Source organism: Oncorhynchus keta, chromosome 22 (genome assembly GCF_023373465.1).
Source record: "Oncorhynchus keta strain PuntledgeMale-10-30-2019 chromosome 22, Oket_V2, whole genome shotgun sequence".
Lineage (NCBI taxonomy): Eukaryota > Metazoa > Chordata > Actinopteri > Salmoniformes > Salmonidae > Oncorhynchus > Oncorhynchus keta.
The window spans coordinates 14,580,746-14,724,924 of NC_068442.1; the positions used below are offsets into that span (position 1 = coordinate 14,580,746).

The 144,179-nt window shown below is 43.4% G+C and overlaps 3 protein-coding genes across 7 annotated transcripts in view; 2 read left to right on the forward strand and 1 right to left on the reverse strand.

Moving 5' to 3' along the window:
• Positions 1-922: 922 nt before the first annotated feature.
• On the forward strand, positions 923-60,773 carry eea1 (early endosome antigen 1). 4 transcript variants are annotated; one of them, XM_035798330.2, is made up of 30 exons: positions 923-1,211; positions 9,117-9,194; positions 9,320-9,432; positions 9,700-9,754; positions 9,856-9,921; positions 10,195-10,234; positions 10,478-10,582; positions 10,967-11,088; positions 16,051-16,206; positions 19,246-19,260; positions 19,663-19,779; positions 23,974-24,312; positions 24,551-24,700; positions 25,294-25,413; positions 25,755-25,958; positions 26,900-27,100; positions 27,314-27,427; positions 27,965-28,120; positions 28,305-28,444; positions 30,271-30,601; positions 30,901-31,002; positions 31,188-31,382; positions 31,471-31,653; positions 32,066-32,251; positions 34,498-34,629; positions 35,043-35,228; positions 37,320-37,558; positions 38,083-38,203; positions 38,554-38,652; positions 60,653-60,773. In XM_035798330.2, the coding sequence occupies exons 1-30, from the start codon at positions 1,188-1,190 to the stop codon at positions 60,680-60,682; spliced, it is 4,119 nt and encodes a 1,372-aa protein (XP_035654223.1). In that variant the 5' UTR covers positions 923-1,187; the 3' UTR covers positions 60,683-60,773. The 4 variants fall into 4 exon arrangements, with proteins under 4 accessions (XP_035654223.1, XP_035654221.1, XP_035654222.1 ...); XM_035798328.2 differs by lacking the exon at positions 60,653-60,773 and adding an exon at positions 39,124-44,702 and having other exon boundaries at positions 1,037-1,211; XM_035798329.2 differs by lacking the exons at positions 19,246-19,260; positions 60,653-60,773 and adding an exon at positions 39,124-44,702 and having other exon boundaries at positions 1,040-1,211.
• LOC118401100 (pleckstrin homology domain-containing family G member 7-like) lies at positions 44,847-92,479 on the reverse strand. The gene is made up of 17 exons (XM_035798333.2): positions 92,054-92,479; positions 89,353-90,146; positions 87,859-87,878; positions 80,034-80,143; positions 79,531-79,571; positions 78,928-79,026; positions 78,337-78,489; positions 77,913-78,008; positions 72,303-72,404; positions 71,315-71,428; positions 63,895-64,069; positions 61,976-62,091; positions 61,376-61,463; positions 61,188-61,267; positions 60,671-60,824; positions 51,047-51,144; positions 44,847-45,404 (listed from the first exon to the last, which is right to left on the reverse strand). The coding sequence occupies exons 2-17, from the start codon at positions 89,986-89,988 to the stop codon at positions 45,300-45,302; spliced, it is 2,187 nt and encodes a 728-aa protein (XP_035654226.1). The 5' UTR covers positions 89,989-90,146; positions 92,054-92,479; the 3' UTR covers positions 44,847-45,299.
• Positions 92,480-103,134: 10,655 nt separating this feature from the next.
• LOC118401101 (inositol 1,4,5-trisphosphate receptor type 2-like) overlaps positions 103,135-144,179 on the forward strand; it is a 159,814-nt gene continuing 118,769 nt past the window's right edge. The window contains exons 1-16 of one of the 2 annotated variants that reach the window (XM_035798334.2): positions 103,135-103,560; positions 118,269-118,339; positions 120,332-120,450; positions 120,843-120,929; positions 121,667-121,825; positions 123,009-123,107; positions 126,525-126,608; positions 132,767-132,913; positions 133,302-133,397; positions 135,335-135,388; positions 138,107-138,258; positions 138,383-138,482; positions 138,668-138,828; positions 142,507-142,648; positions 143,280-143,438; positions 143,797-143,969. In XM_035798334.2, coding sequence (XP_035654227.1) covers positions 103,469-103,560; positions 118,269-118,339; positions 120,332-120,450; positions 120,843-120,929; positions 121,667-121,825; positions 123,009-123,107; positions 126,525-126,608; positions 132,767-132,913; positions 133,302-133,397; positions 135,335-135,388; positions 138,107-138,258; positions 138,383-138,482; positions 138,668-138,828; positions 142,507-142,648; positions 143,280-143,438; positions 143,797-143,969 — 1,895 coding nt within the window. In that variant the 5' untranslated portion in view covers positions 103,135-103,468. The remainder of the gene's footprint in view (positions 103,561-118,268; positions 118,340-120,331; positions 120,451-120,842; positions 120,930-121,666; positions 121,826-123,008; positions 123,108-126,524; positions 126,609-132,766; positions 132,914-133,301; positions 133,398-135,334; positions 135,389-138,106; positions 138,259-138,382; positions 138,483-138,667; positions 138,829-142,506; positions 142,649-143,279; positions 143,439-143,796; positions 143,970-144,179) is intronic. The other variant, XM_035798335.2, reaches the window with a different exon arrangement.

Genomic DNA, 144,179 nt, shown 5'->3' on the forward strand with positions numbered 1-144,179 from the left:
AACCCCATATACTACCCACCACTGCAACCTGTATGCTCTCGTTGGCTGGCCCTCACTTCATATTCGTCGCCAAACCCACTGGCTCCAGGTCATCTATAAGTCTTTGCTAGGTAAATCCCTGCCTTATCTCAGCTCACTGGTCACCATAGCAGCATCCACCCGTAGCATGTGATCCAGCAGGTATATTTCACTGGTCACCCCCAAAGCCAATTCCTCCTTTGGCCGCCTTTCCTTCCAGTTATCTGCTGCCAATGACTGGAAAGAATTGCAAAAATCAATGAAGCTGGAGACCCATATGTCCCTCACTAACTTTAAGCACCAGCTGTCAGAGCAGCTCACAGATCACTGCACCTGTACATAGCCCATCCAACTACCTCATCCCCATACTGTTTTTGTTGTTGCTCCTTTGTATCCCAGTATCTCTACTTGCACATCTATCACTCCAGTGTTTAATTGCTAAATTGTAATTATTTTGCCACTATGGCCTATTTGTTGCCTTGCCTCCCTTATCTTACCTCATTTGCACACACTGTATATTGACTTTTTCCCCCCTCTAATGTTTTATTGACTGTATGTTTGCTTATTCCATGTGTAACTCTGTGTCGTTGTTTGAGTCGCACAGCTTTGCTTTATCTTGGCCAGGTCACAGTTGTAAATGAGAACTTGTTTTCAACTAGCCTACCTGGTTAAATAAAGGTTAAATAAAATAATAATAATAACCAAATTGTTTCCTTTTATACTCAGCTGTGCCTTGCAAGTGCTACAACCAACTGATTTGGTTATCAAACCTCTAGTTTTGAAACAGCCTATAATAGGGTCTGAGAAGAACAATATTGGCAGGCAATATTGGAATTACATTTGTAATTCATACAGAACTCGTTTTATTAGGTTCAAGTTAGGCCTACATTTTTAAACACGTTTTTTAATATTTTTTATCTGAGCGCTAGATTTCGGCTTGCTTTTTGACTGCGAATGTGATCTTTACTCAGAAAGGGTTGGTGACCATTGTTTTTAAGCAATTAAAGGTCTTGAACATACTTCTTACTTCAAGACAGAGCCCATCCCACTCACAGCTGCTGTACCAAGCAGTGGGCTTGTCATGTGTACCGAGTAACCAACAACGGCGTAAACTTTTCATTTGGAAGATCGATCGCATTTCATTTGACAGCCAAACACAAATCGACACCATGCTTAGACGGATACTTCAAATGGTAAGATTCCAGAATCAAATCGGCAGGCGTGCAGTTTGTATGAAACCAAGTCCGTTTTATTGTGTTGCACAGGCCTTCCCTTCTGTGTCTCTGTTGTCAGCCAGCCAGGCCGACACAAAACCAGCCGAGATTGATACATGGCTCTGATGCGAACTCGTTATTTAACGTTTAGCTGGCTGGCTCAAATGTCCACGTATAAACAGTCAGTAGACAGTTAACTTAGCGTGTTGTTACAATTCGCTTACTACTAACTTAGCTAGTAAAATATAAGTTTGGCTCTTGCCATGGCTGATGGTTAAAATGTAGTTAGTGAGCGTCGCTAGCTAACGTTACGCAACATGCCCAGCCAGGTTAGCCGTTGCAATTGTCACTACTGTTAGATAGCCAGCTAATCTAGTTCTCTAGACTCTAGAGGATGCTAAATTAACCTATAACCGCTACCTAGATAGCGAACGTTAGCCTTCTCGTTTAGCTATGTAGGTCGATAGTTAGCTTTGTTGTAATGTCAAGCAATTAATGTCAATATTAGACATTACCTCCAGAGATTTTTATAACTAACCCAAGATAGACCACAGCTTGTCGTTGTCTAATGTAACGGGCAAGGAGAGAACGCCTACACTGTGAAGTGCACGTGTGTAATAACTATTTGCCCATGCACTCCTTCTAAACAACACCAGTTTTTAAAACTTTAGCAAATGGTAAAGTCTACAACACTTTGTCCACTCTGTTCGTAACCCATTCTAATTTTGGAAACAGAACTGTATTGAGATCAAATGTTTAATCGATGATAACATTAGCGTAATGACGACAAATTCATCTCGCTCCATCTTTCTCCCACTGCCCAGCACATTTGGTCGAATGGAAACGCCCACTGGATGCCTCACATTTATACATCCGGTGAAATATCTGTCTCATTGTTCTATCTGTGCGCCTACTAGCCAGCTAGCTATCATTATCATGTGTTATTGTGTATCGCGGATTCAGGTCGAGGTGTCATTAGTCCTTGACAGTTTGCATGTTCCAGTCTTTCTTTGACCAATATGTGATGACTAATCCAACATGTTCAAAACAAAACGTAGTTGGAGACAAAGCTACTGAATGTTGTAAAAGTTCCAACACATTCCAACACTTCATGTCGCACGACCTCTGTTGTAGTGGTCAGACAGCAGAACAGTCAGTTCATGCTTAACCACAGATGGACATTAATTTCAGTAATATCATAGAGGATCATTGATGATATTCAGATATTTATCTCTAGCCTACTCGATAATCACAGCAAAAGTTTTGGTCAGTTACACTAATTCTGTCACATACTGCATTTCAATTTTATTTCACATTATGTCCATTTTTCCCCCCTTTCCTCTATGTTATTTGGAAATGTCAAGGAAAGATACATACTCAGTAAAGTTGGACGCTGGCTAGGAAACCAAAGAGGTTATGGGTTAAAAACTATTGGGTAAAGATAAAGACATCAGTTCTAGGAGATGTGATCCACATTGTCGATGAGTCCTATCCAAAACAGTTCTGAACAGTTTGTGCGTATATTATGTCAACATTTGTGCTGTAGTTAGTTTGTCTTTGGCAAAAGCATTGGAAAGCACAGGGATGGGATCATCATTTATGTCTATTATGGAGCAAACGTACATTCCACGACCCCTAATGTATTCAATACATTAAGATGCATGTGTACTACAAATACAATGGGAGAAACGCAGCAGCACATTATAGCTATTCAATCAGACCAAAAAGAGAAGAGAACATTTACAAACAATCGAACAAATATTAGTGGAACATCACACTGATTTTGATGAATGATTTGTTGTCACAGACGGCCAATATATCGGTGCTATATTGTATAGTTTTGACAATATCTCAATATTATTTTTCCCTGAACGTAACACTATCATGTTTGCCTGTTGGCTGTGAAAATGTTTAATCAAAAATGAAAATGTTTGTTAATCAATGATCAGAAGTTAGTTTATCTTCACCATATGCATTTCATTGTTATTTTGTTTAACTCCACCCCTCACAGTCAGCATTGCTGTCATTTGTGAGCAGGTCCTTCTGCATATACCACTACACACAAACATACTACATTTTGTAATATCTGCCCACCTAGGCAAGAATTGGATGCACCCAATCTTTTTCCCCTAGACAAGTGCAGTACATCACCTGTACAGATTGGAATCCATATGGTGGAAGAATAGCACAGTGTATAAGTGTACTACTGTCTTCGAGGACCAAGATTTGGATGGAGTAGAGTATATGCCTCTGCATCTTAGGATCAAGCCTCCCTTCAGCTGATCCCACTCTCTCAATACATTGGCTGGAGCAATGCGAGGCTTATGGTAAAAGGCTGTATTAAGACTCATACGCCGCGCTACAGTATTCCACCTCTATAAAAGTGTTGTCATGCACAGGCCCCACATGTGAACATCAGAACAGGGGTCTGCAGTGTAGAGGCAACCAGAAAAGCCCGGTCCTCTGAGGCAGTAGTACTCTCACATGCACTGTGCTACAGTAGCTCCATCTTGTCCATCATCTATCCAACACTCTCAGGTCTAGCAAGTGTTTAGGGGCTAGGGTTTGATTGGGATTCAGAAGTGTCAATTTGTCTTACCTAGATTCCTCACGTTCTCTTCCCTCACCCTCTTTTCAAAATGGATTAGAGGGTTAGATTGGAAGTTACTCCCCTCAACCTTTCTCCTCCAATGCATTTGAAGAGGCGAGGAGAGAGGATGCGAGAAATTAACAATCATAGGTTGATGTAATGCAACATCAGCAATGTAGTCAGGCAGAAACACCATCACATAATTACTCCCTCCTCCCATTCACACCAATATACTTAGGTAATAGACATGACTGGGTGACATAATAAATAAATGTAAGCAGCTGAATACAATGGAAATAAATGATAATAGTATACAATGGTAGTATACAATGGTCATCACAAGTTAAAGGTAGATTCACAATGTGACGTTACAATGAGCAGTGGGGCGACTTCTGCGACAAACAAAGAGTGAAGTGACGAAGTTTCAGCTCATCAGCATTTGTCAGACAACTATCATGCTACGAGAGTGAAGCAAACTCTTGTGCACAAGAGCAGATGCTTGCCAGTATCTGTGTGATTGCTGATGACTTCAGCAACTTGCTCTCACTCTGCAATATCTTTGGTTCACACTGCTTGTTGTGTCGTACCATATTGCTGAGTCTCAGTTAAGTATCAATACATAATCACATGCATCCACTCACTCAGTTATTACTCTGGATAGTGCATTCACAATATGTGACCTTGGACTTCATTTGAATCAACATAAAAACAGCATAAGTAAATCGTGTGAGTTTGAAGTGGTTATTCACTCACCGTTGGTTTGCTGACTTTCCTCCTGCTGGTCGTCACAGCCTCATCTGTACTTACCGTTTCATCTTGGTGTATGCCAATTGTCAAATCTGACAAGTAGGCCTAAACAAAGTAATATTCAAAATATTGTCAGCATAAATAAGTACAGTATAACAGCGCCATCTACACTGACTGGTTATTTTAGAATACATGTACATATTTAGCACTTCACATTTAGTAGTCTACGGTCTATCCTGATTGAGAAGGACAAGGAGGCGTAGCCACTTAGACTATTAGGATGTTACCCTTATTTGTTTGTCATTTACTGTTTACTGACTGACTGGAGTTGCACTTACTGCAGTGATTTGAGGAATTCCAGTGGAATGGATCTTTAGTGTTATGATTGAGACATCTGCTAATCAGAAATAAGAATAAATGGCACAATGTTAACATGAAACTGTCTGTCTTACCTCTTAATGTTCATTTTACAAGCTTGACTCCCATTTCCGGTGTTGCTGGAAGTTGATAGACACCCATAGGCCCACACCACAGCAGTCTGGTATTCACATGGAAGAAAAACAGAGAATAAACAACATATCATGTTATAAAGTAATTTCCCTTTAAAATATACATTATTTGTTCCACAGTCTCCACTCATCTTCGAGTAGGCGGAACACACAGAGCAATCTTGGCCCTTCTTACTCCGGTCTGTGCTTGCCTGAATAATGTTTGTACTTTATCCAACAATAATGTGCCAAATTTAAAGCTAAAACATCTTGTAAATAACTTGGGACTTCTATGGCATTTCACTTGTCATTAGACAGCACTCGCCTGGATGAGACTTATCCTCATCCAGGAAGCACCCGTGCTCAGGTCTGTTCAAAGCTGGTCCGACCAATCGGATTCCACGCTTCAAGATTGCTTCGATCACGTGGACTGGGATATGTTCCGCATAACGTCGAACAACAACATTGATGAATACGCTGATTGAGCAAGTTTATTAGCAAGCGCATCGGTGATGTTGTACCCACAGCGTCTATTAACCTCTCTAGGGTACGTGGGACGGTAGTGTCCCACCTCGTCAACAGCAGGGCGCCAAATTCAAAACAACAGAAATCGCATAATTAAAATTCCTCAAACATGCATGTATTTTACACCATTTTAAAGATACACTTGTTGTAAATTTAGCCACAGTGTCCGATTTCAAAAAGGCTTTACGACGAAAGCAAACCAAACGATTATGTTAGGTCAGAGCCAAGTCACAGAAAAACACAGCCATTTTTCCAGCCAAAGAGAGGAGTCACAAAAAGCAGAAATATAGATAAAATGAATCACTAACCTTTGATGATCTTCATTAGATGACACTCATAGGACTTCATGTTACACAATACATGTATGTTTTGTTTGGTAAAGTTCATATTTATATCCAAAAATCTGAGTTTACATTGGCGTGTTATGTTCAGTAGTTCCAAAACATTAGCTGATTTTGGAGAGAGCCACATCAATTTACAGAAATACTCATAATAAACATTGCTAAAAGATACAACTGTTATGCATGGAATTTTAGATCCACTTCTCCTTAATGCAACTGCTGTGTCAGATTTAAAAAAAACTTTACTAAAAAAGCACACCATGCAATAATCTGAGTATGGTGCTCAGAGACCAAAACAACCCAAACAGATATCCGCCATGTTGTGTAGTCAACAGAAGTCAGAAATAGCATTATAAATATTCACTTACCTTTGATGATCTTCATCAGAATGCACTCCCAGGAATCCCAGTTCCACAATAAATGTTGGTTTTGTTCAATAATGTCCATCATTTATGTCCAAATACCTCTTTCTGTTAGCGCGTTCAGTACACAATGCAAATTCACGACGTGCGGTCGCTAGCAGCAGACGAAAAGTTAAAAAGTTGCGTTACAGTCCGTAGGAACATGTCAAACTATGTATAGAATCAATCTTTAGGATGTTTTAACATAAATCTTCAATAATGTTCCAACAGGAGAATTCCTTTGTCTGTAGAAATGCAATGGAACAGAGCTCGCTCTCACGTGAACGTGCGAGACTGAGCTCGTGGCTCTCTGGCAGACCTCTGACTCATTCCCCTCTCATTTGCCCCCACTTCACAGTAGAAGCATCAAACAAGGTTCTAAAGACGGTTGACATCTAGTGAAAGCCTTAGGAAGTGCAATATGACCCCATAGACACTGTGTATTTGATAGGCCAAGAGTTAAAAACTACAAACCTCATATTTCCCACTTCCTGGTTGGATTCTTTTCTCAGGTTTTTGCCTGCCATATGAGTTCTGTTATACTCACAGACACAATTCAAACAGTTTTAGAAACATCAGTGTTTTCTATCCAAATCTACTAATTATATGCATATTCTAGCTTTTATGTCTCAGTAGCAAGCAGTTTAATTTGGGCACGCTTTTCATCCAAAATTCCTAATGCTGCCCCCTACCCTAGAGAAGTTAAAACATTCCCTAACCAGAAACTGTGGATTGATGGCAGCATTCACGCAAAACTGAAAGCGCTAACCACTGCTTTTAATCAGGGCAAGGTGACCAGAAACTTGACCGAATACAAACAGTGTAGCTATTCCCTCCGCAAGGCAATCAAACAAGCTTAGTGTCAGTATAGAGACAAAGTGGATTCGCAAGTCAACGGCTCAGACACGAGAGGTATGTGGCAGGGTCTACAGTCAATCACGGACAAAAGGAAAACCGTCCCCGTCGCGGACCATGATGTCTTGCTCCCAAACAGACTAAACAACTTCTTTGCTCGCTTTGAGGACAATACAGTGCCACTGACACGGCCCGCTACCAAAAGCTGCGGGCTCTCCTTCACTGCAGCCAACGTGAGTAAAACATTTAACCGTGTTAACCCTCGCAAGGCTGCAGGCCCAGACGGTATCCCCGGCTGCGTCCTCAGAGCATGTGCAGACCAGCTGGCTGGTGTGTTTACGGACATATTCAATCAATCCTTATCCCAGTCTGCTGTTCCCACATGCTTCGAGGCCCACAGTTGTTCCTGTTCCTAAGAAAGCTAAGGTAACTGAGCTAAATCACTACCGCCCCGTAGCACTCACTTCCGCCATCATGAAGTGCGTTGACAGACTAGTCAAGGACCATATCACCTCCACCCTACCTGACACCCTAAACCCACTCCAATTTGCTTACTGCCCCAATAGGTCCACAGACGACGCAATTGCACTGCACACTGCCCTAACCCATCTGGACAAGAGGAATACCTATGTAAGAATGCTGTTCATCGATTAGAGCTCAGGATTTAACACCATAGTACCCTTCAAACTCATCATTAAGCTCGAGACCCTGGGTCTCGACCCCGCCCTGTGCAACTGGGTCCTGAACTTCCTGACGGGCTGCCCCCAGGTGGTGAGGGTAGGTAACAACATCTCCACCCTGCTGATCCTCAACACTGGGGCCCCTCAAGGGTGCATTCTCAGCCCTCTCCTGTACTCCCTGTTCACCCATGACTGTGTGGCCATGCACGCCTCCAACTCAATCATCAGGTTTGCAGACGACATTACAGTGGTAGGCTTGATTTCCAACAACGACGAGATGGCCTACAGGGAGGAGGTGAGGGCCCTCGGAGTGTGGTGTCAGGAAAATAACCTCACACTCAACGTCAACAAAACAAAGGAGATCATCGTGGACTTCAGGAAACAGCAGAGGGAGCAGACCCCTATCCACATTGACGAGACAGTAGTGGAGAGGGTAGAAAGTTAAGTTCCTCGGCGTACACATCACGGACAAACTGAAATGGTCCACCCACACAGACAGCGTGGTGAAGAAGGCGCAGCAGCGCCTCTTCAATCTCAGGAGGCTGAAGAAATTTAGCCTGTCACCAAAAACACTCGCAAACTTTTACAGATGCACAATCGAGAGCATCCTGTCTTATTTCTCTCATTTTGTGCACAAATGTGTATACATCCCTGTTGGTGAGCATTTCTTCTTTGCCAATATAATCCTGACAAATGTGGCATATCAATAAGATGATTAAACAGCATAATCATTACATAGGTGTATGTTATGGTGGGGACAATAAAATGTGCAGTTTTGTCACACAACACATTACCACAGATGTCTCAACTTTTCATTTTTAATTATTTTGTAAAAAAATGTGAAAACAATTCCACTATGACATTATGGGGTATTGTGTAAGCCAGTGACAAAAACATTTATTGAATCCATTTGAAATTCAGGCTGTAACACAACAAAAAAATGGAGGTTAACGGGTGTGAATACTTTCTGAAGGCACTGTATTTAAATGGTTATTATGGTTATTTTATTTTTTATGACGGTGTCGATCAATAAGCTTTGGTTACATGGTTTTATGGTCATTGTGCCAGCCCTAGTCTCAGCTATTCAGTTTAAGCTAGTGCAACTGTGGAAGAAAATAACATACCAGAGCTGTTCTTCAATACCCATAACATGCCAACGCTACTTGTTTTGGTAGATTTCAGCAAATGGATGGCCTAACAAGATGCCCCCGGCTGTGACTCACTGTCATTTGACAATGTTTTGTCTCCCTCCTACAGACTCCTGGGAAAGGAGGCTCTCAGAACTCTGAGTCAGACCAGCCCAGTGCAGACTTCAACAATGACCAGACCTCTGAGGTAACACTTGTCTCGTGTAACTCACCTGACTGACTGTATTGCCTGGGCTACTGTACCACTGAACATTAAGTTGTAGGGCCATGATCCTTCTCCTGTAGTCTGATAACATCTATGTCTGTTTATAGGGGTTCATCTGTCCCCAGTGCATGAAGTCCCACAACTCAGCAGAGGAGCTATTCAAGCACTATGAGCTGTACCATGATTCAGGAGACCAGCCCTCAGACATGGGCCCTGGCCGGTAAGAACCCCTTTTTCTACTGTTTAACATAAGGGTTATACTTCGTTGCCCTTGATCTCGGTGTGTAGAATACTAGGATCATCCTGTACCTTTTTCCTCCTATGGCCCCTAGTCATAACATTTACCAGCACACCCACATATTTTCTTCTTCCTCAGTCTGTCTTATCCTTATATACTTAGAGTAATTACAAAGTGTTCTATAGAAGTACAGATTAATAAAGAATTTTTTAAAAAGTACATTTCAGGTAATTTCCTCTTCTTTTTCAGTGAAGACCTTGTGCTTCTCCGGCAAGAGTTGCAAGAACTGCAGACTTCACTCAAGGTATGAACATACAGTTTTGGGAAGACATTATATAGATAATGTATTATGTTTATTGATCGTGCACGTGTGTGTATGTATGTGTGTGTGTGTGTGTGATTCAGGAGGAGAAATGGTTCTCTGCGGAGTTGAAGAAGGAACTAGACAAAGTGCAAGGACACCTGAAGCAAGTAATTCCTCTAAGATGACTCATATCAAATAATATCTTAAGACGGCCACTTGCTCAGAAATTAACGCCCTCCTCAGTTCAAATACATTTGAATTTTTAATGTCGAATTGTACCAGAATGCCTTGGGGGAATTGACATGAAATAAGGATGCAGTAGCAGTCATGCAATAATAAAATAGCAAACTACAGCAAATGCATTTTACAGTTGAGCAATGCTGATGCTTGATACAGTGCTTAGCTGATATGGTGTGACATCAGTATTCCTCTCTTTTCAGGGTCCACAGAATGATGGCCAGACAGGATTAGAGGATTCTGGTGAGTGAATTAAGATCATGTTCATTAGGCCCCAAACAGAAGAAAACGTTGAGAAACAAAAAAGTACTTTATGTAATCGTCCAATAAGACATTTTGTTTTCATTTTCCCTTGCACAATGTTTTGCTATTGTGTGCTCAAATGAACATGACCCAGTTCTTGAATTCCTATTGAGTCGTTACTTTGATAGCGGACTTCAATCACTGAGATATTGATGCTCATTCCTTTCCATTTCCCCCGTGCAGCCTTGGCGATTAAGCTGAACGAGGCGGAGACAGAGACGTTCAACATCAAGCAGATGAAAGACCTGTTTGAGCAGAAGGCTGCCCAGCTGGCCACAGATATTGTGGGTTAGTGTGTGGCGGCCATCTTTATATCCAGCTTCAGTGTGGTCGGTGTGACTGGGAGCACTGTGTGTTGCTGGCTGACTCTGTTGGAAACCACAGTGGATGTTGTTTTCCCAACTTCATATCTGGGCCATAATGTGAATCTATTGTGTTGTGTTCAGTAGGGAGTCTGAGGTATAGTTCATTTAGCTTCTCTACACCTGCTTTGGTTGAACCACATTTAATTTCACTATTCATTGTGTAAATGTATATTTTTTGGGGGAAATGGATGTTCCATAGGCAGGTAGCTCAGAGGTAAGGGTTAGGATAGAAGATAAATATACAGATTGATACTTTATTGTTCTCTAAAGGCCAATTCAATTTAATGTGTGTTGGTGACCCTGATAGATGTCAAGTCTCGTTATGATGAGGAGAAGAGCCTGAGGGAGGATGCAGACCAGAGGCTGGCGAACCTGAGCCAGGAGCTGCAGAGAGAGAGGCAGGACAAGGACCGGCTCCACACTGAACTGGTAACTAACAGAGACTGTGTATACACTGTCAGACATGCATACATAAAAGCATAGACACACTGTCACGTGTGTGTGCGTGTATATATATTACAGTTGTCGGACGTTTACATACACCTTTGCAAAATACATTTAAACTCAGTTTTTCACAATTCCTGACATTTAATCCTAGTAAAAAATCCCTGTTTTAGGTCAGTTAGGATCACTACTTTATTTTAAGAATGTGAAATGTCAGAATAATAGTGGAGATACTTATTTATTTCAGCTTTTATTTATTTCATCACATTCCCAGTGGGTCAGAAGTTTACATACACTCAATTAGTATTTGGTAGCATTGCCTTTAAATAGTTTAAATTGGGTCAAACGTTTCGGGTAGCCTTTCACAAGCTTCCCACAATAAGTTGGGTGAATTTTGGCCCATTCCTCCTGACAGAACTGGTGTAACTGAGTCAGGTTTGTAGGCCTCCTTGCTCGCACACGCTTTTTCAGTTCTGCCCACAATTTTTCTATGGGATTGAGGTCAGGGCTTTGTGACGGCCACTCCAATACCTTGACTTTGTTGTCCTTAGGCCATTTTGCCACAACTTGGGAAGTGCTTGAAGTCATTGTTCATTTGGAAGACTTCAACTTCCTGACTGATGTCTTGAGATCTTGCTTCAATATATCCACGTCATTTTCCTTTCTCATGATGCCATCTATTTTGTGAAGTGCACCAGTCCCTCCTGCAGCACAGCACCCCCACAACATGATGCTGCCAACCCCTGTGCTTCACGGTTGCGATGGTGTTCTTCGGCCTGCAAGCCTCCCCCTTTTTTTCTCCGAACATAACGATGGGCATTATGGCCAAACAGTTCTATTTTTGTGTCATCAGACCAGAGGGCATTTATCCAAAAAGTATGATCTTTGTTCCCATGTGCAGTTGCAAACCGTAGTCTGACTTTTTTTATGGCGGTTTTGGAGCAGTGACTTTCAGGTTATGTCGATATAGGACTGGTTTTACTGTGGATATAGATACTTTTGTACCTGTTTCCTCCAGCATCTTCACAAGGTCCTTTACTGTTGTTCTGGGATTGATTTGCACTTTTCGCACCAAAGTACATTCATCTCTAGGAGACAGAACGCGTCTCCTTCCTGAGCGGTATGACGGCTGCGTGGTTTCATGGTGTTTATACTTGCGTACTATTGTTTGTACAGATGAACGTGGTACCTTCAGGCGTTTGGAAAATTCTCCCAAGGAAGAACCAGACTTGTGGAGGTCTACAATTTTTTGGGCAGATTTATTTTGTTTTTCCCATGATGTCAAGCAAAGAGCCAGTGAGTTTGAAGGTAGACCTTGAAATACATCCACAGGTATACCTCCAGTTGACTCAAATGATGTGAATCAGAAGCTTCTAAAGCCATGACATAATTTTCTGGAATTTTACAAGCTGTTTAAAGGCATAGTCAACTTAGTGTATGTAAACTTCTGACCCACTGGAATTGTGATACATTTGAATTATAAGTGAAATAATATGTTAATTACTTGTCATGCACAAAGTAGATGTCCTAACCGACTTGCCAAAACTATAGTTTGTTAAGAAGAAATTTGTGGAGTGGTTGAAAAACGATTTTTAATGACACCAACCTAAGTGTATGTAAACTTCTGAATTCGTGTGTGTGTGTGTGTGTGTGTGTGTGTGTGTGTGTGTGTGTGTGTGTGTGTGTGTGTGTGTGTGTGTGTGTGTGTGTGTGTGTGTGTGTGTGTGTGTGTGTGTGTGTGTGTGTGTGTGTAGAATAGACTGACGGGTTTCAGAAGAAAGGTCTTTGTTTCTGCCCATTTTGAGACGTAACCGAAGCCACAAATGCTGATGCTCTATATATATATATACACACACACTAACGTTCTAAAGTTTGGGGTCACTTAGAAATGTCCTTGTTTTTGAAAGAAAAGCACATTTTTTTTTGTCCATTAAAATAACATCAAATTGATCAGAAATACAGTGTAGACATTGTTAATGTTGTAAATGACTATTGTAGCTGGAAACGGCAGATAAAAAAAAAAAAATGGAATATCTACATAGGCGTACAGAGGCCCATTATCAGCAACCATCACTCCCGTGTTCCAATGGCACGTTGTGTTATCTTTTCTAAGTTTATCATTTTATAAGGCTAATTTATCATTAGAAAACCCTTTTGCAATTATGTTAGCACAGCTGAAAACTGTTCTGATTAAATAAGCAATAAAACTGGCCTTCTTTAGACTAGTTGAGTATCTGGAACATCAGCATTTGTGGCTTTGATTACAGGCTCAAAATGGGCAGAAACAAAGACCTTTCTTCTGAAACTCGTCAGTCTATTCTTCTTCAGAGAAATTAAGGGTATTCCATGCGAGATATTGCCCTTCACAGAACAGCTCAAACGGGCTCTAACCAGATTAGAAAGAGGAGTGGGAGGCCCCGGTGCACAACTGAGCAAGAGGGCAAGTACATTACTGTCAAGTTTGAGAAAGAGGCCTCACACGTCCTCAACTGGCAGCTTTGTTAAATAGTACCCGCAAAACACCAGTCTCAACGTGAAGATGCGACTCCAGGTTGCTGGCCTTCTAGGCAGAGTTGCAAAGAAAAACCCACATCTCAGACTGGCCAATAAAAATAAAAGATTAAGATGGGCAAAATAACACAGACACTGGACAGAGGAACTCTGCCTAGAAGGCCAGCATCCCGGAGTCGCCTCTTCACTGTTGTGGCCGTCCTGCAAATATATATACATATACAGTGGGGAGAACAAGTATTTGATACACTGCCAATTTTTCAGGGTTTCCTACTTACAAAGCATGTAGAGGTCTGTAATTTTTTATCATAGCTACACTTCAACTGTGAGAGACTGAATCTAGAACAACAATCCAGAAAATCACATTGTATGATTTTTAAGTAATTCATTTGCATTTTATTGCATGCAATAAGTATTTGATACATCAGAAAAGCAGAACTTAATATTTGGTACAGAAACCTTTGTTTGCAATTACAGAGATCATACGTTTCCTGTAGTTCTTGACCAGGTTTGTACACACTGCAGCAGGGATTTTGGCCCACTCCTCCATACAGACCTTCTCCAGATCCCTCAGGTTTTGGGGCTGTCACTGGGCAATACGGACTTTCAGCTCCCTCCAAAGATTTTCTATTAGGTTCGGGTCTGGAGACTGGCTAGGCCACTCCAGGACCTTGAGATGCTTCTTACGGAGCCACTCCTTAGTTGCCCTGGCTGTGTGTTCAGGTCATTGTCATGCTGGAAGACCCAGCCTCGACCCATCTTCAATGCTCTTACTGAGGGAAGGAGGTTGTTGGCCAAGATCTCGCGATACATGGCCCCATGCATTCTCCCCTCAATACGGTGCAGTCGTCCTGTCCCCTTTGCAGAAAAGCATCCCCAAAGAATGATGTTTCCACCTCCATGCTTCACGGTTGGGATGGTGTTCTTGGGGTTGTATTCATCCTTCTTCTTCCTCCAAACACGGCGAGTGGAGTTTAGACAAAAAAGCTCTATTTGTCTCATCAGACCACATGACCTTCTCCTATTCCTCCTCTGGATCATCCAGATGGTGATTGGCAAACTTCAGATGGGCCTGGACATGCGCTGACTTGAGCAGGGGGACCTTGCGTGCGTTGCAGGATTTTAATCCATTAAGGCATTGTGTGTTTCTAATGGTTTTCTTTGAGACTGTGGTCCCAGCTCTCTTCAGGTCATTGACCAGGTCCTGCCGTGTAGTTCTGGGCTGATCCCTCACCTTCCTCATGATCATTGATGCCCCACGAGGTGAGATCTTGCATGGAGCCCCAGACCGAGGGTGATTGACCGTCATCTTGAACTTCTTCCATTTTATAATAATTGCGCCAACAGTTGTTGCCTTCTCACCAAGCTGCTTGCCTATTGTCCTGTAGCCCATCCCAGCCTTGTGCAGGTCTACAATTTTATCCCTGATGTCCTTACACAGCTGTCTGGTCTTGGCCATTGTGGAGAGGTTGGAGTCTGTTTGAGTGTGTGGACAGGTGTCTTTTATACAGGTAACGAGTTCAAACAAGGTGCAGTTAATACAGGTAATGAGTGGAGAAGAGGAAGTTTTTCATTAAGAAGCCCAACAGGTCTGTGAGAGCTGGAATTCTTACTGGTTGGTAGGTGATCAAATACTTGTTGCATGCAATAAAATGCTAATTAATTACTTCAAAATCATACAATTGGATTTTCTGGATTTTTGTTTTAGATTCCGTCTCTCACAGTTGAAGTGTACCTATGATAAAAAATTACAGACCTCTACATGCTTTGTAAGTAGGAAAACATGCAAAATCGGCAGTGTATCAAATACTTGTTCTCCCTACTGTGTGTGTATATATATATATATATATATATATGACTGATATATAGCTACCAGTTAAAAGTTTGGACACACCTACTCATTCACATGTTTTTGTTTGTTTACTATTTTCTACATTGTAGAATAATAGTGAAAATATCAAAACTTTGAAATAACAAAGATGGAATCATGTAGTAAGCAAAAAAGGGTTAAACAAATAAATGTATCTTATATTTGAGATTCTTCAAAGTAGCCACCCTTTACCTTGATGACAGGTTTGCACACTCTTGGCATTCTCTCAGCCAGCTTCACCTGGAATGCTTTTCCAAAGGTCTTGAAGGAGTTCCCACATATGCTGAGCCCTTGTTGGCTGCTTTTCCTTCACTCTGCGGAGAGTAGTAACAGTGCTGAAATGTAGCCTTTTTTTGACAATTTGTCTTACCGTGGACTGACTTTTAGAGATACTTTTGTAACCCTTTCCAGCTTTATTTATAGCAACAATTCTTAATCTTAGCTCTTCTGAGATCTCTTTTGTTCGAGGCATGGTTCTTCTCACTCAGGCAATGCTTCTTGTGAATAGCAAAGCCCAAACCTCTTCCCCCTCTGCCCTCACCTCGGATCCTTCTGCTACCCCATAGCTGCAGCGGCCAGGAGTGGAAGACGTGGAGCTACTGCAGAAGGAGCTGATTCAGGTGCAGACGTTGATGGACAGGATGACACGTGAGAGGGAGGAGGAGTCCGAACACCTCAAGAGCAAATATGAGCAGCTGCAGGCTGACCACACCAGCTCAGAGGTAAGGCTGCAGGGGGAATGGCACATCTTGCTCTTGGATTAGTTTTGTGTTACTGGTCCAGTTTTTACTGCTAGTATCTTCACTATTCCTTAGTGCAAGGCAGGCCCAAGGGGTTAGGGCAGCTAGTCAGTTAGCGCTTTGGCTTCTCTGTTTGCACAAGGGAGACTTCAGGAAATATGCTTGTAATCATCTTTACACACGCACTACTCCCGAGTGGCGCAGCAATCTAAGGCATTGCATTTCAGTGCAAGAGGCGTCACTACAGACAACCTGGTTAGAATCCAGGCTGTATCATAACCGGCCGTAATTGGGAGTCCCATAAGTCGACTCCGACAGATCCAGCTCACTATTAGATGGATGTTAGTTTAAAATGGAAAATTAATATGTTCATGCAACAGTTTTTAGTGCATTGATTCGTATTCTTCCCGCATTGGGTTCTTTCCATGAATCAAATTCAATCGCACCGAATCGTTTCAAACTAAAAGTATCGTTGCTGTATCGTATCTGAGCCGATGTATCTACACTGAAAAATTATTTAAATGCAACATGTGAAGTGTTGGTCCCATGTTTCATGAGCTGAAATAAAAGATCCCAGAAATTTCCAGTACGCACAAAAAAAACAATTTCTCTCAAAGGTTGTGGACAAATGTGTTTACATCGCTGTTAGTGAGCATTTCTCCTTTGCCAAGATAATCCATCCACCTGACAGGTGTGGCATATCAAGAAGCTGATTAAACAGCATGATCATTACAGAGGTGGACCTTGTGCTGGGACAATAAAAGGCCACTCTAAAATGTGCCGTTTTGTTACACAACACAATGCTACAGATGCAATTGGCATGCTGACTGCAGGAATGTCCACCAGAGCTGTTGCCAGAGAATTGAATGTTTATTTCTCTTATCATAAACCGCCTCCAATATAATTTTAGAGAATTGGCTGTGCATCTAACCGGCCTCACAACCGCAGACTATGTGTATGGCGTTGTGTTTGCTGATGTCAACGTTGTGAACAGAGTGCCCCATGGTGGGGTTATGGTATGGGCAGGCATAAGCTATGGACAACGAACACAATTGCATTTTATTGTTGGCAATTTGAATGCACAGAAATACCGTGACGCGATCCGAGGCGTATTGTGAGGCCCATTTTATTTATTTTCATGGTATCGATGACCAACAAATGCATATCTGTATTCCCAGTGAAATTCAGAGATTAGGGCCTAATAAATATATTTCAATTGACTGATTTCCTTATATGAACTGTAACTCAGTTAAATCTTTGAAATTATTGCATGTTGCGTTTTTATGTTTTTGTTCAGTATAGATTCGTATCGAATTGTGAAGAGAGAAGCACGTCCCTATCACATACACAGTCAGAAAACTATGTAAATATTGACTAAAAAAACGAAAGGTTTTATATTCCCTTTAACAATTGTTGAATTGTCACATACTCCATTCACATGGCATTGACATCATACAAGTGTTCTCCAAGTGGATATGATGTTTTTGTTTAACAATTTCTCAATAAACAGAAAACCTTTACTCTCATTCTACAACCTTTGCCTAGTCGTAAACACTAATATATATAATAATATATAATAATAATAATATATGCCATTTAGCAGACGCTTTTATCCAAAGCGACTTACAGTCATGTGTGCATACATTCTACGTATGGGTGGTCCCGGGAATCGAACCCACTACCCTGGCGTTACAAGCGCCATGCTCTACCAACTGAGCTACAGAAGGACCAGCCACTAATTAGACACTGATTCTCCCTCACCTAGCATCTACACTTAACATGCTCCAGATTGGCCACAATAACCTTCATATTCAATGTTTTTGAATAAAGGGAGGCTTGAACTCATGTTCCTAATCCTGCATACTTCAGTGATATTTAATGCATTATTGAACCCATAAGACTTTGGGAGGAGAAGTAGAGGACTAGCTATGAGTGTTTCTGACCGTGTTCATCCTAAATGGCACCCTATTCCCTAAATAGTATACTGCTTTTAGGCAGGGCCCTGGTGCACTAAATAGGGAATAGGGTGCTATTTTGGACACACCCTGTGTCCACTCCAGGTCACTCTCAATCTCTCTCGCTCTGCCAGTCCCCACATACCTCTGGTTGATATTTTCAACTGCACAATAAGGGATTGAATGAATACATTTGAATATTAAAAGACCTTGGCTCAGGCTCTTTTGATTTATAATTTTTATTGTGTAATAGCCTTCAGCTGTGATGAATTAACAAGTGCTGCTGTTGTGGTGAGTTAACTTCCTGGGACAGTAGTTTAGAATCCCACTGATACTTCTAGGTGATGCATCAGCCTTTTTTGTTTTTTGTTTCAAACGCAGTCCAAACATAGATAATTAGGCAGAAATATGCGAATACACACACACACTTATATACACATACACAAAAAAACTACTTTTTTAATTGGCTCTCCTAATAGATGACAACTTGCATCACTTCAGTTTATACAAAAATGAAATATTTTGCATATGAATACATTTCATTGAAGGTCGCAACTGTTAAGGACTCACCTGACCTTTTCATAATGGAATAATGCATTGTGAATAAATCTCATAGGTTCATGGGGGTCTTGCCTGGCTCATCCTGTAGTCCTACATGGGCTAGTAGACTATATTACCCATCCACCCCTGTCCTACCTGGGCTTGACCACACAACCCCCTGTCCTCAACCTGTTTTAACTGTGCTAGACTACACTACCTATCCACCCCGGCTTTAGTAAATCCGCTTAATAACCCCAACTTTAACAAAAACAACCACTTCCTGCTTGCTCACGAGGGTCACCTAGCTGGACGATGTGCAGATTGAATCACTCGTCTTTCCAAAGAAAGGTTGGTCATTGATACCCAGTTGGTTGGATGTTGAGATGATTTAAACCAATCGCCTAATCTCTGACCCATTTGCTCAACTCAACTCTGGTGTTCTTCTATGTGTTGTTTACTTGTCTCTTTCTTTTCTTCCACTTCTCCTCTTCACCCAAATCTCTCCATAATTTCCCCTTGATTTAAGATCCGGAAACTGGAGGTAAAAAGCATTCCTTTTTTACTCTGCCCCTTGATTTCCTCACCAGTTTATGGATGTTTCAGTGACAATATGTTTTCAGGAATGTGATTTCTTTCTTTTAGGTGTCCCTGCTCCCTGTATGTTTGTTTATGTGACTTCATACCAATTGTGATTCCTTGCTTGGCTCGCTCTTCGTTCTGTATGGATGCTCTGTAGCCTTGCTGCCTTCAAGAATGCCAAGTCGTGGCATGTGAATGCTTTTTTAAGTATATCTTTTTTTATTTGAGCTTAAACCCTCGTTGCCTGTGGGTATGTGTAGTCCTCCTGAGTCTGGAGTGTTGACCACTCGGCCAGAATCTGGCACATGGCATGTGAATGTTTTTCAGTAAAGTATCTCACATTGTTTTTGTGTGTGTGTTCCAGATGACCATCTCCCAGCTGAAGGCAGAGCTAGAGAAGGGACCTCAGGAGGCAGCTGTGTACACCCAGCAGATTCACCAACTCCAGAGCTCTCTGAACAACCTGCAGCAACAGAGCCAGGTAACACACAATTCCACAGACACACACTTTCACAAACTAATACTTCCCTGTAGTTTAAACAATGCTCCATCAGTCTATGTCACCACCATCCCAAATTCAGGCAATTTGCCTCCCATTAAGACACTTTGTTTGCCACCTTTACAATCCTAACAATAGATGAAACACTACTCACACTTGCGCGACCAACTATGGATGTGCCAGCTGAAATAGCAATATACACCCAGTCCCCAATTTACGGTGACTGCAGTCATTTTAACATGCCTTACCAACTGCCCCTCGCCAAAACGTGGTAGCCTTGCCAGCCCATTCTCTAAGTCTCTTAACCCAGCCTCTTCACTTACCACCCTCTCCATCTCAATGCTCTGCTGTCACCAGCCTGTGATGAGCTTTCATTGGCAACTTCGACATGTTGACAAAACACACACACAACTAAACCAGCAGGGGGTTCATCTCTGTCATATCCCTACCATGGCAACCTGTCACTTTGGGCTAAAATACTGTTGGTAACAGCACCGATGTGCCCAGTGGGGCTTTCAACTTTAAGGGCCTTTGTTTTGGTTGCCAGATAGGGATTAGGCCCCCTGTGTCAGGCGTGTTGATCGTGCTGCCGGCACAGCTGCTGTCTGTACCCCAAGTAAGTGTCTGGGAGAGAGGGGGGATTAGGGAGCTGGAAGATAACCCCCACCCGGGCTCACTTGAAAAATAGATTTTTCGCATTTTGAATTCCCTTGTTAAATAAATAAAATAATGAAACGATTGTGGGATAAATAACGTGATTTTCTGGTTCCGGTGGCATCCATTGAAACGGGTGTGGCCACCAGCTGCATTAAGTACTGCAGTGCATCGCCTCCTCATGGACTGCAACAGATTTTCCAGTTCTTGCTGTGGGATGTTACCCCACTCTTCCACAAAGTCACCTGCAAGTTCCCAGACATTTCTGGGGGGGAATGGCCCTAGCCCTCACCCTCCGATCCAACAGGTCCCAGACGTGCTCAATGGGATTGAGGTCCGGGCTCTTCGCTGGCCATGGCAGAACACTGACATTCCTGTCTTGCAGGAAATCATGCACAGAATGAGCAGTATGGTTGGTGGCATTGTCATGTTGGAGGGTCATGTCAGGATGAGTCTGCAGGAAGGGTACCGCATGGGAGGATGTCTTCCCTGTAACGCACAGCGTTGAGATTGCCTGCAATGACAACAAGCTCAGTCCGATGATGCTGTGACACACCGCCCCAGACCATGACGGACCCTCCACCTCCAAACTGCTCCCGCTCCAGAGTGCAGGCCTCGGTGTAACGCTCATTCCTTCGACGATAAATGCGAATCTGACCATCACCCCTGGTGAGACAACCGCGACTCGTTAGTGAAGAGCACGTTTTGCCAGTCTTGTCTGGTCCAGCAACGATGGGTTTGTGCCCATAGGAGTTGTTGCCGGTGATGTCTGGTGAGGACCTGCCTTACAACAGGCCTACAAGCCCTCAGGCTAGCCTCTGTCAGCCTATTGCAGACAGGCTGAGCACTGATGGAGGGATTGTGTGTTCCTGGTGTAACTTGGGCAGTTGTTGTTGTCATCCTGTACCAGTCCAGCAGGTGTGATGTTCGAATGTATCGATCCTGTGCAGGTGTTGTTACACGTGATCTACCACTGCGAGGATGATCAGCTGTCCGTCCTGTCTCCCTGTAGTGCTGTCTTAGGCGTCTCACAGTACGGACATGGCCATGTATTGCCACATCTGCAGTCCTCATGCCTCCTTGCAGCATGCCTAAGGCATGTTCACGCAGATGAGTTGGGACCATGGGCATCTTTCTTTTGGTGTTTTTCAGAGTCAGTAGAAAGGCCTTTTTAGTGTCCTAAGTTTTCATAACTGTGACCTTAATACCCTTCCGTCTGTAAGCTGTTAGTGTACTAATGACCGTTCCACAGGTGCATGTTCATGAATTGTTTATGGTTCATTGAACAAGCATGGGAAACAATGTTTAAACCCTTTACAATGAAGATCTGTGAAGTTATTTGGATTTTTACAAATTATCTTTGAAAGACAGGGTCCTGAAAAAGGGACATTTCTTTTTTTGCTGAGTTTACATACACACACAACACACACACTGTTACAGGCTTTGGTGTTTGTCTTTTTACTCTCTATCCTAAGTTGTTATGGGTCTTTCTTTTAGTTAGTCTTTAAAATAAAATTTAAAAAACTTACTAGTGGCTTTGCCAACGTTCAGCGGGCACCCACATGGTGCCTTTCAGAACCCCTTACTAGTTAGTGGCTTTGCCAACGTTCAGCGGGCACCCACATGGTGCCTTTCAGAACCCCTTACTAGTGGCTTTGCCAACGTTCAGCAGGCACCCACATGGTGCCTTTCAGAACCCCTTACTAGTGGCTTTGCCAACGTTCAGCGGGCACCCACATGGTGCCTTTCAGAACCCCTTACTAGTGGCTTTGCCAACGTTCAGCAGGCACCCACATGGTGCCTTTCAGAACCCCTTACTAGTGGCTTTGCCAACGTTCAGCAGGCACCCACATGGTGCCTTTCAGAACCCCTTACTAGTGGCTTTGCCAACGTTCAGCGGGCGCCCACATGGTGCCTTTCAGAACCCCTTACTAGTGGCTTTGCCAACGTTCAGCGGGCACCCACATGGTGCCTTTCAGAACCCCTTACTAGTTAGTGGCTTTGCCAACGTTCAGCGGGCACCCACATGGTGCCTTTCAGAACCCCTTCTGAACCCCTTTCTGATTTGTTTGTTAGTTCCTTTTGTTGTGAGTGACATTTTGAGTTTGTCTTCTGGGAATGTCACACACACACACACACACACGATAACCTGCCCAGGGACTGCGGTTCAAAATTAGCCGGTTAAAACCGTCACTTTTACTGAAACGTTGATTAATGTGCTCTGTCCCTGTAAAAATAAATAAAATAAACAAACAGCTCTAAACGTATTGGGACACTGACATTTTTTGTTGTTTTGGCTCTGTTCTCCAGCACCTTGGATTTGATGCATGACTGTGGAATTATAGAATGGCTGAGGTTAATGTTCCGACTGTCCGCTTTAATCTGAGGGTATTTTCATCCATATCGGGTTAACCGTTTAGAAGTGATACAACATTTGCACATAGTCCCCCCATTTTAGGGGACCAAAAGTATTGGGACAAATTCACTTGTTTTTTAAAGTAGTAAATAGTTAAGGACTTGGACCCATATTCAGAGCACGCAATGTCTACATCAAGCTTTGATACATTTTCTGTTTGCTTTGGGTGTTTCAGATTATTTTGTGCCCAATAGAAATGAATGGTAAATAATGTATTGTGTCATTTTGGAGTCACTTTTATTGTAAATAAGAGCAGAATATTTCTAAACACTTCTACATTAATGTGAATGCTACCACGATGATTAAGGATAATCCTGAATGAATTGCGACTGATGAGTGAGAGTTATACTGGGGAGGCATGTAGCATAGTGGTGAGAGCTCTGGGACCGGAGGGGAAAAAGATCAGTGTCTGGCATTTTCTATGTCCCAGTCATGTCCTCCAGTTACCAGCACTGTTGTTCACACCATTGTATTATATATCATTCCCCTTGTGCCAAGTTTACTACACACACACACACACACACACACACACACACAGAGACAGCCCAGCATTCAAGTTCCTGTCGTAAAACATATTCCTCTGGAATGTAATTCCTGCCCCCTCTGCAGGTCTGTAGGGATGCAGTGTTCTTTTCAGAGGTTGAACGACCAATGTCACTATGATACGTGAGAAGGTATCTGTACATTTTGTTTTGTTTAACAGGAACTGAGCTGTTAATGAGAGTGCTGTTAAATTAATCCTAATTTTTTCACTTTAGTCATCTCCCAATGTCAAATATTTTAAGGAGCTGTGTGTATAACACTTTCAATTACATTTAGTTTTTCTATTACAAGGGGTTCTTACACCCTTTAGCAGATTGCCCCTCATGCTTATCCGTTCAGAGTATCCGTTTCTGTCTTTCAAAACATTCTGAAACACCAGTTCTCTTCACAACCTGTTAATATATGCCATTTAGCTGACTTTTATCCAAAGCAACTTAACTTATGTTAGCGTATACATCTATGTGTTTGTGATGTTGTACCCATGACCTTGGTGTTGCTAGCGCCATCGTCTTACCGACTGAGCCTCACTAGCTAATCACTTTACCCCCTCTGGTTCCCTCCAGATGCTTTCAGAGAAGCTGCTGCGCAGGGAGAAGGAGTTTCAGGAGCTGGAGGAAGGCCTGAGGGCCGAGCAGGTCTCCAAGAAGACAGCCCAGGCCAGCCTGCACCAGAGGGAGCTGGAGGTGCAAGAGCTCCAGGCCCGGGCAGTGAGTGCCGAGGCCAGCCTGCAGAGAGCCCAGGCAGAGCTGGGGGAGCGGGGGGAGGAAGCCGGGAGGCTCCGAAGGGAGTTGGCTGAGCTGGAGGCCAAGCACAGGGAGGTGAAGACTGAGAGGAAGCAGCTGCAGCAGCAGAGGGAGGAGAGGGAGAGCCAGGGCCTGGCGCAGCAGAGTGAGATCTGCCAGGTTAGTGAGTAACACATGCACACGGTCAGACACCAATAATCTACGTGTCAGACACTCACACATGACTATAACCATACACACACACGCGCGCACGAATGAGAGATGCGCACAGGCAAACTCGTGCACACACAGGTCAGACACACAAGTCTTTGCTTATCAATGATACTGTATATTAGGTATAAGCCTTCCTCTCTTCCTCCCGTCTTCTTCCCATCCTCTTCCTCCCCCTGTGTTGTAGCTGCATGCTAAGCTCCTGGAGGCGGAGCGTCAGCTGGGGGAGGTGCAGGGCCGTCTGAAGGAGCAGAGGCAGCTCTCTGGGGAGAAACTAAAGGACCGCGAGCAACAAGCCGCCGACCTGCAGATCAAACTGTCCCGCTCAGAGGAACAGGTAGGGACACCACATGAGTTCCGTATAGCATGGGTATAGACAGAATTACTGGAACGGACATTCCCATTTAAAGGGATACTTAGGGATTTTGGCAATGGTCCTCAGAGGCAGATGAACTTGTGGATACCATTTGTATGTCTCTGTGTACAGTATGAAGGAAGTTAGAGTTTTGCGAGCCAATGCTAACTAGCGTTAGCGCAATGACTGGAATTCTATGGATATCTGCTACAGACTTCCAGTCATTGCGCTAATGCTAGTTAGCAACTCCCTTCAAACCGCACACAGAGACATACAAATTGTATCCACAAGTTAATCTGAGTAGATAAAGGGCCTCATTGCCAAAATCCCCAAATATCCCTTTAAATCCATGTTCTCTGATGGGTGGACAAGCGGTCATATTGACCATGTATTTCTCTGGGAGCGGTAGAGTTGAACAGAGACTGATACTGTTATATAATGGATATTGTTGCACAAGGTCCTTTATAGACTGTCCTGCCTATTAGAAGTGACTCTCTATTGGCGGGGGTTCAGAATGAGGCCATAAACAGAGCTACTGTATTGGGTTTGACCTCTGCATGTGTGTCTTGCTTTAGTTGAAGGAGAACAGCAGTAAGACATTGGACCTGCAGCACCAGCTAGAGAAAGCTAAGCAGCAACACCAGGAGCTCCAGGGCCTGCAGCAGAACACCAACACCAAGCTCAGAGAGGCACAGGTACTACCGGACATGTCAACGTAGCAGTTCAAGAAAAGTATTTTGTCAGTACAACTCACCTCTTTCACTGTGTGTATAGTAGAATCTATGTGAAGTGTTGCTCAGCACCAGAGAACCCACCACACATTAGTACAAGGTCGCATTTACTAGGGCACACCTTAGCAAAACGGAAAACAACATTTCTTGTTGGACAAGTCCGTGTCGTCCCACCCTGTTTCAGTCTATTTCTTTTCCTGTCTGATGCCTAATGAACATGACTAAGGACTTCTGCTTAGAAAGTGCTTTGGACAACACATTTGTTTGACTCTTCTCCCTCTGCCACTTCGTCCCTGGCCTGTTAGAATGACCTGGAGCAGGTGCTGCGTCAGATCGGGGACAAGGACCAGAAGATCCAGAACCTGGAGGCCCTGCTGCAGAAGACCAAGGACAGCGTGAGTCAGCTGGAGGCCGAGAGGGAGGACCTGGTGGCCAAGATCCAGGCCGGGGAAGGAGAGACGGCGGTGCTCAACCAGCTTCAGGAGAAGAACCACACACTACAGACGCAGGTAGGGCTGGGCGGTAAACCGTATTTGACTATATATGGTATTGATGCACGGACCGGTTTGGATATTTACTTTACCTCATATAACATTATTTCAATGTTTGGTTTGTTAAATGTAATATTCATGTCATAACTGAGTGATGAAACAAAACAAAAACAGGGTGGCAATCTTCTGTTCTTACCGCCAGTAAGAAACTAACAGTAGAGAACTGCTAATGTGCTAGCAAGAGCTGCACACATGTACTTTTTTGTCATGAATAGTGCCTGTGAGGCAGCGCTGGTGCCAAAAGCACCATAGAAATCAGCACAATGCCCCTTGTGGCGAAAGTAAGAATAGCCATTGAATCCATAAAAAAATACTACTTATTTTTGGCTGAACAGTATAAAACAATCAGCAGAAAGAATGTGTCATGCACTACTCATGAAGCGTATTTAGAACATAAAAAAAAGAGAGACAAATATCGTAATATGATCATTTGGCCATGTCGCTCAGCCCTAGACGCAGGTACAAGCAAGACCCACGTGCCCACATGCACAGACAGACGTGTACACGCACACAAAACAGAGCACACACGTAATGCAGTACGGTGATCCATAGAAGTGTGTTGTTCAATTCATGTGCATAGGGGTAAATTCATCCAGTGTAGATGCGTGTGGATTACTGTTGCAGTGCTATTTGGGTTGTTAATTAGATTCATTCCGACATTTCTTAATTTCTTTAAACTTTTTGGATTATGTGTGTTGTTTTGTATTACTGCACTGTTGAAGCTAGAAAACACAAGCATTTCACTGCACCTGCGATAACGTCTGCAAATCTGTGTACCGAACCAATAAACTTTGATTTGCTTTGAGGTAGTGTTAACCACAGTAAAAACATACAGTGGCCTAATCATGATCTGAGAAACAACTAATTGTCTTGCTGTCTTTCTGTTTTGGGGGCTATAGGTCACACACCTGACAGACAAACTGAAGAACCAATCGGAGAGCCACAAGCAGGCCCAGGACAACCTCCACAAGCAGGTGCAGGAGCAGAAGACCCTTCTGCGGGCGACACAGGACCAAGCCCAGGCTGTGGAGACCTCTATAAAGGAAGTGAACACCCAGCTGACCGAGAGCAGGGAGAAGGTGGCCCAACTGGACACACAGGTAGGGTGAATGGACTGATGGATGGATAAATATTCTACCTCCCTCTTTACCCTTGACTGGAGAGAGGCACAGACAGAAGTGGCCGAGCTGGGGGTCGAACCCCCGTCGCTAGACGGTCATGTGAAAGAGTGTTAACCACTCAACCATAGCCTAAAAAGCGTTTACCACTCAGCCAGATTCTGGCACTGAAATGTTGTGTTGTTGTTTCCCCAGTTGAAGGCTAAGACCGAGATGCTGCTGTCGGCCGAGGCAGCCAAGGCAACCCAGAGAGTAGACCTGGAGAACCACCTGGATACAGCCCAGCATGCACTGCAGGACAAGCAGCAGGTCAGCAATAGTTTCTATGTCTTGAGGTCAGCTCACTCATAGTACTGCAGGCTGAGATGGGTGACGTCAGCAGAATAGACTCATACTAGATGAACATCTGATCTGCCACCATACTCCATACTCCTTAGGCTAGCTAGTTAGCGCGGTGAGGGCTAATCGCGTTTCATTCGGTGACGTCACTCGCTCTAAGACCTTGAAGCAGTTATTTCCCTTGCTCTTCTGTGGCTTTTGTGGAGCGATAAGTATCAATTCTGTTGTCGATGTGGTGAGGAGAGAGACGGAAGCAATACTGTTACACTAGGCCCCATTCCAATTCTTTAAAAGTAAATCCTTCCTTCCTTCCTTCCTTCCTTCCTTCCTTCCTTCCTTCCTTGAAGTAATCACTGATTAGACAGGACAGGGGAACGTCATGTGGTGGAGCCCTTGTGTTCTCCTGTCCAATCATGTCTAGTCAATGATTACTTCAATGAAAGAAGGATGCGCTTTTAGAGAATTTGAATGGGGCCCCCAGTAACCTCATCTCTTCTGTCCTTATAGGAGCTGAGTAAGAGTCTGGCGTGTGTGGAGGAGCAGGGCCGGAGGCTGCAGGCGAGACAGGAGCAGTGTGGCCAGCTGGAGGCCAGTCTGAAGGAGATCAAAGACGAACTACTGATCTCAGAACAGCGCTTAGAGCAGCTGGAGGTGCGGGCCAAGGTCAGTTAAATGCACGCACGCACTCACACACACACACATTAGATTTTTGTTTATTACGATATGAAGGGGTTTAGCTCATACACACATCTTGGAATCAGGGTTGTAGTAGAAAGTCACTGAGGTCACTGAATTGGCTGTGTGTGTGTGTGTGTGGCTGTGTGTGTTCTTTGTGCGTGTATGACAGAAAGCGGAGGCGGAGGGGGTGGAGCTGCGTGCTGACAGGAAGCAGGCCCAGCAGGAAGTACAGAAGCTCCAGGAGCAGGGGTCGGAGGTCAAGGGAAAGCTGAAGGAGCTGGGTTGCCTATTGGAGACTGAAAAGTCTGGGTGAGAATTTACTGCACCTTCTTTATGCTGTCACAGTCAGGTTACCATGCCAATGGACACAACCGGGTCAAAGTTCATTCGGAAAGAATTCAGACCCCTTCATTCCCCCCACATTTTGTCACGTTACAGCCTTATTCTAAACTGGATAAAAAATGAAATCCTCATCAATCTACACACAATACCCCATGATGACAGAGCGAAAACAGGTTTTTATTAAGTTTTGCAAATGTATTAAAAATAAAAAACGGATACCTTATTTACATAAGTATTCAGACCCTTTGGTATGAGACTCAAAATTGAGCACGGGTGTGTCCTGTTTCCATTGATCATCCTTGAGATGTTTCTACAATTTGATTGGAGTCCACCTGTGGTACATTCAATTTATTGGAAATTATTTGGAAAGGCACACACCTGTCTATATAAGGTCATACAGTTGACATTCCATGTCACAGCAAAAGCCAAGCCATGAGGTCGAAGGAATTGTCTGTAGAGCGCCGAGACAGGATTGTGTCGAGGCACAGATCTGGGGAAGGGCACCAAAAAGGTCTGCAGCATTGAAGGTCCCCAAGAACACAGTGGCCTCCATCATTCTTAAATGGATCAAGTTTGGAACCACCAAGACTCTCCCTAGAGCTGGCCGCCCGGCCAAACTGAGCAATCGGGGCAGAAGGGCCTTGGTCAGGGAGGTGACCAAAAACCTGATGGTCATTCTGACAGAGCTCTAGAGTTCCTCTGTGGAGATGGGAGAACCTTCCAGAAGGACAACCATCTCTGCAGCACTCCACCATTCATGCCCTTATGGTAGAATGGCCAGATGGAAGCCACTCCTCCAGTAAAGGGCACATGACAGCCCACTTGGATTTTGCCAAAAGGAACCTAAAGGACTCTCATACCATGAGAAACAAGATTCACTGGTCTGATAAAACCAAGATGGAACTCTTTGGCCTGAATGCCAAGCGTCACATCTGGAGGAAACCTGACACCATCCCAACAGTGAAGCATGGTGGTGGCAGCATCATGCTGTGGGGATGTTTTTCACCAGCAGGGACCGGGAGACTAGTCAGGATAGAGGTAAAGATGAACAGAGCAAAGTACAGAGAGATCCTTGATGAAAACCTGCTCCAAAGCACTCAGGACCTAAGCACACAGCCAAGACAACGCAGGAGTGGCTTCCAGCCAAGACAACGCAGGAGTGGCTTCCGGACAAGTCTCGGGAAGTCCCTGAGTGGCCCAGCCAGAGCCCGGACTGGAACCCGATCGAACATCTCGGGAGAGACCTGGAAATAGCTGTTCAGCAACACTCCCATCCAACCTGACAGAGTTTGAGAGGATCTGCAGAGAAGAATAGGAGAAACTCCCCAAATACAGGTGTGCCAAGCTTGTAGCGTCATACCCAAGAAGACTTGAGGCAGTAATTGCTGCCAAAGGTGCTTCAACAAAGTACTGAGTAAAGGGTCTGAATACTTATGTAAATGTGATATTTCAGTGTATTCTTTTTATACATTTGTTAACATTTCTAAAGCTGTTTTTGCTTTGAGTAGAATGATGAGGGGGGAAAAACAGTTGAGTCAATTTCAGAATAAGGCTGTAAGGTAACAAAATGTGGGAAAGGTAAAGGGGTCTGAATACTTTTCGAAACTCGAACTGCACTGAATCATCTCCCGACGACAAGGAAAATGACCGTTGCAGCAGCAGTCTATAGACAGTCCTTCTGAGTATAAATTAAACGTGGTTCTGGCCATCGACTATAAACCAAGCTTATTTCCTTATTGTTAGTCATTGTACCACATCCAGTACTCTTTGTGACCGGTCTCTGCTTCTCTCAGAGCTGCTGAGTTACAGGTGGAGCTGAATAGAAAAACCTCCTCCCTGAGTGACACGCGACAGCAGCTGGAGCAATGTGAGCAAGAGAAAACTTCCCTCCAGGCCAACTTGGACAAGCTAGCCCAGGAGGGGCAGACGCAGCAGGCAGAGCTGGACAGGAAAGTCCAGGGCTTGGCCAGAGAGCTCCAGACGGCCCAGCAGGAGAAGGAGGCCCAGGGGAAAGAGCTGGTGGCGGTCAAGGATGGCCTGGCTAAGGCCTCCAAAGCCATGAAGGACAGCCAGATCCAGCTGGACAAGGAGAGGAAGAGCAGCAAGGCAGTTCTGGAGGAGAAGGTGGGTTTAATGTGGTGTAGCATGGTAGACCTCCATGTGGAAGGCACAGACAGCAATGTGAAGGAGTCAGGAAGCTACTTGGGCCCATATTCATAAAATGTTACAGAGTGGGAATGCTATTATACTGTCGGATCAGTTTTGCCTTTTTTAGATCATAATGAATAAGATTACATGACCGGATCCGAGATCCACACTCTTTGTCAGTGTTATCAGCAGAAGTCTCTTAGTCTCTAGGCCAAATCCAACATTAAATATATCTGTGTTAACGTGAAAATGTCTTGAATGTGTTCCTGTTTTAGGAGAAGTCCCATGAGAAGGCCAGACGAGAGCTGCTGAAGGCCACAGAGGCCACCACCAAGGAGATGGCAGAGGTCAAAGGGCAGCTGGATAAGATCAGAGAGGTAAGAAGCCCATAGACATGACTACATGGTCCCATTCATTTTGCACCTGAGCTTGTCCAATAGGAAACCCTTCATTTTTGTTTCAGTTTCAAAACGTTTTGCTATGGTGTGCCCTAATGAACACGACCCAGATACCGATTGTCCGTGCTCTCACAATGGGTTATATTTTATGTCTGCCTTTGCAGGTAGAAAAGGGGCTGAATATGCAGCTGACTGCATTAACAGAGCAACACACCAAGACCCAGGAGGCCCTGAAAGAGAAGGAGAAGGGGGTGCAGCAGCTACAGGCACAGCTGACGACAGCCCAGGGGTCCTTCAGCCAGGAAAAGAAGAAGCTGGAAAGCCAAGTGACCAAGCTGCAAGGATCACATGCCAAGAAGGTAAGATGACATGCATGCATGCACATACACACACACACACACTTAATTCCATGTATTTTCCATGCTTTGGACTAAATGTGTGTTCCAGGCTGAGGAGGAGGGTCATCTGAGGGAACAGGTGTCAGGCCTCGGCCAGGATTTGATCTCTGAGAGGACCAGGACCACTGAGCTGCAGGAGGTTCTAGAGCAGAGTCAGCAAGGCCTGGTCAAACTGCAGTCTGACTACTATGGCAAGGAGTCAGAGTTGTCATCTCTCAGACAGGACCTCAAGGTGGGTGGGAGACCATGCAAGCATAGAAATATCCTTACTCGAACGGGAATCCACATTCAATTATATTTCAATGGAGGGAGGTTGGGGTCAGTGGGAGTTAAACAGGAAGAGTCATTGTGTGAGAAGAAAATATGTGAGAAGACAAAGGCAGTTAAGAGGAATCAATGGAGATACCAGAGACCGTGTCAGACCGCATGTACATATTGATCATGATCTGACTCACGTGTCTGCCTAATGGTCTACCAGGACATCGTAGGTGTAGGATCATATAAATCAAAGCCTTTTTGACATAATGCTAATCTAATTTGGAAGTGTGGTATGCTCATAAACCTGTCGAGTGTGTGTGTGTGACCCGTGTTTTCTGTGTGTATGTACTGTATGTGACCCATGCCTGTGTATACTCTCTGTCCAGACGTCTGAGGAGAGGCTGACCCTGTCCCAGGAGGAGTTATCTGCTAACCGGATCCAGCTGACTGGTCTGGAGGGGCAGGTGCAGGCGGTAAAGGCTGCCAGGGCCTCCCTGGAGCAGGAGCTGGCTAAACGGGACCAGAAGCTTGGCCAGCAGGAGACGGCCCTCAAAGACTTGCAGAAACAACAGGTTGATTGATTTTATTCGCACACAGTACATGCAGACCCAGGGTCCTGCTCCAAGGTTCCCTGTCCTTATAATCATATTGGTTATGAGATCCAGGAGGGAAGACATTATTGTTTAATTTGGGGGTATCCCATTTAGTTTTGTGTAATGAATCTCTTGTTATAATTGTTGTACATCTAATTCCAACCCATAGCCAGAACTAGGGTTGCAAAGCTACCGGTAATTTAGGTCATTATCAGAGACTGTCAATCTATCATCATTTTGGTCATTTATACTTTAACAACTTTTAAAATGTATTCATATATAGTATTCATTTTTTATATCGGTGTCTGTATTGTCCATGAGTTTCTGGTAGATACAGTTGGGCAAAAAAGTATTTAGTCAGCCACCAATTGTGCAAGTTCTCCCACTTAAAAATATGAGAGGCCTGTAATTTTCATCATAGGTACACTTTAACTATGACACACAAAATGAGAAAAAGAAATCCAGAAAATCACATTGTAGGATTTTGAATGAATTTATTTGCAAATTATGGTGGAAAATAAGTATTTGGTGAATAACAAAAGTTTATATCAGTACTTTGTTATATACCCTTTGTTGGCAATGACAGAGGTCAAACATTTTCTGTAAGTCTTCACAAGGTTTTCACACACTGTTGCTGGTATTTTGGCCCATTCCTCCATGCAGATCTCCTCTAGAACAGTTTTGGGGCTGTTGCTGGGCAACACGGACTTTCAACTCCCTCCAAAGATTTTCTATGGGGTTGAGATCTGGAGACTGGCTAGGCCACACCAGGACCTTGAAATGCTTCTTACGAAGCCACTCCTTCGTTGCCCGGGCGGTGTGTTTGGGATCATTGTCATGCTGAAAGACCCAGCCACGTTTCATCTTCAATGACCTTGCTGATGGAAGGAGGTTTTCACTCAAAATCTCACGATACATGGCCCCATTCATTCTTTCCTTTACACGAATCAGTCGTCTTGGTCCGTTTGCAGAAAAACAGCCCCAAAGCATGATGTTTCCACTCCCATGCTTCACAGTAGGTATGGTGTTCTTTGAATGCAACTCAGCATTATTTGTCCTCCAAACACGACGAGTTGAGTTTTTACCAAAAAGTTATATTTTGGTTTCATCTGACCATATGACATTCTCCCAATCATCTTCTGGATCATCCAAATGCTCTCTAGCAAACTTCAGACGGGCCTGGACATGTACTGGCTTAAGCAGGGGGACACGTCTGGCACTGCAGGATTTGAGTCCCTGGTGGCGTGGTGTGTTACTGATGGTAGGCTTTGTTACTTTGGTACCAGCTCTCTGCAGGTCATTCACTAGGTCCCCCCGTGTGGTTCTGGGATTTTTGCTCACCGTTCTTGTGATCATTTTGACCCCACGGGGTGAGATCTTGCGTGGAGCCCCAGATCGAGGGAGATTATCAGTGGTCTTGTATGTCTTCCATTTCCTAATAATTGCTCCCACAGTTGATTTCTTCAAACCAAGCTGCTTACCTATTGTAGATTCAGTCTTCCCAGCCTGGTGCAGGTCTACAATTTTGTTTCTGGTGTCCTTCGACAGCTCTTTGGTCTTGGCCATAGTGGAGTTTGGAGTGTGACTGTTTGAGGTTGTGGACAGGTGTCTTTTTATACTGATAACAAGTTCAAACAGGTGCCATTAATACAGCTAACGAGTGGAGGACAGAAGAGCCTCTTAAAGAAGAAGTTACAGGTCTGTGAGAGCCAGAAATCTTGCTTGTTTGTCGGTGACCAAATACTTATTTTCCACCATCATTTGCAAATACATTCATTAAAAATCATACAATGTGATTTTCTGGATTTTTCTTTCTCATTTTGTCTGTCATAGTTGAAGTGTACCTATGATGAAAATTACAGGCCTCTCATCTTTTTAAGTGGGAGAACTTGCACAATTGGTGGCTGGCTAAATACTTTTTTGCCCCACTGTAGGATCATGTTTTAAAGCTTGCCATGCCATTTTTAACATTTTAAAATCATATGTAATTCTTTCATATTTTACATGTGATAAGGCCAGAGAGCGGGCCAGAGATGATTTCAGACACCTGTGATAATCTGAAGTACCCAAAGGGGAATAAAATCCTTCAAAGATATCAAAATTCTGTTAGTTTAAACTTAGAAACTTTTCAGTAATATACCCTCCCTTTGCAACCCTAGTCACAGCATCATGTTTTGGGGACTTTGATCAATCTCTGATGCCATCCCACCCCCTCCCCCACCTAGGGTATGACGCAGGAGGAGCTGCAGAAGGAGAGGAGCAGAGCAGAGGAGCTGAGCCAGACTAAGGCTGCCCTGGAGAAGGACACAACCAGACTGGGCTCTGAGCTGAAGGCACTTGGGGAGAGGAGTGACAAGGTGAGGCCCTCCTTAGGATGATGCATTTATTAATCCCTTATTTTGCTTTACGGAGTGGTCCTCGATCTGGGATCATTGAACAGGTCACAGGTATAGTCACTCCATTGAGTGAAATGGGGAGGGGTTGATTCTGAATTGAGCCAACTGAATACCATATCAACCCCTATCCTCCAGGTACTGATATAGATCTAAGATGATTGGATAGGTGTTAGCAAAATCGTCACAATTCCACCTGACCTCTGAGGACAAGATGGAACTGCTATCATATTGCTTATACAAGTGGTCCCCAACCAGGGGTACTTGGCCTATTCATAAGGGGTACTCATGAGACCATAGGTCTACTGGTGGTACAGTAACCAAAAAAGGTTGGGAACCTCTGGCTTACACCTATCCATTTCACCCTCTCCCCCCAGGAGTTGATGGAGCTGCGGGAAGCCAAGCAACTGTTGATCCAGCAGAAGCTGGAGATGCAGGGCCGGGTGGAAGAGGTGCAGGCAGCCCTGGAGCAGGAGAAGACCCTGCACCAGGCCACCAGAGACGGTGTTACCCAGAGAGAGGAGAAGCTACGGGCAGAGACCCAGGAGATCCAGGCCCAGCTGGTACGCTGAGTCGCTCACCAACCTAATAATTCAGACCTTGACTTTTTCCACATTTTGTTACGTTACAGCCTTATTCTAAAATTTCCCCTCAATCTACAAACAATGTCCCATAATGACAAAGCAAAAACAGGTAACAAAAAAATATATAATAATTCAAAAGAACTACAACTACACTGAAATATTAAATTTACTTAAGTATTCAGAACTTTTTTTTACTCAGTGCTTTGTTGAAGCACCTGTTGCAGCGATTACAGCCTTGAGTCTTCTTGGGTATGAACCTACAAGCTTGGCACACCTGTATTTGGGGAGTTTCTCCATTCTTCTCTGTAGATCCTTTCTTTTTTTTCTTTTTTTGTTTTGTTGAATTTTACCCCTTTTTCTCCCCAATTTCGTGGTATCCAATTGTTAGTAGCTACTATCTTGTCTCATCGCTACAACTCCCGTACGGGCTCGGGAGAGACGAAGGTTGAAAGTCATACGTCCTCCGATACACAACCCAACCAAGCCGCACTGCTTCTTAACACAGTGCGAATCCAACCCGGAAGCTTCCCGCACCAATGCGCCGGAGGAAACACCGTGCACCTGGCCACCTTGGCTAGCGCACACTGCGCCCAGCCCGCCACAGGAGTCGCTGGTGCGCGATGAGACAAGGACACCCCTAACCCGGGCGTCGCCCCACGGACCTCCCGGTCGCGGCCGGTTACGACAGAGCCTGGGCGCGAACCCAGGGACTCTGATGGCACAGCTGGCGCTGCAGTACATCGCCATTAACCACTGCACCACCCGGGAGGCCCTCTGTAGATCCTTTCAAGCTCTGTCAGGTTGGATGCTGCACAGCTATTTTCAGGTCTCTCCAGAGATGGTCGATCTGGTTCAAGCCCGGGCTCTGGCTGGGCCACTCAAGGTCTTTCAGAGACCTGTCCCGAAGCCACTCGTGTGTTGTGTGCTTAGGGTCGTTGTCCTGTTGGAAGGTGAAACTTGGACCCAGTCTAAGGTCCTGAGTGCTGTGGAGTAGGTTTTCCCTCTATCCTGACTAGTCTCCCAGTCCCTACCATTGAAAATTATCCCCACAGCATGATGCTGCCACCACCATGCTTCACCGTAGGGATGGTGCCAGGTTTCCTCCAGAAGTGACGCTTGGCATTCAGGCCAAATAGTTCAATCTTGGTTTCATTAGACCAGATAATCTGGTTTCTCATGGTCTGAGAGTCCTTTAGATGCCTTTTGGATAACTCCAAGCGGCTGTCATGTGCCTTTTACTGAGGAGTGGCTTCCGTCTGGACGCTCTACCATAAAGGCCTGATTGTTGTCCTTCTGGAAGGTTCTCCCATCTCCACAGACGAACTCTGGAGCTCTGTCAGAGTGACCATCGGGTTCTTGGTCACCTCCCTGACCAAGTCCCTTATCCCCCGATTGCTCATTTTGGCCAGGCGGCCAGCTCTAGGAAGAGTCTTGGTGGTTCCAAACTTCTTCCATTTAAGAATGATGGAGGCCACTGTGTTCTTGGGGACCTTAAATGCTGCAGAATTGTTTTGGTACCCTTCCCAAGATCTGTGCCTCAACACACAACCCTCAACACACAACCCTGTCCGTACCGGAGCGGATCGGAAAATTCCTTTGACCTCATGGTTTGGTTTTTACTCTGACTTGCACTGTCAACTGTGGGACCTTTTATATAGACAGATGTGTGCCTTTCCAAATCATGTCTAAATAAAGTATTTGTTTTACATTTTTAATACATTTGCAAAAATATCTAAAAAACAGTTTTTGCTTTGTCATTATTGGGTATTGTGTGTAGATTGATGAGCAAAACATTTATTGAATCAAATTTAGAATAAGGCTGTACTTTCTGAATGCACTGTACATGTGATGATTGACATTTGAATGCTATTTGCTGGTGGAAATGTATCATATGTACAGTCGCTCTACTAACAGAAAACACACACCAGCCCTTATTGCTTTTACGTGCTGTGTTTCACTGTGTGATGGTGTCTTTTAGGTATCGTCACTCAGATGTGTTGTAAGAGCTCCTGTAGGTGTGGCTTTTCTCCTCTAGACTTCTAAATACCCTGTTCTCCCTCGCCTCCCCAGGCATCAGAGCGTAATGCTCATGAGGGGCAGGCGAAGCGGGGAGAGGAGGCGGAGGCGCGGCTAGGCCTGCAGGTGACGGCGCTCAACGAGAACGTGGCCACGCTGAAGATGGAGTGGCAGGGGAGTCAGCGGCACTGCGGCGAGCTGGAGAAGCAGACGGATGAACTGCGGGGCGAGATCGCTGTGCTGGAGGCCACTGTGCAGAACAACCAGGACGAGAGGCGCGCGCTGCTGGAGAGGTGAGAGAGAGGGTAGTGGGTGTGAAGTTGTCTCCAGAATTACTGTGTGGTGTGTTTATCAGAAACTACCTTGAAGCAGGAAATTGGCTAAATCTACCCTTGTGGGTGTCTTCGAAACAAAAGGGCAAGTTGGCTGGTATTTTTAAACGTTTTTTTAACTAGACAAGTCCGTTAAGAACAAATTCTTATTTCGAATGGCGGCCTGGGTGACAGTGGGTTTAACTGCCTTGTTCAGGGGCAGAACGACAGATATTTACCTTGTCAGCTCGGGGATTCGATCCAGCAACCTTTCGGTTATCGGCCCAACACTCTAACCACTAGGCATCCTGACACCTTGCAGGATAGGCTAATTGATTTCCGGTAGTTTGACTGCTAGAAGTCGTGCCGTCATTATAACCTCCCTGTGATGCAATAGAAGTTGCTTTGATTTATTTTCTCTCGCTCTCCCTCTTTCCTCTTTTTCTCTCCTCCTATGGTAGCTTTTAGCCTTCAATCATGTTGACTCTGTTATGGCTGTGTTTCAGGTGTGTGAAGGGTGAGGGGGAGATGGAGAAACTGCAGGCCAAAGTAGTGGAGATGAGGAGGAAACTGGATGATACGACAGCTGCCATGCAGGAGCTGGGCAGAGAAAACCAGTCACTACAGGTAACAATACAAGATGCGTAACACCACGTTACGCACCTATTAGGACTTCAGATGCATCGTTCTTTATGACCTGTAGCTGAACTCTGTCTTTATTAAGCACAATACGGAGTCCACATCCATGGAGTCCAATGACCAATCATTACGTAATTGTATTCATCTCATTTAATAGGCTGTTATCGAGTTATGGATGACACAATAGACCGCGCCACGCTGCGGCTTCGAACTCTGTAGGACGAATAGCTCGTCAATAGAGCTGTGTGTGTTGGGAGTGTGCATGCGTGTTAGTGGAGCTTGTTTTCATGCTGTGTGTATGCAGGTGCTCTAACCCCTCTCCTTGTCCCCGTCTGTAGATAAAGCAGTCACAGTCTCTGACCAGGAAGTGGGCAGAGGACCACGAGGTACAGAACTGCATGGACTGTGGGAAGGGCTTCTCTCTCGCCATTAGGAAGGTGAGTTGTACTACACGGCGGTCTGTTCATTTGTGTTCAGGGTTGTGTTCATTAGGGCAGATTTTTTTGCAACAGGAATGTTTAGCAACAAAAGTATTCATGTTTCTTATTGGACAAGTTCAGGTAGTCCCTCCCTGTTTCAGTTCATTTTCTTCTGTTTGCTGCCTTACGAACACGACCATTGTAAATGTTGGAGGAGCCACAAAGGAATTCACAAAAGTGTTAACTGCTGTGCAGAGCCGTGGTTGAATGATAACGCTCCCAACACATGTACAAATCTCCTCACCAGTGACCGGTGTTCAATCCCCCTGTCCACCCTTCCCACTATTTCTCCCACTTACCTCGGTGTCTTTCTGATTTCCGAACTGTCTCAATAAAGTTCAAATACATAGAGAACAAAATAGTCGGCATAGCCTGACTGCCCATCCTCCTAACTGACTCTCTACTCCCAACTCTGACTCCCCCTTGCAGCACCACTGCAGACACTGTGGCAACATCTTCTGTGCAGAGTGCTCCGCCAAGAACGCCCTCATACCCTCATCCAAGAAGCCTGTGCGGGTTTGTGAAACATGCTTCGAAGATCTCCAGGCCTGACACCCCCCCCCCCAGTAGCCCAGCAACGGCACGTCTCATGATGTCCATTTTTTATGTGCATTCATCTGGACTGAGGAACCAACACCAGTCTGTCTCTCTGTGAACCCCATTGGACCATGTGAAGCAAACATACCTACTGAGCTTTGGAGAGGAGTAACCTGGTGATGGGAGTGCAGAAGAAGTGGCCAGTCACTATAGGGGCCGATGGAGGTCACACAAGATGGGAACATAATGAAAGAAGCACTGCAGACATTTCTGAGCTATGTGATGGAATAGGCCGCATCTGTATAGTGCCGTTGCTGTTCCTGACCTGAAGTCGACATGTCAGTCGGTCGGACAGAGTATGGTAACAGGGAGAGCAACAGCACCATCCATTACTCCACACATCTAGCTAGAACGGCGGCCATCTTGGTTTGGCATTATTTTCATCTTGAGCATTAACAAGACAGTTGACTGTAAGTTGGGTCTTGAAGGGTTGTACCGACTAACGGGTTAAGTTAACGAAAGGATATAGTTACCTTGAAAGGTGGAAAGCAGTGGTTCTTTGTTTTAGAAGTATTTTGTTCACGACCAAAGAATGTCTAACTGGAGGAGTCCAACAGTCCTGAGAGATGGCCATGATATGAAGCTAAATGGAAAGCCTGGATTTTTCATACCTTTTATTTCTTTTCAATTACTTTTTAAATCTAGCTGAAAGCTTTGACTCATAAGGTCATACATTTTATCAAGAATTCAGACATGCTTGATATACATCAGAATTTAAAAAAAAAATTCAATGCTGCTCATATATCTACAAAACGGAAATAACTTTTTTTGTTTTTCACTGTCCACGTGGTTGGTTGCATGTGCTTTTTCTGTCACCTGTATCCCATTCAACATCATGACTACTGCAGGGGCTGTGTGTGCTCTGCTTTGAAGCAGCAGCAATAACTGTCCACGTGTATCTGGTGTGTGTGTATGTGGTGCTTTAGGAATGAATGTGTATCAGTATGTGTAGGGGCTGCAGTGTTGTCAGTCTGCATGGTGACTGTTTAAACCTTCTCTTTCAGACACTTTTGTACATGTCAATGTTGATTTACACTCTTTACAACCCGTCAAAAACAGCACTGATAACACTTAAAAAATCTGGTCCTCATTCAAGTATTTTTTTGGTGATTCTCATGAAACTAGTCATCTGTAGCAAATATCAACTATCATTCTGAAGAAAAAGTCCAGTTTTTGGCAGTCTTATTTGAAATAAAGTTTTCATCCCAAATTCTCATTAACGAAATGCATCTGTATTCAATTCAGAGGTAATTTTATACTACTTGAAGTGGACATGTCTCATTACCATAACACTTTCAAGTTTCTGTAAAAACTCTTAAATGTTTTTAAATAAACTTTTATTCACTCATGATGCATCATCTTGAGCAGGGATTCCCAAAGTCGGTCCTGGGGCCACGCCCCAGGTGCACGTTTTGGTTTTTGTCCTAGCACTATACAGCTGATTTGAAATAATCAAAGCAAACGAGCTCCCAGAAAAATCAGAACCATTACCTTAAACATGGAGGCATGAATGGGCTTTAGTGATGTGGTCAATTGTTTGCTGACTCATAATGGCTAAGGGCCTCATTACCAAAACAAATGTCTCAATAAATATGGGGTGTAAAAACCCTGTTTAAATTACTTTTAAGCCACGATCATCAGTTTGTGTTTCAGCAAAGAGCAACCCCACCACAAAGGAGAATGTCCTCAATTTTGTCATGTGTACCTGTTTTTCACACTTACCTATACTGTTGTTTAATATCCCAAGACATTTGTTGTTCCACGTTTTTAGATGCTTTATAGGCATATTGTGTTATGCCGTTTGCCCATAGGATCCCATTCAATCCAGAAATACATCTTTAATAAAATGTACAACCACAAATATCCACGTCCTAATACACCAATATTACCTGTAAAGACCTTGGAGAAGTATTTTTTTGCAGTTACGTTTAAGTCCGCTTTTGAAAATGCATGCATATAATTACAGTACTTATACTGTAATAAGTGCTATTTTAGTACTATGCAAGGATTATTTGGGATTAACAAATGATGAAACTGATTTGTTGGGTTACTGAATCTCTGGTTGAGATCAGTACAGGTTTTTCAATGGCAAATTATGCAACACTAATTTCCGAAACCTGCTCATCATTACCGTAATGCGGAAATATTAGGACACATTTATGCAATTGTGTCTTAATCTGATGTGTACCTAAATGAAATACAACTATTTGAATGTATACAAAAGTTATTGATTCAAAACGGTTGTTACTGTAATATTTCCCAAAATACATTTTAAATGTTTAACTCAGGCCTTTTCATTAGCGAAGCAATGGTAAAAATATTATACATTTATTTGTTTTACTTTTTGGGAGTTTAAAAAGTGTTTTGCGGTAATGAAAATTGTTGCATTGGTAGTTGTAAAATGCATTATCTGATCAAAAAACAATACTAATTATGAGATAGGAAAGTACATGTCCTCTTGGATCACCGAGATTAGGATATTTATTTTTTAAATGTCAGTTTCATGAGAATGACCCTAAAAACAGTGCCTTTCAGAAAGTATTCACACCCCTTGGGATTTTCCACATTTTGTTGTGTTATAAAGTGGGATTAAAATATTTATTTGTATTTTTTTGTCAACGATCTGTCAAAGTGGAAGTAAAATTCTAACGTATGTAAAAACAATTATGAAAAATAAAACTATCTTGATTACATAAGTAAAGAACCCTGAGTCAATACATGTTAGACTCACCTTTGGCAGCGAGTAAAGCTGTGAGTCTTTCTGGGCAAGTCTCTACGAGTGTTACACACCTGAATTGTATAATATTTGCTCATTGTTCTTTTAAAAATGATTCAAGCTCTGTCAAGTTGGTTGTTGATCATTGCTAGACTGCCAATTTAAGTCAAAACTGTAACTCGGCCACACAGGAACACTCAATGTCGTCTTGGTAAGGAACTCTGTATATTTAGCCTGGTGTTTTAGGTTATCATCCTGCTGAAAGGTGAATGTCTTCCAGTGTCTGTTGGAAAGCAGACAACTAGGTTTTCCTCTAGGATTTTGCCTGTGCTTAGCTTTATTCCATTATATTTGTATCCTAAAAAAAACTCCCTAGTCCTTGCCGAAGATTAGCATACCCATAACATGATGCAGCCACCACCATGCTTGAAAATATGAAGAATGGTACTCAGTGATGCATTGTTTGATTTGCCCCGAACGTAACTTTGTATTCAGGACAAAGTTAATTTATTTGCCACATTTTTTTGCAGTTTTACTTAAGTCCCTTATTGCCAAACAGGATGCATGTTTTGGAATATATTTATTCTGTACAGGCTGGCTTTTCACTCTGTCATTCAGGTTAGTATTGTGGAGTAACTGCAATGTGGTTGATCCATCCTCAGTTTATCACCGCCATTAAACTCACTGTTTTAAAGTCACTTTCCTTCCTCTCCGGAAACAGAGTTAGACCCGTACTCTGTAGTGACGGGGTATATTGATGCACCATCCAAAGTGGAATTCATAACTTCACCATACTCAACGGAATATTCAATGTCGGCTTTATTTTTTATCCATCTCCCAAATAGGTGTCCTTTATTGCGAGGCATTGGAAAACCACCCCTGTCCTTGTGGTTGAATCAGTGTTTGAAATTCACTGCTCAACTGGGGTCCTCACTGATAATTGTATGTGTGGGGTGCAGAGATGAGGTAGTCATTCAACAATCATGTTAAACACATTGTACACAGAGACCATGCAACTTATGTAAATGGTTAAGCACATTTGTACTCCTTAACTTATTTAGGCTTGCCATAACAAAGGGTTTGCATACTTGACATTTCAGCTTGTAATTTTTAAAAACCTAATTCCACTTTGAAATGATGGGGTATCGTGTGTAGGCCCGTGATTAACTCAATACATTTTAAATTTAGGCTGTAACAATGTAGAAAGTCATGGTTTGTGAATATTTTCTGAAGGCACGGTACTGATTTGAACTGCTCCTGCACTGTCTGGTCAATCCACAGTAAATGATAAAGGCTCTTAGTTGAAAGACTGCCATGTTATTGTGAGTGACTTGGTCAGTTGTCTGGCTTGCTGTATGTCTACATGTCTGGCTAGCAGATGGGCTGGCTGTCCATCTAGCTCAGGGTTTCCCCAATCCCCCCCGGACTGTCTGCCTAGCTGTGTCTGCCTAGCTGTGTCTGCCTAGCTGTGTCTGGCTAGCTGTGTCTGGCTAGCTGTGTCTGCCTAGCTGTCTTTGAAGGCCTGAACACCTTTTTCTTTCAATGCCAGTCCTCCCTTTACTCTTGGTTCAAGAGGTCATTCTCAAACACTTGGCATTGTACCATATCATTTTGATCAAGTAGACTCCTGTGTCGTTAGCATCCATTTCTGCATTACATTGGTTTAGTCTACCTCAGATTGGCACAGGCACTTAAATAGCACTATGGTTAACCTGAAAGATTCTTCTTTCCCTGTTGTTCAGATCAGGTTTCTCAGCTTGCTGGATGCATTTAATATTGTGGTTGTCACGAAGGCCAAGAGATTTGCGGTCTCGGCTGCGCCTCATCATATTCTGTGTTAATAGCCGTTACAGGCGCAGCCTGTGCCAAGTATCTGCCCACGAACTCCACCCTTATAGTTGAGAAGTGGTCACCAACCCTGGTCCTGGAGAGGGCTACAAGGTTAGTGCAGGCTTTTGTTCCAGCACTAATACCTCGTTCATAGCAACTGCTCATCAATACTTTAAATTGAAGCGGGTGTTTCAGTGCTCGGCTAGAGCAAAAACCTGCCCCTCTAACTCGGTCATAGGGTTTACCATCTTATTGTACAACATTGTCACTTAGTAATTATCTTTGTAAAATGTTAACACTTGCGTGTGTATAAAGAAGCGTTCGACAAATGTAATGTAAAAATAAAAAAAGATGGCACTAATCTGGCTTGTTTCACGTGGATGCCGGCCGTCGTCATGCATGATATCAATTGTCTTGAGTTCATTCCTCGTCCACTTGAGGATATCATAGCACCGTTTTATATACTTTAGAAATTCATCCTTCCTCATTTCCTTCAGGTAAGCACAAATCTAAGTAGATGGATAGATGAAAGGAAGGTTAACACTCACTTCCACCGATCTGTAACTTCAAGGAAGGATACATTTCTGGTGTATTGCAACAGGGCCCCGTGTGTAGCGTTTGTGCCTGAAAGAGTCACGTTACCCTGCATTTGTCAACCAATGGTTGCGTGCCATGTCAAATATCTATTCAGGCATTGTAAGATCTGTCATGCATCAGCAACGTCTAAGCTCTGTTTGTCATGGTGACCGTCGGGAACCCTGTGTTCCCTTGGACCACTGACTACCTGTCCTGGAAGAAGGGATGTGTGTCTGATTAAGGAAAGACAATTTTCCATCATGACTAAATAAAAGGGGTCTGTATTTTCCTTGGTGTGTGTGTATACCAGTGTGTTAACTAGTTATGATTTTTCACCCACTGGGGTAATAATGACATGGGTCAGTTGTACTGTTAGTCATAGACACATTACCACAGTTTAAGTGAATGTATTCAGCAACACAGGATAAAATCATAATTTCTCATTATCAACAATTTATTGTCATCTTATGGTACCACAATGCACTTTCAAAGCAAACATGAATTTGACAAATTATCCTGCTAATACTTTACAACGGCTTAGGCGGAGACACCGTAATAGTCCTTGTCTAGGGCAGTGGTCACCAACCCTGGTACTGGAGAAATTCACCAGGAGTGCAGGTTTTCATTCCAGCACCTGATTAAACTAATCAAAGGTCTCGACAACTAGCTAGTTTATTCAAGTGCATTTGTGCTGGTATGTACTTAGAACCTGCATACGTATACCCCTTTCACACTACATCCAAACTGGGCTGGCCTGGTTACATATTCACCACAATTCTAGAACTCTGCTAGAAAGGACAGTGTGAAAAGAAAATCTTAGCCACCTATAGTAGGAGGCCCCAGAAGCAGTATTTGTGGTCCCCTGTTGTAGTGAACGTCAGATGGCTCAGATCTGGGAGGACTCTACCCACAGTGAGGAGCTCTTCACCCGAGGAGGCTGCTGAGAATTCAGTGTCGTCACGGCACCCTCTATCTCTGACATCCACACCCTCTGGAAAGGAACACATTTTTGTAGTTTGTTTATTGTTCCCATTTCAACAGTGTTTTGTCATTTTTTTAAATCGTGTGTTGAGACCTTTTGAAATTAACTTGACATACACACGGTACCATGTGGATACTTGGCTCACTAACTCATGCCTGGGGTTGCAAAGCGACCAGTAATTTTGTTAATTAACAATCTATGGCAACCTATCGTAACTTTGGTCATTTATACTTGAATAACTTTATTTTATTGTATGTATTAATATGGACAAAGAAATGTACGAGTTTCTAGTAGATAGACCAGATGGTTCAAGAGAAAGCCTAATAAAAATTAAAAAGCATCAATGGGATTATTTTCAATGACCTCTAAGTCAATCAACTAGACTTATCAGTTGTGATGCTAAAACATTGATAAATACATGGACAGAAATGATATTTCATGGATTCACTATGCCCAGATTCAGACCAGAGTGATGCGCTTGTAAATGGGGAGTTCCTTTTTATGCACTTCTCTCTATGCGTATTCTGACCTTAATTTAATTATGAAAATAGCATGCTATTCGTTTGGGGTGGAGATCTAAGAAATTAAAAAGGCGTGGCGGAGGTATTTTGACCTCGTCTTAATTCCACCACCTTTACAGGCAAGGAAACCACGAATGAGGTTGAGCGAACCTGCCCTAAGTGGAAAAAGCGTATTTGTTTCAATACAAATAACAGCATTCTCCACGCACTGCGATTTAATGAGAAGAGCTAGGTAAATGAGTAATCCGTTTGGAGATTATTTTTTCCTTATGATCCCTGGAGATGAATGTGAAAAGTCATATGGAAGCAAACTGAAAATCAGAACATGTATTTGCAGCCCCTTTTCCACAACGAAATAGCCTATAAATAGCCGTGTCGTTACTCAGAATTGTGTGTCAATTTGATGTCTGCGCTTTAGAATGTTTTAATTATAGCCTATGGTTTATAGCCTATTTTCACCATTTGTATTATGTTATATTAGCCACTATCAGCAGGCACCAACATACATTTCTAACTGTCACTTTAGTGTTAGCTTTACTTCAATTTAACTTTATTTTCACATTCCATTCACCTTTCTTTCCTCGGTCACATCCGTGTAGTTGTTCCTGAGGGTGGCTGGCATTAGTGGATCATATTAGGCTAATGTTGTGCAATGTGGGACATTATGGCATTGACCACACGCAGCAGGTTAAACCTGGAGCACAGTTCACGACGACTGGACCGTTGTCATTACAGTTCAATGATTAGAGTAGATTTATAGGACTTGTTCAACCTTTATTGTAAACTTTTTTTCCACCTTCCAATATTTCATGGATAGAACTTGAATGACAACTTTCAGGATGAATCAAACCACTTTTTAATTCCTTAATATATTTAGTGCGTAAAGGCTCTCAACCTTTTTTTTTGGTCATACATGCTTTCCTAACCCCAAACGTTGCCTAAATAATCTACAAGATCAGAGTATTTATTACATCTACCAGTTTGTGTTGAAACGGAGATGAATATGCATATGTTATTTACATGGCTTTATTTAACTTGGCAAGTCAATTAATAACAAATGCATTGCCTATCAAGAGGCAAAAGGCCTATTGTGGGGATGGGGGCTGGGATGAAAAATGTAGGACAAAAACACATCACAACAAGAGACACCACAACACTCCATACAACAACAAAGCATGACAGCAACACATAACACAGCATGGCAGCAACAACAACATGGCATTAGCACAACATGTTAGCAGCACAAACATTGTTAGACACAGACAACAGCAGAGGGCAAAATGGCAGACAACCCAATAAATCACGTGAAGCAGCCAGGTGTCAGTAAGAATGTCCATGATTGAGTGTAGAAATTGAGAAAACTGTCCAGTTAGTGTTTTTTTGCAGCAAACTGATGCCTATTTTCCAAAATTGTTCTCAATGTATTCAAGTCTGTCAACAATATCCTCATTTTAAAAATGGTACACCATTAAGATAGATGCACTGGCAACTCTATTGAATGAAAACTCCAAGAGAAAATCTGTTGGCCACATTTATTCAGTGTGCAGAAGGGAATCATGACTGCAAAGCGTGTTATGCACCTGCACAAGGAAAGTCTGAATACCAACTAGTGAGAAGTGTGTAGGAAAGGTAGAACTTCCTAAGTTGGAATCGGGACATAAATTGCTGGTTTATATTATGGATAATGTTTTACAGTTAAATCTTATTTTAATAATCTCATATTTTCCATGTGACAAGGCCAGAGATAGACAGCAGTGACAATATGAAGTACCCAAAAGGGCCACTAGATGTCTTGTGATATTACCTCAAATCAAATCAAATTTTATTTGTCACATACACATGGTTAGCAGATGTTAATGCGAGTGTAGCGAAATGCTTGTGCTTCTAGTTCCGACAATGCAGTGATAACCAACAAGTAATCTAACTAACAATTCCAAAACTGTCTTATACACAGTGTAAGGGGATAAAGAATATGTACATAAGGATATATGAATGAGTGATGGTACAGGGCAGCATACAGTAGATGGTATCGAGTACAGTATATACATATGAGATGAGTATGTAGACAAAGTAAACAAAGTGGCATAGTTAAAGTGGCTAGTGATACATGTATTACATAAGGATGCAGTCGATGATAGAGTACAGTATAGTATATACGTATGCATATGAGATGAATAATGTAGGGTAAGTAACATTATATAAGGTAGCATTGTTTAAAGTGGCTAGTGATATATTTACATCAATTCCCATTATTAAAGTGGCTGGAGTTGGGTCAGTGTCAATGACAGTGTGTTGGCAGCAGCCACTCAATGTTAGTGGTGGCTGTTTAACAGTCTGATGGCCTTGAGATAGAAGCTGTTTTTCAGTCTCTCGGTCCCAGCTTTGATGCACCTGTACTGACCTCGCCTTCTGGATGATAGCGGGGTGAACAGGCAGTGGTTCGGGTGGTTGATGTCCTTGATGATCTTTATAGCCTTCCTGTAACATCGGGTGGTGTAGGTGTCCTGGAGGGCAGGTAGTTTGCCCCCGGTGATGCGTTGTGCAGACCTCACTACCCTCTGGAGAGCCTTATGGTTGAGGGCGGAGCAGTTGCCGTACCAGGCGGTGATACAGCCCGCCAGGATGCTCTCGATTGTGCATCTGTAGAAGTTTGTGAGTGCTTTTGGTGACAAGCCGAATTTCTTCAGCCTCCTGAGGTTGAAGAGGCGCTGCTGCGCCTTCTTCACGACGCTGTCAGTGTGAGTGGACCAATTCAGTTTGTCTGTGATGTGTATGCCGAGGAACTTAAAACTTGCTACCCTCTCCACTACTGTTCCATCGATGTGGATAGGGGGGTTTTCCCTCTGCTGTTTCCTGAAGTCCACAATCATCTCCTTAGTTTTGTTGACGTTGAGTGTGAGGTTATTTTCCTGACACCACACCGAGGGCCCTCACCTCCTCCCTGTAGGCTGTCTCGTCGTTGTTGGTAATCAAGCCTACCACTGTTGTGTCGTCCGCAAACTTGATGATTGAGTTGGAGGCGTGCGTGGCCACGCAGTCGTGGGTGAACAGGGAGTACAGGAGAGGGCTCAGAACACACCCTTGTGGGGCCCCCGTGTTGAGGATCAGCGGGGAGGAGATGTTGTTGCCTACCCTCACCACCTGGGGGCGGTCCGTCAGGAAGTCCAGTACCCAGTTGCACAGGGCGGGGTCGAGACCCAGGGTCTCGAGCTTGATGACGAGCTTGGAGGGTACTATGGTGTTGAATGCCGAGCTGTAGTCGATGAACAGCATTCTCACATAGGTATTCCTCTTGTCCAGGTGGGTTAGGGCAGTGTGCAGTGTGGTTGAGATTGCATCGTCTGTGGACCTATTTGGGCGGTAAGCAAATTGGAGTGGGTCTAGGGTGTCAGGTAGGGTGGAGGTGATATGGTCCTTGACTAGTCTCTCAAAGCACTTCATGATGACGGAAGTGAGTGCTACGGGGCGGTAGTCGTTTAGCTCAGTTACCTTAGCTTTCTTGGGAACAGGAACAATGGTGGCCCTCTTGAAGCATGTGGGAACAGCAGACTGGTATAGGGATTGATTGAATATGTCCGTAAACACACCGGCCAGCTGGTCTGCGCATGCTCTGAGGGCGCGGCTGGGGATGTCGTCTGGGCCTGCAGCCTTGCGAGGGTTAACACGTTTAAATGTCTTACTCACCTCGGCTGCAGTGAAGGAGACACCGCATGTTTTCATTGCAGGCCGTGTCAGTGGCACTGTATTGTCCTCAAAGCGGGCAAAAAAGTTATTTAGTCTGCCTGGGAGCAAGACATCCTGGTCCGTGACTGGGCTGGGTTTCTTCTTGTAGTCCGTGATTGACTGTAGACCCTGCCACATGCCTCTTGTGTCTGAGCCGTTGAATTGAGATTCTACTTACCTAAAATCATTGAAAAGTTGTAAAGATTCTGGTAATTTACTGGTAAACTTTCAACATTTCCAGTAATATACCCACCCTTTGCAACCTTACTCATGCCTAGTAATGAAGGAAATTCCACCTAATTTAGATGTGTCAAAGAGCAAGGTGACTCGGACAGTATTGGAATACAGACTTCTCTGCTAGTGTCCGATGACCAACTAGTGCTGAGCGATTAACCAAAATGTAGGTTATTTTTCAGTTTTTAGACTAATTGACTTAAGTCTGTTCAATTATTTGAATTCCATTTCGTTCATTTTTTTCTGTGAGCTCAATGTGCAGTTTCTGTAGAGATAAATCAGATTAAGCCTGAACTGTGCAATGTAGTAGGGAGTTGTAGTTTCCAATAGACCAATATTTTGCAAAGTTTGGTGCAAGAAAACCATGACTGTCCATCTGTGCGTAGCAAGGCAGAACAAGCAATCGATATGGATAGAAAGCAGTTAATTGGCGAGCCTGAAAATACATGATCTTGATTGTTGGTATTCAGCAGTTATAAAATTATGCCTTATTTACTTTGAATAACTACAAAAATAGTGATTTTGATAGGCAGCAGCTCTACGGAAATGAGATGACTTGGAATATGAATAAATTATGGTTCATAATTATGGTTCATAAGCAGTAATGGGAGATCACTAACGTCATGGGACTTGTATTAATTGTCTTACAGCTTGCAATCCACAATGCACAGTGCTTTTAATGTCAAAAATACATTAAACCAATCGAACTGTCCTCAATAAGCACTCAGCACTATGACAAACACTAACTGGATCGAGTCACTTGATTTCTGGAAAGATAGCAATTTGTATGTTTGCGCAGAGAAAATCTCCTAGACAAATAGACTGTAAATAGCTCAACAATGATTATTATCATCCGGCAAAGGAATGAAACATGGTGATGAATGAAGGATAACACAGGAATTTATATGGCAGTAATCAACTAGCAACTCAAATGAATACACTTTGAACCTGCTGTGAGTATGTTGAGATGGGAATGTCATGATCGTGATAAATCCACGCCTTACATATGACCACATAATGAAATATCAGCCACCATGGTACAATTACACACGAACAACCAAATTGGAATGCAACCCAATTCTCATTGTAAAAACACTACTGTCATTCAGTGTTTTTGTTAGGACTACAACACGTACAGTGTGTTACTTTAAGTTCAGAGTGCTCTTACTGTACCTTGACGGCCTCGGACGGTGCTTGTAGAATGAAGGCAGCGATACACTGCTGGTAGCGGTTCTGGTGCATGATAATGAAGGATTGGGATAGCCCTGATGCTGAGAAGAGAAGGATGAAACATGTCAGTGTCATTAGTGCACACCATAGAAAAATGTATATATTTTTTTAACAGAAATTGAAAACAAGCGCTTCATATTGGAAGTTCAGGTGGTCCCTCCCTGTTTTGGCCAGTTTGCATCCATTTAGTTTCTAATTAATACAACCTAGTTTATATATAAATTATACTCTTATCCAGAGCAATTTACAGTAGTGCATGCATACATTTTCATACTGGTCCCTGTTTGAATCGAACCCATAATCCTGGCGTTACAAGTGCCGTGCTCTACCAACAGTCACAAGGCCAGGTCTGTTGAAAAAACGCACATAAACAGTACAGAAGAAAGAGTACTGAACAAATAACTCAGGACTGATACTGTAATCGATTACAGATGACTAATCTGCGGTTTAGATAACTGGATTGCACAATACAGTGGTTTCCGAAAGTACTCACCCGCGGGGGGGGGGGGTTGTAAATCATTTGATTTACGCAACATACCTACCACTTTGAAGATGCATAATATTTTTATTATGAAATAAACAAACAAAACTTGAGTGCATATCTAGGGCTTTGACTAGGCCATTCCAAGACATTTAAATGTTTCATTTACATTTAAGTCATTTAGCAGACGCTCTTATCCAGAGCGACTTACAAGTTGGTGCATTCACCTTATGACATCCAGTGGAACAGCCACTTTACAATAGTGCATCTAAATCTTAAGGGGGGGACCACTCAAGTGTTGCTTTAGCAGTATGCTTAGGGTCATTGTCCTGCTGGAAGGTGTCCGTCCCAGTCTCAAATACAAGACTGAAACAGGTTTCCCTCAAGAAACTCCCTGTATTTAGTGCCATCCATCATTCCTTCAATTCTGACCAGTTTCCCAGTCCCTGCCGATGAAAAACATCCGCACAGCATGATGCTGCCACCACCATGCTTCACTGTGGGGATGATGTTCTTGGGGTGATGGGAGGTGTTGGGTTTGCGCCAGACAAAACGCTTCCTTGATGGCCAAAAAGCTCAATTTAAGTCTCATCTGACCAGAGTACCTTCTTCCATATGTTGGGGTAGTCTCTAGAGGTCGACCGATACATTTTGGACCCCTGATTAAGGCCGATTACATTGCACTCCACGGGGAGAATGCGTGGCAGGCTGACTACCTGTTATGAGAGTGCAGCAAGGAGCCAAGGTAAGGTGCTAGCTAGCATTAAACTTATCTTATAAAAAAAACTATTAATCTTAACATAATCACTAGTTAAACTAGTAATATCATCAACCAATGGTAGTTATCTAGCTTGTCATGCGTTGCATATAAATCGATGAGGTGCCTGCTAATTTATCCTTGAATTACAGCCTACTTTGCCAAACAGGTGATTTAACAAGCTCATTTGCGAAAAAAGCACTGTTGTTGCACCAATTTGTACCTAACCGTAAACATCAACGCCTTTCTTAAAATCAATACACAAGTATATATTTGTAAACCTGTGTATTTAGCTAATATTGCCTGCTAACATGAATTTCTTTTAACTAGGGAAATTGTGTCACTTGCATACTGTGCAACAGAGTCAGGGTATATGCAGCAATTTGGGCCGCCTGGCTCGTTGAACTGTGTGAAGACCATTTCTTCCTAACAAAGACAGCCAACTTCGCCAATAGGGGGATGATTTAACAAAAGCACATTTGCGAAAAAAGCACAATCGTTGCACGAATGTACCTAACCATAAACATCAATGCCTTTCTTAAAATCAATACACAGAAGTATATTTTAAAAAATTAAATAATAAATTAATGTTAACAGGCAATGTTAACGAGGATGTTAAAACTTCTTCAGCCTATGGGTTCCCCTACAGGAACTACACCCCCCTGTTCAGCTGAAACGGTGGTGCAGGGAATGCAAAAATATTCTTAGAAATGTTTAACCTCCACACATTAACAATTCCAATACCTCAAATGAAAGATAAACACCATGTTCATCTACCCAGCATGTCAGATTTTTTAAATATTTTACGGCGAAAACAGCATATATTTATGTATACCACCACCAAAACAAAGAAAAAACGTAGCCATTTTGTAACACAAGATAAAATGACAAAAGCAGGATTTAAAAAAAATAATTGTTAGACACAGACAACAGCAGAGGGCAAAATGGCAGACAACCCAATAAATCACGTGAAGCAGCCAGGTGTCAGTAAGAATGTCCATGATTGAGTGTAGAAATGGACAAACCTCTTAAATCTTCATCAGATGACAGGCATATGACGTTACACAGTACATTTATGTTTTGTTCGATAATATGCATTTTATATCCATAAATCTCAGTTTACATTGATGCCATGTTCAGAAAATTCTCCAAAATGTCCGGAGGAAATATAGAAAGCTACGCCAGATAACAGAAATACTCATCATAAACTTTGACTAAAGATACATGTTCTATATATAATTAAAAAGATACACTGGTTCTTAATGCAACCGCTGTGTCACATTTTTCTTTTACGTTACGGAAAAAGCCTAACATTGCAATAATCTGAGACGGCGCTCAGACATAACAATATTTCTCCGCTATGTTGGAGTCAACAGAAATACAAAATTACAACATAAATATTCCCTTACCTTTGATGATCTTCCATCAGAATGTAGTGCAAGGAGTCCTAGTTCAACAATACATCGTTTTGTTTCATAATGTTCAATTCTAGTGTCCATGTAGCAGCATTTGCTACCACTTTCAGCTCAAAATGCCCAAAAAATTACTTCTGGTCCAGGATAATTTTGCATCAAAACTTCCAAATTACATATTACAGGTCGACAAAACTGGTCAAACTAAGTGCAGAATCAATCTTCAGGATGTTATAATCATAAAAATCGAATAGCATTCCAACTGGGCCATCCATGTTCATCTGGGGCTGATTGGAACAGACGAAGCACTCCAACGCATACGCGCCTTCAAGCACATTAATCTTTTGCGACACTTTAGCACTTTCCTTCCCATTAGGTCAAAGTTAGGTCAAAGTTCACAGCAAATGCTCCATTGAGGACATCTAGTGGAAGACACAGAAAGTGTTTCCAGATCCATAACTTTTTGGGAAGGGAGGGGGCGATGACGTCAAAGTTGCCCCAACTTTCAGGATTTCAAAACTAGTTTGCAAGATTGCCTGCCCTGTGAGTTCTGTTATACTCACAGACATAATTCAAACGGTTTTAGAAACTTCAGTGTTTTCTATCCAATATTAATTATAATATGCATATATTAGCAATTTAGGACAGATTTTGATGCAGTTCACTATGGGTACGCAATTCATCCAAAGGGGAAATACTGCCCCCTATCTTACTTCGCTCTGCAGGTTGTATAACTTTTTATAACTTTTTCATTACATTTCATTATAGTACAACGGTTGATTTGTCTAATCTTAGCAATTCTTAGCAATTCTTCTTAGCTAGCTACATAGCCGTCCTTGTATCAGAGATAATTGCATAATTATCGTATTTCGTCGCCCTAACGTAGCCTTCACTGCTATTCGCCCAGGAGCTAGCTAACGCACACAGATTAGCATCACTGTAGTGCTATTCACTCAACTGTACGACTTGATTAGTTCAGTGTTAGCTAGCTACATAGCTGTCTTTGTTTCCAAGATAATTGTGTAGTTTAGTGTGTGTAGCCTTGGAGTGATTATCTTAATTCACTGAGGTTCGCTAGCCAGCTATTTGTCGTCCTTAACGTAGGAGACTCTGCTAGCTAGCCAACAGCTAACTGCTAACAGCTAGCCAACGTCTGCTGTTTTGAATTCAACAACCCGGTCAGGTGGTTTCACATTTTCGTTTCGTTTCATTGCAGTGCAGCGGTTTGATTTGTTTGATCGTGGCTTGCTGCATAGCCGTCTTTGTTTCAAAGATAATTGTGTAGTCTAGACCGATTCCCTAGGTTAGCTAGCCAGCTATTGTCGTTCTTTTAACTCAACGTAACGTAAACAACACTGCTAGCTAGCCAGCTAGCCCCCGAATAGCAGCACTGTAGAATTATTACACTCAACGGAACGACTTGATTAGTGTAGTGTCAACAACGCAGCTACTGCCAGCTAGCCTACTTCAGCAGTACTGTATCATTTTAATCATTTTAGTCAATAAGATTCTTGCTACGTAAGCTTAACTTTCTGAACATTCGAGACGTGTAGTCCGCTTGTCATTCCAATTTCCTTGCATTAGCGTAGCCTTTTCTGTAGCCTGTCAACTATGTGTCTGTCTATCCCTGTTCTCTCCTCTCTGCACAGACCATACAAACGCTCCACACCGCGTGGCCGCGACCACCCTAACCTGGTGGTCCCAGCGCGTACGACCCACGTGGAGTTCCAGGTCTCTGGTAGCCTCTGGAACTGCCAATCTGCGGCCAACAAGGCAGAGTTCATCTCAGCCTATGCCTCCCTCCAGTCCCTTGACTTCTTGGCACTGACGGAAACATGGATCACCACAGATAACACTGCTACTCCTACTGCTCTCTCCTCGTCCGCCCACGTGTTCTCGCACACCCCGAGAGCTTCTGGTCAGCGGGGTGGTGGCACCGGGATCCTCATCTCTCCCAAGTGGTCTTTCTCTCTTTCTCCCCTTACCCATCTGTCTATTGCCTCCTTTGAATTCCATGCTGTCACAGTTACCAGCCCTTTCAAGCTTAACATCCTTATCATTTATCGCCCTCCAGGTTCCTCGGAGAGTTCATCAATGAGCTTGATGCCTTGATAAGCTCCTTTCCTGAGGACGGCTCACCTCTCACAGTTCTGGGCGACTTTAACCTCCCCACGTCTACCTTTGACTCATTCCTCTCTGCCTCCTTCTTTCCACTCCTCTCCTCTTTTGACCTCACCCTCTCACCCTCCCCCTACTCACAAGGCAGGCAATACGCTTGACCTCATCTTTACTAGATGCTGTTCTTCCACTAACCTCATTGCAACTCCCCTCCAAGTCTCCGACCACTACCTTGTATCCTTTTCCCTCTCATCCAACACTTCCCACACTGCCCCTACTCGGATGGTATCGCGCCGTCCCAATCTTCGCTCTCTCTCCCCCGCTACTCTCTCCTCTTCCATCCTATCTTCTCTTCCCTCTGCTCAAACTTTCTCCAACCTATCTCCTGATTCTGCCTCCTCAACCCTCCTCTCCTCCCTTACTGCATCCTTTGACTCCCTATGTCCCCTATCCTCCAGGCCGGCTCGGTCCTCCCCTCCCGCTCCGTGGCTCGACGACTCATTGCGAGCTCACAGAACAGGGCTCCGGGCAGCCGAGCGGAAATGGAGGAAAACTCGCCTCCCTGCGGACCTGGCATCCTTTCACTCCCTCCTCTCTACATTTTCCTCCTCTGTCTCTGCTGCTAAAGCCACTTTCTACCATTCTAAATTCCAAGCATCTGCCTCTAACCCTAGGAAGCTCTTTGCCACCTTCTCCTCCCTCCTGAATCCTCCCCCCTCCCTCCTCCCTCTCTGCAGATGACTTCGTCAACCATTTTGAAAAGAAGGTCGATGACATCCGATCCTCGTTTGCTAAGTCAAACGACACCGCTGGTTCTGCTCACACTGCCCTACCCTATGCTCTGACCTCTTTCTCCCCTCTCTCTCCAGATGAAATCTCGCGTCTTGTGACGGCCGGCCGCCCAACAACCTGCCCGCTTGACCCTATCCCCTCCTCTCTTCTCCAGACCATTTCCGGAGACCTTCTCCCTTACCTCACCTCGCTCATCAACTCATCCCTGACCGCTGGCTACGTCCCTCCCGTCTTCAAGAGAGCGAGAGTTGCACCCCTTCTGAAAAAACCTACACTCGATCCCTCCGATGTCAACAACTACAGACCAGTATCCCTTCTCTCTTTTCTCTCCAAAACTCTTGAGCGTGCCGTCCTTGGCCAGCTCTACCGCTATCTCTCTCAGAATGACCTTCTTGATCCAAATCAGTCAGGTTTCAAGACTAGTCATTCAACTGAGACTGCTCTTCTCTGTATCACGGAGGCGCTCCGCACTGCTAAAGCTAACTCTCTCTCCTCTGCTCTCATCCTTCTAGACCTATCGGCTGCCTTCGATACTGTGAACCATCAGATCCTCCTCTCCACCCTCTCCGAGTTGGGCATCTCCGGCGCGGCCCACGCTTGGATTGCGTCCTACCTGACAGGTCGCTCCTACCAGGTGGCGTGGCGAGAATCTGTCTCCTCACCACGCGCTCTCACCACTGGTGTCCCCAGGGCTCTGTTCTAGGCCCTCTCTTATTCTCGCTATACACCAAGTCACTTGGCTCTGTCATAACCTCACATGGTCTCTCCTATCATTGCTATGCAGACGACACACAATTAATCTTCTCCTTTCCCCCTTCTGATGACCAGGTGGCGAATCGCATCTCTGCATGTCTGGCAGACATATCAGTGTGGATGACGGATCACCACCTCAAGCTGAACCTCAGCAAGACGGAGCTCCTCTTCCTCCCGGGAAGGACTGCCCGTTCCATGATCTCGCCATCACGGTTGACAACTCCATTGTGTCCTCCTCCCAGAGCGCTAAGAACCTTGGCGTGATCCTGGACAACACCCTGACGTTCTCAACTAACATCAAGGCGGTGTCCCGTTCCTGTAGGTTCATGCTCTACAACATCCGCAGAGTACGACCCTGCCTCACACAGGAAGCGGCGCAGGTCCTAATCCAGGCACTTGTCATCTCCCGTCTTGATTACTGCAACTCGCTGTTGGCTGGGCTCCCTGCCTGTGCCATTAAACCCCTACAACTCATCCAGAACGCCGCAGCCCGTCTGGTGTTCAACCTTCCCAAGTTCTCTCACGTCACCCCGCTCCTCCGCTCTCTCCACTGGCTTCCAGTTGAAGCTCGCATCCGCTACAAGACCATGGTGCTCGCCACGGAGCTGTGAGGGGAACGGCACCTCAGTACCTCCAGGCTCTGATCAGGCCCTACACCCAAACAAGGGCACTGCGTTCATCCACCTCTGGCCTGCTCGCCTCCCTACCACTGAGGAAGTACAGTTCCCGCTCAGCCCAGTCAAAACTGTTCGCTGCTCTGGCCCCCCAATGGTGGAACAAACTCCCTCACGACGCCAGGACAGCGGAGTCAATCACCACCTTCCGGAGACACCTGAAACCCCACCTCTTCAAGGAATACCTAGGATAGGGTAAGTAAGGGTAAGTAATCCTTCTCACCCCCCCAACAAGATTTAGATGCAAGTGGCTGTTCCACTGGTTGTCATAAGGTGTATGCACCAATTTGTAAGTCGCTCTGGATAAGAGCGTCTGCTAAATGACTTAAATGTAAATGTAAATGTTAACTTGCGTTTGTTGCACGCATAGTCAAAGTATATGCAACAGTTTGGGCCGCCTGGCTCGTTGCGAACTAATTTGCCAGAATTTGACATAATTATAACATAACTTTGAAGGGTGCAATGTAACAGCAATATTTAGACTTATGGATGCTACCCCTTAGATAAAATACGTAATAATTCCGTATTTCACTGAAAGAATAAACGTTTTGTTTTCTAAATTATAGTTTCCGAATTACCACATTACCTGTTAAGCCTACCCCTTACTTTTTCGAACATTCTGTTAAAAATCGCACAACATTTCAGCGTCCTGCTACTCATGCCAGGAATATAGTATATGCATATGATTAGTATGTGTGGATAGAAAACACTGACGTTTCTAAAACTGGTTAAATCACGGCTGTGACTATAACAGAGTGTGTGTTTCATCGAAAAGCGCAAGAAAAACTGATCACCGAAAACTGGGAAAAATATCCATGCGCCAATTGCATGTATTGTCTATGGGGAAGCAAATTATATGGGGATGAGATTGCAAGTCCTACAGCTTCCACACGATGTCGCCAGTCTTGTCAATTGCCTGGGCTTTGTTTCTTGGTCAAACGAGTAAGAGAGAGCCCATTCCTTCCGGTCTTCGACAGGATGTTTTGGAGGAGAAATTTCAGAACATGATTTGAAGACGTGGAGCTATTAAATACACATCGCCCCGTGATCAATTTGATAGATTATTAACGTTTACTAATACCTAAAGTTGGATTACAAAAGTATTTCGAAGTGTTTTGTGAAAGTTTATCGTCAACTTTTTTAATTTTAAAAAACGACGTTGCGTTTTAAAACGCTGTTTTTTCTGGATCACACACACTTTTCATAGATCGATATTTAGGGTATATATGGACCGAATTAATCGAAAAAAAAAAGACCCAATAGTGATGTTTATGGGACATCTAGGAGTGCCAACAAAGAAGCTCGTCGAAGGTAATGAATGTTTTATATTTTATTTCTGCGTTTTGTGTAGCGCCGGCTATGCTAATTATTTTGTTTACGTCCCCTTCAGGTATTTCGGGGTGTTGCATGCTATCAGATAATAGCTTCTCATGCTTTCGCCGAAAAGCATTTTTAAAATCTGACTTGTTGGCTGGATTCACAACGAGTGTAGCTTTAATTCAGTACCCTGCATGTGTGTTTTAATGAACGTTTGAGTTTTAACGAGTGCTATTAGCATTTAGCGTAGCGCATTTGCATTTCCAGATGGCTAGATGGGACGCCTGCGTGTCAGGTGCGCTTAAGAGGTTAATGACCTAAGGCTCGTATTTCTGTGTGTTATTATAATTAGGTCTATGACTTGATAGCGCAGTCTGACTGAGCGGTGGTAGGCAGCAGCAGGCTCATAAGCATTCATTCAAAACAGCACTTTCCTGCGTTTGCCAGCAGCTCTTTGCAATGCTTCAAGCCTATCAACTCTCGAGATCAGGCTGACAATCCTAAAGTACCTATTAGAACATTCAATAGTCAAAGCTATATGAAATACAAATGGTATAGATTAATAGTCCTATAATAACTACAACCTAAAACCTCTTACCTGGGAATATTGAAGACTCATGTTAAAAGGAACCACCAGCTTTCATATGTTCTCAGCAAGGAACTTAACCCTTAGCTTTTATACATGGCACATATTGCAATTCTACTTACTCCTCCAACACTTTGTTTTTGCATTATTTAAACCAAATTGAACATGTTTCATTATTTATTTGAGACTAAATTGATTTTATTGATGTATAAAGTTAAAATAAAAGTGTTCATTGTTCATTCAGTATTGTTGTAATTGTCATTATTACATACATACATATAAAATAGTCAGATTAATCGGTATCGGCGTTGAAAAATCATAATCGGTCGACCTCTAGTAACTCTTCTACTTGGCTGGTTACTGTTGTAATGGTTTGTCTGCTGGGCTATGTTCTCAAATAATTGTAAGGTATGCTTTCGCTGTAAAGCATTTTTGAAATCTGACACAGTGGTTGGATTCACAAGAAGTTAATCTTTAAACCTATGTAAAATAGTTGTATTTTTTCTGAATTTTTATAATGAGTATTTCTGTATTTGAATTTGGCGCTCTGCAATCTTACTGGATGTTGGCCAGGTGGGACGCCCACATACCCTAGAGAGGTTAAACTGTGGCAACTACATCATTGAATGCTGGACTTTTTCAATTCCTGTATCATGCAGGTGATGATCCGTCCCCACCTGCTGCATTGAGTTGGTCTACGCTCCTGAGCTGGAGGCGGTCCAGCGAGATGGGCTGGTCCAGGACGGTGAAGGTACAGCCCTCCTTCAGCAACTGGTCCAACTCCTGGTTCTGAGGGAGGCGCAAAGGATTCTGTTCAGGACCTGTGGACTTCTAGAGGGGGGTAGGAGTGGGAGAGCGCACGGGAGAGAGAGAAAATCGAATTTCAGTGATCAAAGAGGATTAAGTACTATACGAAAGTATTTTTATTTGTTTTACCTTTATTTAACTAGGCAAGTCAGTTAAGAACAAATTCTTATTTTCAATGACGGCCTAGGAACAGTAGGTTAACTGCCTGTTCAGGGGCAGAACGACAGATTTGTACCTTGTCAGCTCAGGGGTTTGAACTTGCAACCTTCCGGTTACTAGTCCAACGCTCTAACCACTAGGCTACCCTGCCGTCCCGAAAGTAGTTAAGTTATAATACATATGTAGGTAAGTATCTATGTGAGAAAATCGTAGAGGTATGGGTCCTACTTTCTTGTTCCTCTTGATCTTGGTGATGAGGAGGAAGTCGTCAAAGAGAAACAGGTACACATCGTGCAGCTTAGCATTCTCTGGTGGTAACATATGTAGAGATGATGTCAGGACATGGCTGATGTAAAACTACAGTACTTAAACAGTATTTTAACTAAGCATGACTGATTACTCTGTATGTCACCGACCTGTGAGCACTAGTTTGCCCTCATGCAGCAGGCACCGATGAGCGATGAGGTTTTCGAGGGTGACCGCTTTCAGGAGATGCTTCAGATTCTGTTCAAAGCCAAATGAAGGGCTGAGGTTAGGTTGTGGGAAGACGGGTGATTTGTTTGCATTCTTACGACTTCATATGTGGTGGCAGTATATTTTATTTTGATCATATCCCGCCGTTATGTCTCTTGGATGCATATCTAGCTTTGCGGATCACGATGATCAGATATCACTTGATCTTTATCTGAAAAAACTAAGACGCTTCAGACAGCCCTCTCTTTACATCAATGCATTGACATCATTCAAGATACAGCTAAGTTGTTGTTGTACTGTATCTGACTCGTGTATCAAAACGTTAACCATATGATCTGTTCTACTCAAATCCGAACCCAAGAAGATCCATTTGTCTTGGCCCAAGACCAGGGTCATTGGAAAGCTTAAGTACAGAGGCCCATGTTCCTCCAGGAACTAACAGGATTACGTCAATTAAGTCCATTTTATTCTATTATGTATTTGTGCAAACCCAGATTGATATTCAAAGCTCAACTCTCTCATTATAGTGAATGCAACCTTACCTCAGGGATGAAGGCCCGCTTGTCTCTCTCCCACACTGGCAGCCACACCAGGGCATCTCTCAGTAGTTTCACCTTCTGGTAGTTGTCCAGCCATTTGACTTTGCCCTCCAGATCACCTACAAAAACACACAAACACAAAACACATAACATAAAACAACGCACACCCACCCACAACACACCCACAGGGGGAGGGGTGTGTGTGACACAAACAAACCAACGAGGACACTAAACTGCATTCCACTCCACCTCTCTGTTTGATAGTGAGCAGTGCACACTAATTAGGAACACCGATTCTGGCAGGCTTATTCCTGGCTTTGGACCACACAGAACAATCTTAACAAGGGTGTCACTGTTGTCATCAGATTAAATTAATATAATATAGTACTACTTTGTAAAATATTCAGCTATGTGCACAATTTATCAAACTATCAATTCATCTGGCATTGGCAATGAAACACAAATACATTTCAAATAGTATCTCTGATGTTGATACGGATATCATTAAATAATGACGACAGCTGACTGTGTCTCAACATGGGTGTGATCTATGATGCTCTAGTCATAGATTAGACTGCACCCACCTCTTACCGTAGACACCCACCACACCCATTGAACATTGACCGATTCAGTCCAGCCTGCCATTGTGACAGTGCTATTCCCAGGCCACATCAACTCACTGTATACCTCTGTTATTGTCTGTATAGCCACACCCTGGCTATGGGAAAGAACTTTGAAGCACACAGTAAAAACACAAACTAGTTTGGAATAGAAAAACGGGTTCGATATACAAGAACAATTACATTCAAGGTACAATACTGGTACATATTTCTCTACAGCCGGTCCTGTCCATCTAGTTATAGAGAGAACCACCAAAATACGTCTGCAAGTACAGGCACGCAGAGAAGACGTCAACTGTCACAGATTTTGGCTGCTGCCCAACAAACAAACTGGCTATTTGGTTACCATTTCTAAGAGACATGTATTTGTAGAGACTATCCCGTACAGGAGGCTGTGTGTAAATAAACTTCTCCAGTGTATATTTTGCTACAGGTGTGAAGATGTGAGTTAAGCCAGGAGGTATAAGTGGCTGTCAAAAGCCCACATAGCTCTGTCAGAAAACACCCTAGAGCTGATGGCCTGAACCTGAATGGCAGAGCTGCTGTTTCCTATGTAGAAATAGAACTCCTAGAATGGCAACCCAATTCAAGTCAAGGGGGGGGGGGGTGATAAAATTCAAAATGGCCACCGGTCATCCTATTTCTAAAGGTTTCCTCCATCGTGAGACACAGGAGAGGCTGGCTGACTGACTGACTCTGCTTGTGTATGTTCAAGTTTCCTTATACGGCAAAAACATTGTTGTGGTTAGAGCGAGAGGAGCCTCTAGTGATGACTGACTACTGTTAAATTAGGTTTAGATGAGTCACCTCAGCTGATAAAAATAGATTATGCAAATAACCCAGGTAATCCAATAATGGCTTCACAGAACCCCAAATCAGCTTAATTTACACTAATAACGTGTGTGGTGAGCCATTGACTTTACAGAGTCAGTGTGGTGGTGAGGGTTAACGTAGTTAAGTGTTGCAGTAAGAATGTACAATAAAGTAGTGTGGTAAGGTTGCACTGTTTTGTAGAAACATCAGATCAGCCTGAGAGACTGACCATGTTGTACACAATGTAGCCAATGGTCTGGCAAAGCGATTTTGTTATTCTCATTGGAAGTTACGGGGAAATAAGACTCTCGCTGTTTTTAATTGAAAATGTACAGCTGTGGAGCGGGCAGTGCACAGGGGCTGTGTGGGTGTTTGATTGAAAAAGACAGGAAAACCAAACAGGGTTATATATGAAACAGCAGCCTGTGTAGTGATGGGGTTTTACAATACAGTGTTTCAGTGGCAAGGGTGAAGGAGGGGGATGCTCACATATGGAGGTGTCCACCTGCTCCACCACACTCTGCAGGGTGCTCTCCTCCTCCTCCGTCCGGCTTCTCTTCCCCACGTTCCTCAGCAGCAGGGGGTAGCGGGTCAGACGGTGCAACGGCGCCACCAACAGGTCACGCAACTGCAGCCTCCGACACTCCTGGTTCCTCTCACACCACTAGGAAGGAAGGGGAGAGAGAGAGAGAGAGATCATCTTTAACAACATCCTCAGCTCTGGCATCTTCCCCAAAATTTGTAACCAAGGACGAATCACCCCAATCCACAAAAGTAGAGACAAATTTGACCCCAATAACTACCGGGAGATATGAGTCAACAGCAACCTTGGGAAAGTATTCTGCATAATCATCATTAACAGCAGACTTGAAAACAATGCACTGAGCAAATGTAAAATTGACTTTTTACCAAATTACCGTATGACAGACCACGTATTCACCCTGCACACCCTAATTGACAAGCAAAGAAGCCAAAAAAAAGGCAAAGTTCTCTCATTCTTTGTTGAGTTCAAAACAGCGCAACTCAATTTGGCATGAGGGCCTGCTAAAAAAAATTTATGGAAAGTGGTGGTGTGGAAAATATACGACTGTCTAAAATCAAGTGTGAAGTTTAAATTGGCAAAAAAACATTGCTTTCCACAGGGCAAGGGGGTGAGACAGGGATGCAGCTTAAGCCCCACAATCTTCAACATATATCAACAAATTGGCGAGGGCACTAGAACAGTCTGCAGCACCCGGCCTCACCCTACTAGAACCTGAAGCCAAATGTCTACCATTTGCTGATGATCTGATGCTTCTGTCCCCAACCAAGGAGGGCCTACAACAGCACCTAGATCTTCTGCACAAATTCTGTCAGACTTGGGCCCTGACAGTAAATCTCAGTAAGACAAAAATAATGGTGTTCCAAAAAAGGTCCAGTTTTCCAGGACCACAAATACAAATTCCATCGAGACACCATCGCACTAGAGCACACAAAAAAACTATACATACCTCGGCCTAAACATCAGCGCCACAGGTAACTACCACAAAGCTGTGAACGATCTGAGAGACAAGGCAAGAAGGGGCTTCTATGCCATCAAAAATGTGATGTGCCAATTAGGATCTGGCAAAAAGTACTTGAATCAGTTATAGAACCCATTGCCCTTTATGGTTGTGAGCTCTGGAGTCCGCTCACCAACCAATAATTCACAAAATAGGACAAACACCAAATTGAGAGACTGCATACAGAATTCAGCAAAAATATATTGTGTACAATGTAAAACACCAAATAATGCATGCAGAGCAGAGTTAGGCTGATACCCGTTAATGATCAAAATCCAGAAGAGAGTCATTAAATTCTACAACCACCTAAAAGGAAATTATTCCCAAACCTTACATTGACTTTGTACAGACTCAGTGAGCATAGCCTTGCTATTGAAAAAGGCCACCAAAGGCAGACCTGGCTCTCAAGAGAAGACAGGCTATGTCCACACTGCCCACAAAATGTGGAAACTGAGCTGCACTTCCTAACCTCCTAACAAATGTATGGCCTAGAGACACACATTTCCCTCAGATTACACAGATCCACCAAAAAAATAAAATACATCTAATTGATAAACTCCCAGATCTATTGGGTGAAATACCACAGTGTGCAATCACAGCAGCAAGATGTGTGTCCTGTGGCCACAAGGTCAACCAGTGTAGAACAAACACCATTGTAAATACAACCAATATTTATGTTTATTAATTTTCCCTTTTGTCATTACAACACTGAATATAGACAATGACATTTTACAGTTTGGAACCTTTGTTTACTGTTCATTTTTTATTGTTTATTTCACTTTGTTTATTATCTATTTCACTTGCTTTGGCAATGTAAACATGTTTCCCATGCCAATAAAGCCCCTTAAAAAAGAAAAAAGAGAAAGCACAGTGGGAGAAGAGAGAGCATGGTGGAGAAAGAGAGAGGAGAGAGAGAGGAGAGAGGAGAGGGAGCATGGTGGGAGGGAGAGAGAGAGAGGGAGGGCGAGAGAGAGAGGGCGAGAGCGAGAGAGAGAGGGAGGGCGAGAGAGAGAGGGAGGGCGAGAGAGAGAGGGAGGGCGAGAGAGAGAGGGAGGGCGAGAGAGAGAGGGAGGGCGAGAGAGAGAGGGAGGGCGAGAGAGAGAGGGAGGGCGAGAGAGAGAGGGAGGGCGAGAGAGAGAGGAAGGGCGAGAGAGAGAGGAAGGGCGAGAGAGCGAGGGAGAGCGAGAGAGCGAGGAGAGGGAGCATGGTGGGAGGGAGAGAGAGGGAGGGTGGGAGGGAGAGAGAGGGAGGGCGAGAGAGAGAGAGAGGGCGAGAGAGAGAGAGAGGGCGAGAGAGAGAGGGAGGGCGAGAGAGAGAGAGGGCGAGAGAGAGAGAGGGCGAGAGAGAGAGAGGGCGAGAGAGAGAGGGAGGGCGAGAGAGAGAGAGGGCGAGAGAGAGAGGGAGGGCGAGAGAGAGGGGAGGGCGAGAGAGAGGGGGAGGGCGAGAGAGAGAGGGAGGGCGAGAGAGAGAGGGAGGGCGAGAGAGAGAGGGAGGGCGAGAGAGCGAGGGAGGGCGAGAGAGCGAGGGAGAGCGAGAGCGAGGGAGAGCGAGGGAGAGCGCGAGGGGGCGAGGGAGAGCGCGAGGGGGCGAGGGAGAGCGAGGGGGCGAGGGAGAGCGAGGGGGCGAGGGAGAGCGAGGGAGAGGGAGGGCGAGGGAGGGCGAGAGAGAGGGAGGGCGAGAGAGAGGGAGGGAGGGCGAGAGAGAGAGAGAGGGAGGGCGAGAGAGAGAGAGGGAGGGCGAGAGAGAGAGAGGGAGGGCGAGAGAGAGAGAGAGGGAGGGCGAGAGAGAGAGAGGGAGAGCGAGAGAGAGAGAGGGAGGGCGAGAGAGAGAGAGAGGGAGGGCGAGAGAGAGAGAGGGAGGGCGAGAGAGAGAGAGAGAGAGAGGGAGGGCGAGAGAGAGAGAGAGAGGGAGGGCGAGAGAGAGAGAGAGAGAGGGAGGGCGAGAGAGAGAGAGAGAGGGAGGGCGAGAGAGAGAGAGGGAGGGCGAGAGAGAGAGAGAGGAGGGCGAGAGAGAGAGAGGGAGGGCGAGAGAGGGAGAGGGAGGGCGAGAGAGGGAGAGGGAGGGCGAGAGAGAGAGAGAGAGGGCGAGAGAGAGAGAGAGAGAGAGAGAGGGCGAGAGAGAGAGAGGGAGAGAGAGAGAGAGGGAGGGCGAGAGAGAGAGAGGGAGGGCGAGAGAGAGAGAGAGAGGGAGGGCGAGAGAGAGAGAGAGGGAGGGCGAGAGAGAGAGAGAGAGGGAGGGCGAGGAGAGAGAGAGAGGGAGGGCGAGAGAGAGAGAGAGGGAGGGCGAGAGAGAGAGAGAGGGAGGGCGAGAGAGAGAGAGAGAGGGAGGGCGAGAGAGAGAGAGAGGGGGGCGAGAGAGAGAGAGAGGGAGGGCGAGAGAGAGAGAGAGGGAGGGCGAGAGAGAGAGAGAGAGGGAGGGCGAGAGAGAGAGAGGGCGAGAGAGGGCGAGAGAGAGAGAGAGGGAGGGCGAGCGAGGGAGAGAGAGAGAGAGAGGGAGGGCGAGAGAGAGGGAGGGCGAGAGAGAGGGAGGGCGAGAGAGAGGGAGGGAGAGGAGAGAGGGAGAGAGAGGGAGAGAGAGGGAGGGCGAGAGAGGGAGGGCGAGAGAGAGGGAGGGCGAGAGAGAGAGAGGAGGAGAGAGAGGGCGAGAGAGGGAGGGCGAGGGAGGGCGAGAGAGGGAGGGCGAGGGAGGGCGAGAGAGGGAGGGCGAGGGAGGGCGAGAGAGGGAGGGCGAGGGAGGGCGAGAGAGGGAGGGCGAGGGAGGGCGAGAGAGGGCGAGAGAGGGAGGGCGAGAGAGGGCGAGAGAGAGAGGGAGGGCGAGAGGGAGGGCGAGAGAGAGAGAGAGGGAGGGCGAGAGAGAGAGGGAGAGAGAGAGAGCGAGAGGGCGAGAGAGAGCGAGAGAGAGCGAGGGAGAGCGAGGGAGAGCGAGAGAGAGCGAGGGAGAGCGAGGGAGAGCGAGAGAGAGCGAGGGAGAGCGAGAGAGAGCGAGAGAGAGCGAGAGAGAGCGAGGGAGAGCGAGAGAGCGAGAGAGCGAGAGAGCGAGAGAGCGAGAGAGCGAGAGAGAGAGAGCGCGAGAGAGAGCGAGAGAGAGCGAGAGAGAGCGACAGAGAGAGAGACAGAGAGAGAGCCAGAGAGAGAGCGAGAGAGAGCGAGAGAGAGCGAGAGAGAGCGAGAGAGAGCGAGAGAGAGCGAGAGAGAGCGAGAGAGAGCGAGAGAGCGAGGGAGGGTCGAGAGAGCGAGGGAGGGCCGAGAGAGCGAGGGAGGGCCGAGAGAGCGAGGGAGGGCCGAGAGAGCGAGGGAGGGCGAGAGAGCGAGGGAGGGTCAGAGAGCGAGGGAGGGCGAGAGAGAGCGAGAGAGGGTCGAGAGCGAGGGAGGGCGAGAGAGAGAGCGAGAGGGAGAGAGCGAGAGAGAGAGTGAGAGCGAGGGAGAGCGAGAGAGCGAGGGAGGGCGAGAGAGAGAGCGAGAGAGAGAGCGAGAGAGAGAGCGAGGGAGAGAGCGAGGAGAGAGCGAGAGAGAGCGAGGGAGAGCGAGGGAGAGCGAGGGAGAGCGAGGGAGAGCGAGGGAGAGAGGGAGAGCGAGAGAGCGAGAGAGCGAGAGAGCGAGGGAGAGCGAGGGAGAGCGAGGGAGCGAGGGAGAGCGAGGAGAGCGAGGGAGAACGAGGAGAGCGAGAGAGAGAGGGAGAGCGAGGGAGAGCGAGGGAGAGCGAGGGAGAGCGAGGGAGAGCGAGGAGAGCGAGGGAGAGCGAGGGAGAGAGCGAGGAGAGAGCGAGGGAGAGAGCGAGGGAGAGCGAGAGAGCGAGGGAGAGCGAGAGAGCGAGGGAGAGCCAGAGAGCGAGGGAGAGCCAGAGAGCGAGGGAGAGCCAGAGAGCGAGGGAGCACGAGGGAGAGCGAGGGAGAGCGAGAGAGAGCGAGAGAGAGCGAGGGAGAGCGAGAGAGCGAGAGAGAGCGAGAGAGAGCGAGAGAGAGCGAGAGAGAGCGAGAGAGAGCGAGAGAGAGCGAGAGAGCGAGAGAGAGCGAGAGAGCGAGGGAGAGCGAGGGAGAGCGAGGGAGAGCGAGGGAGAGCGAGGGAGGGCGAGAGAGGGCGAGAGAGGGCGAGAGAGCGAGGGAGGGCGAGAGAGCGAGGGAGGGCGAGAGAGCGAGGAGGGTCGAGAGCGAGGGAGGGCGAGAGAGAGAGCGAGGGAGAGCGAGAGAGAGAGCGAGAGAGAGCGAGAGCGAGGGAGAGCGAGAGAGCGAGGGAGAGCGAGAGAGCGAGGGAGAGCGAGAGAGCGAGGGAGAGCGAGAGAGCGAGGGAGAGCGAGAGAGCGAGGGAGGGCGAGAGAGAGAGCGAGGGAGGGCGAGAGAGAGAGCGAGGGAGGCGAGAGAGAGAGCGAGGGAGAGCGAGAGAGAGAGCGAGGGAGAGCGAGGGAGAGCGAGGAGAGCGAGAGAGCGAGGAGAGCGAGAGAGCGAGGAGAGCGAGGAGAGCGAGGGAGAGCGAGGGAGAGCGAGGGGGAGCGAGGGAGAGCGAGAGAGCGAGGGAGAGCGAGGGAGAGCGAGGGAGAGCGAGGGAGAGCGAGAGAGCGAGGAGAGCGAGAGAGAGCGAGGAGAGCGAGAGAGCGAGGGAGAGCGAGAGAGAGCGAGAGAGAGCGAGAGAGAGCGAGAGAGAGCGAGAGAGAGCGAGAGAGCGAGAGAGCGAGGGAGAGCGAGAGAGCGAGAGAGCGAGAGAGAGCGAGGAGCGAGGGAGAGCGAGAGAGAGCGAGGGAGAGCGAGGGAGAGCGAGGGAGAGCGAGAGCGAGAGAGGGAGAGCGAGAGAGAGCGAGAGAGGGAGAGCGAGAGCGGGAGAGCGAGGGAGAGCGAGGGAGAGCGAGAGAGCGAGGGAGAGCGAGAGAGCGAGGGAGAGCGAGAGAGAGCGAGGGAGAGCGAGAGAGCGAGGGAGAGCGAGAGAGAGCGAGAGAGAGCGAGAGAGAGCGAGAGAGAGCGAGAGAGAGCGAGAGAGAGCGAGAGAGCGAGAGAGCGAGGGAGAGCGAGGGAGAGCCAGAGAGCGAGGGAGAGCCAGAGAGCGAGGGAGAGCCAGAGAGCGAGGGAGAGCCAGAGAGCGAGGGAGAGCGAGGGAGAGCGAGGGAGAGCGAGGGAGAGCGAGGGAGAGCGAGGGAGAGCGAGGGAGAGCGAGGAGAGCGAGAGAGAGCGAGAGAGAGCGAGAGAGCGAGGGAGAGCGAGGGAGAGCGAGAGAGAGCGAGAGAGAGCGAGAGAGAGCGAGAGAGAGCGAGAGAGAGCGAGAGAGCGAGAGAGCGAGGGAGAGCGAGGGAGAGCCAGAGAGCGAGGGAGAGCCAGAGAGCGAGGGAGAGCCAGAGAGCGAGGGAGAGCCAGAGAGCGAGGGAGAGCCAGAGAGCGAGGGAGAGCGAGGGAGCACGAGGGAGAGCGAGAGAGAGCGAGGGAGAGCGAGGGAGAGCGAGGGAGAGCGAGGGAGAGCGAGAGAGAGCGAGAGAGAGCGAGAGAGAGCGAGAGAGAGCGAGGGAGAGCGAGAGAGCGAGAGAGCGAGGGAGAGAGCGAGAGAGCGAGGGAGAGCGAGGGAGAGCGAGGAGAGCGAGGGAGAGCGAGAGAGAGAGCGAGAGAGAGAGAGCGAGAGAGAGAGAGAGCGAGAGAGAGCGAGAGAGGGAGAGCGAGAGCGGGAGAGCGAGAGAGGGAGAGCAAGAGAGGGAGAGCAAGAGAGGGAGAGCAAGAGAGGGAGAGCAAGAGAGGGAGAGCAAGAGAGGGAGAGCGAGAGAGGGAGAGCGAGAGAGGGAGAGGGAGAGCGAGAGAGGGAGAGCGAGAGAGGGAGAGCGAGAGAGGGAGAGCAAAAGAGAGAAAAAGAGGGAGAAAGAGGGAGAAAGAGTATGGGGAGAGAAAGAGAGGGAGCAAGAGGGGAGAGAGTGTAGGGGGAGAGAAAGAGAGTTAAAGCCAAATTAAGTACTATAAGTAGGTTGATAAGTAAGTGTGTGACAAAATCAGATATTGAGAGAGAAAGCGATTGCGTAAGAGCGTGGGAGAAAATAAGAGAGAAGAGAAGAGACAGGTCAGGAAGTAAAAGGTGAAAGAAAGCAAGTATTAGGGAGAATTGAGGGCCGGGGTAGGGTAGGAGTGAAAGTGAAGTTGTGAGAAAGACAAATTATCTCAGCTGAGAGCAAAGAAACAGCAGGCTTGCAAAAGAGTCTCAATCGCAGGAGACTAATTATCACATTCCAATTGTCAGCAAGCCCCAGTGACTCGGTGTTCGTTTACACTTGACCTAGTTCTATCCTACCTTACTGCATAATTGTGTGTGGTTGTTAGGGACAGGGAACAGCGCAACCTTGCCCCAACCAACCCTGATTTATAGTTCCAAATAAGCAGCGCTTGGCGGCTGCGGCCTGCAGTGTACCTTCACGTAGGAGCCAAAGTCCCCTCTGTGCTTCAGGCTGTCCAGATAAAAGAGTGCAGTGGAATAGTTGAGGCAGTACTTCTGCAGACAGTGGCATATGCTCTCCTGGATCGCCTGCCAACAGATAGATAGATATATGTAAATGGTTAGCTAAGCAGTAAGCGCATAGAGAAACAGAAAGATCCCATTAAAAAGTTTATTGGCCGTGTACACAGATTTGCCGGCGTTATACCACAGTGGTTTCTATATTTTTGGTGACTGTATCCCCAACTGAATTCTGCTCTGCCATGAGTACCCCTTAAGTACCCCCTCGTGTGCATTTTACCAGTAGACATATGGTCTCATGAGTACCCGCTATGAATAGGCCAAGTAAATCGCTCTGGATAAGAGTGTCTGCTAAATGACTCAAACGTCAAAAATGTACCTCTAGTTGGTAACCACTATTACAAGCAGGTGCAGCGAAATGCTTATGTTACGAGCTCAAACAGTGCAGTAGAATGTCTAATACAACACAAATAATGCAACAATTCCCATAGAGACAGTATATCATTTGGAAAAGACAAAAAAGCTGCTGGGCCACATGAAAAACGGTGCTTCGTATTCATAAGATAATTTCATGGAGGGTGATGAAGAGATCTAGTGTACCATATGAGTAGGTCACTTAAAGAAATAAATAGACATTATAAATACAAATAATAAATATGACTAATTATACAGACACTAATGATTTTATACGTGTCCTCCGGTTTATAATGGAGTGTGTTTCAAGTTTAATTAGTTGTTTGTACAGTATACACATGGTATACACCGTCCAACAAAATGCTTACTTGCAAGGTTCCTTATCGAAAACTAAACACAAAATAATAAAAGATAAGAATATAAAGTAAATGGTCCAGTAGAACAGAATATTCTGTGTGTGCGTGTAAACACGTGTGTGTGCTTGTGCATTCAAGTGTTTTTGAATGTGTGTGTGTGTGTGTATCCATACCTTGTGGAGGAGTTCCAGCAGGGTGGGCCCGGCCCCTGCTACCGGGATCTTCCAGGACTCCTTGATGACATGCAGCAGGCTGGTGAGGAAGCCAAAGCTCACCTGGGGAACAACACATCACATTACAGAGTCCAAAAGAAAATGTAATATCATAGATAGACAAAGTCTACATGAAGATGTCATGCCACAGACTATTCGTATAATGGAGATAATTCCATCCTACAATGTCTTGTAATTGTATACTGCAGGTGACTGACTATCTTGTTGAAAAAATGTAAAGCAAAGCAGCACTCTCAAATTTCTATAGATTTTTTTTTCAGTAAACACTAAGAGACCAGAGGTCATAGTATGAGAATTCAACCCTTCAACATGTAGCCTAGAGTAAGATGACGTCGATGAAGATTTGACGTCGTGATGGGGAATATTTAGTGACTTAACTTTGGAATTTCATTTTGATATGTGGATAGCATGTGGTAAACCATCTCCCATCCAAGGCCCAGTGCCAAAACAAAGTGCATTCGCCTTCGCCCCCTTCACTGCCATGGTCAGTCATCCATCTGGGACGTGGGTAGCTAGTTTACCATGCGTATCCCGTACATACGGCTAATAAAAAAATATGCAACTTCAAGTCTTACTTTACTCACAGTAGTGTCTACCTCACTGCCTCAAGACAGCCCTGTCATCCTACATGGAAGACAACACCCACACAGGATCAGTACCAATCGGATCTGGGCGGTGTTGGAGTGGGACTAGTGTGTTACCATAACGACTCAGTCTCACAAGACACCTAATAGAATGCTATACTATCATAGTACACAATAATAGAGACGAAAAATTAAATGAACATGCCAAACACATTTTCCAAGCTTGGGATAATAAAGATCTTCTAATCTAATCGACAGGGCTAGCACAATTATTATAGAACTGATGGTTATGGATGAAGACAGTCATGAGAATAAAATAACACATTCAGAAAAAGCAGTCAAAAAAAAAAATCATAAGACAAGGGTTTGAAGTGTCTGTCCTATATCTAGGATATATAAGAAAGAGCAGGAAAAAACACACATATAAACTCATTAAAAAAAAGTCCCCTTTTCAGGACCCGGTCTTTCAAGGAATTCGTAAAAATCCCAACAACTTCACAGATCTTCATTGTAAAGGGTTTAAACAGTTTCCCATGCTTGTTCAATGAACCATAAACAATTAATGTACATGCACCTGTGGAACGGACGTTAAGACACTAACAGCTTACAGACGGTAGGCAATTATGGTCACAGTTATGAAAACTTAGGTCACTAAAGAGGCCTTTCTACAGACTGAAAAACACCAGAAGAATGATGCCCCAAGGTCCCTGCTCATCTGCGTGAACGTGCCTTAGGCATGCTGCAAGGAGGCAGGAGGACTGCAGATGAGGCCAGGGCAATAAATTGCAATGTCCCGGAATGTGAGATGCCTAAGACAGCGCTACAAGGAGACAGGACGGACAGCTGTTCGTCCTCGCAGTGGCAGATCACGTGTAACACCTGCACAGGATCGGTACATCCGAACATCACACCTGCGAGACAGGTACAGGATGGCAACAACAACTGCCCGAGTAACACCAGGAACGCACAATCCCTCCATCAGTGCGCAGATTGTCCGCAATAGGCTGAGAGAGGCTGGACTGAGGGTTTGTAGGCTTGTTGTAAGGCAGGTCCTCACCAGACATTACCGGCAACAACATTGCCTACGGGCACAAACCCACCGTCGCAGGACGAGACAGGAATGGCAAAAAGTGCTCTTCACTGACAAGTCGCGGTTTTGTCTCACCAGGGGTGATGGTCGGATTCGTGTTTATCATCGAAGGAATGAGTGGAACACCAAGGCCTGTACTCTGGAGCGGGATTGATTTGGAAGTGGAGGGTCCGTCATGGTCTGGGGCAGTGTGTCACAGCATCATCGGACTGAGCTTGTTGTCATTGCAGGCAATCTCAACGCTGTGTGTTACAGGGAAGAAATTATCCTACCTCATGTGGTACCCTTCTTGCAGTATCATCCTGACAATGCCACCAGCCATACTGCTCGTTCTGTGCGTGATTTCCTGCAAGACAGGAATGTCAGTGTTCTGTCACAGCCAGTGAAGAGCCCGGATCTCAATCCCATTGAGCACGTCTGGGACTTGTTGGATCGGAGGGTGAGGGCTGGGGCCATTCTCCCCAGAAATGTTTGGGAACTTGCAGGTGCCTTGGTGGAAGAGTGGGGTAACATCTCATAGCAAGAACTGGCAAATCTGGTGCAGTCCATGAGGAGATGCACCACAGTACTTAATGCAGCTGGTGGCCACACTAGATACTGACTGCTACTTTTGATTTTGAACCCCCCCCCTTTGTTCAGGGACACATTACTCCATTTCTGTTGGTCACGTCTGTGGAATTTGTTCAGTTTGTGTCCCAGTTGTTGAATCTTGTTATTTTCTTACAAATATTTACACCTGTTTAGTTTGCTGAAAATAAACACATTAAACAGTGAGAGGACATTTTTTTTTTTTGCTGAGTTTATGCATATATGCACGTATACACATACATACAGTTGAAGTCGGAATTTTGCAAACAATTAGTATTTGGTAGCATTGCCTTTAAATGGTTTAACTTGGGTCAAATGTTTTGGGTAGCCTTCCACAAGCTTCTCACAATAAGATGGGTGAATTTTGGCCCATTCCTCCTGACAGAACTGGTGTAACTGAGTCAGGTTTGTAGGCCTCCTTGCTCGCACATGCTTTTTCACTTCTGCCCACATATATTCTATAGGATTGAGGTCAGGGCTTTGTGATAGCCACTCCAATACCTTTACTTTGTTGTCCTTAAGCCATTTTGCCACAACTTCGGAAGTATGCTTGGGGTCATTGTCCATTTGGAAGACCCATTTGCGACCAAGCTTTAACTTCCTGACTGATGTCTTGAGATGTTGCTTCAAAATATCCACATCATTTCTCTCCCTCATGATGCCATCTATTTTGTGATGTCCCCCTATTCCCTCCTGCAGCAAAGCACCCCCACAACATGATGCTGCTACCCCCGTGCTTCACGGTTGGGATGGTGTTCTTTGGCTTGCAAGCCTCCCCCTTTTTCCTCCAAACATAACGATGGTCATTATGGCCAAACAGTTCTATTTTGTTTCATCAGAGCAGAGGACATTTCTCCAAAAAGTACGATCTTTGTCTGCATGTGCAGTCGCAAACCGTAGTCTGGCTTTTTTATGGCAGTTTTAGAGCAGTGGCTTCTTCCTTGCTGAGCGGCCTTCCAGGTTATGTCGATATATTACTCGTTTTACTGTGGATATACATAATTTTGTACCCGTTTCTTCCAGCATCCTCACAAGGTCCTTTGTTGTTGTTCTGGGATTGATTTGCACTTTTCACACCAAAGTACGTTCAATGCTCCCAAGGATGACCCAGACTTGGAGGTCTAACTGTATACATACATAAGAGGTCGGCCGATTAAAATCGGCAAGTTTTCATAAGAATCGGTAATCAGCATTTTTGGACGCAGATTATGGCCGATTACATTGCACTGCACGAGGAGACTGCGTGGCAGGCTGACTACCTGTTACGCGAGTACAGCAAGGAGCCAAGGTAAGTTGTTAGCTCGCACTAAATGCATCTTATAAATAACAATCAATCTTAACATAATCACTAGTTAACTAAACATGGTTGATGATATTACTAGGTTAACTAGCTTGTCCTGCGTTGCAAATAAATTAACAGGCACCGCATTAATTATCATCATAAAGTCTACTTCCCAAACGGGTGATGATTTAACAAGCGCATTCACGAAAAAAGCACAATCGTTGCACCAATGTACCTAACCATAAACATCAATGCCTTTCTTAAAATCAATACACATGTACATTTTTTAAACTTGCATATTTAGTTCAAATACATTCATGTTAGCAGGCAATATTAACTATGGATATTGTGTCACTTCTCTTGCGTTCTGTGCAAGCAGAGTCAGGGAATATGCAGCAAGTTTTTAGACAGTGTTTAGACCATTTCTTCCTAACAAAGACCATAATTAATTTCCCAGAATTTTACTAAATTATGACATAACATAGGTTGTGCAATGTAACAGCAATATTTAGACTTATGGATGCCACCCGTTCAATAAAATATGGAACGGTTCTGTGTTTCACTTAACATTTTGTTTTCTAAATGATAGTTTCCGGATTTGACCATATTAATGACCTACGGCATGTATTTCTGTGTGTTTATTATATTATAATTAAGTCTATGATTTGATAGCGCAGTCTGAGCGATGGAAGGTAGCAGCAGGCTCGTAAGCATTCATTCAAACAGCACTTTCCTGCGTTAGCCATAATAACTACAACCTAAAACTTCTAACCTGGGAATATTGAAGACTCATATGTTCTCATGTTTTGAGTAAGGAACTTAAGTTAGCTTTTTTTACATGGCACTTTTACTTTATTTACATGGCACTTTTACTTTATTTAAAGCAATATTTAAGCCAACTTGAACATGTTTCATTTATTTGAGACTAAATAGATTCATTCAGTATTGTTGTAATAGTCATTATTACAAATATATATATATAAAAGTAGTCAAATGAATCGGTATCGGCTTTTTTTCGGGGTCCTCCAATAATCGGTATCGGCTTTTTTTTGGGGTCCTCCAATAATCGGTATCGGCATTGAAAAATCATAATTGGTCGACCTCTAACATGCATACATACACACTTCAGACAAGTCCCGTGACACTTGTGGGGGGGGGGGCAAAACGGAGACCACCATCATGAAAGTCTCCTCTTTATATAGAGTGGTCATATAGTAGTTTGCAGGTCAAATCATTCGGATGCTACAGATGTTTTTGTGAGAACACCGATTTTCGGGATGTCTTATGGTCTGACAAACACTGCTCTAGCTCTGCCACCTTTCACCGCAGATGTGGAAGTGCAACATCAGCGGATGCTATGGATTGAGACGCATCCAAAGCAAAAAAAACATTCCAAACTGACAGATTTTGTTGAGGATATTTGTATTTTACTTAGATTGATGCACTGTTGGCGTCAATTGACTCAGATGACAGATGACTCAAGATGGAACAGTTTCTGCGATAATGGACTCAACAACATGATCAAAGTTTGTTGCTCCTTGCTGAAACAACCAAGGTACTGTAGCAAATGAGTCTTTGGTTGCCTATGCAATGCCCCCCCACAATGCAGCAGCAGCACACATAGGAATAGAAACTGGCAATTTGATTGGTCAACTCATTACATGGGTACACTCATTGGCTGCCTGGTATTGTGATGCAAAAATGTCCATGGTAATGTATAATGGTCATTCAAATTATGTTAGCTGATGTGGCTCATGCAATGGAATGCATCTATTTTTTTCAACAAACCATTGCACATATTGATGGTTACACTTCCTGCTTTGCATCATCATTGACTTCTATATCAGCACATGCAGTCAGGAGAGAAAAAGATGAAGTATGTGAACGGTTATTAAGGAGACGCGGCCATTTGGCTGGCCAGTTAGCATCTTCCAAAATTACATGACATTCACAGCCCTACTAATCCAATCTAATGTAATATACAGTATGCATCTCTACAGTCTCACCAGACACAGCTCGTTGAGGTTGGCAAACAGCCTCCAAGTGTCCACGTCAGACAGATAGTCCCTCATCTGCAGGTTGGTCAGCGTGGCCAGAAACACCTGAAGGACACAATATTTATTTAGATTTTTTATTAAACACAAAAACATGAAATATATTATATATTACACAATGGAACACAAACAAGAGGGAGGGGTTGGATCTGTTTTTGCTGTTTTCAATTTCATCAAAGCTGATGAAAGAGTTCCCCCAACAAAGTATGTTTTAGAAAGGGACAGTGTCAATTCAAAGGAAAGGCCTGTTCGAAACATCACAACATGACATTTGTGTTCAAAATGCCACACAAAGCACGAGGTGTTTGGTTGCAAATGGTGAGCTGTCATTCCTGTTCATAAGTGTGTAGAGGGGGGCGTATATCTAGTAAGCCACCTCTTTGAGCACCATGAGCTGATCCAGGAAGTAAACACACTCGCTGGTGAAGAGTTCCCAGATAGCTTCCTGTCTCTTGTAATCTTGAGGGTCACAGTCAGACATCAGCTGAGACGAATCGCAGTCCCTCAGGAACTCCTCTAGAGAACAGTCCTGGGGATGGAGGGAATGATAAGACAGATGGATGGTTGGATAGATGTTATTTGAATAATACTAAAACCATAATGCACGGGGGGGGACTGATTCGTTGTGGTTTTAACAAGGCTGTGCCAGTGCGGTCAAAAGTACAAGGCGACAGCATCCTGTAGCCTGTCTTGTTTACTATCCTCAATGCTGTTATCGTCTGCTGTCTAGCTACAGTTTAAAAATGTACGCTTGTCATGTGCGTAGGCCAACAAAAGTCTTATTCCCGTTCAATGTGTCATTTATATGTTTCAGGGGCTTCCCTGTTCCTGTAGTAATTCCTAGGAGCACTGACTCAATGATGACTGGCTCCCAAGTTACAAACGCAGACACGTAACAATTAAATATTACACAGCTAGGAGGAAAAAAAGGCTTCTTCAGCTCTGGTGTTCATTGGGATTTCCTCACCTTGTACTTCTGGAAGTCTGTGTCCCTCCAGTCTTGAATCTGTTCCTTCAATAGATATTTCTCAATATCAGATGCAGTGCGTGTAGTCGTCCCTTTAGTCTGAGAGGAACAAATACAGGTTAAATGTTAAACATTACTTGAACAATCAATTCATTCTTTACAATAGGTATGAGTGTCTGTCTAAGTGGGAATGTGTGTGTGTACGAGTGTGTCTGTACACAAAAGCATGTGTGCATGGTGGAACAGTGAATGACAGTACACACCAATAGTGTTTTGTTTGTATATTTTCCCATCTATCTATCAGTCTGATCAAACACCTTCAATATGAATTGATTTGGATTGAATTGGTTTGGCTCAGTGTTGTTGACACATGATGAAATCTCAGAAGGACATGAGAACAAAGGGGAAGAAAATGTATTCATTAATATGCTTTGATTAAAAGTGGGTCAGAGAACAATATCCTAAATTTCATTGCAGCTTCCTGAGCACACTGACAGATTCAAAGCAATAGCAACCAAAACCACAAACAACTAGGCTGACTGGTGGCAGGTCACGCTAGCTAGGGCGAGTAGCAGGGGGAGAACAAACAGGCAGCACACATACCGTGCCACGTCTGGAGAAAGGCCACTTGGGTTTCTTGGTGTCTGTGGAAATGGAGAACATGGTTTTGTCATTATCTACAAAGGCCTGGCTTCATAGTTCTTCTGTTGCGAAAATGTGATGAAGAAAAAAAGTGATCCACAGGATGTAGATAGGATTTTACAGGAAATCAAGTTAAGTGTAAACAGCCTTATCATTTTGCCTGAATGTGGCAATAATCTGAAAATAGTTAAGGAATGTTACTTATATATTTGGGTAAGTGAACTTCTGATGCAGTTACTAAAGTTATAGCTAGGTAAACATATGAATTAGTATTCTAATCCCTAATTCTAACTAATTCCTAATATTAAATAGTAATTTAATAGGATCTCCTTGTAGGTAACTAAAATAATATAACAAATAACACTGATCACTGTTGGCCTACAACCTGGGCTTATAAGGAATCAAAAACAAGCTGTTGACAAACATCTTGCAAAAAAGTGCAGAAACGGAACTTTAGTGTCAACCTGAGAAGTTCAGTATGTCCGCCACCCCATTAGACACAAACAGGTCCCCAGGCGAAACATCCAATCCGGGTAGACTGACCACCACAGAACTCCGCCTCCTCTCCTGCAGTCTGGTGGAAACAGGAAGAGATCAGGTTATCAGAGTGAGTGAGGTGTAATACATGAGGAATAGAGTAGGTCAGTGAGGTACAGCATAATACAGTTAGAATATTCTGTCTGTGTCCCCCATTATGTTGATAAATGTACCTCATTTATTACACCATTACTCAGTCATTATTAGAACTGTATTATGCTGTACCTCACTGGCATACTCTTATTACGCCATTACTCACTGATATACCTCATTTTGACATACTATATGCCTCCGGATCTGGCAATACCGGTATATAGTTTTGTTTGCTGTGTTTTATATTCTGTCTTGTTATTATTATTTTTGCACCTTCGGGTAACAAAAGTGCTTTACTACCACTACACCCACTATCACTACCTCTACACCTACTATTCACTACCAATATCCACGACTACTACCACTACACCCACTATCCACTCATATTATGTAGGCAAATCATACCGCTGTTTCTAAACTCCTTATTCGCTTGCTTGTTCACATTGCAGTGAGTACACATGGTATTTCAACAATGTAGAAAAATGTAGAAATGCCTAAAGGAATTCAGTTATTTCTGGCTAAACCGTCTTCTTGGCAAATTCTCCAGTAATAATGACAATGAGTAACGGTGTAATAAATTAGGTATATTTATCAACATGGGGTCAACAGACAGAATATTCTCAGATAATTGGATCTAACCATGAATCAAGCCGAATTAATGAATTAAAGACCGCCAATTAAAGCCCCCATGCAGTCTTTGTAATTGTATTTTTAAATCATCAATGTATGTCTAATAAATCATCGTGTTTTTTTAATGAAAATTACTCCAAAATACATGTTTTATAATATATTTCCCTGAGCCTCCTTGGGTCTGTTAAATGCTAAGTCTGATCATGTGGGCGATAGGAAACAAATATTACTATATTGACATAGGCGTGATTGGCAAATAGGATGGTCTAGATCCCACCCCCATACCCAGAAGAACAGTCATTGGTCATATTGTGACATCATGACATGGGCCAAAATTTCCATCCCACTTGAACAGGCCGAAAATCCAGCCTTCATTAAAAAAAATATATATTTTTTTTTTTACACAGCTCATACACAAAAAGGGAATCATCATCATTTTTGCAATTTCAGAGTGTTATTTAAACTTTTTTTTGTGATGGATTTTTTTTTTTTTTTTTAAAGGAAAAACTCCTCTTTAACTGCACTACACCTTTGAGGAATTGATGTGTTGTTGACATCTAATGCATTAGTTATGTAATTTATGGTAGAAAGTGTCATGTTTTACCTAAAAGATAAGACTACAAAACAACTACTATTAATGGAAAATTAAACACTAATATATCTTGATTAGATAAGTATTCAACCCCATGAGTCAATACATGTTAGACTCATATTTAGCAGGGATTACAGCTGTAAGTGTAAGATGGCGCTGGAGAAAAAGGCAGATGTTTTACGTGCCCCCAGCCGATTGTGCTTTCTTGTTTGTTTATTTGCAAAACATTTGTATTACTTATTTTGTACATAATGTTGCCGCTACAGTCTTTTATGACCGAAAATAAGCGAGACATCAGGACTTTTTTTTTTAACCTTTATTTTACTAGGCAAGTCGGTTAAGAACAAATTCTTATTTTCAATGACGGCCTAGGAACAGTGGGCTAACTGCCTGCTCAGGGGCAGAACGACAGATTTGTACCTTGTCAGCTCGGGGATTTGAACTTGCAACCTTCCGGTTACAAGTCCAACGCTCTAACCACTAGGCTACCCTGCCGCCCCACTCACCACAAACAAGCAGAATACTTTTTTTCCTTTCACGAGTTTGACAAGCCTGACGCAAAGGATATACTGCTTCCTCGGGAACAGGCCCTGATCCCTGTGATCTGCGTGAAGGGGAGGCGGAGAAAGAGGGGGCTGTCTTCTGAGAATTCGTAGGCGATCAGATAAAACCCCACTTTCCTCCATTCTGCTAGCAAATGTGCAGTCCTTGGAGGATAAAAATCGACGAGTTACGCGGAAGATTCAACTACCAACGGGACATTAAAAACTGTAATATATTATGCTTCAAGGAGTCGTGGCTGAACGACGACACTATCAACATACAGCTGGCTGGTTATACGCTGTATCAGCAGGATAGAACAGCGGCAGACGCCGCTAAGACAAGGTACGGCGGACTATGTATTTTTGTAAGTAAGACCTGGTGCACGATATCTAAGGAAGTCTCAAGCTATTGCTCGCCTGAGGTAGAGTATCTCATGATAAGCTGTAGACCACACTACTTACCGAGAGTTTTAATCTAGATTTTTCATAGCTGTTTACATACCACCACAGTCTGGCACTAAGACAGCATTGAATGAGCTGTATTCCTCACCCAGAGGCGGCGCTCCTAGTAGCCGGGGACTTTAATGCAGGGAAACGTAAATCCGTTTTACCAAATTTCTATCAGTATGTTAAATGTGCAACCAGGAGGAAAACTCTGGACCACCCAAAACTTTGCATACAAAGCTCTCCCTCGCACTACATTTGGCAAATCTGACCATAATTCTATCCTCTTGATTCCTGCTTACAAGCTAAATTTAAGCAGGAAACACCAGTGAATAAATCAATAAAAAAGTGGTCAGATGAAGCAGATGCTAAGCTACAGGATTGTTTTGCTAGCACAGAATGGAATGCTCCGGGATTCCACCGATGGCATTGAGGAGTACACCATATCAGTCATTGTCTTCATCAATAAGTGCATCGATGACGTCGTCCCCACAGTGACCATACATACATACCCCAACCAGAAGCCATGGATTATAGGTAGCATTCGCACTGAGCTAAAAGGGTAGAGCTGCCGCTTTCAAGGAGCGGGACTCTAACCCGGAAGCTTGTAAGAAATCCTGCTATGCCCTCCGACAAACCATCAAACAGGCAAAGCGCCAATACAGGACTAAGATTGAATTGTACTACACCGACGAGCGTCAGAGCCGGATGTGGCAGGGCTTGCAAACCACTACAGAGTACAAAGGGAAGCACAGCCGAGAGCTGCCCAGTGACACGAGCCTACCAGACGAACTAAGCTGCTTCGAGGCAAAAAAACACTGAAACATGCATGAGAGCATCAGCTGTTCCAGAAGACTGTTCGATCATGCTCTCCGCAGATCCACTCCAATTTGCATACCACCCCAGCAGATGATGCAATCTCTATTGCACTCCACACTGCCCTTTCCCCACCTGGACAAAAGGAACACCTACGTGAGAATGCGATTCATTGACTACAGCTCAGCGTTCAACACCATAGTGACCTCAAAGCTCATCACTAAGCTAAGAACCCTGGGACTAAACACCTCCCTCTGCAACTGGTTTCTGGACTTCCTGACGGGCTGCCCCCAGGTGATAAGGGTAGATAAACACATCCGCCATGCTGATCCTCAACACAGGGGCCCCTCAGGGGTGCGTGCTCAGTCCCCTCCTGTACTCCGTGCTTACTCATAACTGCAGCCAAGCATGACTCCAAAACCATCATTCAATTTGCAGATAACACAACAGTGGTAGCCCTGATCACCGACAATGACGAGAGCCTATAGGGAGGTCAGACACCTTGCATTGTGGTGCAAGGACAACAACCTCTCCCTCAACGTGATCAAGACAAAGGAGATGATTGTAGACTACATGAAAAAGAGGGCCGAGCACGCCCCCATTCTCATTGACGGGGCTGCAGGTTGAGAGCTTCAAGTTCCTTAGTGTCCACATCACGAACAAACAAACATGCTCCATGCACACCAAGACAGTTGTGAAGGGGGCACAACAAAACCTATTCCCCCTCAGGAGACTGAAAATATTTGGCATGGGTCCCCAGATCCTCAAAAGGTTCTACAGCTGCACCATCGAGAGCATCCTGGCTGGTTGCATCACTGCCTGGTATGGCAACTGCTCGGCCTCCGACCGCAAGGCACTACAGAGGGTAGTGCGAAAGGCCCAGTACATCACTGGGGCTAAGCCTCCTGCCATCCAGGACCTCTAATCCCAGGCGGCAAGCGGTACCGGAGCACCAAGTCTAGGTCCAAGAAGCTTCTGAACAGCTTCTACCCCCAAGCCATAAGACTGCTGAACATCTAGTCAAATGGCTATTTGCATTGCCCCCCCCCCCCTTACACCATTGCTACTCACTGTTGTTATCATCTATGCAAAGTCACTAATAAAGTCACTAATAACTCTACCTACATGTACATCCTACCTCAACTAACCGGTGCCCCCACACAGACTCTGTACACATTGACTCTTTGGAAACTGCATTTTTGGTTAGTGGCTCATAAGTAAGCATTTCACTATAAGGTCTACTACACCGGTTGTATTTGGCATATGTGATTAATAAAATTTGATTTGAGTCTTTCTGGGTAAGTATCTAAGGGGGCAATTCAGACCAGTTATGCACAAGTAAATTGTACTTTTTTCCCTTTTTATGCACTTCTCTCTCTACATGTATTCTGACCATGAACTTAAGCAAGGGGAAATTGCCCGAGCAAGTTACACATTTGGGGTGGAGCTCAAAGAAAGGTGTCTATGCAAGTTGCAAGTGGAAAAAGCATCTACTTATTTTTTTCTGATAGAAATAACAGTGTTCTCAATGCACTGTAATTTAAAAATGTATATGATAACAGTTATTTGGAACCAAACAGAAAATCATATCAACTTATCATGTTGCAGCCTCTTTTCCACAGTAAAGTAGGCTATAAATAGCTGTGCCGCTATTCAACATTTTAATTGTATGAACTCATAATTTGCGGGGTTGAAATTTGGAGACCCAAGCTTTAGGCTTCTGTACCGCCAAACCTACAGAGTTTATTCATAATGTTTTAACTATATGCCCGGGCTTACCTCAGTGGCTCATATTTAACATGATACAAATTGTAAATAAGAACTATCGGGAGCCACCGTCAATAATACCCACATACAGTACCAGTCCAAAGTTGACACACCTACGCATTCAAGTTTTTAAAAAATGTTAAACTATTTTCTACATTGTATAATAATAGTGAATACATAAAAACGATGAAATAACACATATTGAATCATGTAATAACCAAAAAAGTGTTAAACAAAAAATACATTTTATATTTGAGATTCTTCAAAGTTGCCACCCTTTGTCTTGATGACAGCTTTGCACACTCTTGGCATTCTCTCAACCAGATTCACTTAGAATGCTTTTCCAACAGTCTTGAAGGAGTTCCCACGTATGCTGAGCCCTTGTTGGCTGCTTTTCCTTCACTCTGCGGTCTAACTCATCCCAATTGGGTTGAGGTCGGGTGATTGTGGAGGCCAGGTCAACTGATGCAGCACTCCAACACTACCCTTCTTGGTCAAATAGCCCTTACACAGCTTGGAGGCGTGTTGGGTCATTGTCCTGTAAAAGTACAAATAAAATGATAGTCCCACTAAGCACAAACCAGATGGGATGGTGTCTCGCTGCAGAATGCTGTGGCAGCCATGCGGTTAAAGTGTGCCTTGAATTCTAAATAAATTACTGACAGTGTAACCAGCAAAGCACCCCCACACCACCTCCTCCATGCTTCATGGTAGGAACCACACATGCAGAGACCATTGTGGTTTCTTTGCAGCAATTCGACCTTGAAGGCTTGATTCACACAGTCTCCTCTCAACAGTTGATGTTGAGACGTTTCTGTTACTTGAACTCAGTAAAACATTTATTTGGGCTGCAATCTGAGGTGCAGTTAACTGTAATGAACTTATCCTTTGCAACAGAGGTAACTCTGGGTCTTCCTTTCCTGTGGCGGTCCTCATGAGAGCCAGTTTCATCATAGCGCTTGATGGTTTTTGCGACTGCACTTGAAGAAACTTTCAAAGTTATTGACATTTTCCGGATTGACTGACCTTCATGTCTTAAAGTAATGATGGACTGTCATTTCTCTTTGCTTATTTAAGCTGTTCTTGCCCTAATATGGACTTGGTCTTTTACCAAATAGGGCTATCTTCTGTATACCACCTCTGCCTTGTCACAACACAACTGATTGGCTCAAACGCATTAAGAAGGAAAGAAATTCCACAAATTCACTTTTAACAAGGCACACCTGTTAATTGAAATGCATTCCAGGTGACTACCTCATGAAGCTGGTTGAGAGAATGCCAAGAGTGTGCAAAGTCGTCATCAAGGCAAAGGGTGGCTACTTTGAAGAATCTAAAGTTTAAAATATATTTGGATTTGTTTACCACTTTTTTGGTTACTACATGATTCCATATGTGTTATTTCATAGTATTGATGTCTTCACTATTATTCTACAATATAGAAAACAGTAAAAAACTAAGAAAGACCCTTGAATGAGTAGGTGTCTCCAAACTTTTGACTGGTACTGTGCATTTCTAACTGTCACTTAAGTGTTTGTTTCCTTTAATATGTAGCTCACATTTCACATTATTTCCATCAGTTTACCTTTCTTTCATGTCTGTGTAGTTGTTCCTAAGGTTGGCTAGCATTAGTGGATCATGTTAGGTTAACGTTGTGCAATAACTTGGGACCTAGTGGAATTCAGACCACACACAGCGGGTTAAACCTGGAGCACAGTTTACGATGACTGGACCGTTGTCATTACAGTTCAGTGATTAGTGAGGATTAGGGTAGATTTATTGGACTAGCCTATTGTTCAACCACTATTGTATACTTTTTCACCTTCCAATATTTAATGGATTGAACTTGAATCAGGATGAATCAAACCACTGCATTTTTGTGCATAAAGGCTCTCCAAACCAGTTGTTACTCACCCTAAACTTTGTCTAAACAAACTAAAAAAAAAATCTGAGTATCTATCAGTTAGTGCTGAAACAGAGAAATATGCATTTATTTAGATGGCCTTCTTTGATCCCTAATATTCTGAACCCGTTCTCTCAATGTATTCTAGGTGACCAAGTCTAGAAGCAACAGGACCCTAAAATGCTTCTACCCCCAAGCCATAAGACTGCTAAATAGTTACTTAAATAGTTAACCAATAGCTACCAGGACTATCTGGATTGACCCTTTATGCGCTAACTCTTTTGAGTCATCACCTACACTGCTGCTACAGCTTATTATCTATCCTATTGCCTAGTCACTTTATCCCTATGTCCAGTACATATCTACCTCAATTACCTCATACCCCTGCACATTGACTCGGTACCCTGTGTATATAGCCACGCTAGCGTTGCTCATTGTGTATTTATTCCTTGTGTTACTATGATTTATATTTTCTCTCTGCATTGTTGGCAAGGGACTGTAAGTAAGGATTTCCCTGTTACCCTACACCTGTTGTTTACAACGCATGTGACAAATACAATTTATTTGCTTTGAGTCTGTTGACAAAATGCCAATTAAAAAGGTTCAAAGGTAAATGTAGTGAAAACTCAACAAGAAAATCTGTTGGCCAGCAAATAGAAGGGTTTTCTGTGGTTGAATGCATTTCATGCTTGGTCATGTTCATTAGGGCACAACAAAGCAAAACATTTTGCAATGGAAAACAATCTGTTTTTTCCCCCTCAGTTTGGTGCTTAATGAATACGATCCCAGTTTCCCAACTGTATGACATAGTTCAGAGCGAGTCGGTTGTAGGCAAATTCCCTTCCTGCCATGAAATAATGTCTAGGCCGTGTGGTAACTGCAAGCCACAGTGCAGGTATTTTTGGCTAAGCCAAGTGGGGACACATAACATTCAAATTATTCTGTGGAATAGCATGCAACACACCTACCTATTATGGCAAACCTTGTCCTGTAAAATAGAGACGAAAGAGCATCGGTTAGGATAATTATATGTTGAACATGGCTTGTTATACAGCAGATACTAATGTGAAAGAGTAAACACAAACAGATGTACTGTGCTATCGTTCACTATCTAAACATTAAGGATTGGTTTCTTGAACACAGATGAACCATGGTCTTGGATTAAGAACATTCAACAGAGAATCTCCATCGAACATGCTTTTTAGTCCAGGACTAAGATTAATCGGTGTCTGGGAAACCAGCCCTCGGAGCTCAATGATGATTAGAGCCTTGGGTGTGATTTGAAAGGTGCAGTGTACATAACACAACTCAACATTACACAGGGCTCCTGGTCCTACATAACACAACTCAACATTACACAGGGCTCCTGGTCCTACATAACACAACTCAACATTACACATGGCTCCTGGTCCTACATAACACAACTCAACATTACACAGGGCTCCTGGTCCTACATAACACAACTCAACATTACACAGGGCTCCTGGTCCTACATAACACAACTCAACATTACACAGGGCTCCTGGTCCTACATAACACAACTCAACATTACACATGGCTCCTGGTCCTACATAACACAACTCAACATTACACATGGCTCCTGGTCCTACATAACACAACTCAACATTACACAGGGCTCCTGGTCCTACATAACACAACTCAACATTACACAGGGCTCCTGGTCCTACATAACACAACTCAACATTACACAGGGCTCCTGGTCCTACATAACACAACTCAACATTACACAGGGCTCCTGGTCCTACATAACACAACTCAACATTACACAGGGCTCCTGGTCCTACATAACACAACTCAACATTACACATGGCTCCTGCTCCTGGTCCATAACACGGCTATATCCCTCACAAACAAATTCAACATTTTAAATCTGTGTTTTTTTTCATGTGGTCGTTTGAATTAGAATAGCCCAAATAGCCCTCTAATATCTGCAGAGAATGTCGTGACTATTGAGAATGGCCCAGGTTGACTGCCGGGAGCCGAATGAATAGACTCCCCCCTTATATTTTTCTATTGACCACTGACCCCCCCATTATTGGGTGACTGCTGACGGTGGTGAATAGGAGGCTTGTGGAGGAGCCTTACTGCCTTCCCATGGCCCCTTGGAGCTCTGTCTGAGTGAGTGAGTGAGTGAGTGAGTGAGTGAGTGAGTGAGTGAGTGAGTGAGTGAGTGAGAAAGATTGAGGCTTGCTGGGTGGTGGGGCTGCGCTGAGCTGTCAGTGCATTTATCTGCTGATTCATTTGCTGTCAAAAGCTGGCATTGTGAGCAGCCACCATAGGAGTCCAGGGAAAATGAGAGGGCTGCTACCCAGGAGGAATGTGGTGGAGGAGCTACTGGCCATCTGATTTACAAGGCTCGGATAAAAACTCATAAAGCCAGTGTGGCATATGGGCGCAATTCATGCTCAACTGAATCATTTGTGATTATAACATTAACTCACCTGATCATCAGGAAATTCAAAGTCTTTACTAAATCTTTGCACACCACGTGCGGACAGAGATTCTTGTCTTGTGCAAGTGATACCATTGTTAAAAGTCTTTGATCTATGCGATCTGCTTTTTCCCTGGTCTGCAGATGAATTGGGCTGATTATCATGGTGGTTTTCGCCATCGGGAGTGGGGCAGGCCGCTAACGGAGACTTGTGCCTGTGTACTGGCGAGAGGGGACTCAAAAGGAATGGTGTCTCTTCCGTACCCGACTCCTCTTGTGTGCTATCCATCCTCACCGGGTCCCGGAAGTCCACCTGCGGACGTCGCGTGCTCCTCATCCTCCTCAAGGTGGGGGACGTGGAAATGCGAGCCGGGGCCTGTCGGTCAAACTGGGTGAGCAAGCCGTCGGCCTCGACCAACGACGCGTGTTTTAGTTTGGAGTGCGTTCTGGCCAAATCTATATGCATGATAAACGGGTTGCTGGTCTGCGTCTCCTTTTCGTCAGTGGGTTTCAAGACCGTTTGCGTCTCAACATTGGTCACCCCCGTCACAGCCTCATTCTCTAGCCACTCAATGTAACTCCAGTCCAAAATTCTCTCTGTGTCCTGGCCATTCTCATGCACTAGAACCTGTTTCAGAGTAGACATATTGAGCAAGACGGCATTATAGGCCTAATGTCAGAAAAAGGGTTGTCCGTTGGTGTTTTCCGTTGGTACTTGTCTTTAACCAGGTGTGTTGGGGTCAGATAATCCAGGTGCATTCCACTGGCAGTTTATCAGCAAGCAACTACGTTTCAGACACGTTTCTGGGAAATAAACAAAATATCTGTATTAGGTAGGTCTAATACAAGAGCCTACGGATTATACAAAGCAGTCTGGGCATGCAGTCAAGTCAATCTTTTTTTGTACAGAGTTCAGATCACGTTGTGAAACATTGAAATTATGGATTTGTGAGCTGCATACTTAGCACATGTTTTGTCAACAGAGGGTGGGGAAGTTAGCTTACAGTTGGTGTTCATAAGGTACAGAAAGTAGGCCCTCTAACAAGCTCCAAGATTACTGTCGCCTTAGCTACAGATTGTACACCATGATAATGTGATACACGACATGGCCAAACATCTCAATCATGAGCATTAATATGGAGTTGGTCCCCTCTTTGTTGTTATAAGAGCCTACACTCTTCTAGGATGTCTTTCTACTAGATGTTGAAACATTGCTGCGGGGACTTGCATCCATTCGTTCACAAAAGCATTAGTGAGGTTGGGCGATTAAGCCTGGCTAGCAATCGATGTTACACCTTTGGGATGAAGTGTTCGATGGAATTGAGGTCGGGGCTCTGTGCAGGCCAATACAAGTTCTTCCACACCGATCTCGACAAACCATTTCTGTATGGACCTCGCTTTGTGCATGGGGGTATTGTCATGCTGAAACAGGAAAGGACCTTCCCCAAACTGTTGCCACAAAGTTGTAAGCACAGAATCGTCTAGAATGTCATTGTATGCTGTAGCGTTAAGAATTCCCTTCAATGGAACTAAGGGGCCTAGCCCGAACCATGAAAAACAGCCCCAGGCCATTATTCCTCCTATGTGTTGGGGCAGGTAACATTCTCCTGGCATCCACCAAACCCAGATTTGTACGTCGGATTGCCAAATGGTGAAGCGTGATTCATCACTACAGAGAACACATTTCCAGATTAACAGTTCTTGTGTTGACCTTGCTTCCAGAGGCAGTTTGGAACTCCATTGTGAGTGTTGCAACAGAGGGCAGATTATTTTTACACGCTCCAGCACCCGGCGGAGAAAGAGGATTAGCCGTTGTTGTAGACGTTTCCACTTCAAAATAACAGCACTCACAGCTGACCAGAGCAGCTCTAGCAGGGACTAACTTCCTTTTTGGAAAAGTAGCATCCTATGGTGGTGCTACGTTGAAAGTCACTGAGCGCATCAGTATGGGCCATTCAACTGCCAATGTCTGTTTATGGAGATTGCATGGCGGTGTGCTCGATTTTAAACCTGTCAGCAAAGGTGTGGATGAAATAGCGGAATCCACTCATTTGAAGGCGTGTCCACATACCTTTGTATATATAGTGTAGATGTTTGGCCGAACATATACTATCGCTAAATTATGGTTGCTCGAAAATGTACTGTGCTACGCCACACAGTACCTACCCTGTAATGCCCAGTAATGGATACCAAAAATCTTGGCGAACAATCTGTAGCTATCGTTGCCTGTAAAAAAATAAAACTGTAGTCTTACCTTCGTCATTGTCGATAGTTATGGTGTTTAAAGCTCACTTAAAACAACCCAAATATTGTATTATTGAATACAGTGCAACAGTGGAGCTGCACTACACTGCAATACCGTATCAGTTCAGAGTAATGCAATGACAGTTTATCGCGTGGGAAACAAAGAACGGCACAAGAGCCCCATGCACCTGATCCAACTTTCCAATACTCCAATTAGATGTTTTCATTGGGCCACTTCAACCCATGTAAAGTGCTATTCAATCAAATCAGGTAGGATTGTTTCATAAACACATGAGAATTCCCAACAATAAAAAATAAGGACCTATTAGCACTTTAGCGTTGTCGCAGTGTGCGGATTGCAATGGAGAAACCCCGCAAACCCACGAGGTGATTACAGTGAGAAAAACATTATCTAGGCTACATTTACCATCACCCAATGTTAGTCTAAATAACAACAAATTACTCACATGACAAAAGTGTAAAAGGTGTCGACTAAAGAAGAGCAAATTCAGCTGTGTTTACTCCCGGCAGTGTGTCGTGTCTCCTCTCTATTCCGCAATGTCTCATCCGTCGCGCTGCGCTCGGGGTTGTTCATGCCAATCAGACCGCCCTATGAAACAAAAAAGTGTAGGCAACTCCTGGCACTAGTCTCGGCCACTGTTCATACTGTTCCTTTTCACATGACAAAGCTCAGAGATTTGTGTAATGCCTCGGAAAGATATCGTGCGTGCGTGTCCAATTGTTTCCTACACGACATTTGAATGAGTGTTATGAGTCAACGAGAAAGTTTAGTTCAGACAGTGGATTTGTCCCCAGTGCTATTGTGACATGTACGGTGTAATCAGTGGGAGGAACTAAAGGACGGTTCATATGTTTTACTACTAGTCTTGTTTTATCCATCGTTGAGGTAAAGGTATGTGTGTGTGAACAAAGAGAGGATCCGCTACATCACGTGCATGTAAGGCCGTGCACAGACCTTTGGGGGTTGCTTAACAATGTTTTTTTAATAAAGGGCTACTACCCCCCCCCAAAAAAAAATCGACTTTCATGATTCATAACATACCAACTGCCTCTGTAGCCAAAATGTCAACATATGCCTATTTATTTTCTACAACAAACACACTCACTTGTCATTCCCCAATGTAAGCAGATGACACGGTAGTAACTAGTTACCACAGCCACAAAGTCGTACACCCGGCCTATTTCTACTATTTCTCTTTTAATACTGTGTTTTAAACCGAACCACACGACTAACCTTATGGCTAACCCTAAATTAAGACCAACAAGCGATTTTTTTTAATTTCATACATTTTTTCGATTTACCCCATTTTTACTTTGTGGCTGTGGTAACTAGTGGAAACCGGTTGACACTGGAGTGAAAATGCATTCTTGTCCGCAACTTGTTTTGTCATTTTTTCCCCCGTATTGTCTTCACCTGATCCCGCAACAGTTCGATAACCCCGGGACTTTCCTGTCCGTACCCGATAAAAGTCCCTCCCATCCCGTATAATTCTTTATGTGTAGAAATCAGAGATAGTTTATCGCACACATCCCAGCTAGCACATAACGTTCTGAGAACCATATTTTTCTTAGAGTTTGCTGAGAGCATGTTTTTCCTATAGTTTATTTGCATACAATAATATAATAATAATATACAACATTTCGACACTTTTCTGGGAATGGTGCGGGATAGTTTATTGACTTTGTAACATTCTAATCCCTTTTAAGAAACTTGACCAAAAAACGTTATTTTCTTGATATTTCATTACTTTAACAGAGTGTTTCCTAAAAGTAACAATACGTGAAAGTACTACTTAAGTATTTTTTGGGGTATCTGTACTTTAATATTGATATTTTTGACAACTTTTACTCCATTAGATTGCTAAAGAAAATAATGTACTTTTTACTCCATACATTTTCCCTGACACCTAAAAGTACTCGTTACATTTAGAATGCTCAAGCAGGATATACAGGGGTGTTGTGGAGCAGGTCGAGAGCTTCAAGTTCCTCAGTGTCCACATCACTACGGAACTATCATGGTCCACACACATCAACACAGTTGTGAAGAGGGCACAACAACGCCTCTTCCCCCTCAGGAGGCTGAAAATGTTTGGCATGGGTTCTCAGATCGTCAAAAGTTCTACAGCTGCACCACTGAGAGCATCTTTACTGGCTACACAACCGCTTGGTGTTTGACATGCTTGAATTACAATAATATATATAAATATAATATAAATAATATAGATTGCAAGGCGCTACAGAGGGTAGTGCAGACTGTACATCACTGGGGCAGAAATCTCTGCCTTCCAGTACCTCTATACCCGGCGGTGTCAGAGGAAGGCCCAAAAAATTGTCTGACAACAGCCACCCAAGTCATAGACTTTTTTCTCAGGTACCACACGCAAGCAGTGCCAATACACAAAGTCGGGAACCAGCAGGACCCTGAACAGCTTCTACCCCCAAGTTATAAGACTGCTAAATAGTTAACCAATATCTACCCGGAATATCTGCATTGACCCTTTTTGCATGAACTCTTTGACCCATCACCTACGCTGCATTACTGTTTATTATCTATCCCGTTACCAAGTCACTTTATCCCTACCTATATGTACATACACTATATATACAAAAGTATGTGGACACCTCTTCAAATGAGTGGATTTGGCTATTTGTGAAGTGGAAACTTCTAAGAGCAACAACAGCAGAGCCGCAAAATGGTGGGCCACACAAGCTCACAGAACAGGACCGTTGAGTGCTGAAGCCCGTAGCCGTAAATATAGCCTGTCCTCGGTTGCAACACTCACTACCGAGGTCCAAACTGCCTCTGGATGCAACATCAGCACAAGAACTGTTCATCAGGAGCTTCATGAAATGTGTTTCCATGGCCGAGCAGCCGCCCACAAGCCTAAGATCACCATGCACAATGCCGAGTGTCGGCTGGAGTGGTGAAAAGCTCGCCACCATTGGACACTGGAGCAGTGGAAACGCTTTCTCTGGAGTGATGAATCACGCTTCACCATCTGGCAGTCCGACGGACAAATCTGGTTTGGAGGATGCCAGGAGAACGCTACCTGCCCAAATGCATGGTGCCCACTGTAAAGTTTGGTGGAAGAAGAATAATGGTCTGTAGCTGTTTTTCATGGTTTGGGCTAGGCCCTTTTAGTTCCAGTGTAGGGAGATATTAATGATACAGCATACAATGACATTCTAGACGTTTCTGTGCTTCCAACTTTGTGGCAACAGTTTGGGGAACGCCCTTTCCTGTTTCAGCATGACAATATCCCTTGCCCAAAGAGAGGTCCATAAAGAAATGGTTTGTCATGATCGGTGTGGAAGAACTTAACTGGCCTGCATAACCCTGACCGCAACCCCATCGAACACCTTTGGGATTAATTGGAACGGCGACTGCGAGTCAGGCCTAATCGCCCAACATCAGTGTCTGACCTCACTAATACTTTTTGTCTGAATGGAAGCAAGTCTCCGCAGCAATGTTCCAACATCTAGTATAAACCTTTCCCAGAAGAGTGGAAGAGTGGAAGCAAAGGGGGGACCAACTCTATATTAATGCCCATGATTTAGGAATTATATTTTCGATGAGCAGGTGTCCACATACTTTTGGTAATGTAGTATATCTACGTCAATTAGCTCGTAACCCTGCACATCGACTCGGTTTGGTGCCCCGTGTATATCGCCAAGTTATCGTTACTCATTGTGTATTTTTTCCTTTAAAAAAAATTCTAACTGCATTGTTGGGAAGGGCCTATAAGTAAGCATTTCAATGTTAGTCTACATCTGTTAATTATGAAGCATGTGACAAATAACACTTGATTTGATGTACTAACTGGGTGAGTGCAGGCACCTGTGTCATGAGCACTAAGCAGCAGCCAAATGGAGCAGTTGCTATGGCTACTCACATGCAGAGCGGGGGACAGGCAGATGAGCAGCTAACAGAGAAATTATCTGATTTCTGCTTGTAAAAATGAGCACGGGACAGGACGGTAGTGATTTGTTTTTTAAGTGTCAGGCTTATAGAATTGTTTGCGGGATCAGCACAGGACCGGGAACAAATTTGACAGGACAAAACAGGGCAGGAATACATTTTCACTCCTGTGTCAACCTCTACTGCTCTGTGCTGTGATGAGTGAGTGTGTTGTTGTAGAAATGTTGAAATTTTGGCTACAGAGGCGGTTGATAGGTTATGAGTTTTTAGTTATGAAAGGTTGGGAGGCTGCCCTTTTTTATTTTGAGCACCTGAGCACGCCCCCCCCCCAAATGTCTGTGTGTGTGTGAGAGAGCGTGAAACAGACTGAAAAAAAGAAAGAGAATCAGAATCACTTTTACAAGTACATTTATTTACACATATCCAGAATTTGACTTAGTGAATAAGTGCTACCAGCAATAGACAATGTACAGACAGAATACAGATACAAAGTCAACATAGTCAACATACAGGATATCCAATATAAATACAGTATACATAGAAAAAAAGAAAGAACCACACACCAGAATAGATTTCCACCCTGTAGCTTCAAGATTATCTATCCTATGGACTATGGAGCATTGTCATTAATTAATGTATTGATTCATTCATAACTGTAATCCAAACCTGTATTCTATACTGACTCTGCCTCACTTGCAGGTGATTGTTATAACCTGCGAACACTAGATGGTAATGTAGGATAGATTATATCACCATGTCGCCACTGGCTGTGTGGTTTTAAAATGATCCGTGATGCCCCCATGGCGTCCTCTGGTGTCAGTATTGGCATCCTCTGGTTTCAGTATCTGTCATGCACTCACCACTGTTCTGAAGAATAATCATCATTATAATTATCCGCAACAGCATCATTATCTCTCTACATAGTTATGAGAACAGAGTGGTGAAGAGAATCGTATTCAGTTGCATGAGATAGACATTTAATGAATAGAGTGTACACAATTCCTTATTCTACACGAAAGACAATCATGTCTGTTCTACACTTACCTCAGAAACCCATACTACAATTTTGCGTAATTTAATCAGATACTCGATACCATCCTATGTTACCTGCATCTGTCCACTTGAGATTAGTTCTACACAACTAATTTATATCTGGAGGTTCTGTAACATTGCACCTTCCTGAACATGCCCCCTGATTAGTCCTTAATGAGAAAAGAAGGGGTCACAACACATTCCAACACATCTCCAAAATGTGCAAGCTGTCCAATGGACCGCAGACTCACTGGAGAATACCAGGGGTCACCAAGAGGTTAAAGGTTAAATAGTCAAGGGTAAATATCCTTCAGAGTTGGACTTTTATGACATATACCTTCATCTTTATGGATCATGTGATGCTGTACACACACACTCACATCTTGAAGAAAAATCCATGGAAGTAGGATATCTTTAATTCTGTAAGGAATTTAATTTTTGATTTAGCTTTGCAGTCATTTACAGGCCTATTCAGAATGTAACTCTTCACTTCCATGAATGCATGACCATCCTCTCCCCATGAGTAGGGTATGTTGGGGGAAAACACCCCCTTAAGGAAAATGTATATTTTCTGACACAAAAAAAGCTACGTTTTCAAAGATCTAGATATGTGCATACTGGCTATCCTAGGGCAAACACATTTAGAATGGAAATAAGTGGGCATAATGAATAGTTTTTTGTTATTTGATAAAAACAGAAACTTCGAAACAGGGCGTTTTCGCCCCATTAACGGGGCAAAACACCCTCCTCCATTGGGCAAAAAGCTTCCTGAAGATGAATGTCTTAAAATCCAATTTATACATTTTATTGACATTTTCTGTAATTGACTCTTAAAAGCTAAAGTCTAGGTATTTAATTTTTTATTAAATAAAGCAAATATTGAAATAAAATGGCATTGCACATCTCATTATTAATACCCTCACTATGATGAGGTTTTGATGTAAAGGTCCCTCTTTTCATTTTTGCTCTTCCAGTCCAAATTATCCTAAAGTTTCTACAAATGTATTGTTTCATTAAAGGTTCACGCCAGCTGTTTTAGATTCACTTGATTTCGATAAATTATTTTGAAGTATCATCAAGCTGTTACTTGTCATTTTCTTCAATCATACTGATCAATAGGTATTTTAAAAACAGCTTGTACTGAAGCCAGAATCTCTCCTGGAAAAACACTAGCCACGGGGAGAACATGATAAATATGAATGATTTTTAGTTATGATTGGCTGATGCAAACCAAAACAAACTCACCACTTAATCAGAAAAGCTACTGTAACATTAGCCCAGCAATGGTGCAAGGTAGTATACAGCCAGCCTTACATGTATGAGCCAGTCTGACACTGAAATTAATGAGGAAGATGATGATGAGCCAGTGCAAATCCCGAGAGGTATGCAGTAAATCTATTTGGAAATCGTTGCAACCCGTACCATTAATGTGGCTATAGCTAACTAACTAGCTAGCTAACTAGCGTTGCTTGATCCCAGTGCATGCTACATTTCACATCGCCTGAATGTTCAACCGGACAACAAAATACAAAAAATATCCCAAATCCTTTATGACAATTTGTTGCGATGCTATAATTGCGAAAGCTGATACAGCATCCATGCATATTAGCTTGTTAGATGGCTAATTGTTAGATTTGGCATTATACTCAACAAATAAGCTATTCTAGATCAAACGTTATTGCGACCTAACTAGCATCTTGGCTAGATATGATTTCATCTGAATATGCTTTCCATAGCAGACTATATGTGATTAGAATTGAGCATTTGGTGGACAGCAGTGTTATAGGAGGATATTGCCTGGAATGTTTGTGTCTTCACCAGAAATTGTGGACAGTGAGTAACAGACCTGCTGTATTTTGTCTGATGTTAGTTTTCTTTATGTACAGTAGGTGTACCTGTGGGCATTGTCAGACAATGCCAACCGAGGTGGAGAACATCTGCTGCCAGGAGATTCCACAGTTGTGTAGGATACTTTGTAGTTCATTGTAAGATACTCTATCAGCGTTACCATTTAATATTACAGTATAACTTATTTCAATAGTTTATCAGATGTCCGCAGGTGCCTCCAGAAGAACCATGCCCTTGCATGGTAGATCACCCTGGTCTTGTGACATTCTGTGTCAATGGGTATGCATTACAACATGTCATGAACATACAGAGTGTACAAAACATTAAGAAAACCTTCCTAATATTGAATTGCACCCCCTTTTGCCCTCAGAACAGCCTCAATTCGTCAGGTGTCAAACGTTCCATAGGGATGCTGACCCATGTTGACTCCAATGCTTCCCACAATTGTCAAGTTGGCTGGATGTCCTTTGGGTGGTGGACAATTCTTGATACACACGAGAAACTGATGTGTGAAAAACCCAGCAGCGTTGCAGTTCTTGATACACTCAAACCAGTGTGCCTGGCACCTACCACCATACCCCATTTAAATGCACTTAAATATTTTGTCTTGCCAATTCACCCTTTGAATGGCACACATACACAATCCATGTCACAAGGTGTACAAATCCTTCTATAACCTGACTTCTCTTCATCTACACTGATTGAAGTGGATTTAACAGGTGACATCAATAAGGGATCATAAACTTTCATCTGGTCAGTCTATGTAATGGAAAGAGCAGGTGTTCCTAATATTTTGTGTATACAGGTAAGATTATGGTTCTTCACAAAACTGCATCTGAGAGGACTGTTTAAGCAAGTATAGTGAATGTATTACATCTCAAATAAACTATAGTTGTAAAGGTAATAATTTGTAGTGTCTGTTGAATCCTCATGTAACCAAACAGTAATGAACAGGTTGTTCACATAATGAGTATCATGTTCATAGAAACACAGAAAACAAGGTATTTTTCACAAGCCAGCAGGCGGTACTGTATGGACAGATGCTGGGGGATCAGGCTGTCCAAGTTGACCATGGAAGCTGCTACCAGGTACAGGATATCGTTTGGTGTCTGACCAGTCCGAGTGCTGCGAGACTTGATGTGTTCAGAGGCTTGGCTTCAGGACATGACAGGACGGGTTGATGTCTTCAGTGGCTTGACTTCAGTACATGACGGGCTCATCATGGATAGAGGTTGTTGGAGAAGAGCTCCGTGAGGGCAGGAAAATATTTGTCTGGGAATACAAAACAGTACACAACACAGTTAGACAAAAGGGCTATGAATGGCAGTCCAAGCAGGGTGTGAAGTTGAATTGATGTGTAATAATGTGATTGTGTTAATGAATTTAAGTCATTAAAAAATGCATAGGGCTAAGCATAGTGCTTAGAGAGGAAATATTAAATGCTCTAGTGGATGATGGGACATGGCATCAGTTCATGTCAGGAGAGAGTTGGCACTGGTAGTGGAGTGGTCATCACCTCATAATTGGGGAACATGAGGGGTCTTAGCCATAAACACAAATAGCAAATACATGGCGTTACAAAGCTTTGCACACTTGGCATTCTATCCACCAGCTTCATGAGGAATGCTTTTCCAACCGTTTTGAAGGAGTTCCCACATATGCTGAGTGCTTGTTGGCTGCTTTTCCATCACTGCGGTCCAACTCAACCCAACCCATCTCAATTGGGGTGAGCTCGGGTGATTGTGGAGGCCAGGTCATCTGATGCAGCACTCCATCACTCTCCTTGGTCATATAGCCCTTACACAGCCTGGAGGTGTGTTGGGTCATTGTCCTGTTGAAAAACAAATGATAGTTCAACTAAGCCCAAACCAGATAGGATGGCCTATCACTGCAGAATGCTGTAGTAGCCATGCTGTTTAAGTGTGCCTTGAATTCTAAATAAATCACAGACCGTGTCACCAGCAAAGCATCTCCACACCATCAAACCACCTCCTCCATGCTTCATGGAGGGAACCACACATGCCGAGAATATCCGTTTACCTACTCTGCGTCTCAAAAACACGGCTGTTGGAACCAAAAATCTAATTTGGACTCATCAGACCAAGGTGACAGATTTCCACCTGTCTAATGTCCATTGCTCATGTTTCTTGGCCCAAGCATGTCTCTTCTTCTTATTGGTGTCCTTTTGCTTCTTTAATCAGCACAAAAGTTTTTTATCTGTGCTAACATAATTGCAAAAGGGTTTTCTAATGATCAATTAGCCCTTTAAAATTATAAACTTAGATTAGCTAACACAGGAGTGATGGTTGCTGATAATGCGCCTCTGTACGCCTATGTAGATATTCCAAAAAAGCGTCTGCCGTTTCCAGCTACGATAGTCATTTACAGTGTTAACAATGTCTACACTGTATTTCTGATCAATTAGATGTTATTTTAATGGACAAAAAAAATGACAATTTCTTTCAAAAACAAGACATTTCTAAGTGACCCCAAACTTTTGAACGGTTATGTGTATGTATGTACAGTTGAAGTCGGAAGTTTACATACACTTAGGTTGGAGTCATTTTTCAACCACTCCACAAATTTCTTGTTAACAAACTATAGTTTTGGCAAGTTGGTTAGGACATCTACTTTGTGCATGACACAAGTAATTTTTCCAACAATTAATTACAGACAGATTATTTCACTTATAATTCACTGTATCACAATTCCAGTCGGTCAGAAGTTGACTGTGCCTTTAAACAGCTAGGAAAATTCCAGAAAATGATGTTATGGCTTTAGAAGCTTCTGATAGGCTAATTGACATCATTTGAGTCAATTGGAGGTGTACCTGTGGATGTATTTCAAGGCCTACCTTCAAACTCAAGGCCTCTTTGCTTGACATCATGGCAAAATCAAAAGAAATCAGCCAAGACCTCAGAAAAAAAACTGTAGACCTTCACAAGTCTGGTTTATCCTCGAGAGCAATTTGTAAACGCCTGAAGGTACCACGTTCACCTGTACAAACAATACTACGCAAGTATAAACACCATGGGATCACGCAGCCGTCATACCGCTCAGGAAGGAGACGCGTTCTGTCTCCTAGAGATAAACATACTTTGGTGCGAAAAGTGCAAATCAATCCCAGAACACCAGCAAAGGACCTTGTGAAGATGCTGGAGGAAACAGGTACAAAAGTATCTATATCCACAATAAAATGAGTCCTATATCGACATAACCTGAAACGCCGCTCAGCAAGGAAGAAGCCACTGCTTCAAAACCACCATTAAAAAGCCAGACTGCGCTTTTTGCGACTGCACATGCAGACAAAGATAGTACTTTTTGGATTAATGTCCTCTGGTCTGATGAAACAAAAATAGAACTGTTTGGCCATTATGCCCATTGTTATGTTTGGAGGAAAAAAGGGGGGGCTTTGCAAGCCGAAGAACACCATCCCAACTGTGAAGCACGGGGTTGGCAGCATCATGTTGTGGGGGTGCTTTGCTGCAGGAGGGCCTGGTGAACTTCATAAAATAGATGGCATCATGAGGAAGAGAAATGATGTGGATATTTTGAAGCAACATCTCAAGACATCAGTCAGGAAGTTAAAGCTTGGTCGCAAATGGGTCTTCCAAATGGACAGTGACCCCAAGCATACTTCCAAAGTTGTGGCAAAATGGCTTAAGGACAACAAAGTCAAGGTATTGGAGTGGCCATCACAAAGCCCTGACCTCAATCCTATAAAATGTTTGTGGGCAGAACTGAAAAAGCAAGTGCGAGCAAGGAGGCCTAGAAACCTGACTCAGTTACACCAGCTCTGTCAGGAGGAATGGGCTGAAATTCACCCAACTTATTGTGGATACCTTGTGGAAGGCTACCCAACACGTTTGACCCAAGTTAAACAATTTCAAGGCAATGCTACCAAATACTAATTGAGTGAATATAAACTCCTGACCCACTGGGAATGTGTTGAAAGAAAGGAAAGCTGAAATAAATCACTCTACTATTATTCTGACATTTCACATTCTTAAAATAAAGTGGTGATCCTAACTGACCGAACACAGGGAATTCTTACTAGAATTAATTGTCAGGAATTGTGAAAACTGAGTTTACATGTATTTGGCTAAGGTATATGTAAACTTCCGACTTCAACTGTGTATACATGTATGTATGTGTGTATATATATATATATGGCAATTTTTGCACGTAAATCATGGTAGGGCAAAAAACAAAAACAAAATGGGATGCATGCCAGCAAAGCCACAACACTAAACAATACATTAATTGCACAATAATGGTGACAAACGGTTACATATATTTTTTTAATACACACAACACTTTCCAAATAGAAAATATTACATACATTTTCCTCAATCGTTTTGTTGGGGGGATTTAAACATTTGAGAAGAGACAGATTAATAAATGTTTTGTTGAGTTCAAAAAGAGTAGTGCCAGCCAGGTGCCAGTGGTTTCTGTGAAAATTACAGGCAGAGGGCGTTTCACCTCAAGACACTTTAACCTAAGCTAATTTAGACGGGTCGTCACTAGGTACCACAGCCACAAAGTCATAAACCCCGTTTCTACTATTTATCTTGTTAAAATGTGCATTTAAACCTAACCACAATACTAATCTTATACCCAACCCTAACATTACGTTTTCATAAATGTTTAAGATGTAGCCAATTTGACTTTGACTGTGGTAACCCTTTTGACGGGATAGGCAGGCTGCTCTCTTATCTGCAGCTCTGACGAAACCAGTCTCCTCCCCCAAAGTTGATACGAAAATAAGAACATTATGCCGCCTGTCACACGGGAAGAAGTTGGATTCATGAACTAAAACTAGTTTTTTTTTGTTACACTAACTCAACGTTTTTGCATTGTCGTCCTTTTCTAATTTGGACTGGAGAAAACAGCAAAGCATGTCTCGTTTTGGGGCGTTAGTCTTTTCAATTTGACGAGTGAAACGCATGTTTGTTGCCAAGGTACACTGTAACGTGTCAGCGGACCACTTCATCAGAGCAAGACAACTTACTGCATGTCCTACTTACCTGGAAAGCCAACTTTTGGACAGAATTAAGCGAAAATGTCAGACAACAGATCTAGTTTTCTTCATATTGGAGACATTGTGTCGCTTTACGCGGAAGGCACTGTCAATGGCTTCATCAGTACATTGGGGTATGTTCCTCTAATTAAATATTAACCATGTTTTATTAAAATGTGACAACCATGGCATGTAGGCCTACAAGTTCGTTTGTTGGCCAATACATGAAATGAGTCAATGTTGGTAACACATGGCGGTGTCAATGGGTGTGAGGTTCAAAAGTCGGAAGTTGAAGGAAAGGCCTAACAAGCGATTCCATCAAGGAGGAAATGCCGCATATGAGCCTCACACATTTTATGCAAATATAACAGGAATGCAAAGCATTATGAAGTAAACTGCATGTAAGTAGGCCTGTACCGCTCCAGTGTAGCCAATGCGTGTGCAATGTCCAGTCACACATGCTTTCAGGCACATTATTACTCTTTGGACGCCAAATGGTTTCCTGGGAAGATATCGCGTAGTGATCCATTACGTACTCAAAATAGTATTAAGCTTTTTCACGGAAGGTCGTGGCTCTCTCGGCAGAGCAACACGCACTGTGAGAGAGCTGAGGAATTTCACTTGATTGCTCACAGCTGTTTGCTCAACATGTCTTCCTTGACCTGTGATGTAGTGACTTTGTATATGTTCACCAGGGTGTCCCCAATGCAACTTGAATAATGGTTAGGTTGTTGAATGTACTCTTGTGGCCGATGCTTTAATCTGCACAGTCAAGATAGAAAACTTTACCTTTAAGAACTTTTGCTATTTGTTTTGTTCATCACATGTTTTACTTTGCGGCAATGTACACATTTCCAAATGTACAGAGAATTGAGAGGAACTTTCATGTGTTTTATCAAACAGTGAAGGGTCAAATAAGGTATGCCTACAGGTGCACTCTAGTTTAAAGTAAATGTATGGCATTCTGTGAGTACAGAAGATCATTGACTAGCCTACTCTGAGTGTGGGAGTACTGGTTGCTGAACCAGAGCAGGCCTAATACTGACTTGGTGAAATGGTGTACTATTGTACTTTTTTTAAGCCATTGAAAGTTTACTATCAGTAATAACAGCTAATTCTAGAATTTCTACAAATATTGACTCTCGGAAGATAATTGACTAATGGTCATCAGCTTTGATATTATCCTAAACGTACAAGGCACCACAAAGACTAGAGTGTCCTCTTGTAAACACTATAGTGCTTAGTTGAAATGGCTCCAGCGCTTTAGATAATTTCTATGCTCTGCCATCTAGGCCCACACAGGCAGGTGTGAATGCACTCGTTCTGTGGAATGAGTCTGCCCTACCCACCTCTCCCTCACATTCTCTCTCTACTTTCTCTGTCTGTTCTTTTAAACAGCCACGCCAAAAGCATAGCAGGCATTTGCCTAACCATCACTGTTACCATAGTTACTCCATGGATATCAGTCTGAAAGAAGTCTTTGTAAAAATGACAGTCGTCTCTACAAGGCAGAATGTTGAATAAAATGATATTTACACTTTACCGGTTGTACATGCTGTTGGTCCTTTTGGTGGTATGAGGTGGAGATAGGGTAAACACTTTCCTGTGGATATCTGTCTTTTTGCTGTGCCGGTAGGTTCTGTCGCTTGTATTTGAAATCTGTTGACACATTGCACCTGATGCACAATATGTAAACAATAGCCGAATGTAATTGACCGAAGCGCGTTTCCTCGCAATCAGCTGGAAGTGTGTGCGGTTCGGTTAGGCCATATTGTGCAAGTGTTGGCCAGGTGCGAATTGCATCAGTATTGAAAATTTAAAAACCTGAAATACAGACCAGCGTACCGAAGGTCGGGTTGATAAAATATTCCTGTGGCTATTTTGTATCAGAATACCTCTGACATAGGGACAAATTGGCGGACAACAGTTAAAGTAAGTTGAAATTAAGTTTAACATTCTGACTTGTAATGGGACTGCTGAGCCTACATGTTAGAGATGTGTAAGTATTTACCTCTCGGATTCTAAAGAGGCTATGCAGACATGAGCCTGAAAACACGATATTGAATTAAGTACGTCGGGCATAAATTAGCGTTTGGACCATGAAGGCTTCATTTCATGAGCTCTACAAGCCAGAACGATGAATCAAATTATATTTAAACTAACTTGACCTGTTGTCCATGTGGTTGGTCCTTGTGGGACAATCTATCCTCAGGAATGTATAATTATGTTAACTTTTCAAAGAACTGGTTGTGCGTTCATATTTCTATCAATTGGAGCATGCAAGATGAAAATGCATGCACTAGATGCATGCTTCAGGTGATAGAAATCTGTTCATTGAAAACTAGCTGTTATTGGCAGAGGTTTGAAACTCTCTTGTTGGACTATTAACTCATTTACCACCTGGTCATGTCACCAGGTAGGGGTAGTCCAAAGCTCCATCCCACTAAAACAGGCTGAAATGTCAGGTGGTCTATTCAAAAAGTTTATACATTAAAATGGCATTTTCATTTTCACAGTATTATTCCAACTTCAATGTGGAAATGTATATAAAACACTCATGGCCTTTAAAATAGAATTTGATTCAATATTCTGGTTTGTAGTGGTCATGAGAGGAACATTTCCTGATCCAAATGCTCATTTCTGCCTAACGTTGAATCCAATGCAATCCAACGTGGGGTTTCCTGGCCTACGTGAGCAGGGGATCACTCCTGAACTCCCCTCTTGATGTCTACGATCATGTTGGTAACTCAGAACCCCATTGTGTTCATGAGACACAACAGCCTCATTCCAGTAGCTTCAAAATGCCTCGTTGTTTTCTTGTGATAATCACTGATGTGTAAAATGAGTGGATAAGTCAAATCTCATTGCTTTCACCAATCATACTATGCTAGATTAGCAATGCCAAGCAGGAAGGAATGGAAATGGGGCCAGTGTTTTTAGATTGGGACAGACTGGCTTGTTACCTGGGTGGATGAAGCCTATAAAGGCCACAAATGGACCTGTGCCAACAATATGAATCATGACTGACATTGTGTTACTGAAAAGTTGATGCAGTCAGATAACTTGTCAAGGCCCATCTCAATGCAAATGTCAGGGCCATAAAATGTCAATGCAAAGTGCATAGTAGAGAGCTCTGCTGTTTTGAACGAAAGTCAGTAATGAGTCGTCTGATTCATTAACTAATGCAGTCTGACGTAGCCAGGTCTATTTGACACACGTTGGAGAGGATCAGCTTGAGCAAAGTGAGGTGCAGAATCACTGATCTACAAATTGTATTCCCTGCCAAGTAATAGGTTTTGTGCAATTTTAAGATTTGCAGTGCAATGCAAATACAGGCACAACCAGATTGATTGATTGGAGACAGCTTGTATCAATTACAGAACATTTCCTAGGATTTTCTACCAGCAGCAACCCTAGTGGATAGTGCTGGAAATGCTGGCTTCTGCACTAAAATCATGGCCCTAATCATGTGATTTTAGGTTGTTCTCATGTTTAGATGATGCAGATGCATTCCAGATTTTACATAAAATACCTATCCAGGCATACTGTCAGCTTACCACATCATGGTCGCATCCCCTGCTCAGACATTGCATGCATCAACCAATGGTTGCGTGCCACATCGTTGACTGCAGTCGGGCACCAAATTGCTACAACGTGGTTAGCTGATACGTAAAATACCTATCCAGGTGCTGTAAGATCTGGCAGGTGTCAGCAACATCTGCACCCCATATCTTATAGCAATCTGCTGCCCGCCTGCACAGTCTGACATGGCACGCAACAGTAGTTGATGCATGCAACATCTGTGCATCTATTTAGGCAGAAACTCAATAGTCTGTCCCTAATGGCACCCCATATAGTGTACCCTCCAACTGCTCACCTCTCCCTCAAAGCACATTGCAGGAGAGGATCCAAGATCCTTCCCCCAGACCTCCTCCAATTAGATTTGAGAATTATGTAAGGCGAGGAGTTGAGGACACCAATGGTTTGACTGCTAGTAACGTTTTCAGACAGGCATGGTATTGTGAATGTTGACTGGCATTGCCATTACAATATGCATCACATGCAACCTCAGCTCAAATTACTTTGATAAGTCTATAAATCCATACTGACTTATGATAGTAACGTATAACCTCTTACTTCAAATAAGTTCCTCAGCTCACACCTCCTTTTACAAATATTCAGTGTTCCCCTCAGGCTGATTCTTTGCCCAAGTCCAATCCTCTTCTGCTGTGCTTATCTTGCTGATATACTCAAGCAAACAGACCAAACAAGTTCACACATTCTAGTTTAGTAGCACTAGCTAATTTGGATGCATAAGGTAGCCTGAACTATGCATGCATTGTTCATGGACCACTATTTCAGCTACATAACCACAGTCATTTAGGCTAACTTCATCCATGGTCTAAATGTTATCTGGTTCGTAATGTACATGTCAGTCTTATATTGGCAGGTTACACATCATTAGGTTAAAGGAGAGCTGTGCATCACCAGCAAGTTGAAGCGTGTCCAGAGATCTGTTGATTAACAAAATTCATTGACCAGTAATTTGGCCATTCTACAGCTTCATACTATCAGAAAATCACAGTGTGGTCACACTGTTTATTTTCTCAGCCTTGTCACGGTCTGGCGTCCTTTGTCTTGCTATAATGTGTAATGAAGCGATAATTTGCCTACCTTGTCCGTATCCTGTCAGCTGGATGTGCTGCTGGTTCTTTTTTAACTGAGATCCAGGACCAGAGTCGCATTCATTAGGTCATGCAATGGAAAGTGTTTTTTATTGGAGTCCAAGAAGTCCTTCCCTGTTTACATCAGTCTTCCATTTTGGTTCCTAATGAATATGACCCAGTTATTTGAAATGCGCTGGCTGTCATGACACTGGTTAAAGCCCCACTGTTCCAACTGAGCAAAGTTATAGGCCTATTCATTAGGGCACACTGTAGAAAAACATTTTGTAACGTAAAATTTCAATGTTTCTTATTCGACAAGGTTCAGGCAGTCCATCCCTATTTCAGTCCGTTATTCTTCCATTTGGTGCCTAATGAATGCGACCTCTGTACTTGAGGTTACTCATTTATGTGCTAAACAAACTGAGGAGTCTTTAGTTTATCTTGAGTCTTCCTGTTTTGCTGTGTAGGACATGATTTGACATCCTATTGTTTCTCATTTAGATGAGACTTTGATATGGGAGCTGAGGAATAGGAAATATGCACAGCAACAGCCAGCCAGTTCAGATTGAATGATCAAAAGCCATGGCAGCAAGAGGAACTACCTGACTGACTCACTGCACAGGACTGCTAGTTTTGTCTGAACCAGAGGGACCGTGTCTTGCATTTTCCCCTTCGCCATTCATCTACTCGACTATGTCCTTGTAATCCAGTGAAGTGTCTAAGATAAATTAGGGATGTGACAAATAAAATAAAAATTCTAAATGTTTAAACATAAATGTTTTTTTTATATTGGTTTCCCGTTAAAATACGAAATTCATAGAATTCCATGTGAATTCACAATGTAGATGCACTGCTGCCAGCAAAGGTTTGGGTCTAACGATGTGTCCCTTTCAGGTGGTTAAGCATTGCACCTGTTCTACCATTACTGTACCTCAATTCCACCTGGAAAAATTTGCATTTCACCACCTTCTAATTTAACATAAATTTCCTGAATTTTTCCATTTGAAGTTAAGCCCAGGGAATTTAGGGAATTTTGCTTATATTCATCAAAAAAAGTTTATAAGAGAACATTTTTTGTGGGATATACATAAGGCAATTCTAGGTCCTGTGGCATATTTTGGTTAAACTATCCCCAATTCAATGGAATTGCAACCCTCTGCATGCACAGTCCATTCTTCCATCACACGTGCAGCTGATCTGGCACACTAATGATATGCTATTGATTCCACACTACTACACTGTCTGAGCCAAGGACTACATGGTTTATGGTAAGTTTTGATTACAATACTGGGTGGGGTGAATATATTTTATGACACATTATTTTTTGTTAGTAAATAGTAGCCTACAGCAAAGTGTGTTTAAAATCATTTCTAACTTGTTAACAATTTCTGCTAGTAACCATGTAGGTTTTAGCTTGCTTGAGCCTGCTAACTAAGGAGTGTTAATTCACCTGTTTCCATACATGTTTCATTTAAAAACATATACCTTACAAGGGAGTTGTTTAATCTAACTATTTATCTGTACATTGAATTGTATTTGTTTTATTTTTGCAATGTAGACTGTCATCGTGTCACTGAAAACAATGGATACAATCTACAAGTGAGCCAAGGAAATTGTTAGGTATGTGAAGGGTCATCAAGTTATAGCAGCAATCTACCTCGCCAAGCAAAGTGAGAAGAATAACAGCACCACATTGAAGCTGCTCAGCGACACCCGTTGGGGTGGCATTTTATGATGGTGCCACGTTGAGTCACTGAGCTCTTCAGTAAGGTCATTCAACTGCCAATGTTTGTTTATGGAGATTGCATGGCGGCTTGCTCGATTTTATAGACGTGTCAGCAATAGGTGTGGCTGAAATAGCCGAATCTACTCATTTATAGGGGTGTCATGGCCATGTTGTGTGTGTATGTACTAGAGGTCGACCGATTATGATTTTTCACCGCCGATACCGATTTATTGGAGGACCAAAAAAGCCGATAGCGATTAATCAGGTTTTTAAAATTTATAATAATGACAATTACAACAATACTGAATTAACACTTATTTGAACTTAATATTAAAACATCAATAAAATAAATTTAGCCTTCAATTTTGTTTAAATAATGCAAGTGCAAGTGTTGGAGAAGAATGTAATATGTGCCATGTAAAAAAGCTAACGTTTAAGTTCCTTGCTCAGAACATGAGAACATATGAAAGTTGGTGGTTCCTTTTAACATGAGTCTTCAATATTCCAAAGTAAGAGGTTTTAGGTTGTAGTTAATATAGTATTTATAGGACTATTTCTCTCTATACCATTTGTGTTTCATATGCCTTTGACTATTGGATGTTCTTATAGGCACTATAGTATTGCCAGTGTAACAGTATAGCTTCCGTCCCCCTCCTCTCCCCTACCTGGGCTCGAACCAGGAACACATTGACAACAGCCACACTCGAAGCATCTTTACCCATCGCTCCACAAAAGCCACGGCCCTTGCAGCGCAAGGGGAATAACTACTCCAACTCTAAAAGCGAGTGACGTTTGAAACAGTATTAGCGCACACCCAGCTAACTAGCTAGCCATTTCACATTGGTTACACCTGCCATTAGGCTGATGGGCTTGAAGTCATAAACAGCGCTGTACTTGCGAAGAGCTGCTGGCAAAATGCACGAAAGTGCTGTTTGAATTAATAATTACGGGCCTGCTGCTGCTCAGTCATACTGCTCTATCAAATCAGACTTAATTATAACATAACACAGAAATACGAGCCGTTGGTCATTAATATGATCGAATCCGGAAACTATCATTTTGAAAACAAAACGTTTATTTCAGTGAAATACGGAACCGTTCTGTATTTTATCTAACGGGTGGCATAAATATAATAGTCTAAATATTCTTGTTACATGGCACAACCTTCAATGTTATATCATAATTACGTAAAATTCTGGCAAATTAGTTCGCAATAAGCCAGGCAGCCCAAACTGTTGCATATACCCTGACTCTGCATGCAATGAACTCAAGAGAAATTACACAATTTCACCTGGTTAATATTGCCTGCTAAACTGGATTAGTAGTTATAACTAGTGATTTATGATTGATTGTTTTTTATAAGATACGTTTAATGCTAGCTAGCAATTTACCTGGGCTTTTACTGAATTTGCGTAACAGGCAGGCTCCTTGTGGAGTGCATGAGAGAGAGGCAGGTCGTTATTGCGTTGGACAAGTTAACTGTAAGGTTGCAAGATTGGATCCCCCGAGCTGACAAGGTGAAAATCTGTCGTTCTGCCCCTGAACAAGGCAGTTAACCCACCGTTCCTAGGCAGTCATTGAAAATAATAATGTGTTCTTAACTGACGTGCCTAGTTAAATAAAGGTATTATTATTATTTTGTATAAACATTTTTTTTTTAAATCGGCACCCAAAAATACCGATTTCCGATTGTTATGAAAACTTGAAATCGGCCCTAATTAATCAGCCATTCCTATTAATCGGTCGACCTCTAGTTTGGACCATGATAGCTTGTTGGTGATGTGGACACCAAGGAACTAGAAACTATCAACTCTCTCCACTGCAGCCCCGTTGATGTTAATGAGGCCTGTTCGTCGCGGCTTTTCCTGTAGTCCACAATCAGCTCCTTTGTCTTGTTCACATTGAGGGAGAGGTTGTTGTCCTAGCACCACACTGCACGTTCTCTGACGGAGGAGTGGCTTCAGAACAAGTCCTTGAGTGGTCCAGACAGATGATTCCATGTGTTATTTCATAGTTTGTCTTCACTATTATTCTACAATGTAAAAATAAAGAAAAAACCTTGAATGAGTAGGTGTTTCCACATTTTTGACTGGTACTGTATATGTATGTGATGGGTTTAAATTATAAAGATGGATTTAAAATGCACAAATGTTTGGTCGTCAATCGTGAATAATACTTTTGTTTTTCCATGCATCGTCTGCATACCAACCATTTAATCTCAGTTTCATGTGGATAACTATTTAGATCTGCTTGAGTTGTACTTTGTTTTGAAGTAGACTACAGTGCTTTGAGTTATACGTTCAGTGGACAGTTTTTTTTAGATATTATGAGGTACATCTAGTACCCGGTCGTACTCTCCTTTGCCACAAGAAGGGGCATGGAAACGGGTATCAAGGGACCTAACGTGTGCCAGAAAAACATTCCCCACACCCTTACATCACCTCCACCAGCTTGTACCGTTGACACCAGGTAGGATGTGGCCATGGACTCATGCAGCTTACGCCAAATCCTGACTCTGCCATCAGCATGATCCAACATGATCCGGGTTTCGTTGGACCAGGCAATGTTTTTCTATTCTTCAGTTGTCCATTTGGTGATTGCGTGCCCACTGGAGCTGCTTCTTCTTGTTTTTAGCTGATAGGAGTGGAACCCGGTGTGGCCGTCTGCTGCAATAGCCCATCCGTGACGACGACCGATGATGCCTTTCTGCACACTACTGTTTAATCCTTAGTCTAAGCCGAGGTTGAGGGTTCTACTAATCTAATGTGGAATTGTTTTAAGATGGTCATACTAAGGATTGTTTTGATTTTTTAAAATCCCTTAAGGCAGCGTTTCCCAAACCTCAGTCCTTGTGAACCGAAGGGGTGCATGTTTTGGTCTTTGCCTTAACACTACACAGCTGATTCAAATGATCAGATCTTGATGATTAGTTGATTATTTGAATCTGCTGTGTTGTGCTTGGGCAAGAAACAGAAAGTGCACCCTTGGAGTCCCAGGAACCAAGTTTGGGAAACCCTGCCTTAAGGTATAATTGGTATTATTTGATAGAACATTGAATTTGGCCTAGAGGGGTATAATAGCTTCTAGGCCAAAGTGTTAAAGACGTTAAAGTGAGAAGACAGTTTTTCAGGCCACGGGACTGCCGCTGACTGGATGTTTTTTTTTTTTTTTGTCGAACCATTCCCGGTAAACTCTAGGCACGGTCGTGCGTGAAAAGCACAGGAGGCCAGCTGTTTCCGAGATACTGGAACAGGCGCGCCTGGCACTGAATATCATACCACACGCAAAGTCGCTTAGGTCAATTTTTTTTGCCCATTCTAAAGTAAAATCAAACAGGAACTGGATGCTTGTCTGCCTGCTTTATATAGTAAGCCACGGCCATGTGACTCACTTTGTTGGAGTGAACCATTTTCGTGAACGGGGTGGTGTACCTAATAAACTGGCCACTGAGTGTATACGTTTTTCAAACTTGTTTTTCCATTTTAGTATACCGTAATACCCTTGATGTCTTGCATGTCTCGCAAATTTACCAAAGTAGCCTAAAGTTCGCCTTTTCTCTGGTTTGATTTAAATTACACAACTTCCCCAGGCCTTTTACAGCCTGATTGTTTAGTTAGGCTATAACACAGTAAAGAATAGGTTTAGAGAGAACTGCACTGTGATTTACATTTTATGGGGGGGACAGTTTACATTTTTTTAAATGTTTTTTTAAAAACAAGACTGCTGTTTAAATCGGGCTGAGCTTAAATCTATGAATGTGTTCAAATCTGGAGTCAAAGGAGGAGCGATACAAAAGTTATTGAGTGTGCTGGAAGTAACATGCGGAAAATGAAAACACCCAAGACTAAGCTATTTGTAAATATTTTTCAATTGTAGGGCAAGGGCATGGAACTGCATTAGCTAGTTTCCTTGGAGGGCACGATAGTGCCTCTTCCCCCTCAGGAGCCTGAAAAGATTTGTCATGGGCCCTCAGATCGTCAAAGTTCTAAAGCCGCACCATTGAGAGCATCTTGACTGGCTGCATCACCGCTTGGGTGCCTTGCAGTTGCCATACCAACAGCAAGGTGGTACAGAGAGTGGTGAGCACGGGTGGTACATAACTGGGGCCGAGCTCCCTGCAATCCAGGACCTCTATACCAGGCTTTGTCAGAGGAAGGCCCCAAAAATGGTGAGACTCCAGCCACCCTACCGCATGGCAAGCGGTATCAGTGCACCAAGTCTGGAACCAGCAGGACCCTGAACAGCTTCTACGACGCATGCCATGACTGCTAAACAGGACTACTAAATAGCTAATCGAATGGCTACCTGGACTACCTGCATTGACCCTTCTTTGCACTAACTCTCCTGCACTGACTCTATGCGCACACACTGGAGTCTATCCATACATAATTACACTGACACTCCAACACACACACACACACACACACATAACATGCACACACATGCATACTGACGCCACATACACACACACACACACACACCTTCACCACATACGCTGCTGTTACTGTCTAATCTATCATGTTGCCTAGTCACTTTATCCCTACCTATACTGTATGTAAATAGCTAGTTTATTTACCTCGTAAACAAGCACATCGACTTGGTACTGGTACTCCCTGTATATAGCCATGTTATTTTTAATTTTTAACTCTGAATTGTTGAAAAAGGACCCTTAAGTAAGCTTTTCACTGGTAGTCTACACCTGTTTACGATTCATGTGAGAAATGTGATTTGAGACAACAATCTGCTAGTGATTTCTGTAGCAGTGCAGACTACCAGAGATGCTTGATTGACACACACACCAAGGATGAAACTTTGACCACGATGAGAAGCTTGAGTCAACACAGTATGAGGATGCCACACTGGGCTTCCTTTCACATACTGGGCTTCCTTTTCACAACTTATCTTCAAGTTGCCAGATGGTTCTGTTTTTGTTAAAGGCTGGCATAAGATTAGCCTGGTCCCAGATCTCTTTGTGCTGTCATGCCAACTACAGTGCCTTCAGAAAGCATTCATACTCTACTTATTCCACATTTTGTTGCGTTACAGCCTGAATTCAAAACGGGTAAAATATACTGTATAATGTTTTGGTCACCTATCTACACATAATTCCCCATAATATCAAATTGAAAACATGTTTAACATTTTTTTAAATATATAATTTACATAGGAATTCACACTCCTGAGTCAATACATGTTACAATTACCTTTGACAGCGATTTACAGCTATGAGACTCTCTGGGTAAGTCTTTCTTTAATTAAGAGATTTGCACACCTGGATGGTGATATTTGCATTATTCTTTAAAACAAAAAATATATATATATATATATATAGCTCTGTGAAGTTGGTTGTTGATCATTGCTAGACAGCCATTTTCAAGTCTTGCCATAGATGCTCAAGCTGATTTGAAGTAAAAACCCACTAGGCCACTCGGGTCCATTCAATGTTGTCTTGGTAGGCAACTCCTTGTCTGTATTTGGACTTGTGTTTTAGGTTATTGTCTTGCTGAAAGGTGAATTAATCTCGGTCTGTTGGAAAGTAGACTGAACCAGGTTTTCAGATTTTTAGCTCTATTCTGTTTATTTTGAACTATATAAAAAAATGCCTATTCCTTGCCAAAGACATGCATACCCATAACATGATGCAGCCACGACCATGCTTGAAAATATGAAGTGGTACTGTGACGTTGTGTTGGATTTGCCCCAAATGCTATTTGCCACATTTTTTGTAATTTTAACTACAATGTTGATCCATCCTCTGTTTTCTCCTATCATAGCCATTAAACTCTCTAACTGTTTTAAAGTACCATTGGTATCATGGTGAAATCCCTGAGAGGTTCCCTTTCTCTCCAGCAACTGTTTTAGGAAGGACACCTGTAACTTTAGTGACTGGATGCCTTGTATCACTGTCCAACGTGTGATTAATTACTTCACCATGCTCAAAGGGATATTCAATCTCTGCTTTAAAAAATACATGTTTTGACCCATCTACCAACGTGTCCTTTGCAAGGCATTGGAAAACCTCCCCTGTATTTTGTGGTTGACTCTGTTTGAAATTCACTGCTCGACTGAGGGATCTGTATGTGTGGGGTTCAGAGATTAGGTAGTCGTTCAAAAGTCATGTTTAAACTATTACAGCCATTAGTCAATGCAACTTATTATGTGACTTGTTAAGCACATTTCTACTCCTGAACTTATTTAGGCTTGCCAGAACAAAGGGGCTGGATACTTATTGACTCGAGACATTTTAGCATTTAATTTGTAAACTTTTCTGAAAACAATTCCAAATTGACATGATGGGGTATTGTGTGGAGACCAGTGAAACAATCTCAATTTAATCTATTATCAATTCAGTCTGTAAAACAACAAAATGTAGAAAAGGTCAAGGCGTGTGTATACTTTCTAAATGCACTGTATATGGTAAATTGGGCATTACAATGACCACCAAAGGAGTTGGCAAGAGAGTACAAACTGATCTGTGACGAGGCTAGCATAAGATGTGTCACGTTTTAGAATAACACAGTCTTTCACAGGATGTAGCCAGGTCCTATTTTAAAACCATTTATTTAACCTTTTATTTAACTAGGAAAGTCAGTTAAGAACATTCTTTTTCACAATAACGGCCTACCCCGGACAAACCCTACCCTAACCCGGACAACACTGGGCCAATTGTGCGCCGCCCTATAAAAGCTAGAAGTGAGGAACAGTGGCACATTCTCTGCCAACAGAATCATGTTTAGTTTATCTTGTGGTTTCAAAACCTGTGGGAATTTAGTTAACACGGACACATAGTTGTGTTAAGTGTGGATGGAGAGTGTGTCAGTCAAATCATTTTTCTGAAGATGTTTTTTTTTGTCAATTGTCAGAAAACAATTGCTGTGGCAGGCTGGTGGGCTGGTTACATAGCAAATTTAGACATTGACTACAAAAGCCAGGCATGCAGTGCGGAAACAAGGCGGTTAGATGTTAACCCATCAACATCTAGGCCTTATCAGTCACACACAGAAGCCATGCGCTTTTCCTGTGGCCGCACCAGCCTGTGCCCCACCACAGCATTTACACAATCGACAGTTTCCTTTTCAACTAGACCAGGGCATGTATTAACTAAGCATCTTAGAGTATTAGTGCTGATCTATGATCAGTTGTTGTATTTTAGATCTGAATTAATATGATTACATAGATAGGGGTCAACCTGATACTCGATCAGCACACATGCTCTAGCGCTTTTTGTATACTGGCCCAGTTATCATTGTAGAACACAGTAACTATCTGTTATAGTTAGTTACACAATAATGAAACCTGGCAATGCTCTGAATTCAACATGACATCCAATAAAGAGCATCACATGCGATGCGTGCCGATTTCTTCCTTACATGCTACAGGTAACTGACAAAATAAAGGAAACCTCAACATAGTGTCCTAATCTAGCCATGGTAGCCAAAATAATGAGCAACTGGGCCTGCCCTGCACTTTTATACATGCCCCTAAGCATGATTGGCTGTTAATTTCTTAATTACCTCAGGGACCACACCCATGTGGAAGTGCCAGCTTTCAATATACTTTATCCATCTCATTTACTCAACTGTTATCTTTATTTTGGCAGTTCCCTGTATGTTGGTAGTGGGTAAATCCATTTGAAATCAACCAGTTCTCTGATTTAAACAAATTCCATACAATAAGTGGCCAGAAAGGGACATTTTGGACCTAATTATTACACAACATTCAGGAAATAATGGTGCTCAAAGTATACCCATTTTGCATATCTGGTACCCCATTGAAATTAAACTAACTTCTAATTACTACCACAAAGATGACTGCCAGTCCACCCACCGTGTTGAATGTCAACTTAAATGGTCATGTCTATTCTGTTATCTATATTTCTATGATTTCAATAGGTTTCCTATAGAGGGTTGACATTATTTAGAACGGATATTCCCATTCAAGTCAACATTCTCTGATGTCTGGACCTCCAACCATCTTTGTGGTACCATTTGAAAGTTGACATTTCTATTTTATTCCAATGTTAGTATATTTATCAGCCAAAACATAACACACAAATAATAAAAAATGTCTCAACCGAGGGTGGATACAACACAAAAACCTCAGACGTAAAATAGGGTCTAAGCCTTGCAGGTTTTCTCAAACTTTCCTGCCCCCCGGGTGCATGTTTTTAGTTTTTTGCCCTAGCACTACGTAGCTGCTTTTCAAATAATCAAAGCTTGATGATGAGTTGGTTATTTGAATCAGCTAATGCTAGGGCAAAAAACAAAACGTTACACCTGGGGGGGAGGCCCCAGGACCGAGTTTGGGAAAACCTGGTCGAAGCTACAACATGCGAATATGAAAAGAATTTAAACATTTTTAGGTAATTGACATAAATGTTAAATTAAATTTCTATAAAAAAAAACTAAAATGGTGTGTGTGATGTAGGATGTTTTTGTGTTCTTCCCAGGCTTGTTGATGACAGGTGTGTGGTGCAGCCGGACGCAGGAGACCTGGCCATTCCGCCCAAAAAGTTCAGAGGTGAGTGGGAGGAGTCAATGACTAGCTGGCCAACCGCAGAGGACTGCGTTGTAACTCATATAGTTGTTGTATTTGATTGAATTAACTCACCGCTTTTCTGCCAAGTTAGCAGTGATGGGCAGTTTAGTAGTGGAGCGTGCCAAAGTTACTGCAGTCCACACACACACACACACACACCCTCCCAAGGCCTAGCAGGCCACTATAGCCCCATGTTGTTTTAACAGTGTGGTTTATAGGATGAGGTTTAAGTGTTTAACTGACTTTACAGAATCCCATTGAGTAAACAGCCACAAACCACACACATGCTATATACCCCACCCAGTCACACACTCAAGTCAGTTAGTGACACACTGCCATGCAAATTACACTGAAAAATATACAAGTGCAACATGTAAAGTGTTGGTCCCATGTTTTATGAGCTGAAATAAAAGATCCCAGAAATGTTCCATAAGCACAAAGCTTATTTCTCAGAAATGTTTACATCCCTGTTAGTGAGCATTTATCTTTTGCCAAGATAATCCATCCATCTGACAGATGTGGCACATCAAGAAGCTGATTAAACAGCATGATAATTTCACAGGTGCACCTTGTGATGGGGACAATAAAAGGCCACTCTAAAATGTATAGGATCTTCTGAGAACAGCCACCCGGACAGCTGATGAAACTGGGTTTGCACAACCGAAGAAGTTCTGCACAAACTGTCAGAAACCGTCACAGGGAAGCTCATCTGCGTGCTCGCCGTCCTCACCAGGGTCTTGACCTGACTGCAGTTCGGTGTCGTTAACTGACTTTGACTTTGATGGCCACTGGCACGCTGGAGAAGTGTTCTCTTCACAAATGAACCCCAGTTTCAGCTGTACCGGGCAGAGAGGTTGTGTGGGAGAAAGGTTTGGTGATGTCAACGTTGTGAATAGAGTGCCCCACAGTGGCGGTGTGGTTATGGTATGGGCTGGCATAAGCTATGGACAAAAAACACAATTTAATTTTATCAATGGCAGTTTGAATGAACTGAGATACCGTGAAGAGATCTTGAGGGACATTATCATTCATCCGCATCCGCAGCCATCACATCATGTTTCAGTATGATAATGCATGGCCACATGTTGCAAGGATCTGTACACAATTCCTGGAACCAGAAAATGCCCAAGTTCGTCCATGGCCTGAATACTCACCAGACATGTCACCCATTGTCACCCATTGAGCATGTTTGGGATGCTGTGTATAGGCTTGTACGACAGCATGTTGCAGTTTCCGCCAATTTCCAGCAACTTTGTACAGCCAATGAAAAGGAGTGGGACAACATTCCACAGGCCACAATAAACGGCCTGATCATCTCTATGCAAACGAGATGTTGAATGAGGAAAATGGTGGCCACACCAGAAACTGACTGGTTTTCTGATCCACGCCCCTACCTTTACATTTTAAAAATCTGTGACCAACAGATGCATATCTATATCCCCAGTCATGTGAAATCTATAGATTAATATTTTTTTAACCTTTTATTTAACTAAATTCTTTTGTTTTCAATGATGGCCTAGGAACAGTGGGTTAACTGCCTTGTTCAGGGGCAGAACGACAGATCTTTACCTTGTCAGCTCAGGGATTTGATCTTGCAACCTTTCGGTTACTAGTTCAATGCTCTAACCACTAGGCTACCTGCCGCCCCAACATATAATTCATAAACGCTTAAAATGCAATATGAATTTTTTTACATTTTTATTTGTTTTATTTTATTTTTTACCTCATTTAGCCATGATGAGGGCCTAATAAATGTATTTCCTTATATGAACTGGAACTCATTAAAATCTTTGAAATTGTTTTGTGTTGCGTTTATATTCATATTCAGTGTACATTATATGTAGTATGTTTGTCTGTGTGATGCATGTATATGTATTCCTCACTCACCTCCCTTTCTGTTTCTTTGTGTCTTTATTCCTATTTTTCTCATTTCTTTCCCACTATTCATCTCTCTTTCTCTCTCTCTTTCTCCAGACTGCCTATTCAAGGTATGTCCGATGAACAGGTACTCGGCTCAGAAGCAGTTCTGGAAGGCCAAACAGGGCAAACAAGGCAACAACTACACAGAAGCAGACCTATTCAAGAAGTTACAGGTATGACCTTTCTCCAAGCCCTAGTGTAATTAATTCACGGTCCTGGGCACGACACCCACAGGGTGTACAGGATTTAGATCCATCCCAGTACGAACACAACTGATTCACCTAATCAAGGGCTTGATCATTTCTGCCATTGATTCGTCTAATCAAGTATGTTAGTAGTGGGCTAGAACAATAGTCTGCACACCCTGTGGTTCCCCAGGACCTGGATGGACAAGCACTGCTTTAAGGGAATCAGAATCAGTTTGATCAAGGCGAGGCACAGATTCGCTGATGGTGATCACATAAGAATGAGTCATTTGGGATGCAACGTGATTTGTAGATCGGTGATTCTGCACAATCTGGCTACAATGTACTTAGCATCAAGCATGTTTTTCTTAATTTCCCAGCATGCAGCAGAACTGGAACAGAAGCAAAACGACACTGAGAATAAGAAGCTGCTTGGAGAGGTGGTCAAGTACAGTAACGTCATCCAGGTAACAGCCAACTCCCCTTTCTTATCAGAGACGATATCTCGGTTTGCTTTGTGCCCGTAACCTTGTGTATGTTTTCACTTATCAAGGCTGCCTTTCTGTCTAGTCTGGCTTCAAGTGCCTCACATTGCCAATGAGGTGCTTTAACAGACAACATTTTGTATGGCACATAGTAAATTGAACTTGCATCATTTTCAAGTCAACTGCGGGTCTGTTCCATGTGGTTTCACAAGGTTCGTGGCCTCCAACTTGGCTTAAAACTGTTGTGTTAAAGCATTTCAAAGGAATTGGTTTGGTCAGGTCCAGTCTCTTGCCACATGATTTGGCTGTTAAAAGATGAGCCTTTTTCATTTAGTGCTCTGTGTGCATTTTTAAAGCTAAAGCCAATTTGAATGATCTATTCAGAAAACAGAATATTTTATGTGATAAATAGGATTTGGGTAATGTTCTGATCCCTAATGCCAAGCAGAAACTGAATTGAAAGGATTTTGTGGTTCATTCCAAATAAAGTATTGACAAATTCTGAGTTCATAACAAATTGAAATGATAAATTAGCCCTTAATCTCACTTTAATAAAGAGTACCAATTTCATACGGTAACTGTTTCCTAGCAATACATGTGATTTGGTAAAGATTAGAGTTAGGTGTTGGGGTGGGATTCGAACCAGGGACCTTGTGCATGACCTTGTGTTGTGAATGATGTGTCCTCGTGAATTGGCCCCATTTTCTTTTCACCCTCAGCTTCTGCATATTAAAAGTAACAAGTACCTGACGGTGAACAAGCGTCTGCCGGCGCTGCTGGAGAAGAACGCCATGCGTGTGTCTCTGGACCCATCCGGCAATGAGGGCTCTTGGTTCTACATCCAGCCCTTCTGGAAGCTCCGCAGCGAGGGTGATAATGTAGGTACCTTTTGTGCTGATCTTGGATCAAGTTCCCATTGTCTATACAATCGTAATAATTTGTGATCTGAAAAGCAAAACTGATCTTAGGTCTACACACTTACTCTGAGAATATTTATGAAAAGGGGTCCTGATCTGACTGTAACTACAGGCCACTGCAATCTTGAACATGTGACCAAACGTGGAACAACTCCTAGCCCTACTTATCATAGATATGTTATGGCAAACCAAACCTCATGATGAAACTCAGTATTGTTGAGATGTTTAAGTTGTGAGAATCTTTAAAAAAAACAAACATTTTTTTAGGGGCTGTCTTAATATATCGGGGCGGCAGTCGGCAAGTCTGTCGTTCTGCCCCTGAACAGGCAGTTAACCTACTGTTCCTAGGACGTCATTGAAAATAAGAATTTGTTCTTAACTGACTTGCCTAGTTAAATAAAGGTAAAATAAAAAAAATATTGCAATTGTCCTGTTTCTAATTAGATTGGTATTATGTCCATGTCAACGTAATGTCTTCATCCTGCTGAAATAACTCGACTGGTTGTCTCCTCTCCTTTTGCTTTAGCATCCTATGGTGGAAGGTATTCTTCTTGTTTGAAGTGCATGGTGGAAGTTTAGGCCATGAGACTTGCTGTGAAAGCATGGTAGCACTAGCTTTGCATGAGCATTGGAAAAACTTAAGTACGTGTTTGCATTTCCACGACTTTTCTACAATTCTTTTCCCCCTTAACTGTTATTGACTAACAAGATCTGCACAATTTAGATTACAGCAATGCTATAGATACTTAGTCTGTTTATCATGATATGTAAGTGGTTTGAATGGAGATGCTTGAGACTATATGGTGCATACAGTACACTGCGTTCAGCGATTTCCCGCTGCCACACACATTACTATATGAATGAATGTCAATGCGCTGTGTACACCCCACAGGCTACACTTCCTTCATTTTACCATGTGTTGTGCTCATCTGCTATTGATGTGGGGAATACTTATCTCTAGATAGATGGGTAACCCTTTGCATGGGACAGGGAGTGACTGTGGACCTTTGCTGTTTGATGTTTGTCAGGTCATCTCATTCCTCTGTCCTGTGATCTGCCTCATATGTGTATTATGTTTTATTCTACTTTACTCTCTTCATTATAATGTGTATGCTAGTGTCTGACCTGTGTGCTTGGTCCCTAGGTGGTGGTGGGAGACAAGGTGGTCCTGATGCCTGTGAACGCAGGACAGCCTCTCCACGCCAGCAACATTGAGCTGCTAGACAACCCCGGCTGCAAGGAGGTACGATCCATTGAACTGTTTTATTTAGAGCTGAGGGACTATGTAAAACATTTACTGGATACTATGCAAAACGGTGCGGAAGAATGACAGCCATGTTATCTGTCTCAGCAATCTCCAACAATTCCTGTACTGTTGTGTTTTTGAAGACTCCAAAAAAGCTGCTGGTCAGCAGGTTTGCCTTTGAAGCACGTAGGATGAGCGAGTGGCATTTGTTTCGAGTCCAGTCGGCAATTTGAATCTCGGCATGTTTTTGTTTAGGCGTGTCTTTGTTTTCTAACCTTATCCTAACCCTAACCGTAACTAACCACTCGCGTCTAACCCTAACCACTTGCTAAATCAACTGTATCATAACATGCGTTTGGAAAGCTGCCTGGTTATAGGTATTATTAAGAACATTAAGTCTAGTGGTAGTGCCTCAGACTCTAGTTCACACACAGGCGCTGGTAACGGGGTTACGATTGCCACCTCTGCCCCTACTGTCTCTCCCTCTACCTTCCGACTATCACTGTCCATAAAGAAAATACTTTCTGGTTGCAGAACTGGCAAAGTTGCAGGTATGACATAACTGCTGACCAGCAGCTACACTACAGAACAACGTGTAGTATGTGGACACCTGCTTGTCAAACATCTCATTCCAAAATCATGGGCATTAATATGGAGTGGGTCCCCCCTTTGCTGCTATAACAGCCTCCACTCTTCTGAGAAGGCGTTCCACTAGATGCTGGAACATTTCTGTAGTGGCTTGCTTCCATTCAACCACGATCATTAGTATGGTCAGGCACTGATGTTAGGCCTGGCTCTCAGCCGACGTTCCAATTCATCACAAAGGTATTCATTGGGGTTGAGGTCAGGGCTCTGTGCAGGCCAGTCAAGATCTTAACAAACCATTTCTGTATGGACCTTGCTTTGTTCACTGGGGCATTGCCATGCTGAAACAGGAAAGGGCCTTCCTCCAAACTTTTGCCACAAAGTTGGAAGCACAGAATCATCTAGAATGTCATTGTGTGCTGAAGCGTTAAAATTTCCCCTCAATGGAATTAAGGGGCCTAGCCCGACCCATGAAAACAGCCCCGGACCAATTTCTCCTCCACCAAACTTTACAGCTGGCGCTATGCATTTGGGCAGGTAGCGTTCTCCTGGCATCCGCCAAACCCAGATTCGTGCGTCAGACTGCCAGATTGTGAAGCGTGATTAATCAATCCAGAACGCGTTTCCACTGAGTCCAATGATGGCGAGTCTTACAGCACTCCAGCCGACGCATGGCGTTGCTCATGGTGATCTTAAGCCATGGCCATGGAAACCCTTTTCATGAAACTCCCGCCTAACAGTTGTGCTGACTTTGCTTCCAGAAGCAGTGTGGAACTCAGTATTGAGTGTTGCAACTGAGGACAGGAGATTTTTATGCTCTATGCGCTTCAGGACTCGGTGGTCCCGTTCTGTGAGCTTGGGTGGCCTACCACTTTGCGGCTGAGCCGTTGTTGCTCCAAGACGTTAACACTTCACAATAACAGCACTTACAGTTGACCGAAGGAGCTTTAGCAGGGCATACATTTGATGAACTGACTTGTTGGAAAGGTGGCATCCTATGACAGTGCCAAGTCACTGACCTCTTCGGTAAGGCTATTCCACTGCCAATGTTTGTCTATGGAGATTGCATGGCTGTGTGCTCTATTTTATACACCTGTAGACAGCGGGTGTGGCTGATAAAGCGGAATCCACAAATTTGAACGGATGTCCACATACTTTTGTATATACATTGGGGAGAACAAGTATTTGATACGCTGCCGATTTTGCAGGATTTCCTACTTACAAAGCATGTAGAGGTCTGTAATTTTTATCATAGGTACACTTCAACTGTGAGAGACGGAATCTAAAACAAAGATCCAGAAATTCACATTGTATGATTTTTAAGTAATTCATTTGCATTTTATTGCATGCAATAAGTATTTGATACATCAGAAAAGCAGAACTTAATATTTGGTACAGAAACCTTTGTTTGCAATTACAGAGATCATACGTTTCCTGTAGTTCTTGACCAGGTTTGCACACACTGCAGCAGGGATTTTGGCCCACTCCTCCATATAGACCTTCTCCAGATCCTTCAGGTTTCGGGGCTGTCGTTGGGCAATACGGACTTTCAGCTCCCTCCAAAGATTTTCGATTGGGTTCGGGTCTGGAGACTGGCTAGGCCCCTCCAGGACCTTGAGATGCTTCTTACGGAGCCACTCCTTAGTTGCCCTGGCTGCGTGTTTTGGGTCGTTGTCATGCTGGAAGACCCAGCCACGACCCATCTTCAATGCTCTTACTGAGGGAAGGAGGTTGTTGGCCAAGATCTCGTGATATATAGCCCCATCCATCCTCCCCTCAATACGGTGCAGTCGTCCTGTCCCCTTTGCAGAAAATCATACCCAAAGAATGATGTTTCCACCTCCATGCTTCACGTTTGGGTTGGTGTTTTTGGGATTGTACTCATCCTTCTTCCTCCAAACACAGCGAGTGGAGTTTAGACCAAAAAGCTCTATTTTTCTCTCATCAGACCACATGACCTTCTCCCATTCCTCCTCTGGATCATCCAGATGGTCATTGCCAAACTTCAGACGGGCCTGGACATGTGCAGGCTTGAGCTGGGGGACCTTGCGTGCGCTGCAGGATTTTAATCCATGTCGGCGTAGTGTGTTACTAATGGTTTTCTTTGAGACTGTGGTCCCAGCTTTCTTCGGGTCATTGACCAGGTCCTGCCGTGTAGTTCTGGGCTGATCCCTCACCTTCCTCATTGACGCCCTACGAGGTGAGATCTTGCATGGAGCCCCAGACCGAGGGTGATTGACCGTCATCTTGAACGTCTTCCATTTTCTAATAATTGCGCCAACAGTTGTTGCCTTCTCACCAAGCTGCTTTCCTATTGTCCTGTAGCCCATCCCAGCCTTGTGTAGGTCTACAATTCCCTGATGTCCTTCCACAGCTGTCTGGTCTTGGCCATTGTGGAGAGTCTGTTTGATTGAGTGTGTGGACAGGTGTCTTTTATACAGGTAACGAGTTGAAACAGGTGCAGTTAATACAGGTAATAAGTGGAGAAGAGGAGGGCTTCTTAAAAAAAACAGGTCTGTGAGAGCCGGAATTCTTACTGGTTGGTAGGTGATCAAATAATTATGTCATGCAATAAAATGAAAATGAATTACTTAAAAATCATACAATATGATTTTCTGGATTTTAGATTCCGTCTCTCACAGTTGAAGTGTACCTATGATAAAAAATTACAGACCTCTACATGCTTTGTAAGTAGGAAACACTGCCGATTTTGCAGGTTATCAAATACTTGTTCTCCCCACTGTATATTGTGTCTGAGGCTCTGCAAAGATGTGTATAGTCATGACAGTCTGTTGTTCCTCCCTGCTCCTCTCCTTGATTGAACTGTAGGTGAACGCTGTGAACTGCAACACCAGCTGGAAGGTCACTCTGTTCATGAAGTTCAGTGACTACAGAGAGGACGTCCTCAAAGGAGTGAGTGTACTTTATCTTACCTAAATGCTTCCCATCTATGCTTACCTTTTTTATGCAGAGGGTTGTATACACAGTGTATTGATGAGGGCTCTGCTTGCACACCCACGTTTAGGCTACAACTGTTTGATTTACAAATAGCAGGAAATAGAGGACATACAGTGCCTTGGGAAAATATACAGAGCCTTTGACTTGTTCCACATTTTGTTACATTGCAGCCTTATTCTAAAATGTATAAAATAAAATAAAATACTCATCAATCTACACACAATACCCCATAATGACAAAGTGAAAACAGGTTTTTAGAATATTTGCAAATGTATTCAAATATAAAAAAGATACCTTATTTACATAAGTATTCAGACTCTTTGTTACTCAAAATTGAGCTCAGGTGCATCCTGTGTCCATTGATCATCCTTGAGATGTTTCTACAACTTCATTGGACATGATTTGGAAAGGCAAACACCTGTCTATATAAGGTCCTACAGTTGACTCATGTCAGAGCAAAAACCAAGCCATGAGGTTGAAGGAATTGTCCGTAGAGCTCCGAGACAGTATTGTGTCGAGGCACAGATCTGGGGAAGGGTACCAAAAAATGTCTCCAGCATTGAAGGTCCCCAAGAAAACTGAGTCCATCATTCTTATTAAATGGAAGAAGTTTGGAACCACCAAAACTCTTCCTAGAGCTGGCCGTCCGGCCAAACTGAGCAATTGGGGTAGAAGGGCCTTGGATAGGGATGTGACCAAGATCCCAACAATCACTCTGACAATTACAGTAAATGAATGGATTTAAATCAATAAATACTTTCAACTTTCTTGGAATTGGCTTTGTTGCTTGCTTTTGGTGTCCAGCATCGATAACCTATCGTATTTGTTCTGATACCCTGTACCTCTGTGGAGATGGGAGAACCTTCCAGAAGGACCACCATCTCTGCAACACTCAACCAATCAGGCCTTTATGGTAGAGTGGCCAGAGGGAAGCCACTCCTCAGTAAAAGGCACATGACAGCCCGCTTGGAGTTTGACAAAAAGGCACCTAAAGGACTCTCATGCCATGAGAAACAAGATTCACTGGTCTGATAAAACCAAGATTGAACTCATTGGCCTGAATGCCAAGCGTCACGTCTGGAGGAAGGAAACCTGGCACCATCCCTACGGTGAAGCATGGTGGTGGCAGCATCATGCTGTTTTTCATCGGCAGGGACTGGGAGACTAGTCAGGATAGAAGCAAAGATGAACGGGGCAAAGTACAGAGAGATCCTTAAAGAAAACCTCATCCAGAGCACTCAGGACCTTAGACTGTGGCCAATGTTCACCTTCCAACAGGACAACGACCCTAAGCACACAGCTAAGACAACGCAGGAGTGGCTTCGGGACAAGTCTCTGAATGCCCTTGAGTGGCCCAGCCATTGCCCGGACTTGATCTAACATCCAGCCTGACAGAGCTTGAGAGGATCTGCAGAGATTAATGAATGAAACTCTCCAAATACAGGTGTGCCGAGCTTGTAGTGTCATACTCAAGAAGACTCGAGGCTGAAATCGCGACAAATGTGATTTAACAAAGTACTGAGTAAAGGGTCTGAATACCTACAGTGGGGCAAAAAAGTGTGCAAGTTCTCCCACTTAAAAAGATGAGAGGCCTGTAATTTTCATCATAGGAACACTTCAACTATGACAGACAAAATTAGAAGAAAACAATTCCAGAAAATCACATTGTAGTATTTTTTTATGAATTTATTTACAAATTATGGTGGATTATACTGTATGTAAATGTGATATATTTTTATGGGCGTGGGGGGGGAATAATTAGCAAAAATGTCTAAACCTGTTTTTGCTTTGTCGTTATGGGTATTGAGTGTAGATTGACGAGGAAAACAATACATTTAATACATTTTAGAATAAGGCTGTAACGTAACAATGTTGGATAATTCAAGTGGTCTGAATACTTTCCGAAGTATGTGTGGATGTATTGTGATGGAAGGTGGGGTGAGTTTTTGTGTTTTGTGTGGAGTTTAGTGAGTGAAAAAGAGGATGATGGTTGCAAATCCCGGAGCCCAGGTGTGTTTGAGCAGGGGTTGTGAGAGCGTGTAATTTTGTGCAGATATGGGATATACATTTTAAAATAACTATATTTATAATTATAATTATTTATTGCCCTATCATGATGGAACGGTCACCAACCCTATACCCTAGGCACCCACATGAGCGACTCATACACTAAGGAGTCGTTATGTTTTATGGGCCTACTGTAAGTAGCCTGTATGCAGCCAAATCAGAAAGATGAATGCGGTCAGAGACCTACTAAAGCAGCACCCCCGCCCTCAAGTTTCTGAGCCTGCCTGGCAGGGTTGGTCTTACAAAGCCAAAGCCCCCTGATGGGAGAGCATAATGTACAAGGAAATTCTCAAAGCTGCTAATGGGAACCTTGACGACCTTATAACTAGCCGGTGGGGATTCCGGTGGGGTGCCCCCACCCAGGTAGTGGCAGTGCTGGCAACACTAGCTGCAGTAACCCATGGGGAGGGTGTCACACTCTGACAATCAGAGAGGGGGTATATTATTGTGGCCCTGGTGGCACAAAATAATCAAAGGTCTGACTGCACAGAGATGCTTGGGGAAGATGGTCACAGCGGGGGACCAGCATGTGTGTTTCAGGGGAAGGGGGTGTATCTCATCTCCTTCACCTAGTACTTGGCAATGGTTAATCAAATCTCCCTGTTTTAGCTCTATTTTGCATGCCTTCTCAAACAGCTAGAACTGTATATGCAGTATATGCAAATCAAGTCTTTTCTTGAGTTGGTCTCAGAGATGGGGAGCTGATGATCTGAATTTATGGTTGTTTGTGGGGTAAAGGGATAGTGTGTGTGTCCAACAACTGTTGCTTGGGAGTAAAGATGTTCGGGAAAATATAGGATGAATCACAGTAATTATTTGCTAAAATAATAATTGCTTGCCAAAAAATACATTTTTGTAATGGCAATCCTGATTAGAGGTAACAATCCTTTGCATGAACTGCCTACATTATTATGAATATTATTGGTTAATTATGGAAATTAAGAGAGCAGGATGTTTTAAATATACACTACCTTTCAAAAGTTTAGGGTTACCTAGAAATGTCCTAGTTTTTTTAAAGAAAAGCACAATTTTTTTGTCCATTAAAATGACATAAAATTTATCAGAAATACAGTATAGGCATTATTAATGTTGTAAATTACTATTGTGGCTGGAAATGGCTGATTTAAAAAAAATGGAATATCTACATTTATCAGCAACTTTCACTCCTGTTTTCCAATAGCACGTTGTGTTATCCAAGTTTATAATTTTATAAGTCTAATTGATCATTAGAAAACCCTTTTGAAATTGTTAGCACAGGTGAAAACTGTTGTGCTGATTTAAAGAAGCAACCTTCTTTAGACTAGTTGAGTATCTGGAGCATCAGCATTTGTGGGTTCGATTACATGCTCAAAATGGCCAGAAACAAAAACCTTTCTTCTGAAACTTGTCGGTCTGCTTTTGTTCTGAGAAATGAAGACTATTCCATGCGAGAAATTTCCAAGAAACTGAAGATCTCGTACAACGATGTGTACTACTCCCTTCACAGAACAGCGCAAACTGGCCCTAACCAGAATAGAAGCAGGAGTCTGAGGCCCCGGTGCACAACTGAGCTGGAGGACAAGTACATTAGAGTGTCTAGTTTGAGAAACAGAAGCTTTACAAGTCCTCAACTGTCTGCTTCATTAAATAATACCCGCAAAACACCAATCTCAACATCAACAGTGAAGAGGCTACTCCGGGATGCTGGCCTTCTAGGCAGAGTTGCAAAGAAAAAGCCATATCAGACTGGCCAATAAAAAGAAAATATTAAGATTGGCAAAGGAACACAGACACTGGACAGAGGAACTCTTCCTAGAAGGCCAGCATCCCGGAGTCGCCTCTTCACTGTTGACGTTGAGACTGGTGTTTTGTTTCTGGCCATTTTGAGCCTGTAATCAAACCCACAAATGCTGATGCTCCAGATACTCAACTAGTCTAAAGAAGGCCAGTTTTATTGCTTATTTAATCAGAACAGTTTTCAGCTGTGCTAACATAATTGTAAAAGGGTTTTCTAATGATAAATTAGCCTTATAAAATGATAAACTTGGAAAAGATAACACAACGTGCCATTGGAACACAGGAGTGATGGTTGCTGATAATGAGCCTCTGTACGCCTATGTAGACATTCCATAAAAACCTGCCGTTTCCAGCTAGAATAGTCATTTACAACATTAACAATGTCTACACTGTATTTTCGATCAACTTAATGTTATTTTAATGGACAACAAAATTTGCTTTTGTTTAAAAAAAACAAGGACATTTCTCGTTGCCCGAAAAACATTTGAATGGTAGTGTGTGTGTGTACAGTTTATGTATACTTCGACTTAGGTTGGAGTCATTAAAACTAATTTTTCAACCACTCCACAAATTTCTTGTTAACCAACTATAGTCGGTTAGGATATCTACTTTGTGCATGACACAAGTCATTTTCCTAACAATTGTTTACAGACAGTTTATTTCACTTAAAATTCACTATCACAATTCCAGTGGATCAGAAGTTTACCTTCACTAAGTTGACTGTGCCTTTCAACAGCTGGGAAAATTCCAGAAAATTACTTTAGAAGCTTCTGATAGGCTAATTGATATAATTTGAGTCAATTGGAAGTGTACTTGTGGATGTGTTTCATGGAAAAATCTAAATAAATTGGCCAAGACTTCAGAAAAAAAATTGTAGACCTCCACAAGTCTGGTTCATCTTTGGGAGCAATTTTCAAAAGCCTGAAGGTACCACGTTCATCTGTACAAACAGGAAGGTGACGTGTTCCGTGTCCTAGAGATGAACATATTTTGGTGTCGAAAAGTGCAAATCAATCCCAGAACAACAGCAAAGGACCTTGTGAAGATGCTGGAGGAAACAGGTACAAAAGTATCTATCTCCACAGTAAAACAAGTCCTATATCGACATAACCTGAAAGGCCGCTCAGCAAGGAAGAAGCCACTGCTCTACAACCGCCATAAAAAAGCCACACTACCGTTTGCAACTGTACATGGGGACAAAGATAGTACTTTTTTGGAGAAATGTCCTCTGGTCTGATGACACAAAAATAGAGCTGTTTGGCCATAATGACCATCGTTATGTTTGGAGGAAAAAGGGGGAGGCTTGCAAGCCAAAGAACACCATCCCAACCGTGAAGCACGGGGGTAGCAGCATCATGTTGTGGGGGTGCTTTGCTGCAGGAGGAGCTGGTGCACTTCACAAAATAGATGGCATCATGAGAAAGGAAACATATGTGAATATATTGAAGCAACATCTCAAGACGTCAGTCAGGAAGTTAAAGCTTGGTCGCAAATGGGTCTTCCAAATGGACAATGACCCCAAGCATACTTCAAAGGTTGTGGTAAAATGGCTTAAGGACAACAAAGTCAAGGTATTGGAGTGGCCATCACAAAGCCCTGACCTCAATCCCATAAAACAGTTGTGGGCAGAACTGAAACAGTGTGTGCGAGCAAGAGGCCTACAAACCTGACTCAGTTACATCAGCTCTGTCAGGAGGAATGGGCCAAAAGTCACCCAACTTATTGTGGGAAGCTTGTGGAAGGCTACCCAAAAACGTTTGACCCAAGTTAAACAATTTAAAGGCAATGCTACCAAATACTAATTGAGTGTATGTAAACTTATTACCCACTGGGAGTGTGATGAAAGGAATTAAAGCTGAAATAAATAATTATCTCTACTATTATTCTGACATTTCACATTCTTAAAATAAAGTGGTGATCCTAACTGACCTAAGACAGGGATTTTTTTACAAGGATTAAATGTCAGGAATTGTGAAAAACTGAGTTTACATGTAGTTGGCTAAGGTGAATGTATGTCATTTATTTATTTATTTCACAGATTGGAAATGATGCAGAAATGACATTGATGGAAGGTTCAATCTATATGCAATATTAAATCTTATCTGCCCCCTAAAGAAAGAGAATACATTTTGTTATAGCATAATTTATAACATTTTTTTTTCTCAGTTTATAAGAACTCACTCCAATAAAGTGTTCATTTAATTGAAGTGTTTCCTTTCAGCTTCTTATCCCAAACAGCTAAACCATGTTGTCGTCTCTCTATTGGTCAGGGTGATGTGGTGCGTCTGTTCCACGCCGAGCAGGAAAAGTTCCTGACATGTGACGAGTACAGGAATCAGCAGCACATCTTCCTCAGGACCACCCTGCGACAGTCTGCCACCTCCGCCACCAGCTCCAAAGCACTCTGGGAAATAGAGGTACCCTACTGTTCGCATCGCAATGATTGCCTTCCATTTCTTCAAAAGTGCCCTCCTCTCCACACATGTGTGGGTTAGAGGGAGTTTCCACCATATTTCCTACACCATTTATTTTCTTTTTAAATCAACAAAGACAATTGAACAAGTGCATACATAGGACATGGAATTGAGACTGAGCAAGAAGTACTTTGTCTGCTCTGAATTTAGCTCTTGATGTGGTTTGACAAGTAGAAACACCTATTTTAAGATTCGAAATGAGTATCTACCTTGTGAACAAATACATTAAGTCCTACATCATAGTGTTATGAATTGGCTGACTAGTGATGACCTTTGTGGGATCTTTCTGGTATGATTTGTGCGTTTAAAAAAAAGTGTTTCTCCATTGTAGGTTGTGCACTACGACCCCTGCAGAGGGGGTGCTGGCCAGTGGAACAGCCTGTTTCGCTTCAAACACCTGGCCACTGGGAGCTACCTGGCTGCAGAGGTAGGCTGTTCATTTCTCTTTGCTCACTCGCACACATGCATGCACAGGCTTAGGCGGTTTCCAGACTGTCACCTTCATGCCATCCTGAACACCAGGGTCGTTTTATTTTTTTCAAACCCCACTGAGCCTCTGTAATCCGAAGGTTAGCAGTACTAACTAGTACATCTCTAAGCCCATAGAAAACGCATTGTGAAATTGTTTATACAGTCTGACCTGAACGATTTGCAGGACAGACATCCCAGCTCATAAAGTTATACAATTAATTCAAAACTGCTACTCACAGTTTGCTGCACGCTCTATACAAATATTAGACAGTAAGGCTAGATCCAGGAGGGGATTCTCTGCTGTTACCAAGCGAAGTTTGATTTTGGAAGAAGCTAACCACTTGGCTACATGGCTAACTAGCTACTAAATTATCAAGCCAAATGTGCAACTGTAGAGCGTTTAGCACATTTTAGACATTTTAACTTAATAGTTATAAGATATCCTTCTGTAGCTCAGTTGGTAGAGCATGGTGCTTGTAACGCCAGGGTAGTGGGTTCGATTCCCGGGACCACCCATACGTAGAATGTATGCACACATGACTGTAAGTCGCTTTGGATAAAAGCGTCTGCTAAATGGCATATATTATATTATTATTACCTGGCAAACATTTAGTTGTGAACTCTGCACGACAGTGAGTGACTCACAACAACGACGAGAGACCGGATCCTTGTATGTTTGTAAACATCACTTGACTGCGGACTGACTATCTGTATGCTTCAGAATGCAAAATTATGTAACAGGTGAAATTAACAAGGCAATATTTTTTTTATCTCAATGTATTGCACAAGTTCACTGTCGGTATTTCATTTCAAAGTAGCTACAAATATTACCTTTTTTTTAAACCTTGAAAGAAATAGTTTTGACGATATTGACAAGCCATCCCGTGGCTATCTCCAAATTTTCCGGTATAAGGTATACTGCCCAAGCCTACGCGCGCACACACACACCACACACACAAACGCACACACACAATTGACAGTCAGACGGTTATCGTTTTTGTTTAAATGTCTTGCAGTATTAGTTCAGCTGTGTTGTCTATTCAGTGTGTTTTGACTTTGCTGTTCGGTCAGTGGTTGAATTTGAATACCGATCATTTTAAAGACTAACCATGAATGACTCATCAGTATTACAGGGTGTTGTTCACGTACATTACTTTCCTTATCACAAGATATTTGACTAAATACGTGGAATTATTCAAATGACCGACACTACCCAACCCTTATTAGATCATTTTTTCTGACTTGACTGATTGCCAGTGTATGGGTGTTAACAATTCGGGTTAACATCCTGTCCCTACTGGTTTATAATGCCTACCTCACATGGAACTGAGAGATGCCGACACACCACAATGCAACTCTCTGTCTAGACTGCTGTCTCTGTACTGTCTCTTATGTCAGTCCTCTCAGTGGCCTGGCTTTGAGGGTGCTGATCTTATTCCTTGTGATCTGAAAGTAAACACTGATCCTATATCAGCACTTCTACTCTCTTATATCAGACTCCTTCTGAATACTGTGTGTACTTTGTGTGCTCTACTGATGTACTCATGTGTGGCATGAAAAATGTAATCAGAGGAGTTGTGATTTGGCTAGGCCTCTCGTTACCGACTGTTTAGTCTCATTATATGTCTGGGATAAGGCTAGTAGTGAGAGGTGAGCAGATGTTGAGGTTCCAGACGTGCTGTTGATGGCGGTGTTCCCATTGTTATGGTTCTCTCTCTGCAGTGTCCTGTATTGTGTTGTACAGATGCAGCACTGCAATAAGAATTTCCCCAAGGCTATAATAAAGTTGATCAAATCGGTCAACTTAGTCAAAATCAACAATATGTTCTTGTAGAATATTTTGTCAGTCAATGGTGTGCTGTGTGTGGGTCTGAAATCCTTCTCTTCCTATAGATGAATCCTGATTTTCGGGATGAGAGTTTGGATTCTAAAGCAGAGGTGAGTCAGGTCAGTGATACACTATTCATGTTTTCATAGTCCTGTCTGATGGACCTTAGTCTGGACCTCAGGTCCACTGATTTTAACAAAATGGTATACGGTGCAATCGGAAAGTATTCAGACCCCTTGATCTTTTTTCACATTTTGTTACTTTGCAGCCTTGCTCTAAAATGGATTAAATATGTTTTTTTCTACACAGGTTTTTAGGAAATGTTGCAAATGTATTAAATATTTACGTAAGTATTCAGACCCTTTAATATACTTGAAATTGATCTCAGGAGCATTCGGTTTCCATTGATCATCCTTGAGATGTTTCTTCAACTTGATTGGAGTCCACCTGTGGTAAATTCAACTGATTGGACATTATTTGTAATGACACCCTCCTGTCTATATAAAGTCCCACAGTTGACAGCGCATGTCAGAGCAAAAACCAAGCTATGAAGTCAAAGGAATTGTCTGTAGAGCTCCGTGACAGGATTGTGTTGAGGCACAGTTCTGGGGAAGAGTACCAAAAAATGTCTGCAGCATTGAAGGTCCCCAAGAACACAGTGACCTCCATCATTCTTTAAATGGAAGAAGTTTGGAACCACCAAGACTCTTCCTAGAGATGGCCGCCCGGCCAAACTGACCAATTGTGGGAGAAGGTCCTTGGACCAAGAACCCGATGGTCACTCTGACAGAGCTCCAGAAGGACAACCATCTCTGCAGCACTCCACCATTCAGACCTTTATGGTGGAGTGCCCAGACGGAAGCCACTCCTCAGTAAAAGACACATGACAGCCTGCTTGGAGTTTACCAAAAGGCACCTAAAGTACTCTCAGACAATGAGAAACAAATTCTCTGGTCTGATAAAACCAAGATTGAACTCTTTGGCCTGAATGCCAAGCGTCAGAACAGGCACCGCTCATCACCTGGCCAATACCATCCCTACGGTGAAGCATGGTGGTCGCAGCATCATCCTAAGGGGATGTTTTTCAGCGGCAGGGACTGGGAGAATAGTCAGGATCAAGGGAAAGATGAACGGAGCGAAGTACAGAAAGATCCTTGATGAAAACCTGCTCCATAGCGCTCTGGACCTCAGACTGGGAAAAAGGTTCACCTTCCAACAGGACAACAACCCTAAACACACAGCCAAGACAATGCAGGAGTGGCTTCGGGACAAGTCTCTGAATGCCCTTGAGTGACCCTGCCAGAGCCTGGACTTGAACCTGATCAAACATCTCTGTAGAGACCTGGAAATTGCTGTGCAGCAACACTCCCTGTCCAACCTGACAGAGCTTGAGAGGATCTGCAGAGAACAATGGGAGAAACGCCACAAATACAGGTGTGCCAAGCTTGTATCGTCATACCAAAGAAGACTCTAGGCTGTAATCGCTGCCAAAAGTGCTTCAACAAAGTACTGAGTAAATGGTCTGAATACCTGTTTTTGCTTTGTGATTATGGGCTATTGTGTGCAGATTGTTATCCAATTTTTAGAATGTAATGTAATAAAATGCTAAAAGTGAAGGGTCTTGAATACCTTCTGAATGCGCTGTATCTGAGTATTCTGCTATGTGTGATGTTTACTTAATGATAAATGAAGGTCATTCAATAGATTTGTTTGAGCAGTTGAACAACACACCGTCTCTCATAGAAAATTGAATGCAATCCGTGGTAAGATAATACAAACAGTACTGCATAAAGGGTAGATCAAAAGCTTAGGGACCTGTGAATCCTCTACAAACAGTGTGTTTCTGCTAAGAGAGTGACTTTGCGTGTGCGTTTCTCTCCGGTGGAAGAGGTATTTTGCCTGTCAAACACTGGGCCACCTTGTTCTCTAACACCATCTCCAAGTCCTATTACACAATCACCAGCAAGAACAGATTTTTATTTATTTTACCTTTATTTTACTAGACAAGTCAGTTAAGAACAAATTCTTATTTTCAATGACTGCCTAGAAACAGTGGGTTAACTGCCTGTTCAGGGGCAGAACGACAGATTTGTGCAGGGGATTCGAACTTGCAACCTTTCGGTTACTAGTCCAACGCTCTAACCACTAGGCTACCCTGCCGCCCCAGATGCTTCTGCTTGCATCCAAACTCTCTCTCTCTTCTCTCTCTTTTCTCGGTCACTCACTTACACACACACACACACACACACACACACACACACACACACACACACACACACACACAGACACAATGTTCCACATTTATTCCCAGACAGATTTTTTTTGCACTTTTTGTCTGCACCTTCTGCATTGGTATTCTGCCTCTGCAAGCGGCAACACACACACACACACACACACACACACACCCCCCCCCGTGTTGGCTCAGACACTCAGGGGGCTCCTTACATAACGTCTGGTTGCGGGGGTGCCCGGTGAGGGAGGGGAGACAGACGTGCTGTCTGCTCTGCTCTGCTGTTATATGCTGCTGGATGGAGTGAGTCACCAGAGGGAAGGAGAGGCACGGGGGCGGTTCAGTGGAGCTACTTCCCATTGACATGCGGAGCGCGCTGCAGCGGTTAACTCTCTGTGCTGTCCTATTATCTGTCTGCAGCATCCACACAGTGCAGTCCACACCATATGCACGGTATCATTGTTATTACATAAGTCGCCATTGTTTTTTTTCTTTCTACAGTGTTGTAGATCTGTGGCACAGGCCTGTTGATATTAGCATTGAAAATGCTAGTCGTAAGAACTTTGGTATCCACCTCCTTGTGTGTGTCTGTGCTATCTGTCTGCAGACGGAGATGGATACAGGGTACTCCCAGAGGAAGCGTCAGGCTGCAGAGAAAATAGCCTACACCCTGGTGTCTGTGCCCCATGGCAACGACATCGCCTCTCTGTTTGAGCTGGATGCCACCACGCTGCAGAGGGCTGACTGTCTGGTGCCCAGGTCAGACTGACCCCTGAAACACACTTAAGATATCCAAAACTCTTGGAACACTTTTAAAGGACTCTTGGAAGAGATTTCAATTACAGCCTAATAAACTTTAAACACTATTTTGCTTTCCCAACAGGAACTCTTATGTACGGCTGAGGCACCTATGTACCAACACCTGGGTGACTAGCACCAACTTTCCCATCGACACTGAGGAGGAGCGCCCCGTCATGCTCAAGGTCCCACATTACTCCCCCTGCTGTTTCAGTTTCACGATTGTTGCTTTTTTGTGCATCAAAACTCACTTATCAAATGTAGTCAAATGACAAATTTGTACCATGTCAGCTCGGGGGTTTGAACTCGCAACCTTCTGGTTACTAGTCACACGCTCTAACCACTAGGCTACCCTGCCCTCTACCCACAGATTGGCACTTGCCGTACGAAGGAGGACAAGGAGGCATTTGCCATTGTCTCTGTTCCCTTGTCTGAGGTCCGAGACCTGGACTTTGCTAACGATGCCAACAAGGTCCTGGAGTCGACCGTGAGGCAGCTGCAGTGTGGCAACATTGCTCAGAACGATAGGAGGTACAGAACAGTTTAGGTCTATATAGGATGCTGCTCAGAACGATAGGAGATACAGAACAGTCTAGCTCTATATAGGGCTCTGCTCAGAACGATAGAAGGTACAGAACAGTCTAGCTCTATATAGGATGCTGCACACAACAATAGGAGGTGCAGAACAGTCTAGCTCTATGTAGGATGCCATGCTTCAGTGCATGGATGTCCTAGAAGGCTACAATGCAGAGCCTGGTAAATAACTGGTTAAATTTTTTAGGGGCTACTTGTTTCCGAAAATCCTCTCACTGAAGGCATATCTATAATCCGTATCTCCTTGTCTGTCCATTCGGATTGTATAATGTGTGAATATCTGTAAAGAAACCATCTGAGCCTAACTTTTCTCCAAACCGGCACCTATAACTCAGCTGTGGTAGACAGCTTGAAATACACCCTTCCGCGAAGCCTGCCACTGTCTTCCCCAGCCGAGTTATACTGCAGGCGGCCGTTCGGAGAAAAGTTAGTCTCCACATTGTAGCCTTCTAGGACACCCATGATTGAATGTGCGTCATCCTCTATAGAGCTAAGTACAGTCCTGCTGACACAACCAAGACTTCCTGGCTGTGTCTGAAAATGTTTCTAGCCGTCAAATCCTCGCTTCCTCTTTTATTGTTTACGCCAATCGCCTTAAAGCGCATTGGAGGTCGGAGGGGAGGGGACTTTGAATCATCTACTTCCTTTCTTTCAGACAGAGCAGAATCTGAGTGACAGAATCTGAGAGTGAAGAAAATGTGGAATGAGAAAACAAGGATTTGACTGCTAGCAACGTTTTTAGACAGAGCAATGTAATTGAAAATGGCTCCTGAGGACAACACAACATGTGATAGGCCTTCAGTCAGTTTAGGAGGGACAGTATGCCCCCTAGTGACACATCCAAAAGGGTTACTTATGCTGTGTATTTGGATTACTAAGTATTCTTAACAAACCAATCAGGTTTATTAATTTCCTCATTCCCTGTGGCTGTTCTATGTCCGCAACAACCACGGCTCTCTGACAGACAAGGTGTTCTGTGTACTACTGTCACATCCACCAATGTTCTTCTCCTACTACCATAAAACAGGTCGACCGATTAATTGGAATGGATGATTAATTAGGGCCGATTTCAAGTTTTCATAACAATCGGAAATCGGTATTTTTGGGCGCCGATTTCTTTGTTTGTTTTGTTTTAATTCTTATTTTTTTTAATACCTTTATTTAACTAGGCACGTCAGTTAAAAACACATTCTTATTTTCAATGACGGCCTAGGAACGGTGGCTTAACTGCCTAGTTCAGGGGCAGAACGACAGATTTTCACCTTGTCAGCTCGGGGATCTAAACTTGCAACCTTACAGTTAACTAGTCCAACGCATTATAACGACCTGCCTCTCTCTCGTTGCACTCCACAAGGAGACTGACTGCCTGTTACACGAATGCAGTAAGCCAAGGTAAGTTGCTAGCTAGCATTAAACGTATCTTATAAAAAACAATCAATCATAATCACTAGTTAACTACACATGGTTGATGATATTAATAGATATTATCTAGCGTGTCCTGTGTTGCATATAATCTGACTGAGCATACAAGTATCTAAGTATCTAACTGAGCGGTGGTAGGATGAAGCAGCCGCGTAAGCATTCATTCAAACAGCACTTTCCTGCATTTTTCCAGCAGCTCTTCGTTGTGCGTCAAGCATTGCGCTGTTTATGACTTCAATCCTATCAACTCCAGAGATTAGGCTGGTGTAACCGAAGTAAAATGGCTAGCTAGTTAGCACGTGCTAATAGCATTTCAAACGTCACTCGCTCTGAGCCTTCTAGTAGTTGTTCCCCTTGCTCTGCATGGGTAATGCTGCTTCGATGGTGGCTGTTGTCGTTGTGTTGCTGGTTCGAACCCAGGGAGGAGCGAGGAGAGGGACGGAAGCTATACTGTTACACTGGCAATACTAAAGTGCCAATAAGATCCAATAGTCAAAGGTTAATGAAATACAAATGGTATAGAGGGAAATAATCCTATAATTCCTATAATAACTACAACCTAAAACTTCTTACCTGCAAATATTGAAGACTCATGTTAAAAGGAACCACCAGCTTTCATATGTTCTCATCCTCTGAGCAAGGAACTGAAACGTTAGCTTTCTTACATAGCACATGTTGCACTTTTACTTTCTTCTCCAACACTTTGTTTTTGCATTATTTAAACCAAATTGAACATGTTTCATTATTTACTTGAGGCTAAATTGATTTTATTGATGTATTACAGTGGGGCAAAAAAAGTATTTAGTCAGCCACCAATTGTGCAAGTTCTCCCACTTAAAAAGATGAGAGGCCTGTAATTTTCATCATAGATACACTTACACTATGACAGACAAAATGAAAATGAAAAAATCCAGAAAATCACATTGTAGGATTTTTTTATGAATTTATTTGCAAATTATGGTGGAAAATAAGTATTTGGTCAAGAACAAGTTTATCTCAATACTTTGTTATATACCCTTTGTTGTCATGACAGAGGTCAAACGTTTTCTGTAAGTCTTCACACACTGGTGCTGGTATGTTGGCCCATTCCTCCATGCAGATCTCCTCTAGAGCAGTGATGTTTTGGGGCTGTTGCTGGGCAACAAGGACTTTCAACTCCCTCCAAAGATTTTCTATGGGGTTGAGATCTGGAGACTGGCTAGGCCACTCCAGGACCTTGAAATGCTTCTTACGAAGCCACTCCTTCGTTGCCCGGGCGGTTTGTTTGGGATCATTGTCAAAGGCCCAACCACGTTTCATATTCAATGCCCTTGCTGATGATAGGCTTTGTTACTTTGGTCCCAGCTCTCTGCAGGTCATTCACTAGGTCCCCCCGTGTGGTTCTGGGATTTTTACTCACCGTTCTTGTGATCATTTTGACCCCACGGGGTGAGATCTTGCGTGGAGCCCCAGGTCGAGGGAGATTATCAGTGGTCTTGTATGTCTTCGATTTCCTAAGAATTGCTCCCACAGTTGATTTCTTCAAACCAAGCTGCTTAGCTATTGCAGATTCAGTCTTCCCAGCCTGGTGCAGGTCTACAATTTTGTTTCTGGTGTCCTTTGACAGCTCTTTGGTCTTGGCCATAGTGGAGTTTGGAGTGTGACTGTTTGAGGTTGTGGACAAGTGTCTTTTATACTGATAACAAGTTCAAACAGGTGCATTAATACAGGTAACGAGTAGAGGACAGAGGAGCCTCTTAAAGAAGAAGTTACAGGTCTGTAAGAGCCAGAAATCTTGCTTGTTTGTTGGTGACCAAATACTTATTTTCCAACATAATTTGCTAATAAATTAATTAACAATCCTACAATGTGATTTTCTGGATTTTTTTTTTCTCATTTTGTCTGTCTTAGTTGAAGTGTACCTATGATGAAAATTACAGGCCTCTCTCATCTTTTTATGTGGGAGAACTTGCACAATTGGTGGCTGCCTAAATACTTTTTTGCCCCAGTGTATATTAAGTTAAAATAACTGTTCATTCAGTATTGTTGTAATTGTCATTATTACAAATAAATAAATAAAAATTGGCCGATGTATCGGCTTTTTTGGTCCTCCAATAATCTGTATCGGCGGTGAAAAATCATAATCGGTCGACCTCTATTTCAGACTGCTGAAGAATGTGTACCAATGCTCTTTTGCGGGCCCGTGTTTCCCAGGTTTGTGACCAAGCTGTTGGAGGACCTGATCTTCTTTGTGTGCGAGGTCCCCAACAACGGTCAGGACGTACTGTCTGTGGTCATCTCCAACCCGAACAGAGAGAGGCAGAAACTAATGAGGGAACAGAACATTCTAGCCCAGGTCAGCTCAGTCATACACTCTCTCTCACTCACACACACACACACACACACACACACACACACACACACACACACACTCCCAGAAAATCACCTAAACATGTATCCTCTAGCTTTGGTCTTGTTCAGTTTCTGTGTCGTTTGTCGTTGTCTTAACCAATATATTGGGTAATGATGACAGCGATGCATGCAGACCTTTATCACTTTTTCTTCATTGACCGTTTCAGATTTACATCTTCAACAGCTGTTAAAGTTAACAACAACTGTGCATATTTCTTTTGACGTCACAGACATATAGGCTAGCGCAGAAGCAGACAGGCACGCATAGCTAGAGGAAGGTGAATTTCACTGTCTCTTCCCTCATGGTCATTACACTGTGACTTATGGGGATTAGAGTGCAGGGAGTAAGCGGTCCATCTGATAGCAGAAATTCAAGGGAGCAATAACTCCAGTCCATTATGCCAAAGGCCACGTTAATAGCATTGTTAGAGCTAATGATGCTGGCAGTGGTCATTATCGGGATTAGGAAGGATGCGGACAACATCAACAACATCTCCTTTTGAAGTGCGTTTCCTTTGGCATCAGCACGTTATCATATCATAATCTTGTAACCTCTGAAATGTCTCTGTCTCCAGATTTTTGGTATTCTGAAGGCCCCGTTCACAGACCAGGGGGAGGGTCCCATGCTGAAGCTGGAGGACTTGGGGGACCAGCGCTACGCTCCCTTTAAGTACATGCTGCGGCTGTGCTACCGAGTGTTGCGCCACTCCCAACAGGACTACCGCAAGAACCAGGCTAGTAGTCCTCCCTACTGTAGTTGTCCACAAAACCTACCTTACTTGGTCAATAACTTCAGTGACTATGGTACCATACTAGTATATCGATTTGTTTTAGCATGTCTCACATCTCGTCATTAGTTAATTCAGTCACATGAATGTGAGAGATGAAAATCCATTGTTGTGTTTTGGTTAATGTAGAGAGAGAATACCATATCTGTCATTTAGAGGATACCCATGAGAGTGAAGTCAAATTGTTGTGGCCTGAAGGGCTTTCCCATTCTAGAAGTTCCATTGCTATGCTCTTTGCTCTGCTATCCCTCTAGAACGTATGTTTTCCTGTGATGGTATCGATTGGTCTCATTCTGCCCTCCAGGAGTATATAGCCAAGAAGTTCTCCATCATGCAGTCTCAGATCGGTTATGAGATCCTGGCGGAGGACACCATCACTGCCCTGCTCCACAACAACCGCAAGCTGCTGGAGAAACACATCACAGCCAAGGAGATCGAGACCTTCGTCAATCTGCTGCGTCGCAACCGAGAGCCAAGGTCAGGGCAGAGGGATGTACAATACATAACACACATTATAGTATGCATATGACACACACACACACACACACACACATGTTATCCACAATGATCCCAATGTTTGGGTTAGATATACAAACTGGGGCTATAACGCACAATGTGCAAAAAAAATAAAAGTCTAATACTGTATGTTTGTGTTGCTTGTGGTTGTGAGATTTTTTAAAGCCACTA

Coding starts and splice junctions, on each gene's coding strand:
- eea1 (XM_035798328.2), top strand. CDS start 1,188: ATGCTTAGACGGATACTTCAAATG. Junction 24,313..24,550: donor AGCAGAGTGAGATCTGCCAG/GTTAGTGAGTAA, acceptor CCTGTGTTGTAG/CTGCATGCTAAGCTCCTGGA. Junction 38,204..38,553: donor GAGAAAACCAGTCACTACAG/GTAACAATACAA, acceptor CCCCGTCTGTAG/ATAAAGCAGTCACAGTCTCT.
- LOC118401100 (XM_035798333.2), bottom strand. CDS start 89,988: ATGTCTACTCTGAAACAGGTTCTAGTGCATGAGAATGGCCAGGACACA. Junction 51,145..60,670: donor AGACCAACTCAATGCAGCAG/GTGGGGACGGAT, acceptor TTCTCTTCTCAG/CATCAGGGCTATCCCAATCC. Junction 45,405..51,046: donor CACCGTCCGAGGCCGTCAAG/GTACAGTAAGAG, acceptor GTTCCTTTCCAG/AGGGTGTGGATGTCAGAGAT.